Here is a 104792-nt window from a genome sequence, read left to right as displayed (position 1 = left end):
GGTGTGAGTAGGTTAAACGTTGAGTTTTATAAGGGCACCACGGGGTGAGCAGCCCCTTCCCACCCAGCCCCACCCTCCCCACCCAGCCCCACCCTCCCCACCCAGCCCCACCCCACCCAGTCCCACCCCCCACCCAGCCCCTCCCAGCCCCACCCTCCCCACCCAGCGCCTCCCCACCCTCCCAGCCCCACCCTCCTCACCCTCCCCTCCCAGCCCCACCCTCCTCACCCTCCCCTCCCAGCCCCACCCTCCTCACCCCTCCCAGCCCCACCCTCCCCACCCAGCACCACCCTCCCCACTCAGCCCCACTGTCCCCTCCCAGCCCCTCCCTGCACGACTGACACAATCCCCTGTGGGCTGGTGTAACCAGGAGAGGTTCCTACCAGTAACACGTTGTATATGTTTACTCTGTAAAGAGGCAGCAGTGTGGTGTTACGAGGTTCAGAGTTGAAATCCAAATCGGGAATCAACTCGGCCAATCGCGATTGCTTTGGGGTCGACAAGTTCCCGTTTGGGACGCCACCAGAGATTGAAGACTGCACTGAAATGTTCGTGCTATTTGCACCATCGGCTGAGAGCTGAAAATTGGACCAGATTCTCCCCAATCAATGCCCATTAAGGAATGATGTGAGAATGGTGGTGGCCTGAATGTGATTGAATCTAGTGTGTAAATAGGTGACTACACATCCAAACAAACAACCTCACTCGCGAGGAGGCAAGAACAAAAATGTAAACGCATGAAACTCAAAACTGCAACCCCCCCACCTCTTCCCTGATTTGCACGCCGCTGATTCACACGCGCGGTTTCAAATCCCTCGGTCCAGCGCGGTGGAATACTCCGTGCCCGCACTCGGTGTGACCATGCGCACCGACAATCGGCACAACATTTAAGGTAATGCAAATGTTCACGCGTCTGCTGAATGTCACATTTGTATTAAAAGAGTGAATGCATTGAATGATGAGCACCAATCCAGTTTTTCTGAGAGTCCGAGTACCCCGGCCGCCCACCCGCTCGCAGCCAAGTCGACAAAAACTACTCGTGGGCCACCGGTGAACTATACAGATTTTTATTGTAATGCTTACATTTAGCTAAATAACATAAGTGTAACATAAAATGTTTTTTTACTAATGTTGAGCGTAAGAACTGTTACAAATGAGCAGCTCAAAAGCAACGTATATATATAGCTATTCAAGTGACTAACGTCTTTTTTTTTTAAAAAGCCACCGATTTTGTTTGATGAAAAACAAAACAATAAGAATTACAGAAATGTAAAATGTAATAAAGTACAGATATAGACACGCCTCTCTGCAAGACTGGTCCTGCAGAAACCTCGCGCGATTTCTCTAAAAACGTCTGACCACCAAGCGCCAGCCTACGCCACCGTCAATCGCCCGGTGTCCGTTAACCTCGCCGCGCGTGTACGCGGGCGGCGTTGTGCGCGTGTGGCGTGCACACCGCAATCGCACACCATCGTCTGCGTCACAAGCAACAGCATTTACACGGCTAACGTTCCGAAATACAAAAGAATTTAGACAAACCGTACGCAGATATCTGTAATAACTGTCGGCTATTCATTGATGTGGGGAAAACCATAATTTTACGTCCCACCCTAAAATGTTAGATTTCATGGCGATGTTAAAACACTGCGATATCACCAAGTCATGTGGAAAATGAAAATTGTTCCAACAAAGATTCACATTTTCATGTGCGCACTATTTTACAAACATTAATTCTCTTGATTTCCAATTTTAACGGGGCAATCGGAGGAACAGATTCTCGGGGAGCGTGTGCCCCATTCTAAAAAGCAGGTTTAAAACCTTATTATACTGTACTTGGAAAAATCCATATATATTACACATAAAAGTAGAACACTTATTTACAAAAATCCATCCAAAAAGATAGTTTCGTAAGATTTGGCAGCATTACAAAGTAAAATGTGTAATGTGTTGCTGTTCGCCCGCGTACGGAATGCTCCACGAACAAGCCACAGCGGTTTCAACGAACGCGACGCCGACCTAAGGACCAAAGTGGGTGGCAAAGACACTGAACAACAACACTCTGCCAGGACAGCATGGCAGGCAACCGGCCACTTCAGTTCTCCCGCAAGGCAGGGCAACACCGCCCACCCCCCACCCCGGTCGTAGCTTTGGTCAAGTTAACGTGTGCCACCCCAAAGGGAAGAGTTCACCCTGTGCAAGGACCTGTGTCGACGTGCGCGTGCTGTGCACCGTTGTCGTATTAAAACACATTAAATGTGCACCCGCAGAGCTGTTGTACGAAGTTGTGGTTAGACTTCACATGCTCAATTTGCACCCTCTGGACATAAACAAACGTTGGCAGAGTCGTTATTTTTTTTTTGAAATGTATAACGGAGCAGATCTCTGGTGAACGGCAGTCACTTAAATAACACCGCTGTCCCTTTTCATGACAGCTTCCCGTGTGAACATCCACCGTGAGCAGAGGTGACGGCCACCGAGCCTGGCTTCCCTGCGCCGCACTCCCCCGTTGCCGCTCCCAAGGCCGCACTACCGCCTCTCAAGTGCGCTTTCAGTCTGGCATGCAGAGCAAGGCCACTTCCAGCAGTGCGTTGTGCTCCTCACCTGCTATTGTGCTCGATTCCCTTTTGTGTGTCCCAATGGATGCTTTACTCAAGAATATAGATCACAGCACTGTCCTTTAACAGGGAGGAACAACACCTTACAACACCATTTGTTTATGCACAAGTGGACAAACTGGTGCTTGGTAAGCGGTTGCTGTCCGGTGGCCAAGATGACACCCTACAGCCCACGTGACGAACGCCGTCAAGCGAGGATTGCGTGCACCTTGAGCTTCCGATCTGCGACCGAACGAGAGCGGCCCCGGCCACCCGCCCCTGTCGCCTACCACCCCCCCCTTCCGCGCTCGTGCCGCATTCACTTGTCGGTGGCACCGGCCCTCTTGGCCTTGATGAAGGCCATGCCGTGCGTGCGCAGGTGCGTGTTGAGCGCCGCCTCGCTGTCGAAGGTCTTGCCGCAGACGGTGCAGCCGGTGGCGCCCGTGCCGTGCTCGGCCGCGGGGTGGTGGTGGGACGGCTGCTGCGTGCCCCCAGGCTGGTCGGCACCGTTTTCCGGGACGCCGCCGCCGCCACCACCGCCACTACCCCCGCCGGCCCCGCCGCTCAGCGACTCCCCGGTGCCGCCAGCACTGGCACCGTCACCTCCATCCCCACCGCGGTCAGACGAGTCGGTCTCTATGGGGCTGTCGTACGAAATACAACGGGGATTGTATTAACGCAATGAGATGTACAAAAAAGCACATATTGGGTCTAACATTTAGAATACATTAAATGTTACTAAACTTTGAAATGACAGTTCAATTCAAGTGTCGATTCTTTTCAGTCTCATTCGTACTGCTTTGTTTCATTAGCACGAACGTAATATATCATCTGCATGTATTTTGCATAAACTATAATTAACCAATCCTTATAGGCAAATATCGAAGCATACATCGCAAGTGTACGAATACATTTTAATTCGATGAATGAACGCCCCATTGCCCGCCCCCTCTCCAGCCACCCTGGGGCTCCGTGTACCTGGCACGCATGCGGTGCACGATGTAGAGGTGGCGGTTGAGCGACGGTTGCGATGTGAAGCAGAGGCCACACTCGCTGCACTGCCACGCAATGCCGTCGGTGCGGTGCTGCGGGATGTGGCGTTGGAACTCCTCGCGCTTCTCCGTCGTGAACTCGCACTTGGCGCACATGTATGGCCGGTCGGGCCCACCGGCCTCGGGGCCGCTCGCCCCGCCAGCGCCGCCCACGCGCAGGCGCTTGACGGGCCGCGTGATGGCCTGGGCGCGGGCCTCTGGCACGCGGCCCTCGTCGCCGCTACCCCGCCGCTTGTTCCCAGCCTGGGTGGGTGGGGGGGCGGTTAAATGTAAATCAAAGGAAGACGACGCAACACAATTTAATGTGGGAGAACAGATGTGGAGCTGGCGATTCGGTGATACGAGAGGGGAGGGGTAGAGGCAGGGACGAGCCCACGGAGGGACACCAGAGTACACGGTCAGACGGGTACCCACCTCCGGGCTGGTGTTCTCCGCCTCGTCGCTGCCGGCGCTCATGCCCGGCATCTGGGAGAAGTCGGGGTCCTTGATGCCGTGCATCAAGCGGATGTGGTTCTCCAGCATGAAGCGCTTAGTGAACGTGCGCTTTGCGTCCTCGCAGTACCTGCGCTCGCCACGGGAAGGGAGAACGTCGGAAGGGTTGCAGGTGCAGGGACAACGCCACCACCACCAGGGTAGCTCATGGCAAAGTAATAATTTCCCACCCCCACCCCTACAGCGATGTTAATTTGTCACAATTTGGGATCAATGAAAGAATCGACCATCTCGTTGGCACTTGCGTTTTCCTTTGTCGTGTCTCGTTGGTACAGTTGTGTTAGCTCCATTTACCTAAAAGGTATAAAGTGCATGCAATGCAATCATAACAGGGATAAGTTAAAAGACCACTGTAAAAAAATATAGATTTTGATAATGTTGAAGTTTTGTGCAAAACTAGCTTCTACTGGCCAAGACTAATTAGATAATCTATCGAAATTGAAAGAAATCAAATTAACTTTAACCCTTCGGATAGCTACCGTCTTAGTACTCCGTGGAATCGAATAATCAGATAATATTATTCAAATGCATGCCTACCTTTACTAGTTGGCTGTGTCGGGTGGTGGCGTGTTTTAACGACACATTTATATAGTTACGCGATCTAACCCAAAAACCTCTTGAGATTATGGAAAAATATTGGTGAATGAAATGGTCATGCCCCAACAGCCCAAAAGGCCCAGATACCAGAATGTGATTATAATTTGCATGAATCAAAGGTAATCGATTTGTACACACACGATTTGGTGCATGTTCCACGATTGTAAGGATCGATTTCAACAAATGTATTGATGCATCGTCACATGCCTGGTAAGTCGCCCGTGAGCTTCACGTGCACGCAAGCGAGTTCTCCACTGGGTAGTGTGTGTACGCACCCGCATACATAAGTGTGCATGCACATACACGTACGTGTGTGTGTGTGCCCATATGCATGTGATCTCTCTCCAATTGGTGGTGTTAGCGTGTGCGAGTGCACACAAGTGCATGTGTGTGTGTAGAGGTGTATGCGCTCTCTCCAATAGGTGACGCTTGTGCGAGTGCATGTGCAAGTGCATGTACTCACCAGCAGGTGTACACCTTGCGGATGCCCTCGTGGTTGATGCGGATGTGGCGCCGCAGGCTGTGCGAGGAGCTGAAGGAGCGGTCGCACTGCCGGCAAGGGTACTTCTTTATCGGCTGAACGCAGAAAAACACTACATCTATAAAGTACTAAATCCCATATCAAAACAGCAAATTGCTGCTCGGCGCTAGCGCTGTCGGCTTAAAACGTTCTTGAACTGAACACCGACTGTTGTTCTGCTCTTGCGTAAAGTGCCGTAAACTTATAATTTACTTAGAATATATCCAGTCATATGATTATAGATAGCCCACTAAAATAATAGGGAGAAATTCTAGAGATAATTACATATTTCAAAACATCTATTTATCTCCCACCAACCGCAATGTACTTATTACATTTTTGAACTCTCCTGGTCCCACTTTGTCCAATATTGCCCACGTGATTTGCTTACACCAATCAACGTTGCATAATGAGGTCTCTACAAATATGCAAGACATTAGAAATCGGTGGGAAATCTAAAAATCCATCTCCCTTGTGTATATCCGCAATAAAAATTCAGCTTGTATGAAAATCAAGCCACGGGACTTGCATCGCATGCACGGCACGAGCGACAAATCTGAATGTGCCCCCTCATAATCGCCAACAGATTAACTACATGTATATATATTGAACTTCTTTTGCACCATACGTAACCAACTCTGATGAATGCTCAGTGCCCGAGTTAAATTTTTACGGAAATTGTTTTACTTCGCAGCGTTCGCCGAAAAAGCGTGTCGCGACAGCAGTGTCAGCAGCTCACCTTTCCATGGACGCGCTTCACGTGGCTCACGTAGACCTCGCGCTCCGAGAAGTGCTCCTGGCACTCGGAGCAGGTCCAGCCCGAGTTCTTCAGCCGCAGGCGGCGCCCGCTTGCCGGCCTGCGGCTGCTACTCCCGCCGGTGCCTCCGCTGCCCGCCTTCTCCGAGGTGGGGACACGCTTGCGGCTGCTGGAGCCGTTCACACCGGCCTGTCGACCCGGCTTTCAGAGGAGACGTGGGGGGGGGGGGGGGGGGGCATACAACAGGGCCTGAATTTCCTAAGTTCTTGATATTTTGTAAAATGGCACCGAGTTAGTGACCATCAGGATAATTAAATCCGCACTTGTCAATAAATGTAATATTCTCGCAAGCATGGCTGATATGCCACTCTAATAATCCGCTCACGAGAGTTCACTGGCAACAGTTGAGGCGAGGCGTTAAGACTTTACCCTCTCGCGCAAGCTGCTCCAACAACAGCGAGAGGTGAGGGGGGAAGAGGCCTCACCTTGGTGTTCTGGTCGCTGGCGCCGTTGGATTTTGCCGAGCTCTGGCTCGGTCCCGTGGGTGCCTGCACACCAGGCAGGTTGGGGGGCCCCTCCGAGCTCTTCAACTTCCCGTGGGAACTCTGCAGTGGAGGGGGGGTGCGGGCGTGGGGGGCGGGTATCACGATCAATCGGTATTCCATTTGATAACTTTGCGAGATGCAGTAAAGATAGTGGCAGTTGTTTCTTATTTTCATTTATGATGTTAAATACAACAGCTTAGCAGGGTTGAGCGCTGATGGCGCCTGGAATAGGCGACCATCATAAATGGCGAGTGTTACATCGTGTCAAGTTTCACATTCAAGGTCATTTGTTGAACCAGCTTGAGACCGAGAGACCACGATAAGTCTTACTGCAAGCGTGACCAGGGTCACCAAAATGAAAACATGTAAAAACAAAACAAAGTACTGCAACAAAGCTAACAGATATCAAAACTAAAACAGCCATGTCACGTGAGAAATATACAACATTGCACAAAGACACATCAATGCCAAATCGTAAACTCCCTGCAGCGCAAATCAACTTAGTCAGGTTATTATTCCTAGACTGATCAAAGTACAATTACAGAGATATCGAAAAAATATATAAGGTAGGCTTTAGACTAACTGTGGGGCTGTGTGGTAGACAACAGAGGGTACTTCAGCAAAAGGTGATGTTGTATTGTACATCTATGCCCACACGTCTATGCTCACAACTTTACCAACTAGCACAAATCAGCGTGGTGACGTATGGCCAAATAACCTTCATGACCCATACACCAATCGGAGGCTCTCATCCACCAGTGGACTGACTAAGAATTGTAATATTCAAATATATCAGCATGTCAGGTATACGTTTGTGTGCAGTAGTCAGGATGTGTATACATCGTGAATGTGCAGGCTGCGTAAGAGCAAGCAAAATATATTTTGTGTGCGTGTGCATGCAGCGAGTAGCAACATAGTTACACATGCTGCACTGCCATCTCAGTGTTCAATTGCTGATCATGCACACACTCCTTCGGGGGGATAGTGATATCTGAAGCTGGCATGGACATCCCCTCCCTGTAGTCGACTCGGCCTAAAATGATCACCCAGCACGGTGTAAGATATCAACACTGAGGGGGGGAAATGCTCCGGATTGTGCTGTTCCAACACCTCTGATGAGCACGGCTGGCTACATACGTTGCGAAAGAAGTTCAACATACTTACATACATACTCCCAACCCCCTTTCAAGTCATGACGGCAAGAGCACGTAGGCACATGATTATCTCCTGCAGTTTACCAGGGCCAAAAGGAGGGTTCAATTGCGTTTCTTCTGAAGAATCTTAGAATACAACGGACGGAACAGCGCCAGCCAGACCTTAACATGGTCGAGCATGAGCTGCTTGTGCGCGTAGAGCAGAGCGCAGTCGGGGCACTTGAACACGGACACCTTCTGCTTGGCGACGTGCGTATCGAAGTGGCTGCACAGCAGCGTCTGCTGCGTGAACACTGTGTCGCACATGGAGCACTTGTAGATAATCCTGTGTGGGAGCGCACACACGAGAGGAGAGGACTCAGGCACGGGGATGGGATATACCGCTCTCCCGCGAAATACAAGCAACCGATTAAAGGTTACTCTTTGGTTCTTTCGGTAAAGTCACGTAGGTATAAAATAAAATAAATCATGACGTTTCGGGCGCAACACAAGCGTCCGTCATCAGGTGGGAAAGCATGGTCTGCTGCTGATGCAGAGCTTTCTTGTCTCGCAGTCTGTTAAACGTTCTAACAGAAGAGTGAAATCCCTCCCCGTAGAGGTGATTCAATCTTGATTTGAAGCTTTCGTGACTGCAGGAATCGATTAAAGGTTGCTAAAGACATGTGAACCAGAAACCTGGAAACTGACAAAAGAAATGGAGCAAATGCCAAACAGTGTGCAAAGAAGCATGGAGAGATGCAAGCTTGGAATTCTACAACACACACGAATTTAAAAGAAATTATACATTTCAATAAACTTTCGATGCATTATTGCATGCCAATTAAGTATTATCATCATTATAATTGTATTACTCCGATTATTAATTGTGTGCTTAAAAAGCGTGTCACTCACTTCGAGTCGCCGACCTTGACCCCCGGGTGCTGCGTGTAGGCGTGCGAGTGGGTGCTCGGTGCCGACTTGAACGCCATGGGGCACAGCGGGCACTTATAGAAGACCTCACAGTGCGTGCTCTGGATGTGCGTCTTCAGGGCGGGCAGCTCGGCAAAGATCAGCCCGCAGTGCACGCACCTGACGTGTGTGAGCACGACAGCAAAGACAAAGATCCCGTGCCATACGGAAAGTGAAGACATATTCCAGCGAGATCGTCTATTCATTGGCGCGTCCTGTTTTTATAAGTATAGCTGCCAAAATGCAGCATCAAAGATTCTTGGATTTTTTAGTTATTTAAAAACATTCCCTGATTTGCCTAAAAAAATGCGCCAATAGGTATTCGAGGTTTGTAAAGGCAATGCATGCATGAACAAGGCATGCATGAACAAGGCATGCATGAACAAGGCACACTGATAATCCCAAAACAGCCTTGGCCTCCGTAAGAAGGTTGAGAGTAATAAATCATGTTTATTAGGCTGAGGGGCGGTACAGTGGTTTGCGCACTGCGCTATAACTCGGAAACTCGTGTTTGATTCCCGGCTTGAGGCTGATGAGTGATTTGTGAACCGGTTGGAGAACTATTAGATAACTCTACAAAGTGCCAAAATAATTACCCAGGGCAGAGTTATTGATGCATGTCGAGTATAATGAAAACAAAATCCACAAATTCATCGACACTCCTCTGTTATTTTGCTTCAATGTGGGAGAGCACATCTTTTTTTGTTTCGCAGGCCACAAGCAATTACCAAAAAAAGAAAACACGGAGAACGGCACCATCAAACAAGGGAACAGAAGGCGGCCGTGCAAATGTGGACTCAGGCAGAGACCTCACCTGTATCCGACCTTGCGCGTGTAGTGCAGGCAGATGTCCTTAATGTGCGACTGGAAGTGCGATGAGCGGCACACGGCGCCACACTCGGGGCAGGTGTATGGCGACTTGTGCTGGTGGATGCGCGAGTGTGCCGCGAAGCTGCACTTGTTGGGCAGCAACATCTGGCACACCTGGCACGTCTGCACGGACAGAGCCACGAGCGTCAACATTCGGCACAGCAAAACGTAAACAAACAAGAGCGACGGTCCTGCCAACCAAATCACCCGAAATGCACAAAATTCCGTCAGATCTCAGACACTAAGCAAGGTTGAACCTGGCTAGGAAGTGGATGAGAAGCAAGTGTTTTCCACAAATTCTCTAACAGACGAGAAGGAATGATAATCCTGACTTGGATTCGCAACATGTTTGTAATGCTTAAAAATATCATTTTTGTTTGTCTCCTCTATCTGACTGATGATCGAGCATCAACAATTTCACTAAAACTTGTTGGTAAATATTCTTAGCATTGGTCTGGTTACATCTGTAGTGAGTCGCAGATGTACTCTTGGAGGGAACACATTTATTTAACACCAACACATGGGGTAACTGCCCCTTAAGAGAATAACAACCTATGCTGGTGACCACAAGGCTAACTACTAATAACAACGTAACTCGCTACTATGGACTGGGACCACAGCCGGATCCAGGTCCACGTGTTGGAGACTCGGAGAACGTAGAGCATAGACTAAGGTTTCTTCAGGATGAACAACAACGCCGATCCCTCTGGGGGACCCGGCTTATATTCTCTGGCGTGGCTGGCTCTGCCCTTCGCCACGACCACCTTCCAGAATCCTCGAGCAGGATCTGGACCCCGACCACGTGACCACCCCTAGCCCCCACTTGGGGCCCCTCTCGGGTCAACCAGAGTGCCATGGCCTTTAGTAACCACATTCCTACGGCCGGGCACTCCCACAACCTATCCTATAGGGCTGGTACTGAACGCCAAGCGTGGTGCCACCCAGCGCTATAATTCAGCGCTGACCGAGCCCCTCTAGGGCAGGTACTACACCCACACCACGTGGTATCCGCGATGTTGCTACATCGCACGCCGTGCCTCTCTAGGGCCGGCACTGTACAGTGACATCCCGCGATGCCACTACACATCCTAGAAGGTCACACAATTGCGTGCGAGGGGCAATATATCTGTTGAGTCACTATTGTATCCTGCAGGGATTGACATTTATTACAATTCGGATGGCTTTATGAGTTACCTATGATCAAACTCAATTTGAGTTTTTAATACAGGAGAGTCAAAATCTACAACCTTCGAAAATCCGAACCATAATTGCCTATCCGCGAGTGGCCAGCGGGAGGCGGTATAGTGCCAGACTTCTCACACACACCCAAGTGAGAACACATCTCCCCCAATACTCGCTTTGCCTCCACTGGCTCCATAATATGGCTCCGGATCAGCTTATAGACTCACTGGGGAACGGATGAAATTTGTCACGGGAGGTTTTTTTTGTATCTTTCAACGCATCAAAATTAAATTTGTTAAATGAACACAACGAACGTACACACCTTTAGTAAAGTCACAATAGAGATACTTCTTTTTTCCACCCAATATAATTTTTTTAGGAACCCACCTGGGTGGCCGCGTCGTCCTGCTGCTGGAAGTGCTTCGCGAGCGACGGGCCGTCCACAAACTGGCGCGAGCACTCGAGGCAGCGCGAGCCGTAGCGTGTCAGGCGCATGGGATCCTCCTGCAGGGGAAGGGCGGCTGAGGGGCTCGGGCCATCCGAGCCGCTGATCACACCGCCTGACAAAAACATTATAATAATGACAAAAATATACTTTAAATCGACTGCTGAAGGCCTCCCATGCACGCTGTGGTGTCGGTCACCATCACGGGGAGCACTGGGGTTGGGGGGGGTTGACTGCGGTGGTCAGTACGGATTCACCGAACTAACGAAGCGAGCAAATACGCATAACATAAAATATTGCGTGAAATTTTTTTCTGGCAATTTGTTCATGGTGTATGAGAAAGGAATTAGGTTTAATGAAGAAACCACACGAACCAGAAGAGGGTACAGTAGTTTACATACGTGCGAGTTCAAGTGTACCGGACTGAAAATTTCACGACAGCGTTAAAAACATACGAATGCACTGGAATTGGAGGTAATTCGGATTTGAGAAGCATTAGGGTTTATGTTGTATTACATCAAATTCGATACTCTACGCAAAATGTCGGTAAACTATAAACGTTCATCCCACTCTCCCAGAACTGTACTTGTAGACATCAGCCACAACACGAAGAATAACGCCAACGGCGACATCTTTTTTTTACTAAAAATTGCAAATGTTGGCTCTCGACTGTTGTAACAAGTAATTGACCAACTACTGCAGGACTTGGATTTATATAGCATCTAAATGCAATCACAGTAATTGAATGCGGGGGTGGGGATCAAATGATGAATCCAATGAAATGAGGAAATTAGAGGAAGAGAGGAAATTTGGTTGCTTTTGGGAAACAAAACTTAACAATTATAAAAAGCATACAAATGTACCTGAAGATATTTTCATAGATGTTATGTTTTCAGAAGTCGACTGTATATGGATCCAACACATGGGGACAATGAAAATGGAACTAGAACTAACAGGTGCACACAAACGTACGGAGATATGGGTGCTTGGAGTTAACCGGGAATAAACACAACTAAAAAATAAAAGAGCTTAGTGGTGTTGGGATGGACACATCCCAAACTTGGAAGATGGCCGATGGACGAGAATGTGATGGAAATAAATTTAAAAGCAGATAATGCACCGATGACATCCGCTCAGGTGCAGAACATGATTGGTGACATCACGTCGCATCGGAAGGCCTTCATAAAAATGGTTAAAGTTATCGGTGGAAAGCTTCACCGAGTCTCAAAATTATTTCAGGGGGCTCCTGCATTGAAATATGTGACCGATAAATAGGACCATATTTGCATTCTTAAAATACCGTGCTACGAATAGCAACGCGCATTTAAACGATGCACAAACACACACGCGAGATCATGGACAACCCGCGCCCCACGTACCCAGGGCACTCTGGCTTTGTGAGTTCGCTGCACCACCGGCCCCGGCGGCTCCCGTGGGCGGGTCGGGCAAGCCGGACGACGGGCCGGAGCCCGGCGCCACGGTGGTGAGCTCCGGGCCCGGTACGCTCAACTGGTCGAGGGGCAGCGGCCTCATGACGAGGTGCGAGCACTGCATGACCACGCCGCGCTCCTTGTGCTGGCGCGCGTGCGACAGAAGGCTGCACTTGTTGTAGAAGACGAGGCCGCGCGAGCAGTGGTTGCACGTCACCTCGATGCGCAGGCTGCGGCGGGCGTAGTGCCGAAACAGGCTCGCCTCCAGCGAGAACGAGTCACCGCACTCGGGGCAGCGGTAGCCGCTCGTCGGGATGGCGAGCCCGGCCGTCGCTGGAGGGGTCAGGTTGGGCGTGTAGAGCGGCACGGGGTTGGCGCCGTTGAGAAGGCGGTTGAAGGCCTCCACCACGGAGCTCTGTGCCCCGCCAGTCTGTCCGGCTGCAGCCACCACTTTGCGCAGCAAAGGCTGGCCCTGGAGCCCGGCGGGGCGGCCAAAGCCCACGTGCGATGCCGTCTGCACGTGCGTGTCCTTGGCCAGAACGACGGATGACACCGACGGGGCTACTGAAGTCACCACGGCGGGGACCGAGGTGATGGCCTGGGTCACGAAGGTCACCGCCGACGTGGCCGAGGTTGGAGCGATGCCCACCGGCGCGAGCGCGGCGGTCTGCGGGATCAGGTTGAGGCTGGCCAGCTGGACGGCTTTGGGCAGAATCTTGGTGCCGACGACTGTCTGAGCAGACACGACCATGGTGCCCGTTGCTTGCTGCTGCTGCTGCTGCTGTTTTACTACATTGGCAGCCTGCAAAAGGGCCGAGGTACAAATGAACAATATTACCAGCGGTCACCACATAAATCATAACCTGAAGAAAATAAAAGGAAAAATTACTATGCAAACGAAGAAAAACAAGGTCATTTATTTATCATCGGAAGTTTCACCAAGACACAAAACTAATTTTCAAAAGGGTCCTGCATTAGGTTACGTAACCAATAACTATTTGAAGGAGTGGTGTACATGTAGCACAACACCACCAAACCACCTGGAGGTAACCCACCAAGCATACGAAAGTGTGACACTCAATGGTCTACAAAGCTCACAAACCTACTCAGTATACCGATACATCTCTTTGCCACCCCACAGACCAGTGGATTGTGCAATCCTACAAATCCAAAAACGTGCAATCAACACGTCACTTAAGTTCAAACACAAATTGTATTAATTGCATGGCACTGCAAAACATACACAGTGAATTACCTTCAAGATGGCGTGGCTGGCAGCCTGCACAGAGGCTGTAGAACCCGTCGTCGGCGAGAGGACTGTGGCCTTCATTGTGGTATTGTCCCCAAACTTGATGTTGATAACCTGCGATGGGTTATTGCCCTTTACGCTGGATCCCAGCGCTCCGGCAGAAGCAGCGGTCGAGCCAGCGGCAGCAGCGATTGCGGCTGCAGCACTTAGCGCCGCCTGCGCCGCCTTCTTCGCTGGCGCCGCCGCTGCTTGCTGCGGTGAGGTGCCGGCAGGGCTACCCAGAGGCACCCCACCAGGTGACGGTGCACTGGCACCGTTGAGAGACGACGCCCCGCCCGGAGAAGCGTCCGGCGTCCGCCTGGCGATGCCCTCCGCGTCCACGGCCGGCATCACGCGCGTCACCATCCGCGTGATCTCGCCCGACGACGTCTTGATGGTGCGAATTCGTACCTTCGGGATGGCGGGAGGCGAACCCCCGCAACCTGACAGGGAGGACGGTGCCGGGGACCCCTTGCTGCTGGTCTCACTCGACACGCTCCTCGGGCTGTCAGGCATTTTGACGGACGCCTTCCTCACGACCTCCAGGGGGCTTTGGGGTGGCTTGTCACCCAGGCTGGGGCTCTCGCTGGGCACCGGCTCCTTTGCGACTCCTGCGGGCTCCGCGGATTCGCTTTCTTGCGTCTCCTTGGTGACCGTCTCGTTCGGGATTGTTTCCACAGCAACAGCTTTCTTCGCATTGAGGGCAGCGATGGCCTCAATGCAAGATGACAGCTTCGTGCCACCTCCTGCCGCTTTCGCAAGCTGACGAGAAGCACTCGTCTCCAGCGCGGGCCCCAACTTCCCCTCCTCGTTCTTGGGCTCTTTAGCTTCGTCCCCTGTGTCAGATGCAGCCCCCGTATCTGGCTCCTTTTTGGCCACATCCTCCTTTTCCTTGTGCTCTTCGTCCGATGGTGGCTCGTCCGAATGCGGAGACTCCTCGCTCTTCCCCTCGCTAAACTGCTTATTTGATTCTTCCAACAGCATTTGTTCATCCAGGTCATCCAGAGCCTTCAGCTCTCCCTCCAGATGCTTCTTACTGTCCTCCAGCGCCATTTCTTCAGGGTCATCTTCCTTGAACTCGCCATCCCAGGACGCGTGTTCCACATCCGTGCCCTTGCTGCTGCAGTCCAGCGCCTTGAGCGTGCCGTCCGCCGGTTTGTAAGCTCTGCCGCCAACGGCGGGCTTGGCCTCGTCCGCTCGTGGGAATCTCACTCCCCCCACCGCCTTCACCTCTTTCTCTTGCTTGTGCTCGCTCTCAGGCTGAGGCTTTTGTCCCCCTTCCGGTGGTTTGAACGGCGTCGCCGTGGATTTCGGTGCCACCTCAGACTTGTACGTGCTGTCCGACGCCTTGTGTGCCTTCTCCGAGTGTTTATGCCGCGCGTCTGTTGCTTTGTGCGCATCCCCGGGCCTATACTGCTTGCCTTCCGTGCCACCTTTGCTCTGCTCGCCAAATCCTCTGGCATCACGCTTCTCCTTCTTGGCATCAGGTTTCGCCCTGCCGGCAACACCACGGTCGGTACCGCCGCTTGCGCCAGAGAACTGTGGAAATTTTTCCTCTCTGCTCGGTCTCCTCACCCCGGCGGGGAGGTTCCCGCTGTAGGTGTCCGTCGCGCTGTGTAGGCCTAGCAGCCGGTCCACGAGGAAGCTGCAGCTCTCCGACGAACGCCTCTGCATGGGCGCCGGGTCGGCCACGGCCTTGACGCTGTCCTCCTCCTCCTCTTCCTCATCGTCATCCTCAATCTCGCCCTCCTCAACGCTCGAGATCGGGCTGAACTGGCAGAAGCTCGACTCCTTCATTTCATTCTCCTCGCTCCTCAACGCCTCGGCTTTCTGCTGCGCACTGCCATACCGTTCCGAGCCACCCTTGGGCGCACCGCTGGCCTTGAAAGTCGGCTCCTGATTTCCGAAGCCAAGACCAAGACCGGAGGCGGACGCGGCTCCACCACCACCCCCGCCGCCATTTCCGGCGACGCCGCCGTTGCCGCCGCCGCCGTTGCCGCCAGCGCCGCCCGAGCCCCCGACAGCGAAGCCATTCTGCACGGTGACGTGCTCCAGCTGGGGGCCCTCCTTGGTGGGTAGCGTATGCTCAAAGGGAGCGTCGATGCTGCGCGTGTGCCGCACAATAACGCTCACGGCGCCACCGTCGGCACACAGCGCCGACTGGGCGGCGCCCTCGCCGGTCTCATCGCAGCCGCCAGGCCTCAGGCCCCCCGCACCCTCCCCCTCCTCTCCACCCCCGGATTGTATGGCTTCCTTCGCATCGATGTCCGGGATATCAAAGGCTGCGAGCAGATCATCGAAGTCTGGCGTTTTCATGTCACCCATGGTGATCAGTTTAGAGAAAGCCTGCACAGAGAAAATACATTTTCAAATGTTTCAATGAGTAGGACACACCTTGATATTATACTCAATAAAGCATGTGACAATGGGCCTTTTCTAAAAATGTGATGAATTGTAATGTCTGTATGGTTTTATTTGTAATGTCCATCTCGAATATAGTCTGTCTGATTTTTCTATCTGTCTTTTTTATAGTGTCTTATTTGCTCACACCATTGAAGTCAAGGTCAAAAGGTCAACACAGCCAATGTCACGGATGTCACCTCTGACAATTAGCATGAATAACATTTGCGTGAATTGAAAAGAATAGATTATAACGAGCACAATTCTATGTGTGGAATGCAAGAAGCACAAAATTTATAAAACATTACCATGACGCTTCTTAGAAACTACAGGACACGAACACTGTCCTCAAAAACTCCTTACATTATTATGTTTTTAAAGTACCATTACAAAATGAAAAGTGCACAAATACTACTCTGTACATTGTATTTTCTGTAGCTGTCCATACAACCTTCTTGTCCAAAACAATTAACCTTTCAGCTCAAAACAGGCAGTATCAGGTTTCTGCTGGGCTCCGGGAAAATAAGTGTGTTTGTGTGTACACGTTAAGAATACAGTTTGTACTAAAATAGTTTCACCATCAATTTAAAGATTTCCAAGGAACACAAATATCGTGTTAAAAACGTCTTTCCAAAGTTCCTGAGTGGTAAATGCTACCATAAAGACGAGAAATTGTTTCCGCAATTACAGGTAAATGTTTCGCGGCGAAGTATGCCAAACGCATTTTTTACGGGCATCGATGATCACGAACATATGTACGCAATAGAGTGGGTACCACTGTATGAATGAATTTGTTTCGCAATAACCACAGCTCTTCTTCGTTAACCATGCGCATAACTGTTTCCGTGAAATGTCATTGTGAAATTCAGGACAGAATACTATTTTCCACAGTAGAATTATAAAATTTAGATTTCCTACAAAAAACCACGCACACTTGTCTTTTTAAAACCAACTTACACAAAATCAATGGGGTGCTAAAAACTGGCTCGAAAAATTTCTACCACGTGAAAATAAATTTACCAGGTAAATATAACATCAGTTTAACCACGTAGGCTTTCACAACCAATATTATCCATGAGATTTTTCAGGTTACATCGCGTAAATACAAATGTGTCGTTAAACCCGCCACCACCCGACGCAGCCAATTAGTACGTAAACAAAAAATGACAATTCGTTACTAGTACAGCACACCGATGTGTTGGAGAGTAAGGCCACTACATTTACAATTGTAAATGTTGTGCACTAGAAATTGCAAATGTTGTGGGTTTACTCTCCAACACATCGGTGTGCTGTACTAGTAACAAATTGGCATGTTTTGTTTACATGAAAAACCTTAATAATTGGTGGCGGGTTTAACGACACATTTACATTTTCGCGATCTAACCCAAAAACCTCTAATATGAAAAATAGCATCAATTTACTTAATCATGTCAATATATTATTATATTAAAATAATGCGTTACTCCAGTAAGCAAATACTTTTACACGTATGTTGTTATATACAGCACATGCCTTACACAATGCATATCAACAGCTGGAAAGAGAAAATCCATTTGCAGTTACAGCAACCTGTCCAGGCAAAATGTGTGAACAAGAAACAACGTAATGATTCGGAAAATTGTACATTATTATTTTTTAAACCTCTGGTTAAATATTTTTGATTCTTTCGGTAAAGTCACGTAGAATATCCCTGCAGTCACGAAAGCTTTAAATCGATATTTAACCGACTCTGGTAAAATAATCAACGCTCTCTCGTAATAAGATCAGCATTCAAATACGCACAAAGCAAAATAATGACAATCTGTTTGCAATGCACACGCCTGGACGCAAACGCAACGTGCCACCCCGCCGTCGTCGGTATGAGTTGGTAGAGACCATTGGAACGTGCCAAGTGGTCATCGTGGACCCCCTTCCTGCCGCTCACTTCCCCCTCCTCTCTTCATGTCAAAACTTGCCATGTTAAAATGGCCGGCACACATCCTCCACTGCCTTTGAAATCACGTTGTCGAAAAAAATGTACACATATACATAGTAAAATGCTGCATTTGATAACGCGTGTATTTACCCACTTCACACACACACTGCTTCCTGACCTTTTACACTGCGACCCATTCAATCTGTTTTATATTTTTTCAATGTAACTCCACGTACATGCTTCTTCCGTACGTTTCTTCCGGTGGGAAAATAATTCCGCAGAGCTGTCTCCCTTACGAAAGAGGTGCAAGTGTCGATGGGTCTCTTACCTGATTACACATCACGTTCATTCAGTTCATCCATCCATTTAGGAACTATTCTTCAAATACAACAGGTTTGTAATGTGTATCCTGGAATCAACATGAATATACCCCGTGTCCCGTACACTGCTACGATGAGTAAAATGTGAATGTGTGCAGTTTACATTGATCGAAATAAATACATAACGTATCGGTAATTATCGAACACTAAACTACCGATGCACACGAGCAGACTGCATGCTCATGCCGACGTGTGCATGACAGGCCTCAAAGGTTGGGGAGCTTCAACACTGCACGAGCCGTTAATCCGGTCCCAACCTCTTAATGATTTTTTCTTTCACACAGCCATTCGCTAATAATAATAAGACGCAATTAATTATATACTGCAGCAAGAGCTGAACAACGGGATCTCCTTATAAATCAACAAGACATCTGTTCAAATTCGCTTATGTACAATTCAAGTACGAAGTTGGTAAAAGGCCCCAATATTTTTTTTACCCCTCTTTCAAATAATAGCATCGGCTAAAAATGCATCGTCACGATTTATGTAGTTGCCACGTCACCCAATTCATCTGCCAAGATAGACGACCCTGCCGTTTGTGTCTGCTGCTGACTGTGATGCTGAACTGTCAACGAGTATTTGATGATCGCAACAGTGCACCGATGTCATGCCCGACTGTACACATACAAAGATCCCAGTTTAGTCTTATAGACCAGTGGGGCAGGTGATACAAATGACGCAAACACTATGACCAATCATCCACTAAGGACGTCAAGGTAAATGAGGTGGTGGTGGTGTGATCAGACCATATACCCTTATTGACTTTACCTCCCTATTGCTGATTGTTAACACACTACACCAGGTTCTCAATTTAAGATTGGGATAACCTATGGGCAAGCCAGGATGGGTTCAGATACCATTTACCAATGATGATGACGTGCGCCGCTTGATAACAGAGCCCAGGTGGTCAGGATCGCAGTGTGCAATCCACGGGAACCACTACACTATCACTCTCCACACGTACACACAGGTCACACACACACCAAAGCACCAACCCCCACTCGCCCTCCATGCTTCCAGCCACAAAAAAAAAGCACACCACCATTCTGCATTCTTGATGTGGCACGACCACAGGCCTGCACAGCCCTTCCTGCCTCTCTTACAGGGCTGTGCATTTTATATTTCTGCACAACGTGAATGCAAAGATGATGTCACACACATTAAAAACACTGCAGAATTCGCATATTGAAATGAGCTGCCGAGATTAATCGAGCTCACTGCAGACACAAACAGGGTTTGTGGGTTTTCTTTAGTAAGCAATCCTGAGAACGTACGAATTTGACATAAACCAGTGTTGCATTAGTGTGCAGTCATGATAATGAATGTTGCTGACATACACATGAGGTTCACATTGGCATGCAAGCAGATAATTTGTAATTCTAATAGGGTGCACACACACTGAATGTGCTTTCGTCATCAGAGGCCACACACGAAATGCTATTCAAACACATCAAGTTCATTTTAGTATTCATCTCAGAACTCGTGCTTATGACAGAAAAAGCACAATACGAGCAGGTACACATACACACACACACCACTTTTGCTCTGATATGCAATCTCAACAATTATTTTCGCCGAAACACACAAACGCAAGGAATGCTCCCTAAGCAAGGTCAACACACACAGCCAACACGAGCTGACACCCTGGAATGCAGTAGCAATCGCAGTGAGTGCTTATCAAATACAACACGGCAAGAATGTTTAAAATGGCCCACCAAGATATCAACCAAAAAAGCCACACAGCCATTTTCAATCCTACGGGTTGCCAAACACCAACAACAAAACATTCCCTACATTAAAACGGGGGGTGGGGGGGAGAGGAGAGAGTGGAAACCCTGCGGTAATGATACCAAAAAAATGTACAATACCAGCGAACTAATATGAATAATCACAGCGCCAGTACCTGCATGTATTTGCTCCTAAGGGAGTCAAGCCGCGGGGGCCAGCATCACGCCTGGGCCCTCTCGTGTCGCGATGCCCTCTCTGCCTGCCACGGCAACAACAACAACAACACCACCACCAACATGGCCTCTGCTGCCACCACTGCTGCTGCTGCCACTGCCACGGCTCACAATGCGGCCGAGCTAACACCGCGGCAAGCGGCCATTACTACTCTCGCATGCCACGGGGAGGGGGGTGAAGGGAGGAGGAGGAGAGAGACCGACAATCGCCTTTTGCCTGCGCCACACGTCTTGGTGGAGCTTGGGGAGAAGAAGAGAATAAAAAAAACCTCGCCTTTAACACGCGTGTGTGCGCGTGCACACGCGACAATACGTGTGGGTAGCTTAGGGCATATTGTGTGTTCACGTGTCTACGTGTACGCGAGTGCAAGGTGTTTTTGGGCGTTTGGCACGCTTCACTGTGTACACGTGGATCGGTGTGCACGCACATTGCAGCTATTTGTCCCAATGTGTATACACAATGTGCCACGTGACGTCGGGCCAGGACTGAATGGGCGGTGTACACGTCAGGCTGTGTCTGCATAGGTGACTGATAGGGCCTCTATGTGTGTATGCTTGTGTACATGTTAAACAGTGTCCACGTGTGTGTAGCAGCAGTGTACAGCACAATATATACGACTTGCTTCGATTTCCCTTGACAAGCACAGCCGGCGGCAGCAGCAGCAACTGGGATCTTAACGCAGCCTCGGGCTCCCCTATAAGTCTGCTCAGCCTAAAACGTGGCGTAGTCAACATCAGCAATGAGGAAACAGAGGCAAGTCCTGTGCTGTGTAAACTCGAACGTACGATCGCCAACACAGCAGAAATGTTAAAGTGTTTCCCCCCCCCTTCCTTTGAGAGAACTGCATATCTCGCTAAGCAATTTAAAGGCTGCCTGATATGCGCAGGTGGCAAGGAAGATGACGTCTGGCAAGGATGGTATGTGATGCCAATCACTTACAACACTCAGTTATGCAACAAAAATGGCATTTCTACTGTGTATCTCAGAGTGTGCGTACCGACATCCTGTGCAAGGGACCGGCGTTGAATGCTCCGAAAGCGAAAAAACCCCCCACAAACTTGCATCAGTTGAGATCAAATAAAGACTTTTAGTACACACTTACATTGTTTTCCTGTGAGGCACTGAAAGCAATAACAATGGCATTTATTTATCCGGGGAGGCCTCGAGATTATTTCCGAAGAGTCCTGCCTGGATGAATGACTAAAGTATGTAACGTTTCTTCTGTACACACACAACGTGACATTTTTGCCACGCCCGGTCACCCACAGCAGCAGCAGCTTATAGGGGGCACAGGACCACAACCACCCTCAGGCAAAAAGATGTCACCCCCCCCCCCTCCCCCACTGACTTCTGCTGAAGATTCCGTCTTGACTGCTCCCAACCATGAGAACATGCGGCGATGCTAAATGTATAATGTACCCTGGTTTTACCATTGGCATAAAGCAGCTGTTCATGTCGCACCGAGTGACATATGTGACGGACACATAGGCCGGTGATGTCCTCCTGTGCCTGTGAGCACAGGTCAAACTCCACAGTTCATGAAAACGCTCGGTTGATAGTCTGCAATAGCACCAGCAGCACTGATCACCAACCAATGCTGGCGTTACACCCGGGTAACAAATACACATGCACAATGCCCTTTCATCCTTGGAAGTCAAAACAAAAACGTCTGCATCCCACTGAGTCTGCCCATGATTGTCATTGGCTGTGAATTGTCAATGTCTGCGTCTATCTCCCCGTGTGTATCCGTCGAGTCTTTCTTCATGTACTGTTTGTCAACCACGTCTTTCTTCGCATGGCTCTGCCCGTTACCTATACAGGGCTTCACTTTGCATTGGGATGGCTCTGCCATCAAACAGCAGCACTAACCATCAGTATCACCACCACCACCACCCCATTATTCATGCGCCATTCCTTCCCATGCGTTATGCAATGAGAACATAAATGCCCTTCATTGTGGAGTGCAGACACGTCACAACTTGGCACAAAACACAATAAATTGGTACATATGAATACAATCTAGTTTGATTTCTGTAACAGTGTCTGTCAGTTAAGGCACTGACACTTGACACACTGGCTGGACTCTGCCGGGCCAAAAATGTGAACAGCCTATCATAAATAACCCCCCCCCCCCCCACTTACCATTCTATTAATCGGACAAAGCAATGTCAATATCAATGACATTGCCCATACAATGGCCGCATCTCAACAAGAGTGTGAGAAAGCATAAGGTGGTGTAGAAACCAAGACGTAACACGTGTGAGTGAGATAAGTCGTACTGTGCACCAAAAATTCGTGATATGCAGACAGGAGGACAGTCGATGTGTTGAGCTAAAGGGCAGTATTCGGGTCGAGTGTTGAATCGGTGCAATACAAGAGTAGTGTGTGGAGAGTGTGAGAGAGTAAAATGTGGATTCAGTGGGAGAGACGAAGCCAATGAGTCAGAAGAAGTGGTTGAATTGGAACTAGGTGGTGGTGTAATACAATTGCAAAATAATGCGAGTCTGTGGCAGTGAGTCCCTGCGTGTATTGTGATGGTAATGTTCTCAACAGATGTAGAACAAAGGTTGTGTATTGGATGTGCGAGACGTGTAGTATTTAGTAGATGTCTGTAGTGATGTATCATTAGGTTGTATTTAGTCGGGTGTATGGAGCTGAAGAGTCAGCATGCACGTGTTGATCGAGGTGGCACACGGGGAGTGCACCACTTTATTGTTTGAGTTCTGCATTTAATCATTTAATATCCATCTCAATGGTTTAATATCCATTGAGATGGGTGTTGAATACAATACACCCCACTACCTGTACATGAAAGGTAAAAACCAGGTGAAGTCATCGATACAAGAGTACATTCCTCGTGAGGTTAATTATTAAGGACCGTCTCGTCTTAACATGCATTGCGACTCTTGAAATAGTGAGGGGTTTTTTTAGTGAATAAAGAAAAAACACGGCTCGTTATTTTTGTTGGCGACTCCTGGGGTGTGTAGTGTATTGAATGTGTACCCCTTTGATGTGATGCAGTCGAGTCGGTCTTCAATGTAGTGTATACACAGTAGGTGTGTAGGTATAGGATTAAATATGACTTTGTATCTTGTGTATACTGTACGTGTGATATACAATATGCGCATGTAGAGTATGCAACACGTGTACTGTATACGTGTATACAGTACATGTGTATACAGTAAACAGCGTTATTCGGTGTATTAATGTACAGCATATACATGATTAAGTGCACCTGTGTATGTGCATTCAGTAGAGTGTATACAGTACAGTGTGTATATACAGTACAGTGTGTATACAGTACAGTATGTGTACACAGCACTGTACCGTACATACAGTACACGGTGTACAGTAGATTTGCGCGATTTAATTAGAAAACGACTGCGCCGCACACCCACAAAGCCCCAAAACGTCAAGCGGCCAGCAACAAACGGCACTACATTAAAGTCGCACCCGATACAAAGTCGAACATGTACACGTGTCCGAGTGCATCACGCACGCGTGTGCGTACGTCCAAGACGTACGAACCATCCACACACGACCATAAGAGTCCCCGTACGATGTAGCAGACGTCAGACCGCGTTGTTGTTGTTGTTGTGTTGTTGTTGTTGTGCGTGCGAGGAGGCGCTTCTCTCTGTGTGAGCCACCCGACCTGTCGGCTGGGCAGCCATGAAGGAGGCGGCCCCGCTCCCCCCCACCTCGCAGGGAGACGCGCGGCCCGCAGCCTCGGGGAGCAGCTCCCCCCTCTGTGTCTCTCGCCCTCCCTGTGTGTCTCTCCCCCGCTCTCTCTCTCTGTGTCTCTCCCCCTCTCACTCTCTCTGTGTCCCTCGTGCGCTTTACGAACGATGAGAAAGCATCGCGGAAGGGAAGCGCGGCGTGTGTGTGTCGCTGTCGACGCCTGAGTCTTGGCTCGGGGTGGGCCTCTTTTTTTGTGTGTGTCTGTGGGGTACAACAATGCCGACCGTGGCAGCACCACGTGACCCACCTCCCGGCATGCCCCGCCCGCCTCCCGGCATGCCCCGCGCGCGCCGTGGGGCCTCCATCCTCGCGTCGTAGCCTCTGAGCTGCCCCCCCGCACCCCGATCCTCGCTTGCTTTATAACGATTCGATTTGGGAATTATGAAGTTACCTTTCGTTTATGCGAGTGCTGTATTGCCGAATTGTACTCTCTATTTAAATTATCTTAATTCGTATTTATTTGACTATTCTATTTTCAAGTTGTATTTTTTATACAAATCCCCCCCCCCCCTCTAAAGTATGTATATATGCAGTACTGCATTATACAAGCAGTGTTGTAAATATACATCGTACATAACGTCAGTTATTGCAAAAGTTAACCAACATTAATCGCAACAAATTAATGTTTTAAAAGCTGTGAATCGTGTATTTCACTGTTGAGGTTCAGGCATGTTCGCTGTAACGATTTATGCACCTTTTCATGCTACAGGCCCTTCAAATGCTCGCTTTCACATTTACTAAATCGCACACGCGTTCAACATTTGTTGAATATAATTAAGCACCTAATTAGTTAAAAGATTACAGTACCCCCCCCCCCCTCGTTATAGAGATCACGTGATGTGGCGGTACAGTGCACACTATTACTGTATCGTTGGGTACAGTGAGAGAAACAAGATGGCGGCACGAGGGCTGGGTTCCCGCGCTGGCGTACTGCGCATGCGCATTGAGCGCGCGCGGCTCGTCAGGTCACGTGGTGGCGGTGGGAGATTAAACTAATAAATACAAAAAACTAAACTATGCACAACACTCGCCTGTAGCCCGTCCAAGGACCGGGTGTGTTGTTGCAGTAAATGTGAAATATTCAAGCCAAGAGGAGGCAGTGACGCAATATTAATTGTATCTGTGCGTGTGCGGTTTGTAAGGCGGGTAACAGACTGGTTTTATTTAACGATTATATCCCTTTTGATTTAAAGCTTTTCGTGACTGCAGGGATTCATATTCTTGGTTCTTTCGGTAAAGTCACGGAGAAGGGAAACAAAACATATATAAAACAATAAAATATAATAAACAATAATATTATTTTATTATTTCCCTTCCGTGACTTTACCGAAAGAACCAAGAATATGATTATATCCCGTGTTCATCCTGACGTCGTTTTCCTTCCACGTCTCAACAGCGTTACGAGGGTTCTGGCTTCAAGTTCAAGTTCATTTATTAGGTATAGCCCTGTGAGCCATTCAGCTCTTGAATCGGGTGCAACCGCAACAAACAAAAAACAAAAACATGAACAAAAAAACATCTTAAAGTGAATATGTGACTAAGTGCAAACAGAAAATCCAAGAAAAGACAGCAAAAAAAAACACCGTACACCAACGCTGTGTGCAAAAATCCCAGTGGGATGCAAGTCAAACAACAGCAAATAATATGACTAACAGAGGGCTTAAAAGTATATACTGCATGCCTTCCTTTTCACTCAAAATAACTACCTGGTCGCCATGGTTAAATCCATAGCACGTGTCAGCTAACCTGCGCAAATTGCAAGTGGAATTGCATGTAAACTGTAACTTTCAAACGAGTGAGACATTCCATAGTAATTCCGGAATGACCACAGACCAAAGAAAGAATTATTATAGGCTCTGTCTTGAAACTGAAAACCAAGGGACAGGTTTACAGCCTTGAATCAGGGCCAACAATACAATAATTTATTATTCATTAAAGCCTAAATCGTCAAAGACAATTTAGGAGAGCCCTGTACTGGCATGGTTGTCCAATGCCATTTAAAAGTGATTTGCATGCAAAGGTACTAAAGGAAAACCAGAACACCAGCAGAAAACCCATGCACATGAGGAAATAATTGTGAAAGGCCTGCGCATATATAAACAGAACAATGTCCACACATAAAACAATACGTGTTGTCCAGTGTTGGCCTTCCAGAGCAACAACACCAAGCAAACTTAGTTAAAGAAGCAAATTCTGGACCGGTTTCAACCTTCGGGGTCTCATTAGTTGAATCAGGTTTGTTAAACACTGCTGGATTAACAGACTTTATCAGCAATAGCATTATCGAAATCACGGGGCCCCAGGCAATATAAAAGAAAGTTTGGTTAAAGGTGCACATACATGGGTTCACAACCTATTTTCTGTACTGCAATCTCCTGGCCACCTCGCAGCAGCCCAACGGGTTTCTAAGACTGATAAATCGACGTGATCCACCAACTCTTATCTACAAAGTACTGACGCGTTAAGGTATGCGACGTCATATCAGGGTCAAAAAGCATGCTTCAACGAGAACTTAGGTTCCGCACTTTTCTGTAAGTGCTGCGACGTGCGATTGAGAAGGTGCGCACATGTGTGGCGTGTGCACAGGGGAGTAGCTATCGGGGTGGTGCAGGCAGTGCAACTGCACAGGCGTCCACAAGTCAAGAGGAGCATGGGGCCGGGGTTCAAAAAGCAGGAAAATTCTACAGGGCGCTCACCCTTTTCAGAATCAGAATATGTATTCGCGAGGCTACTGTGCGCACGTGTATGTCACGTGTTCGCGTGCGTGGTCGCTCACAATGAGGGTTAAGTTCTCGGTGAGGAGGGAGGAGACTCCTCCCCATTTGGAGTGACGTCACCCACCCGTGCTCATTGTGGCGTCATGTCATCCACTCATAATTATTCATTAGGGGGGCGTTGCTCAGTGTAACGTCACCCACCCGTGCTCACTGTGGCGTCATGTCATCCTCTCATGATTATTCATCAGGGGGGCGGTGCTCAGCGTGACGTCACCCACCCGTGCTCACTGTGGCGTCATGTCATCCACTCATGATTATTCATTAGGGGGGCGGTGCTCAGTGTGACGTCACTCGCTAATTTTATTAATTATATCTGGCGAGCGGTCATGGCGATAAACAAATAACCATTCTGGCAATCCCCTCCACCGCTCCACTCCTCGAGAAAGAGTGAGCGGACATTGTAAGCGCAAATATGGGCACTAAACATTGAATATTACCGATGTCGAAATCCAACACGCCCCCTCAGTGAGGCAGATGTGATAGCTGCCTCCCCTGGTGCGTTTTCATTGAAGTTTCATGACGAGACCAGGGAGCCTAAAAATCTTTATACACATACGTGAAATAAGTTACCTGGAGTATGGAAGGCGAGGACATGAAATGAAGGGGTCTACAAACATTACATTGGTGACAGACTGAGATAGTAACAGGCACGCGCTTATTGCCCACGCTCCATCCAGTTACTGAGGGGTTGCGCAATCAGGGGAGGCTGAGCTCGTCGCTGCCTCACCTCTCGTCTCTTCATGTATTCGCAACGGAGCTCCGCAAATTTGGCGATTTTGACTATTAAAATGATTGGAATCGTACAGAAATTACATTTATAACAGAGATCAGTGGAAATTTTTTATATTAATTAAATGTTTTGTTACTTTTTGTAACAGCTATTTTCATTGGAGTATCACAGGTGAGGCTCTGCCTCCCCTGCCTCTCCTGACCGCACGTCCATGCTGTGTAGGTTAGCCCAAGAGTGAGTGGCGGTGATTGAGCGAGCAATGTGTCGCCTACGTTGTAAAGTCTCCCTGTTAATTGCCGATTGTGAGTTCGCAGTCTTCGGGCAGAGCGAATGGCCAGTCTCACTCGCCCGCTTTGGCATGCACAATGAACTGTTGCCAACCCTGTGCCGTCTTGAATACACAGGATAATGTGGTACAGAACACAGTTCCGCAATGTTTTTGGGAGTTACAAAAAAATGCGACCGAGTGAGCCCTCGGGGTTGAATGTTGAGGCTGCTTGCTGAATCGCCATATGCCCACTACCACCATCCCACAACCGCTCCACTGTCCATATCCCGCTTGGCAAATGCCTACGCGTTAGATAAATCAAAATTAAGATGCTGGGTTGTCATTGACGTGATTTAGTAGAGCTACTGTGCTGTATTTTGGCCCTTGGACGCTTCTAAAATGTGCTTCTGAAACAGCCTTATGATATTATGTACCGAGTTGCCCTCTCTGTTATTTCTTCACGGAAATTCTGTTCCTGTGCGCACTCAGAACTTCCATTTAATTTTCTGTAAAAGTTCTACAATCCCAACTTATGTCGGTATTTCTGTGCTCTTTAAAGAAGGCCCATTGTTGGAATCTTTAGCCTGTAATACGAGATGGGTTTTTTCCCGTAAAAAGCCAGTGTGAATTCCAAATGTGGCAAGATGTATGCTTTGAGAATTCATGGATGGGATAACATTGGTGTAATTCGGCAATACTGCATTATATTTTTTCATTTAAACTTAAGCCTTTAACATGACGCTCAGCCCACTCCAGGCGACGTGTCTTTACCTGCAGAGGAGAATGTGGAAGAGTTAAGGCTACCCACAATTTATCCCACCACAAGAGATCCAAACTTGGTGAAGGTATCATCAGCTGCCTCGCACAGTGTACTGCCCCCTCTACATTGAACTAAGTCTAACTTCAACATTTAATTGAGTAAGAAAACAATGATGAATAAAAACATAGCCTAGTTATGGTTCGCAACCTGATATTGCCAGCAAATGCAGACAGCAGAGTTTTTGCAGACTTAAAAATAAATGTGCATTACAAGGACCAGCCAAGAGTCTCAGGTGACGGACGGACAGGGCCTGCCATGGGCCCATGCAGCGGAAAGAAACTCCATATGGACGGATTCTACATCGATATAGTCATGTGGCTCAGTACCAATACAAGAGTTTTTGCTGCAATTGCAGTGGTAGCGTGAGCCCATGTAGAATGCACGAGCAACGTACGTGGTGCATTCGTTTATAGCTGCATATCAGAGCTTTAAAGCCAAGCTTTCTTTTGAATTTAGATGTCACCTCACATACATTCTTAACCTGGCGATACATGCATAGAACCACGTGGTGTAATAATGAATACTCTTCAATTCATTGGTATGTTATGGGTTCACTTTACCCCTGCAGCCACTAGAGGTACTACTATTCACCGCAATGCAAAAAAATACTTGAATCACACAATGACCCTAAATCATGGCAATTACAAATGCTGAGCGCATAGGGGGTGAATCATTCCATCCAGAGATTTTCACGTATTCATCTAATTTAAAATCCTGTGCCTTCGGATAAAAAAAACCGTTGATGCAACACATATACGGATACATTCTGTACAAGGGGATCCGTTTGTAGATACCCCACTAACTTATTACATATTTTAACGCTATCCTCTGTGAGATGTGAAGCTATTACTTTTACAACGTTCAGTCAGCCATTGAGACGAGAGTAAGAGGGTCATTAAAAAGCGGATATCTATAAACGTTGCACCCTTTATAAAAACTATACCACAACGCTCACAACGATTTCCCAAAATGTACTTTATTTTTAAAAAAAATCCCAGTAAAATTATTTTAAAAAGCAGTATAAAAGACAACACAACCAGGCCTTAACTGTGGAATGTTAAATTAACTACAGTCCCTGTGATCAGTATTCAAAATAAAACATAGAAACAAGGAAGCCAGACAACGCTGTGTAGTGAAAATGCACTTAATTCGATAATAAACCACTTTGGCTCATCGAGTCTTCACAATTCATTTACAGGAGGGCCCTGATGATGATGAGTTAGTATTTAAGACACTTTGCATGTGTCTACGCACACAAAGTAGCCACAGCTGAGAAGATATTATTGGTAGGAACCACCTGGTTCCACCAGTCCGTCGTGCATCCAAAAATTGGAGGGGTGGGGCTGGGTGGGGAGTGGCTGGGTGGGGAGAGGCTGGTCACCCCATGGTGCCCTTATAAAACTCAACGTTTAACCTTCTCACGCCGGCTTGTGCCCACCCTCACAGTCGGGCATATTTGCGGAATACACCACGCCGCTGTTGACCCTGGCCATTGACCGAGCAACCCAACGTTCCTACCAGCTCCCTCCGCAGGAATGTGTTACAAATCTAACATGGTCAAATACCTGCTTGCTGTGCTGGCCCCCCTTACAATCACCTCATTGACCGGTGGGTGGGTCTCTCCCACAAGTCATAACGGCTCTCTGCCAAGTCTGGAGACTGAGAATGGATCATTCCCCAGTGATCCACCAGTTATTAACTTTGCTAGATTATAATCGGCGTCCGTCTCCGTCACAACTGCCTGTGTTCTTTCCAGTTTGCGAGATGGATCCGGCTTGCGCGCACGCATGTGGCTAAGCGACGAGTACCCCGGTTAGACATCGCTGACTGTGTCAACCCCCCGCTGCTACCCGCTCCGCAGCATATGGAGGAGACGGAGAGAGGTGAAGTTGGACCAGGGACTAATTTAAACCAAGTCTGTCCGAGTCGGCGACTGAGAATACATTTCAATGCCAGACACGCGATATTCAGAAAACCTCTCGCGATGCCATCTAGTCACATGCTACCTACTCCAATCTGCAATCTGTCGCTGGCGAATTAGACCCGCAAATGGACTCACATGATGCATTGTGACGCAGTGGTGTTTTTGTTTTGATTTGTTTACTTCATTGCTGTAAATTTCGATTTAAAGCTTTCGTGACTGCAGGGATTCGTCTTCTTGGTTCTTTCGGTAAAGTCACGTAGAAGGGAAATAATAAAATAATAAAAATAAAACAATAAAATACAATTCTCACGACGTTTCGGCCACAACGCAAGCAGCCGTCCTCAGGTGAAGAACAGGTCTGTCGGAAAGACAGACCTGTTATTCACCTGTCATTCAGACGCTGTCTTTCCAACAGACCTGTTCTTCACCTGAGGCGACGGCTGCTTGCGTTGTGGCCGAAACGTCGTGAGAATTGTATTTTATGTTTTATTTTTATTATTTTATTATTTCCCTTCTACGTAACTTTACCGAAAGAACCAAGAAGATTCATTGCTGTACTTTAATGTTTGTTTTGCTTTTGTTATGATGGTGACCCAGGCCACTCTTGCAAATGAGACTGGTCTTGGGTTTCTGAGTTCTCACGTGGTTAAACAAAAACAACTTGAAACTTAAAACCTGAAACATAAGTTAATGCAGCATTTCATTGTCATCCTCATAATCGTTATCACAATCGTATTGTATCTCCTCAACGGCAAAGGTGCCACTTGGAAGCACCGTTATATTACAAAAGTAAAGGTTAAGCAGCAAAACGAATAAAATAAATTAATCCGACGTTCAGACAAGCGTGAAATAAAATTTACAGTTAACAGGAATGCAAGTGACGAAAAATCTGAAGGTTAAAAAACATTTGTAAAAGATAACCACGCAGAGCTGTCACCACCATGAGAAGGGTGTGATGCAGAATTAACATTTGTTCTTTTTAGCAGCTCTGCAGTACCTTCCCAACTGTCTTAAGTCTGCCAATGTTTAACCCTATTTAAATAATAACAGTGAGAAAGCCGATCACAAAAGCAGGCATTCAATGCGCCCCATCTGCTCAGATCTCTGAAGCTAAGCAACGATGCATAACGCACGTTGCGGGCAGCAGAGGGCAGTGCAGCTCCCTCTGCTCCCCACTTTCATCAACCCGTGTTGACCGGTGTGGTGAAGTATGGTCAAATAACTCCCAAGACCCACGTGGTATGGGGGAAGCCCTCACCAGCATTGCATTGACAAAAAAGTGTGTTCATGTTCGTGAACAATAATTACCAAAATATTTTTCTATGCACATCCAAGTACGTTAAATAATGGTTATTTATATACCAACATGGAAAAAAATTAGTATCTCGTATTATGCTTTAAATAGTGTGTCTTTTCAGCTCGTTGCTAGACTTCATAAAACTATAGACGACAACGATCGATGCATTCCCAGCGCCGTTGCCTTAACCGGGGGCAAACAGACACACAAACCGTAACATTATTACACCAATTACAAACACGATTCCAGTTATACGTTGGGTGGGAGCCTGGCATTCGAAACAAGTTCCTCATCCTCTTTGGCTCATCGCTAAAACACGAGCTAATCACCGACTCCTCCGATCAGGTCACCCAGCGCCCCGTTGCATTAATTTCCATGCAGGGTCCGAGACAGAGCTCCCTTCGCCCGGACAACTGCAACTCCGATTAGCACGATTGGCTACATATGGTGTGAAAAAAGTTCAACATACATACTGCAGCTGACGGGTGGAGCAAAGCGACAATGAGGCAGGCAAGGTGCTCCATAGCTCCACCCTGAACTTTACATTTGTAACAAACTCAACTGTATAGCTTTCAGCGTGTCATCATCCGCCTCTTCATCCTCCTCCGGCACGCCGCCACCACCACCAGTCACATATTGCACGAACCTATCCGGTACATCCATCCCAAAGCCATTCTCTGACCAGGCCCCATGCAGGAAATCGTACGATTGGTCGGTGAGGAAGGGCAAGTGGCGCTGAACGTGTGGGTGACCAGCCACAGCGGCTGCGCCGGCGCCAGTGCTGGCGTCGGTGCTGGCATCGGCGGAAGCACGAGGTGGTGGCCCATAGCCGTTGACGGCAGGCGCGGGATGTCGCCGGGGAGGGGGGCGCGCCGAAGCCCGATCGCCACTCCGGCCATCGGGGATGCTGCCCAGACTGAGGACGGTCTGGACACGGGCGGGGTCCGTGGGGACGGGCGGCGCTGCGGCGGCCACAGCGGCGCACTGCCTGTCGAGCGCGTCGCGTTGGTACAGGTAGGAGATGAGCGGGAAGCCAAGCTCGATGCGCTCACTGAGCTCCCGCATGCCGTGCCCTCGCATCTTGTACTGGACCGACACCGTGAAGGCCAGCGGAACCTGCGGTGCGGAGAAAAACCGGATTAGTCAACAAAAATTTTATTTTATTTTTGCATAATGGCCATCATGTCACAACATATTCCCACAAAGAGGTAATTTAATGGAATAATGAGGAATAACCGGCTGAATCGACCCTCGCAGGAAAATAAGTTTTGAGCAAAAGCGAAGCATTGGTGGGAACGAGGAGCAGGATCATCGCCGAGTTTAGAACATCAGGGGTTGAGGGCTAGGATTGGGATAAGGTCTGAGTCGGCTCCGCCAGGGGAGGGGCCACGTGAGCCCGTGTCATTTACCTTGAGCTTCTGGAGGCCGCCAAGGCGCGTGTAGCGACATTCGCCCACAGGGAAGGGGTAGCAGGAGAGGAGGGAGCAGCCGCTCTCCAGAAGGCTGACCTGATTGGCCAGCTTCACCCCGCACAGCTCCTGCCAAGACAGCGGAAGCAGGGCGCCCAGCCCGCAACAACACGTCAGCGAGCGCCTCCCTTGATCCGAGGAGCATCGTGGAGGTAAAGGCGCGGCCCTGCAATTGCTCGCTCATGCTAATGCTGACAGAAGGGCCTCCACGAGAAGGAACTCAAAATATTCCCTCTGTCTTTTGCCCTACTTATGGCCAGATGTCTCGGAGCATGTGGGAGTACCAAAACTGTGCCCCACCACACGCGACCTGCAATCGACTGACTGTGATGTCCCCCCTCTTCATACTGTTGGCTGGACGCGAGTGGAGGGATTTTGAGAACCTTGACATGGAGAAAAATATTGGACATCAATGCCAACGAAACACATACCCTCACTGGCGGAGCCAGTGGGGGAGGTGGGGTGGCACGTGTCCCCCCAATGATCCGATCGAAATCCCTAATTTCGATCGGATCATTGGGGTTTATTAGTAATAAATCGGCATTTTGCAACCCCCACTGCCACTGTGTAGCATATTATTACGTGCCAGAGACTCTATGAGATGATAGGACCATAGTCCGTAATTGGCAATAAGTCATGGCAAAGCGGTTATAAGTGACTCACAGAATTGTTGGCAGTTGCGAATACAGCACACGACTTCCCTGAAGGCATCCACCTTCAGCGAGCGCGATGCCGATCACACACTGTTCAAATTCGACCCTCGATTGATGGCTGCGCCATCGCCGCACACGTGTAGAATAAAAAGCAAGGGACAAGTCCTTACTTACTAACAACTCCTCTATCATTTTAATTGTTGGAGGGGTTGCCCCCCTACCTGAAAATCCTGGCTCCGCCACTGCATACCCTACAATGCATCGGGGAGCTATACCGCACCACTGTGAATGCCTATGGAGTCCACCACCTATTCAGTTTAACATTTAATATATTTTTTTACCAGTTAAGGCCCACTGAGCTATACAGCTCTTTTTCAGAAACAACCTGGCCACAAATGATAGCTCAACGAAGTGGCTTTTGCATGTTTCTACATGTGGAAGTAAAAACCTAGAGGAGACGGACAGAACACGCAAACTCCAACCCACGACGTCTTGTATACCAGGCGAGGTAGTTAACACCTCACCACCACGGCACCCAATCGTTAACCAATCGATAATTAAACAAAGATACAACAACGCAGGAAAACACCGTACACTCCCTTGTGTCAGTTACGAGACCATGCCATTGTAAGTTATTTTATTGGGTAGCGTCGTAATGCGACAGAGTGCCCCTGTCCCCATTGCGTAATGGTCGGCACACTGGACTTGTGATCAGAGGTCGTGCGTTGGAACCAGTTTGACCTCTTGGCGTACCAATGGAAACAACGGGGGCAAAGTTTCCCTTAAACAGGTCGCCGCCCTGCCCCGGACACCCACGACCTCGGTCGACACCCCGACCCAAGGTTCTCCAGTGACGGGCGAGCGACAGCGGCCGGGGGTCACCTGCGAGAAGTCTTTGACGGAGGCCTCCACCCACTCGGTGCCGTGCTCCATCTCCTGCACGGTCACGTAGACGATCAGAACGTTGGAGAACTCGGCGGCGAACCCGAGCTGCACCTTGAAGCCGCGGCCCATGTTCAGCACCCGCGACCTGGGCAGCTCTGGACGCGGGGCGAGGTGGACGGGGAGAAAGTCAGTGTTTTACACCGACGCGATGGTCATCCCACATTTACAGGCCTGAACCATTGGTGGAAATTCTACGTTCCTATGGAGGGGGGCGGGTCTATCAATAGGACAATCACCGTCAACGTTCCCACAAGGTGGTGCTTTTCTTAATGGACTCTGGTTCGATGGTGGGATGAGTAAACCCACAACCAGGAATTGAACTTGCAAGCGCACACGCTCACAGTGGCACACGTAGCTAAACATTTTGGAGAGGGCACGTTCCATTCTAACGAATTTATGGAAGCAATGTTAATTGTGTATACGTTGCCTTTTAACTTATCCTGCGTGTTTTCATGGTATCAAATTAAATGTTCCTACAAATTAAATGTACGAATTACTTACTTACACGTTTGCATTAGCCTTGTCATTAAACTAAGTATTAAGAGTGTTGGGCATTTTTTTTTATAGTTCTGGTGATGTCAACATTGATGAAGATGATGAAAATACAAAGAAATCGGAGATGACGAAAACTAAATTGTACATTACAATGACAACTCTGAGATTGTTGATGATGACATAACGGTGATGCTAAAAGCGATGCTAATAATAACGGCGATGGTGATTACGACGATGACGATGATGAAGACATTGATGATGATGACGATGACGATGACGACGATGCGTCGTACTGTGTGCCAGGGCCCAGCGATGCGAAGCGCAGGCTGAACTCGCTCGTGTGTCCGGTCGGCAGGATGGGGTCGGTGAGGCACCGCGCCTCCCGCATGCTGTGCCGCACCTCCATCGCCTGCTTGTCCCGGATCATGTCGCACTTGCCCATGTCTGCACAGCGACGCGCGCGCGCACGCACAGCACACGTGAACGCACGCGCCGGCACGAACACGCACAACACGTGCGCACGCGGACTGCGGGCACACGCACGTGACGGAGCCATCGGCACGGCGGTGAAGACGGAGGGGCGGGGGCGGCGCGACCGCGGGCGCTCACCCTCGGCGACGAGCCCCAGGACGTGCGTGACCTTGCGCGGCTCCATCATGCGCTCCTTGAAGTACTTGACGAAGATGCCGTGGCTCTGGTTGTCTCTCGTGTAGTTGAGCTCGTAGGCGTCCGCCCCCTCGCACCTGTGGTGGACGACAGGCGATGGGGTGGGGGGCGCGGCACTTGAGCACGAATCAAACAATTAAACCATTCGCCGATTACATCGGTCGTGTGAATGTTGTCACTGTGGACGTGCAGCCGTTGAATTTCTTGCTCAAGTCACTGCCTCCACTGGTGGGAGCTCTCGAGGCCAGACAACTTGAAAGAGGTAAGAGTACCCACACTTTACCCCACCACACACGACCTCCCAATCGACTGAACCCATTTATACCGCTTGGTAGACAGCGGTGGAGGGATTTTAATAAATCGTTGCTTTGACTGTCGTGCCGGGAAATTGAACAGCACCGGCGACCTCAGCGTTGCAAGTCCAGGGCGCTGACCACACCCCCAGGGCAGCTCCCTCCATTGCATGAAAGCCAGCGCGCTGCACGATGAACCCAGTGAGCCGAGTTCAATTCCCACCCACGGCTAACATCAGCACCCCCCACTCCCCAGCCCGTTCTCCCTCCCTTTGTCAACACGCCCTGGCCGGCGCAGTGAAGTGTTGGTCAAATAACCCCGAGTACTGTCACAGCGTGAGAATAGTGGGTGGGGGGGGGGGCTCATCCAGCAGTGGATTTACCGGAGGCCGCTTGCTGGTGCCGCACGAGCGCACGGTACTCACGTGGCGTAGCCGTAGACGATGTTTGCCGTCACCTTGAAATTGGTTGGCTGGGGAATGGACGTGTCGTTTTTATTCCTGCGCACAGTGACAGACACACCGCCCGGTTAGCCTCGCCAAACGGGTTTGTGTTTGGGTTTTTTTTAGTTAGAGGTCGCCGGCTGCCACAAGAAAAGGGTCTAAAAACGTCAACCGGCAGAGCAAACAAACATCACTCTTATCAAAGTTGCGACGGATAAAGGGTGCAACGCGTTTCTTGAATCGAGCCAAGTTATTATAACAAGAGCGTCTGCAAAGAGACGGTGATGATGGGAACAGGGAATTCCAGAGTGGAGCAATGTGAGGAAATAGGCGGAGAGAACTGAGGTGACCCGCACTGTGGGGAGTGAGTGGGTGGGTGAGTGGGTGAGTGAGGGAATGGGTGGGTGAGGGAATGGGTGGGTGAGCAAGTGGGTGGGTGATGGGAGTGGGTGGGTGAGTGGGTGGGTGAGGGAGTGGGTGGGTGAGGGAGTGGGTGGGTGAGCAAGTGGAGGTGGGTGAGTGTGATGGGAGTGAGTGGGTGGGTGAGTGGGTGAGGTGAGGGATGGTGGGTGAGGAATGGGTGGGTGAGCAAGTGGGTGGGTGATGGAGTGGGTGGGTGAGTGGGTGGGGGTGAGTGAGTGGGTGGGTTGAGGTAGTGGGTGGGGTGAGGCAAGTGGGCGGGAGCAGTGGGTGGGTGAGTGGGTGTGTGAGGGAATGGGTGGGTGAGCAAGTGGGTGGGTGATGGAGTAGGTGGGTGAGGAAGTGGGTGGGCGAGTGGTCTGAATGAGTGCGTTGTTGTGACCTGCAGTGTGGGTGCTTGAACATGAGATGACACAGTCAGCGCCTGCTACACAAGAGTCCTTAACACGGGTAGAGGAGCAACCAACGAGTGAAGTGCACGGAAACAGCAGCCATGGTGGTCGGGATAGAAGAGTGATAGGGAGGCGACCTGACTGCCGGTGAGCGAATCACTGGAGGGAGTTCGCGAGTGCTGGTTCATCGTCATTGTTGTTGCTAAGCAACTAGAAGTGTTATTTTCCCACAAGTGCTATAATGTGAGCACCTTTCAGCTATCCCACGCCCGGACAGCAACGATGTTTCAAAGCCTCTCGCCGTTTTGGATTAAATTCGCGGCAGCCTTCAATTGACGGCCGAAAGCTACGAGGCCAGGCGCAGGCCAAGGACGGGTGCCTTTTAGGATAAGGCCAAGCGTCGAGGCCGAATCCTCTAACTCGTGGTCCGCGTACCGCAAGGCCTTGGGGAGTTAGTCCACGGGACTGCCTGTCGCTCGCCTATTTAGATCGTACGCGTGACTTGGCGACACAGCTGCCCAGTGACTGGATGTCCTGACTGCTGGCGTTGGTCCGAGTTGTTGTGACTCTGAACGTTTCTCTTGGTGCTCGGAGGCCGGTGAACCACCGCTCCCCGCACGCAGCCACCAGGGGGCGCAACGGACATCGTTTAAAGTTTTGTAAATTTGTAATCGTGCGGTGACCAATATACAATCTTCAAATCTAGATTGAATCTACAATCTGTCTACACATCAGCACGACGGTCACCATATTTCTGTAGCTCAATTTTGTAATTGTGCTTGAATCAGTCTGCAAACAATCTACCTGAGCCGACTCACGCGACATAGGATTTATAAGTTGACATCGATTTATCCATCACGCGACACTGTTTTAGCTCCACTTTTTATTTGCTTTGCTGTTGCACTTTATTTAATTTCGGAATTTTTGTGACCCAGGTCACTCACTCTTCTATAAACGAGACTCATTCTGCCCGGTCTTTGACTTCTCTCGCCTGGTTAAAAACTAAAATCAACAGTTTCTGACTGAAGGCCCGGCGCTGATGGCCAAACGTACATGTCCACCCCGCTCGCCCAAGGTGGCGGCCAGACCGTCGTTACATCGCCGACGGTCGCCCGTCATTGCCGGGCGACGGGGAAGGGAGAGACCTCACCGCTTGCGGCACATGTCGAGCAGCAGGACGTTGAGGCCCGTGAGACGCTCTTGCATGGCGGAGAGGATGGTGCCGACCTGCAGGCAGTGCTGTGCGCCGTACTCCCGCGGGGCATCCACGGGCACCATGAAGCACTCGCCCAGGTTCTCGTAGCCGTGGCCCGCAAAGTACAGCAGCCCTGCGCGTCGCACGAGTCGCCCGCTCAGGAGGTCGTCCCGTCCGACTAATTGTAATGAATTAGCGGCGGAGCTGGCCCGAACTACTTTTGCACCGTACGTAGCCAACCGTGCTAATCAGAGGTGTGGGACTGTGCGGATCGTGCACGGTGTGCATTTGAATTGGGTGTATCTGACGTGTGTCTTAGAATTATCGCCAATTGTTTCTGAAGTGCTTTGCTTTTGAGACCTGTGTTAAGAATCTCACATGACGATGAGATGATAACAATAGTGTTGATGGATTTATGTCTGTTGAACTTGGCAAAGAGCCCATTGATGATGATGATAATAATCACAATGATGAACATGGGCAGAATGACAACAACAAACATTTACAGCAATGACAATAAGCCCTGCATATTCCGTAAGTCACGTGGGTCAATCGGTCGAGACAACGGCGATCGTGATGACGGCGATGGTGACGACGGCGATGATGTTGATGATTGTGATCACGGCGATGATGACGACAGCGATGTTCATGATCGTGACGACGGCGATCGTGACGACAGCGAGGATCGTCACAAAGGCGATGATTTTGATGATCACAATGGAGGCGATCGTGACGACGGCGATGAGGAACGCGTACCGTACACGCCCTCTCCCAGGAGGTGCAGGAACTCCTCGACAGCGCGCATCATCTCCATCTGGGTGCCGTCCACCAGTGACACCACCTTGAATCCGAGCTGGTGCAGCCGCCCGGCCAGCTCGTGCACGTCCATCTTGGGCGCGTTGAGCTGCACCTGCGCCTCGTACTTCATGTTGCCTATGAGCAGCGCCACCTTGTCCACCGCTGGGGGGTACGGGGGACGATGCGGGGGGGGATGGGAGGGGTCAGAGGTCAACGTTGGAAATTAGCGCCAGCCGAGTCGTCGTCATCGGTGCTCTCGTCATCGTCCCCATCTCCGATCGTCAGAGAAGTCGGCAGCAGCATCAGCCTAAACGTCAACATCAGCAGCATCTTAGCCATGAGGCTCAGTGGAACAGCTAGCTGCTAGCAAACAGAAGGATGTGACTCATCATCCCTCTCGGGTCGATACAATAAGTACCACTTTGTAGGGAAGTCAACATTGGTTGTTGTCCGATGGCTCAGGGCTGTAAATAGGAGCTGAGTGCCAATGCATCAATTCTCATTTGAGCAGGAAATCACTTTACTTTTGAGCAGCATCCGAATAACTATTATCAATCATCATCATCATCATCCTCATCAGCAGAAACTGAGAGTCACGTGTCAACTCCAGTCTAATCCGTGCCCCTGCAATATTGAGAGAGAAATGAAGCCCCAAGGAAACCCCAAGACACCCGAGCTTACCGTTGAAGATTTCTCGCATTGGTGACTCCGGACGCCCTGAAAGCACACACGCACACACGGCGCATCGGAACCAATCCTCGCAGTCTCAGGGCATGCCAGGTGCTGTAGGCGTGGAGCCGAGAGCTGTGGCTAGGAGACGCCAATACCAGGTGTCTCCCCCCCCCCCTCGTGTACAGCGGTGCAGCGGTAGGTTTAAAACTATTAAACTAAACTATTTTTATTTTGCCAGGTAAAGCCCACTGAGCTTTATAGATTTTTTTCAGAAGTGATCTGGCCACAAATGGTAGCTCAACGAAGTGGCTTATCATGTGGAGATGTATAGCAGCCAAATATTCTTAAATGCATGTTTCTAAATGTGCAGGGAAAAACCGGAGGACCCGGAGAAAAATCGACGCGACCACGGGCAGAGAGACACGCAAACTCCAAATATATAGCAGCAGGCGTCAGGCTCGGGATCAAACCCACGACCTTCTCCATACCAGGCGAGGTAGTGAACATCTCGCCACCGTGGCTCTCCGGTTTCCTCCTCCCACACGAAGCCAAACTCCCATCGCTAAGAAATCCATGGCCAAACAAAACAGTGTATTCCAATGTAGCAGACTCCCCCCCCCCGCTCCCCCCCCCAGAGGCTCAGCAAGGCCCCCCCGTGTTGTAAATCAATGCCAGTGTCCTCGCTGTGAGAGTGAGGCGGGCGAAGCGTTACCTCCACAGTTTGGGCAGCACCTGTCCGGCATGTGCAGCGTCTCGATCGGTACGTCGTGATCCGTCTGCACGAACGTCGCTTTCATCGCTGACGGACACGGAGCGGGAGAAGAACGTTTTATTTCATTTTGGGATAATAATAATAAAGCAGCGCTGCCATAGGCCGCGGAAAGACCACGGGGGGTGAGGGGTGGGGGGTGGGGGGGAGGGGCGTGGGCAACGCTTCGATGGATGTGGCCGGTTTCCCCACGGCGAGTCGCAAACAACTTGCGTCTCTCGCTCCTATCGCGTCGTCATCCTTACGGAGCTATCGTACCCTCCCCCCATCGCCCCCCCCTCCCGTTACAGACGGACTGACGGGACAGACGGAGCTGGTGCATCAACGCTTTCAACCCCAGTTTGCAGAGAGTTTGAAAATAGTAGAAGTAGGGAATGCACGCGAATACTCTCACCAACATGAGCCGCCCACCAAGAGCTCAAATTTACGTCGCTCGGCCTCCCATGGCGATTTCATTAATTCACACAAAAAGTTGGAGGGGGCGGAGGGGGATTATTTTTATCAAGATCAATCTGGCACTTCTGCTAGTCGCTGCTGCAGGGGTCACGTGACCCACTTACATATGACACAAATGAAACTAAAATGATCGTTTCTTACTCCCATAACTGGATGCGTGTTTCATGAACGGCGCCCGTGAGTCGCACTGCGTAACTCCAAAAACATCGTCTCTTTCGCCCCCCCCTGCTCCCCCGGCCAGCTCTTACGATGATAGCTCTGCTCAATATCCAGAAACGCCGCAAGCTGCGCTTAAGGCTCGTCATCCTTTGCTCTCTTACCTTCAGGAAGAGCGCCCTCTTTCCCTGCCGCCGCCGCCGTCGTCGTCATCGCCGTCATCGCCGGCGTCGGGTCTGTGGCGGGGACAGAATGCCGGAAAAAACCACGCGAGACTCAGAATTAAATAAAATATTTTTACAGGCCGGAGGAATCTGATGATCTGTGAATCTCTTTTTCGCAGCTGTCCAAATTGAACAACCGCACGGCATGGACGGAAGATGTTGCCCGATCATTCACGGACCGCGACGTCGATGGACCGTGAATGACGGCAGCAGCTTGGGGAAGCTTTCCCTCATCCAGCAGTGGATTCGTTAATGGGTAAGTCGCACTTGCGTGCGACGTGCGTGCGACGTGCGTGCATGCATGCGTTTGTGCATGCTTAATGTTTGGTGAGCGGCAGTGTAGTGGTTAGAAACCTGGCGACCCGAGTTCGATTCCCTCTCACGATAAACACCAGTTTTTATTATCTGAACCAGTTATGGGCCTCCCCTAGGTCGACTCAGCCTTAAAAGTAAGCACCGGTGTGGCATGGCAGTGTAACATCGTGACCTCGAATCCTAGAGACAGACTGGCTTACTAGACGTCAGGTGTTGTAGTGATCGTGCATGTGCGTGATCGTGCGTGATCGTGCGCAATCATGCGTGCGTGCATAATCGTGTGTGCGTGATCATGCGTATGTGACCGTGCATGCGTGATCGTGCGTGCGTGCATGATCACGCACGCATGTATGCATGCGTACGTGACGGTACGTGACCGTGCATGCGTGATTGTGCGTGCGTAATCATGCGTGAGACTCACACACGTTGACGCGTGCGCAGTTGCTGAGCACTTCGTGCCCCAATGGGTTGGAGACGCGGCATTGGTAGCGCCCCTCGTGCTCCTTCTTGACGCCGTCGACCTGTGCCACACGGCAACGCGTCACCTTCTTCAATGTCTCCCTTATATTTGAAGATTTCCCTGTGCGGTGCGAGTCACTGCTGTATTTCTGAATGCATGGCCATATCATTTTAGGCGACCGACGCCTAAAAGGCACGCACAGCAGGTTCACGGCTTCATTCCAGCCGTTCAGAAAAGCGAGCGAGTGACGTGTCACGGATTGGAGGCGGGGGATGAATAATAATAATAATAATAACGAAGCGGCATCCGAAGGAAGGCAACTCGGCCAAAAGGACGTCCACGGAGGAGAGGGAGCGATGTAATAGGCTCCTGTGCACACGTGAGGTGGATTGTCGAACCGCGAGGCCACGAAAGGTGGCGGCTGGGAGGCGCCCCCCATTCAGCAGTGGACAGACCACGGCTGCTGACAACGGTTGTGGTTGTGGCGACGATGATGACGACGACGACGACAAATCAACGGGCCCGCGAGTGGCGTCGCCGGCCGCTCACCATGAGCGAGCGCTGCTGACGATAATTGAGATGATGATTGTGATGATCATAGCCATGACGATTGTTATGATGATGACAACGACGACGAACGACGGGCACCCCCGAGTGGCGTCGCCGGTCACTCACCATGAGCGAGCGCTTGGTGGAGCCGGGCAGCGCCTCCTCGTTGTGCAGCCACTGGTAGGCTGGGCACGGCGTGCCGATGGCGGACACCTCCAGGATGAGCGTGTCGCCCACGGCCAGCTCCGTGCACTCCGCCGGCTGCTCCACCAACTCCAGGTGGCCGAGCCGTGGGAACGGCACCTCCACGCCTGTGTGCGTGCGGCGGGCCGCGGTTATGGCTGGCGGTGGCGGGGGTGGTGGTTGTTTGTGGTGGAGGTGGTTTCATGGAGGCAGGGCTCAAGTTTGTCCATGCGTGTGCATCGCACCACACCGCATCACGCCGCAGCGCACACCACCACACAGCACCGCACACCACCTACCGTCCCGGGGGGGGTGGATGACGGTGATGCGCGTCCATTCAGAGAAGACGCACTCCCCGCCGCTGTTGTTGACGCGGCACGTGTAGTAACCCTCATGCCGTGGGTCAACGTGCGGGATCTCCAGCAGGGCATGGTTGGCGTTTGCCACCTGCACGGCACACGGGGGCACACGGGGGCACACGGGGGCACACACGAGTGAGAAACTACAACAGCGCGTCGAGCCGTCGAAGACGACGTCGACGACGATGCTGATAATGATTATGCCAACAGCGTCACCCACGTACGTATGTAAACACAAAAAAGCAGTTTTTCAAAGAAATTCTTTTCAATCTCGATGGTTTAAAAGCGACAGCAGCCGTAGCGTCAGCGCCCTCAATGCCAGCTCGCTCTGGTGACCGTGACTCATCCTGGTCCCGTAAGTTAATCGCTCGGTTCAACAAAATCTACTCCGAACACCCAAAACCCAGAAACTCAAAGCATTCGTCCGTTATATAGATGTAGTGACATCAGGGATGTCACTGTATGGTGCCGGCCCGAAAGGACCGTGCCGTTCGATGTTCCTACATCGTGGACAGCACCGTGTGGGTGGCTGTGTGTAATACCAGCCCTAGCGGGGCTTGGCGAGCACTGGGGTAGTGCGGGCACCATGCACAGCGTGTGGTGGGGGCTCCCCCCCCCCCCCCAAAGGGGGAGGGTGAGTGTCAGCCCAGGGACAGGGTTGCCCCACACAGGGGGCCCCAGGTGGAGGGACTAAGGGGTGATCACGTGTCCGGAGAGAGCTCTTGAGAAGGATCGAGAGGGAACGAGATTGTTCAGGAAGGCGGGCGGGGCAGAGGGCGGAGCGGCCCCGACCGGAGGGGGATATAAGGCGGGTCCCTGACAGGGACCGAGGTCGCCGCATTCTACAAGCGGCAAGCTCAACATCTACAAGCTGAAGCTCTCCATCCTACGAGGCAACCACGTGGTTGGAGACCCGAGTGAGGGATCGACCCTTTGTAGCAGTAACTCGCTGTCGTCTGGTAAAGGAGCAGGTACTGCCCCTTTGTGTGACGGTGTTACAAATAAAAGTGTTGCCTCTAAAAGGAACAATGTCCATGACTCAGTTGGACCCACTACACATATATTGTTTTCCTCTTCAACGGGAAGTGATATTGAAGCAATGTGAAGTTTGAAAAATCAAAGGAGGTGCAGCAGCAGCAGCGATTCACTCAGGCTCAGCAGAATCTGCCGCGTGGCTTTCACACCTGAGCATCGAATGTTCGGGTTGCGATTCACTCGTGAGGGTTGCGTTGAGATTCACTCGTGAGGGTTGCGTTGAGATTCACTCGTTAGGGGTGTGTGATATTCACTCGTTAGGGGTGTGTGATATTCACTCGTTAGGGGTGTGTGATATTCACTCGGCGCTAGGCAAGAGGAACACTGACAAAAGTGCCAAATTGGTGTTGTTCGTCGTGATGCGCCACTCCTAACGCAGCATCACAGATGTTTACTTCAATGCCCAGGGTGCTGCGGCACAGGTGGGAAAAGCAGGCGGGCGGTTGTACGTACGTTGAACTTCTTTCGCACCTTATGTAGCCAACCGTGCGAATCGGAGGTGAGCCGCATGTGTGCTTGCAGTTGAGAGGGGGTAGCGGGTTTGCCGTGCGACACGTGGAGGAACTCAGGTTTCTGGGAAACCAATCACTCGGCTAAACCACAAGGCCTCAACGACGCGGCCAAACCAGGTGGCTAACCTTGGTGGCCAAACGGAGACCCACGGCCATGTCGCACATGCGGCGTGCACATTACCCGGACCCCTCGCCGGTTAAACTCGACTCCCAGTTACTCCGCTACCTCTAGCACGGTTACCGATAACTCAACTGCGTCACGTGACTGTGCCGCCACGAGAGATCCGCTCTCCCCCCACCCCCTCCCACCCGGGGCGGCGATCGCGGCACGCCGGTGGCTCCTGCTACGGCGAGGCTTCCACGGAGACGTCACCGCAATTCTGGGAAACGCTTTCACCGCTACCGCGCTTCCCCTCAGCCGCCGACCAACACGCCGGCACGCGGCTTCCTGGCGCTCGGCAGACGCTCGGCACGTTTCCCTGGCTGCCACAGGGCGACGGAGAGGAAGGGAGACGGTGGAAGAGAGGGAGAGAGCGGGGGGGCGGGAAGGAGAGAGCGGGGGAGATGGAGAAAGAGAGGGAGAGAGATGGAGGGAGAGAGAAAAGTTTATGCTACTGAAGAGCGGCAACATTTTCGCTCGGCTGTCGCGCGTGTTGCGATCGGCACCGGCGGGCAGCTCCCGGTCACTTTCACGGAGAGAGGGCGGAGAGAGCGCGGAGAGAGCGGGGAGAGAGCGGGGAGAGAGCGCGGAGAGAGCGCGGAGAGAGCGCGGAGAGAGCGGGGAGAGAGCGCGGAGAGAGCGGGGAGACAGCGGGGAGAGAGCGCAAAGAGAGCGGGGAGACAGCGGGGAGAGAGCGCGGAGAGAGCACGTGGCCCCTGCTCACCACCATGGCTGAGCCCTTCCTCATCTCCACTCACCGTGACGGTCCCCGCTCTGTCACGAACCAATGTTAAACGCTGCCCAACTGAGGCGGCGGCAGCTGTGGGGGGGGGGGAACAGAATGGAAGTCTCACCTGCACCTGGCCGTGGAACCAGGTGTAGTGGAGTTCGCCGGAGCCCTCGGCGACGCACAGCAGCTCCACGTCATGGCCCGCGAACACGGAGAGCGACTGCGGCTGCACCAGGATCACAAGCCTGCCTGGTGACACACACACACACACAGCCTGGTGACACACACACACACAGCCTGCTGGGTCACACACACAGCCTGGTGACACACACACACACACAGCCTGCTGGGTCACACACACAGCCTGGTGACACATACACACACACACAGCCTGGTGACACATACACACACACACAACCTGGTGACACATACACACACACACAGCCTGATGACACACACACACACACACAGCCTGGTGACACACACACACACAGCCTGCTGGGTCACACACACAGCCTGGTGACACACACACACACAGCCTGGTGACACAACACACACACAGCCTGGTGACACACACACACACAGCCTGGTGACACACACACACACACAGCCTGGTGACACAACACACACACACAGCCTGGTGACACACACACACACGCAGCCTGGTCACACACACACACACAGCCTGGTGACACACACACAGCCTGGTGACACACACACACACACAGCCTGGTGACACACACACACACACAGCCTGGTGACACACACACACACACAGCCTGGTGACACACACACACACACAGCCTGGTGACACACACACACACACAGCCTGGTGACACACACACACACACAGCCTGGTGACACACACACACACAGCCTGGTGACACACACACACACACAGCCTGGTGACACACACACACAGCCTGGTGACACACACACACACACAGCCTGGTGACACACACACACACACAGCCTGGTGACACACACACACACACAGCCTGGTGACACACACACACACAGCCTGGTGACACACACACACAGCCTGGTGACACACACACACAGCCTGGTGACACACACACAACCAGGTGACACGCACACACAGCCTGGTGACACCACACACACAGCCTGGTGACACACACACACACCTGGTGACACACACACACACGCCTGGTGACAGCACACAAGCCTGGTGACACCACACACATACAGCCTGGTGACACACACACAACCAGGTGACACACACACACAGCCTGGTGACACACACACACACAGCCTGGTGACACAGCACACACACAGCCTGATGACACACACACAGCAGCCTGGTGACACACACAACAACCAGGTGACACACACACACACAGCCTGGTGCACACACACACAGCCTGGTGACACACACACAAACAGCCTAGGTGACACTGCACACACAGCCATGGTGACACACGACACACACAGCCTGTGACACACACACACACAGCCTGGTGACACACACACTACACAGCTGATGACAATCAACACACACAGCCATGGTGACAAACAGCACACACACAGCCTGGTGACCAACCACACACAAGCCATGGTGACACACCAACAACAGCCTGGTGACACACACACACACAGCCTGGTAGACACACACACACAGGCAACCAGGTGACACAGCACACACAAGCCATGTAGACACACACACACAGCCTGGTGACACACACAGGTCAACCAGGTGACCAACACACACACAGCCTGGTGACCAACACCACACAGCCTGGTGACACACACACACACAGCCTGGTGACACACACACAACCAGGTGACACACACACACAGCCTGGTGACACACACACACACACAGCCTGGTGACACACACACACACAGCCTGGTGACACACACACACACAGCCTGGTGACACACACACACAACCAGGTGACACACACACACACAGCCTGGTGACACACACACACACACAGCCTGGTGACACACACACACACAGCCTGGTGACACACACACACAGCCTGGTGACACACACACACAGCCTGGTGACACACACACACACAGCCTGTTGACACACACACAACCAGGTGACACACACACACAACCAGGTGACACACACACACACAGCCTGGTGACACACACACAAGCAGGTGACACACACACACAACCAGGTGACACACACACACACACACAGCCTGGTGACACACACACACACACACAGCCTGGTGACACACACACAGCCTGGTGACACACACACAGCCTGGTGACACACACACACAGCCTGGTGACACACACACACACAGCCTGGTGACACACACACAACCAGGTGACACACACACACAGCCTGGTGACACACCACACACACACAGCCTGGTGACACCCACACACACAGCCTGGTGACAACACACACACACAGCCTGGTGACACACACACACACAGCCTGGTGGACACACACACACAACCAGGTGACACACACACACACACACAACCAGGTGACACACAACACACACACAACCAGGTGACACACACACACACAGCCTGGTGACACACACACACAGCCTGGTGACACACACACACAGCCTGGTGACACACACACACAGCCTGTTGACACACACACAACCAGGTGACACACACACACAACCAGGTGACACACACACACAACCAGGTGACCACACACACACACAGCCTGGTGACACACACACAAGCAGGTGACACACACACACAGCCTGGTCACACACACACAACACACACAGCCTGGTCACACACACACACACAGCCTGGTGACACACACACAGCCTGGTGACACACACACAGCCTGGTCGACACACACACACAGCCTGGTGACACACACACACAACACTAGCCTGGTGACACACACACACCACAGCCTGGTGACACCACACACACACACAGACCTGGTGACCACACCACACACCACACAGCCTGGTGACACACACACACATCACAGCCCTGGTGAGCACACACACACACAGCCTGGTGAACACACACACACACAGCCTGGTGACACACACACACACACAGCTGGTGACACACACACACACACAGCCTGGTGACACACACACACACACAAGCCTGGTGACCACACACACAAACAGCCTGGTGACACACACACACACTACAGCCTGGTGACACACACACAATACAGCCTGGTGACCACACACACACAGCCTGTTGACACTATCACACACACAGCCTGGTGACACACACACAACCCAGGTGACACGCATCACACAGCCTGGTGGACACACACACACAGTCCTGGTGACCACACACACCACAGCCTGGTGACACACACCCAACCAGGTGACACGCACATACACAGCCTGGTGACACACACACACACAGCCTGGTGACACACACAACCAGGTGACACACACACACAGCCTGGTGACACACAGCCTGGTGACACACACACACAGCCTGGTGACACACACACAACCAGGTGACCACACACACAGCCTGGTGACACACACACACACAGCCTGGTGACACACACACACACAGCCTGATGACACACACACACAGCCTGGTGACACACCACACACAACCAGGTGACACACACACACAGCCTGGTGACACACACACACACACCTGGTGACACACACACAACCAGGTGACACGCACACACAGCCTGGTGACACACACACACACAGCCTGGTGACACACACACACACAGCCAGGTGACACACACACACAACCAGGTGACACACACACACAGCCTGGTGACACACACACACAGCCTGGTGACACACACACACAGCCTGGTGACACACACACACACAGCCTGGTGACACACACACAACCAGGTGACACACACACACAGCCTGGTGACACACACACACACAGCCTGGTGACACACACACACACAGCCTGGTGACACACACACACACAGCCTGGTGACACACACACACACAACCAGGTGACACACACACACACACAACCAGGTGACACACACACACACAACCAGGTGACACACACACACACACAACCAGGTGACACACACACACACACAACCAGGTGACACACACACACACAGCCTGGTGACACACACACACAGCCTGGTGACACACACACACAGCCTGGTGGACACACACACACAGCCTGTTGACACACACACACAGCCTGTTGACACACACACACAGCCTGTTGACACACACACAACCAGGTGACACACACACACAACCAGGTGACACACACACACACAGCCTGGTGACACACACACAAGCAGGTGACACACACACAACTACAGGTGACACACACACACAACCAGGTGACACACACACACACAGCCTGGTGACACACACACAACCAAGGTGACACACACACACAGCCTAGTGACACACACACACACAGCCTGGTGACACACACACACACACAGCCTGGTGACACACACACACACACAACCAGGTGACACACACACAGCCTGGTGACACACACACACACAGCCTGGTGACACACACACACACACAACCAGGTGACACACACACACAGCCTGGTGACACACACACACAGCCTGGTGACACACACACAACCAGGTGACACACACACACAGCCTGGTGACACACACACAACCAGGTGACACACACACACAGCTACAGGTGACACACACACACACAGCTACAGGTGACACACACACACAGCCAGGTGACACACACACACACAGCCTGGTGACACACACACAACCAGGTGACACACACACACAGCCAGGTGACACACACACACACAGCCTGGTGACACACACACACACAACTACAGGTGACACACACACACACAACTACAGGTGACACACACACACAACTACAGGTGACACACACACACAACTACAGGTGACACACACACAACTGCAGGTGACACACACACACACACACAGCCTGCTGACACACACACAACCAGGTGACACACACACACAGCCTGGTGACACACACACACACAGCCTGGTGACACACACACACACAGCCTGATGACACACACACACAGCCTGGTGACACACACACACACAACCAGGTGACACACACAACACACAGCCTGGTGACACACACACACACAACCAGGTGACACACACACACACAACCAGGTGACACACACACACAGCCTGGTGACACACACACACACAGCCAGGTGACACACACACACAACCAGGTGACACACACACACAGCCTGGTGACACACACACACACAACCAGGTGACACACACACACACAACTACAGGTGACACACACACACAGCCAGGTGACACACACACACACACACAGCCTGGTGACACACACACACACACAGCCTGGTGACACACACACACACACACAGCCTGGTGACACACACACACACACAGCCTGGTGACACACACACACACACAGCCTGGTGACACACACACACACACAGCCTGGTGACACACACACAACCAGGTGACACACACACAGCCTGGTGACACACACACACACAGCCTGGTGACACACACACACACACAGCCTGGTGACACACACACACAACCAGGTGACACACACACACAGCCTAGAATTGAACAGGGGTAGGAAGTAAACATCATGGCTGGCTGGGAGAGGGGAGTTCTGGGGTCAGCAGGCCACAGCCCCCCCCTCCTCCTCGTGGCACTCACCTCCCGCACCAGCGCGCGCAGCCATCGGCCGCTCACGGGATGTCCCCCTAACTCCTCCTCTTCTCTCTTCCTCCCTGTCTCTCCCTTTCTCCTCGTTGTCGCTGAAGGATGCGATTGTCGGCCGCTGCAGATCCTCGCTCTGGCCGAGAGTGTGACCCCGTGCGAGCCCGATCGTCGCTCCCGCTGCAGAGGTCAGGGGTCGTGCGTGTTAAGATCCCATCACTGTCGTCAAAACCCAATTCGCTTTTATTTTCAGTTCTTTTACTTCCCCCCCGGGGTTATTCCAAATGCGCTACCGGCGTCGTGTCAGCCGACGAGGTGTCCGTTCGGAATGCAAACATTGAGCAGTAAATTGCTGTGTGTTAGGGAACGGACCGCAGAAGTAGAAACAACAGAATTCCTTCAGAGATCCTTTCAAGAAACCTCTTGTACACACCACATTTCATTATATTAGTATTCCGATCTCTGCGACCCCGCTACCTCTAGCAAAGTTACCTATAACTGAACTGCGTCATGTGACTGTGCCACCACGAAAGATCCCCCCCAACCGCAAGGCACCCAGGGCTCCTGCTAAGATGAAGAATGTTCATTATTTCAACTCGAAATTATGAACATTATTCCGGCACCACCGCACAGCTTCCGCTCGCTCTTGCAGCGAGCGACAAAGAGAGAAAGTGACTCAGAGGAACCACAAGCAGCAGCAGCCACGCGGTTTCTGAAGTCGACGAATTGGTTCCATTGCTGTGCACAGCCATTCCACGGCCACACACGACATGCTTCAAGGTGAAGCCACATATGTGCAACATTGATTTTTTTTCTCTCACCTTTCCGCTTTCCATAAATAGAAGCGGCTCACACGGCGGCGGCGCTGTAGTCGAGTGGGTGGTGGCGGTAGTGGCACCGGCGCTAAGCAAATATAAAGGCAAGGGGGTCTGGGACTTTCCCAGGACCCAACGGCAGCAAGTGCCAACACACGTATGTGAAGGTTCAAAGAGAACCTTCCTTACGCACACACACACGTCAAACACACCCCCACCCCCACACAGCACACAATGCATGCTATAACAAATATCCCTCGATTAGCAACAGCGGATTGCGGTGCTGTTAGCGAGTATCACCTATTAAGGTCGGCACGATGCACATTAAGGGGGTTGTGGGTGGCCAGCACCACGCCCCACTCACCTTTGTCTCCCTAGTGGCGATGCTTAATACACATCGCTCCAGGTGTTCATTTTGATTCCGAGTCTATCTAGGGGAGGCCCACAACGGGGTTCAAGTAATCGTCACCGGTGTTGTTGGCCGTGAGCGGGAATTTAATTCGGGTCGCCGGGTTTGTGGCGCACCGCGCTAACCACTGCGCCACCGCTCAATTAAGGCAACCCCAACACAGGTGTGTGTGTGCATCTGGGTCTGCGATGTGAGAATCACAACATGTATTTATATTGGAGGAATCCGATGAGCTATGAAGCTATTTTTCAAAGATGTCAGTGCGTAAAGGAAGAGTCATTGTGGCCTTGAGGTCATCACTAGCGAAGGGGATTTATCTGAGACCCCCATGAGCGACTGAACGAGAGACAGCGAAAGAGCTACATCCCCACTGCGCCCAGTAATCAATTAATACATCAATTATATATTTTTTTCTACATTTAAGGCAACAGAGGCCAGTAAACGGGACGAGGGATCGCGTGGGAACTTGGCTCAGCCACAAGGTCATCATAACAACGGTAATAGCACCTCAGATTACCACGGTTGGCTACGTACGGTGATAAAGAAGTAAAAAATGCGTACAATACTAACCGCCACATCCCACGTTCCACATCTCTCAGTTCGTGTAAACGCCACCGCGTGTTTAAAGATCCCACGGAGTACAAGCACACCACCCAGCTTCAAGACAAATCTTTCTCGATCCTCTCGCTCTCTCCTCACGTGCTCTGAAGAAGGTACCATGGCCCGAAACGTCAGCAGAACGCCGCACGTTTCCGTCGTGAAAGGCAGCGTTAGTGACGAGCGCGGTGGGTTTGTTTTTGTTTTACTGGGAATTAAACAGCCACACTGTTAAAACGCAGATTATAACGCCCGTGTTATTCGCAAGGGTTGCCTTGACACGACAACATACTGCAACGCGTTGCTTAGTTAGTTTAACACGTAGGCTATCCCGAGCATAGTTATCCATCAGAGGTTTTTTTGGGTTAGATCGCGTAACTAAAAATGTGTCGTTAAACCCGCTACCACCCGACACACACAATTGGTAAGGTTTGTCACGTAAATAAAACGTGCCAATTAGTTACTAGTTCAGCACACCTTGCGTGCTGGAGAGTAAACCCACAACATTTACGATTCGGTTACAGTGATGTTTAGCCGGTAATTACAACAACCAGCGTCATCAGGCGACAGCCAGAGTCGTTGTTTGAGGCGATTGGCGTTGTGGGATGGTGGCGACTCCGTGGTTCCCAAGCTGCACTTTGCACAACACTCGCGGTGTATCCAGCCCCAGGCTACAGGAGGAGTGGCGGGGGGGAGTAGGTGATGTGAGCGAGCACAAAACTCAAGATAAACCTAACCTGACATCTCCTAGACCCCCCCCCCCCAACTCCTGATAAGAGCCACAGCCTTTACCCCCCTGCTCCTGTTGTTTACACCCTCACTCAAATTTAAGGTCGAGTAGACCTCGGGGGGGCTGATTTTAGTCGTCCGTGGCCCGGAATTCAATCCAGCTCGTCGGATTGATGGTGATGCGTGCAGTTACACAGCGCTGTACTAACTGTGCTACCACTCAGCACCAGCAAAACTCACAAACAACTCGCAGACGTCTGTGGGCAAGTGATGTTAGCGAACACCTACGAAGGCCGACACGGCACACGAGGGGGTGGGTGGTTGGCTGATGCTGACACAAACCGCACCAGATACGCATTCCAGGCTGAGCCGACTCAGAGGAGGATCATAGCCGGGTCAAATATTAGCCGCTGTCATTGGCCGCGAATTTAAGTCGGGTCGCCAGGTTCGTAGCGCCGGCATAGCGCAGCGCCGGCATGCATGACAAGCCAACGCGCCACTACTCCCCAAAGGCAAAGATTCCCCGGATAGCTTTACAGACTTGGGTGGGCCAAGTGCTGTTAGGTAGTAGCAGCACCGATGAAGCACATGTGATGTGAATGCCGACACGGGGTGGGTCGTGGAGTATAGTCCTATACGAAAGTTTACTATTTTTTTTATTTTACCAGGTGAGCTAGCTATTCGCTCTTTTTCAGATGCGACCTGACCACAAATGAAAGCTCAACGAAGTGGCTTATCGCGTGGAAATTTATAGCAGCCAAATACTCTTAAGCACGTGACGGTGATTTTACACGTGGAGGGGAAAACCGGAGGACCTGGAGAAAAATACACGCGAACACGGGTAGAGAGAGACACGCAGACATCCAAATATACAACAGGCATCGTCAGGGGTCGGGATCGAACCCACGACTTGCTGTGTACCAGGCGAGGTAGTTAACATCTCCTAGCCACCGTGGCGCCCACAAACACTCACGCGCACAGTTCCCATCAAACTATGGGGAAAAGAGTCAAGTTTTGCAACGCAGGAAGCGAGCGTTCGCGCCGGGGAAAAACCTCGTGATGCTGCGTGTGTTGCCGTCACTCACGATACGGCCCTCAAATAACCCCACAGTGGTTCTGTGATGAACCCAGGCCTGCCCCTGCCGTGGAGGCGATGCGGGGGAGGAAAGTTTAGACCTGGCTCAGGTTTTCCAACCCAACGTAAACTTCCGCGTGCCGCCAGAGGAGCGAGCGGGGGTAATGCGCAGCACTTAAAATAAAACGGAGATTTAAGGGCACGGCCCTGCAGTTTAACCCGCTCATGCCACTGCCGGCCGGAATGTGCTTCCATTTGAGGGGGCACCAGGGAGGCCCCCCTAAAGAGGTGATTTGTCCCCCTAGAGAGGTGGGAGTCCCCACACTTTACCCCACCAGGTCTTGAGCCTGGAGCTGAACTGCGGCAGGGCGTCACCTCACAGTGTGGGTCTAGACTCGAGAGGAAGGAAACTTGTTTTGTTTCTTCTTAAAATGTGACAACTCCACCCACAATGTAAACTGGTCTCCAATTCTACCTGACACCGCCTGTTTCCTATCATCCACACAGTGTCCAATCACCACACTGTAGGACACAACACACCTCCTCACTCACCCACTCACCACACGAGATCACAACACTTTTCACTACTCCGCTTTGGAATTCCCTCTCATGGTCTCTCCCCGCCCCCCCCCCCCCAAAGCTTTTGCACAATAACTTTGCTAAATAAATAGAAACACGTTGGATCGCGCTCGAATCTATGACAACTTTGATCGTGCCGTTTGTTGCTGGCCGCTATGACGTCCTGGGCCCTTGGGCCTACTCTGCTCGGCAACTTTGTTTAATAAAAAAATAATCTCTGCTCTCTCTCTCTCTCTCGATTCCCATTTCTTTGCTCGCCTTCCCAGTTTTGTATCCGGTTGTCCTTCCCATCTATGCAGTGTCGCCTTGAGCTGCCGTTGTCATTTGGACGCTTGCCGAGCACGAATGTTGCTGTTTCCTTATCGAAGTTGACTTATAGACCGACTCGATTTCCCGAGAGGGGACTTTGAGTCTCTTCTTCAAGTGTGCGCTAAATGTCAGAACAACCTGTCAAAGCCCGCAGTCGTCAAACTTCGCTCAGTGGAACTCCTTTTCACTCGCGGGTCGTGCTCTCGTCTCCCTGCCCCTGTTAAATGTCACGCTCAAGACCGAACTGATGTTTTCCATCGGCCTATGACGACCGGTCTGCCTCTCTGTGCGACGTAATCATGCCCACCGTTTCACCACAACGGCGTCTTGCGGTGCAGTCACATTCGGAAGCCATCTACGGTGAATCCAGATTGTACCGTGGAGGGCTGAATCGCATCTGCACAGCTGCTGTTGGTAACCACGAAAATTAAATTGCAGACCAGTCCACACAAAACAAGTCCATGGCCAACCAAAAAGTGGTCGCCATCCATCAACAAACCCCCTCTAACCCCCAGAGCTCATTGACCCCACACCCAGAGAGCATGTGGGGGCCCACTCAACCACACCTCCCGTCTTGTGCAACGCTGAACACTTCACAACTTACCCTCCCCGCCTAACTTCCCTCTCGTATCCCCAATCACATTCGTCAACAATAACACGCGGTGTGCGTGCGTGTCCTTTAAAGGAAACTATACGCGAGGTGACGCGATGGATAATGTCATAATGTGCGTGGGACTTATTTCGCAACCGTGCCAAGCCGACCGCGCTAATCGGAAGTGCGGGAGGAGGAGGGCGGCAGTGCACGGCTCTTCTACAATGAGTCTTCTTCTTTCCTATGGCATCGTGAAAAGCGACAGTTTTTATTTAGTTTTCTCCTCTTCAATGCACACACCAAATGGGGGGGGGGCGGGGGGGGGGGGCTTTTGAGATGGGAGCCACAATCATCCCCCCCACCACAATCCCCCCCTCCACAATCCCCCCCCCCCACCACTGAGCCACAATCATCACCCCCCCCCCACCACAATCCCCCCCGTCACTTCCCCGCCCCACTGAACCACAATCCCCCCCACAATCCCCCCCCACCACAATCCCCCCCACCACAATCCCCCCCCCCCACAATCCCCCCCCCCACAATCCCCCCCCCACAATCCCCCCCCCCACAATCCCCCCCACCACAATCCCCCCCCCCCCCAACGCCGTCACTTCCCCGCCCCCACACTTCCGCCGCTGCCACCACTGCTGAGTGTTGTGCAAAGGAGTTGCTCGTCTCTGACATTCACACAGAGCCGACGACGACGATGTCGTCACGTCAGTGGATGCCTTCCTTAAGTTCCTTCTCGTTCAAAAATACGATGTCCTTCATTAACCCATGACAAGCCTCCCATGAGGCTCAAGACTTTTGTTTTTTTAAAGATGGTCCTGCACCGAGATGCTTGGCCGGTTCCACGATTAATGTGTCGTCTGTCTGTGCGGTCTGTTCACCGACGATTATCTGAAACGATCCGGGGCCTCCCCTAGTTCGACTCGGCCTCAAATAAGTAAACATCGCCACCAGGGTCACAAAGGCGGCCGGGCGTGGTGCTGGCCACCAACCCCCTCGTGTGCCGTGCCGGCCTCAATAGGTGCTCGCTAACAGCACTTGCCCCAACAGTCTGTTGAGGCTACACGGGGGATCTTTCTCTACACGTATGTGAATATGTATTGACGTATCTAAGCCAACCAGAACTTACAAGTCCCAACCTCGCGTCCACCTCCCATGATCCCAGTTGTACAATTCAAGTTGTCCCACTTCGTGGCTTCACGATTTACACATTAAGCCACCCGCTCGCCTGCTCAAAATGCCCCCCCCCCCCCCCACAATATATATTGCTATAAAACAGATTTATGTTTATATTGTTGTGGTTGTACTTTATTAATCCCTAATCTCTGCCATTACATACAATGAAACAAGAAAATGTAAAAACAGGAGCAATGTAATACCATACACTATTAGACATTATTGCAAAAAATAAATAAAAAGTCCATCCGATGTGTTAGTGAATTTTTTAATATTTTACGCAGGAAATTAGTTTTCAAACTTAGATTTTTTTTTCTGGGGGGGGGGGGGACCCCAGACCCCCTGGAAGAGATGATCCCCCCCAATGTTGACTCCATGACTACGGCCTTGATGTACTGTATCTGTTCTTCACACGTGTGCACTGTACCTGCTCTTCACACGTGTGCACTGTACCTGCTCTTCACACGTGTGCACTGTACCTGCTCTTCACACGTGTGTACTGTACCTGCTCTTCACACGTGTGCACTGCACCTGCTCTTCACACGTGTGCACTGTACCTGATCTTCACACGTGTGCACTGCACCTGCTCTTCACACGTGTGCACTGCACCTGCTCTTCACACGTGTGCACTGCACCTGCTCTTCACACGTGTGCACTGCACCTGCTCTTCACACGTGTGCACTGCACCTGCTCTTCACACGTGTGCACTGCACCTGCTCTTCACACGTGTGCACTGTACCTGCTCTTCACACGTGTGTACTGCACCTGCTCTTCACACGTGTGCACTGTACCTATTCTTCACACGTGTGCACTGTACCTATTCTTCACACGTGTGCACTGTACCTGCTCTTCACACGTGTGCACTGTACCTGCTCTTCACACGTGTGCACTGTACCTGCTCTTCACACGTGTGCACTGTACCTGCTCTTCACACGTGTGCACTGTACCTGCTCCTCACACGTGTGCACTGTACCTGCTCTTCACACGTGTGCACTGTACCTGCTCTTCACACGTGTGCACTGTACCTGCTCTTCACACGTGTGCACTGTACCTGCTCTTCACACGTGTGCACTGTACCTGCTCTTCACACGTGTGCACTGTACCTGTTCTTTGCTGTAGGGAATCCCCTGGCCCTTGCCGTAAGAATGCCGTAAGAATGCAGACATTCCACTTTATTGTTGGTATTGTAGTCTTGCAGCCAAGGGCCCAGTGTATTCGTAGACGTAAACCGTAAATTGTCCACGATTGGGTCTCGTTTTATATCGAGCTCAGGTGATAACGATTATGGAAATTCCACATTCCTATGGAAGAGCTGGGTATAGCCAGAGGACAATGACCACTCAACTTAATCAAGCATGGAGAGATGATTGGCATGATGCGACTGATGATGTTCATTCCACATTCCCAAGGCAGGCGTCAGTTCTAGTACCGAGTGTCGACTTTACATTGTCCACGAAGCGGTACCTGATTTATCGACTCCGAAAAGATGAGGATGATGATGGGCCGAGCCGACAACAGCCAGGGATTAGAACTTGTAGCCCTCTGTGAGCCGAGCTCTTTGAGCAAGATAGTCACTCTGCCTGACTACGGCTGTAACCATCATCATCGTCTTCAGCCATGGTCAGTCCACTGCTGCATGAATGTAACAATCCACGTGTACTGACACTGGTAGAAACCTCCTGGTTACACCAGCCCACAGGGGATTATTGTGTCCGTCGTGCAGGGAGGGGCTGGGTGGGGAGGGAGGGGCTGGGTGGGGAGGGTGGGGAGGGGCAGGGTGGGGAGGGGCAGGGTGGGGAGGGGCTGGGTGGGGTGGGGCTGGGTGTGGAGGGGCTGGTCACCCCGTGGTGCCCTTATAAAACTCAACGTTTAACCTACTCACGCCGACTTGTGCCCACCCTCACAGTCGGGCATATTTGCGGAATACACCACGCCGCCGTTGGCCCTGGACATTGACCGAGCAACCCGACGTTCCTACCAGCTCCCTCCGCAGGAATGTGTTTTCATGGGCTACTGCAGCACGACGAGACGGGTAACAGCAGCAAGTTACGTTTGCTTACCTTGCGAGGTTTCGACGCAGGGAGCAAGTGGTTGAATCAAGATGAATGTCCCCCTCTCTCCGCAACTCTTCACCCGTCACCAGGATTCACTCCACGCTGCTCAAACGGATTCGCTTTTCTGTCCGCTCCTATTCCCAAAAAACAGGCACCACAAAAACACAGTCGCCACCTTAAACACAGACACACAATCACACACTACCACAACCACACACTACCACAAACACACACTACCACAACCACACAATCATACACAATCAACAACAACCGCCATTCACCACTAAGTGGCGGTGACGTCACCACGACGCTTGTGCCAGGCCAAGTGCACCTTGAGGCCACGTGAAGTGTCGAACGCCCGCTGGCAGGAGGTCACGGGGCAGACCCAGCAGGTGCCACGGGTCGACTCACTGAGATGACTGAGATGACTGGCTGATGCACCACCTGTGCCCCCTACTGTGCCAACTTGCTGTGCTTTAGCCACCCGGCGCTCCGCTCGTTGTTGTGAGCGTCGCTCCTCCGCCCTCCGTTGTTGCTGGAGGGCGACTGCCTCCAACTGCCCAGCAGCGTCCTTCACGAGCCTCCTCCACAGAGGTCGATCTTGACACCGCTGGTACCAGTCATCAGCAAGTCCACTCAGCTCCACGTCCTCCTGTACCACATCACTCCATCTCTTCTCTAGTCCGTGCCGCGCCCGTCTAGCCCCCTCGATCCGGCCGAACAAAAGCTGTTTAGGCATGCGGTGGCTGGGCATGCGGGCTACATGACCCAGCCAACGCAGCCTTGCCTGCCGGAGGAGCTCACCGATGGGACACTACCACACACACAATCACACACACTAGCACAACCACACGCTACCACAACCACACACACTACCACACATACTACCACAACCACACACACACTACCACAACCACTCTACCACAACCACACACACACACTACCACAACCACGCACAATCACAACTACACAACCACAAACAACAACACGTGGCACGCACAGCCCTCCCCGTCCACCTCACGCTGCCCGCGTCTCGCTCTCCTTACCGCCTCGCTCGACTCTTCTCTCGGGAGTCCGAAACTCCGAATGCCTCTCGCTCTGCTTTCTCTCCCTCCCTCCCGTCTGTCGCTCTCTCCCCTCTCTCCTCCCTCTCTCCCTCCTCCCTCACGTCTGTCGCTCTCTCTCCTCTCTCCTTCCCTCTCGTCTGTCGCTCTCTCTCTCCCTCCTCCCTCTCTCTCTTCCACTGACTCTGGCGGAAGCTGCCGGTTCCTTAACTCGAGTCCACGGGGGAGGAGACTCCGTGTGTGGTGTGTGTGTGTGGTGTGTGTGTGGTGTGTGTGTGTGGGGTGTCGGGTGTGTGTGGGGTGTATGTGTGGTGTGTTGGGGGGGGGGGGTTTCGGGTGTGTGTGGGGTGTGTGGGGTGTGGGTGTGTGGGGGGGTGGTGTGTGTGTGGGGTGTGTGTCTGGGGTGTGTGTGGTGTGTGTGGGCTGTGTGGGGTGTGTGTGTGGTGTGTGTGGGGTGTGTGGGGTGTGTGTGTGTGTGTGTGTGTGGGGGGGGTGTCGGGTGTGTGTGGTGTGTGTGCGGGGGGGGGGGGTGTCGGGTGTGTGTGGGGTGTGTGGGGGGGGTGTCGGGTGTGTGTGGGGTGTGTGGGGTGTGTGGGGTGTGTGGGGGGGTGGTGTGTGTGTGGGGTGTGTGTCTGGGGTGTGTGTGGTGTGTGTGGGGTGTGTGGGGTGTGTGTGTGGTGTGTGGGGTGTGTGTGTGGTGTGTGTGGTGTGTGTGTGGGGTGTGTGGGGGTGGGTGTGTGTGTGTGGGGGTGGGGTGTGTGGGGTGTGTGTGTGTGGGGTGTGTGTGTGGTGTGTGTGTGGGGGGGGGGAATGTGTGTGTGGGGTGTGTGTGGGGTGTGTGGGGTGTGTGTGTGTGTGGGGTGTGTGTGTGTGGTGTGTGTGGTGTGTGTGGTGTGTGTGGGGTGTGTGTGGTGTGTGTGTGGGGTGTGTGTGTGTGGGGTGGGGTGTGTGTGTGTGGGGGTGGGGTGTGTGTGGGGTGTGTGTGTGTGGGGTGTGTGTGTGGTGTGTGTGTGGGGGGGGGAATGTGTGTGTGGGGTGTGTGTGTGGGGTGTGTGTGGGGTGTGTGGGGTGTGTGTGTGTGTGGGGTGTGTGTGTGTGTGGGGTGTGTGTGTGGGGGGTGTGTGTGGGGTGTGTGTGTGGGGGGGGGGGAATGTGTGTGTGGGGGGGGTGTCGGGTGTGTGTGGGGTGTGTGGGGGGGGATGTGTGCGTGGGGTGTGTGGGGGGGGTGAAATGTGTGTGTGGGGTGTGTGTGGGGTGTGTGTGGTGTGTGTGTGTAGTGTGTGTGGTGTGTGTGTGTGGTGTGTGTGGTGTGTGTGGTGTGTGTGGTGTGTGTGGTGTGTGTGTGTGTGGTGTGTATGTGTGGTGTGTGTGTGGTGTGTGTGGTGTGTGTGTGGTGTGTGTGTGTGGGGTGTATGTGGGGTGTGTGTGGTGTGTGTTGGGTGGGGTGTGCCTGTGTCGGGTGTGTGTGTGTGGGATGTGTGTGTATGGTGTGTGTGGTGTGTGTGTGTGTGGGATGTGTGTGGTGAGTGTGTGGGGTGTGTGGGGTGTGTGTGGGGTATGCGTGTGTGGGTACTAGCTAAAGTGGCTCCTCGAGATAGTCATCCTGTTGGGTGACTTCAATGCCCGAGTTGGTCATGATGCTGGCACCTGGTCTGGAGTTATTGGAAGGCATGGGCCATATCAGCTCAATAACAACGGCAGGAGGCGGCTAGATTTTTGTGCAGCCGATGGGCTTGTCTGTGTGTGTGTGCATGCCATGATGATGAATGGGCCGGCAAATCTGAACACGTGTGTTCGTTATTAAAGCGAGCGGTGGCGCTGTGGTTAACACCTTAAAGCAATACTCGACCTCACCCTCCTGTGTCTAAACATCGTCGCCGATGCTGCTCGCCCAGGCGTCGTCAAACCTGTGCCTCTTTAAGGGGGGGGGGGGGGGGGCTTGCTGCTTGCTGCTGCTGCTTCGTGATGTTGTTTATTAAGGCCCCCGACGTGTTCACCAGCACAGTGCATTGCGGCTCTTGAAATACTGACTTTTACTGGTAGGAACCTCCTGGTTACACCAGCCCACAGGGGATTATCGTGTCCGTCGTGCAGGGAGGGGCTAGGTGGGGAGGGAGGGGCTGGGTTTGGAGGGGAGGGTGGGGAGGGGCTGGGTGGGGGGTTGGGCTGGGTGGGAGGGGCTGGGTGGGGAGGGTGGGGCTGGGTGGGGAGGGGCTGGGTGGGGAGGGGCTGGTCACCCCGTGGTGCCCTTATAAAACTCAACGTTTAACCTACTCACGCCGGCTTGTGCCCGCCCTCACAGTCGGGCATAATTGCGGAATACACCACGCCGCCGTTGACCCTGCAGGCCATTGACCGAGCAACCCAACGTTCCTACCAGCTCCCTCCGCAGGAATGTGTTTTATATTTTTTCAACGGCCATCGCCTGGCGTTTTGTATGAAGTGCTTTGTAGGCGTCAGCATCTTTGCGTACGTGTGTGTCCTGTATGTGTGTGTACGTGTGTGTCCTGTATGTGTGTGTACGTGTGTGTGTCCTGTATGCATAACAAGTCCGCGTACGCGCATGCACTGGGCATGTGTATGACGATGTCGCAAGCCACGACACGGGGGGGGGGGGGGGTTCAACTTACGACGACCCCGCCTGACCGGGTACAATGTTGTGAAAAGTCAACCGAGGTGGCCCCGTGCATACAGACCAGACCTCTGGCTCTCGGCACGTGAATGTGGAATTGTCGCCGCCGGCTCGGGGTGCTTACAAGGGAGACGGAGCATGACGCCATTCCAGTCTTCACTTTTACTACGACTCCAACAACCGGAGCACACTAACTGTAATCAATATCAAGCTGATGCCCAGGACCATTTCAGAGACCACTCAGCCACTGATGGTGATAGCCGCATGGGCGTAATGACGCAAATCACTGCGCCACCACTCCTCCACTTGTCACCATAGCAACAACAATGCACGTCAATGTGAGTTCATATTAGGGCTGCCACGATGATGGGACTGCAACACACACAGAGTGTCTCAGGCGACGGGGAGAGACGCGCTCGTGATGGCTGGCGGCAGCAGCAGGGCTGCACTGGGCGCGGATCTTCTGCCGTCTCTGTGCCCGGAGTCGGTGGTGGTGGAGGTGTTTCAGTTTATTTATTTGGTAGAGCCCTGTGAGTCATTCGGCTCTTGAATCGGGTGCAACCGCAACAAGCAAAAACATGAACAAGAAAACATCCTAAAGTGACAACGCGCAACAGAAAAATCCAGGAACAAACAGCAAAGTCTTCCAGAAAAAGCACCGTATATGAATGCTGTGTGCAAAAATCCCAGTGGGATGCAAGTCAAACAATAACCATAAGACAATTTAGATTAAAGTCAGCAGTCTAACTCTGTACTACAACAAACAAATATGGCTAATCCAAAACGTTTCGAAATCACCAAAATAAAGCTATAAAAACAATGCAACAGTGATCATAGGAACTGTGATTCAAATTTAACAATAAACGATATCCATAACATGTACGACCAAACTTTGCAGCCATAGCTGGCAGCATGAGTCACTCCATAACAGCAGGAGTATCAGTAGGAGTATCAAACATTTTTCAATGCACCTTTACAGATCAGCACACTTTAATCAAAACTCAAGATCATACTTTGCAGCGGTCATCTGGAGCGATACATTTTATTTCAGGCCACCGAGTAGCAGTGGCAGCTAGGTGCAGGTGGAGGAGGAGGTGCAGGAGGAGGTGGAGGAGGAGGTGCAGGAGGAGGTGCAGGTGGATGTGCAGGAGGAGGAGGTGGAGGAGGTGGAGGAGAGCGAGGCCGCAGTGCGGCTATTGCCAGAAGTGGTGGTGAGTTGGCGGCAGCTTGTTTAGAACGAGAGTGGGAAATACCCGGTGTAGGTAAGGCTACGTCAGCAGACAACCTCAACACCCAACCCCACACAGCCCCACAACCCAGCCCCACACAGCCCCACACAGCCCCAACACCCAGCCCCACACAGCCCCAACACCCAACCCCACACAGCTCCAACACCCAACCCCACACAGCCCGAACACCCAGCCCCACACAGCCCCAACACCCAGCCCCCAACAACCCAGCCCCACACAGCCCCAACACCCAGCCCCACACAGCCCCAACACCCAGCCCCACACAGCCCCAACACCGAGCCCCACACAGCCCCAACACCCAGCCCCACACAGCCCCACACAGCCCCAACACCCAGCCCCACACAGCCCCAACACCCAACCCCACACAGCCCCAACACCCAGCCCCACACAGTCCCAACACCCAACCCCACCCAGCCCCAACACCCAGCCCCACACAGCCCCAACACCCAACCCCACACAGCCCCAACACCCAACCCCACACAGCCCCAACACCCAACCCCACACAGTCCCAACACCCAGCCCCACACAGCCCCAACACCCAACCCCACACAACTCACGCGGTCCCCCAACACGCGGCGGACCCCAGCACACTGAGCGACATCGCCCCACACTCCCGGCACACTCGCCGACGAGACTCAGGCTGCTCGCGATGAGACTCCGGCTGGCTCACTCGCGATGAGCTCTTTGAGTCGACATCGAATCCTCGGCTCGCCCACGCCGAGGAGCTGTCTCTGAATGGGGGGCACTGCTTTTCATTCAGTGACGACCCCCCCATTATACACAAAAATCATCTCAAACCCCAGCATCATCAGTCAGTCCATACGCATAGGCAGCTTCAAACACCTTCACGACATCACCACCGACATCAGCGGCAGAGCACTTGACAAACCGTCCCCACATCACCACCGACATCACCCACCCCCATCATCATCCACCCACCCCCATCATCATCATCACCCACCCCCATCATCATCATCCAAGCACCCCCATCATCATCATCACCCACCCCCATCATCATCATCACCCACCCCCATCATCATCATCACCCACCCCCATCATCACCATCACCCACCCACCCCCATCATCATCCACCCAGCCCCATCATCATGCACGCCACCCCCATCATCGCGACCTCCGTGGGGTGAAACATCGACAGCTTTCACAGCAGCGACACCTCGTGGCAGCCGCTACAAACTGACGCAGGTCAGTCGAGGTGACGTCGCCACGGCGCCCGTGCCAGGCTAGGTGCACTTAGAGGCACGTGTCACGTGAGCTGTCGAAGTCTCGCTGCCTGCAGTAGGTCACGTGACAGACCCGGGTCGTGTGGGTTAACTGGTTGAGATGACCGTCTCCCCACGGCCACTTCGCGGTGTTTTAGCCACCCGGTGCTCTGCTCGTTGTTGTGAGCGTCGCTCAACGTGCATGTGTGGTGGTGGTGGTGATACACGTGTGGTGGTGGTGGTGGTAGTGCACGGCCACACGCCACGATCTTCCACATAGCCTTCAACAGACTTTTGGGGCAAGTGCGGTTAGCGAGCACCTATTAAGGGCGCATGGGCACACGAGGGGGTGGGTGGCCAGCACGACGCCCGGCCGCCTTTGTCTCCCCGGTTCTGAGGTGTACACATGGCACCAGGTACAGTGCCCATTTAAGGCTGAGTTGACCGAGGGGCAGGAGGCCCAGGAACGGCTCAGAAAATTCTCCGCCGATTTTGGTTTCGAGCGAAAATCGAACTGGGGCCGCAGGTTCCGTAGCGCAGCGCGCTAACCACTGCGCCACCGCTCCTCGCCAAACACACACGCATAACACATACACACGCATAACACACACACACATGCATAACGCACACACACACACGTGTGCCGCTATGTGCGTGACTTGTGTCTGCATCGGGGGCTAAGTTTGGGGATGCGCTGTATTGATGCTACTTGAGCCCCTGGCAGTTAAAATAGATTCACGAGTCTCGATCCCATTCTTGAACACATGGCCATGTGTACCACAACCACGTGCACTACCACCACCACATGTGTACCATCACCACCACCACGTGCACTACCACCACCACACATGCACTACCACCATCACTAGTGTACCACCACCACGTGCACTACCACCACCACACGTGCACTACCACCACCACACGTGTACCACCACACATGCACTACCACCACACGTGCACTATCACCACCACACGTGTACCACCACCACGTGCACCACCACCACCACATGTGCACTACCACCACCACACATGCACTACCACCACAACACGTGCACTACCACCACCACACGTGCACTACCACCACCACACGTGCACTACCACCACCACAACGCGTGCACTACCACTTCCGGCCCCAGCCCCAACCACACGAGCCAATCCAGCCCTGGCCCTGCCTCAAAGTCTAACAGCACGAGCCAGCGAGACACACCCCACCCCGAGCCCTGCTACCTCTAACCCCAACCAAGCTAGCTCGACATCCCACAGGAATTCCATAGAAATGTGGAATTTCCTCTCCCTTTCCGAGGGCCTCCGACAGCCCCCTCCCCCCAACTGCCCCCCCTGCCCCCGCTCGTTAGTCGAGAGGGAGATGCCCTCTACCCCTTAGTGGCGACCTCTGCCTTCGCCTCTGGTGTTGGATTCTTGCCCCGCGAGACGCTGGCACGGGGTCTGGGCAGGGATATCCTCGTCCTGATAACGGGGCCACTTGGGTGTAGGGGAAGGGGGGGTCGGAGGGGGGGTGATACTGATGCTTGCGTTATAAATAGGATCTGTGATGGAGGGGCGGGGAGAGGCGATGGTGGTGGCGGCGGTGGGGTGTGATGGTTATAATGGGCGGGCAATTGAAGTGGTGATTGTGAGTGTATAGGTAGTGATGGTGTTGATGATGGTAGTGGGTGATTGTGGTGATGGGTGGTGATGATGGTAGTGGGTGATTATGGTGGTGGGTGGTGATGATGGGTGGTGGTGATTGGCGGTGGTGATGATGAATAATAGTTTCGGTGCGTGGTAGTTATGGGGGGTGATGTTGTTTTTGGCTGTGGTGGTGTTAGTTGAAGAAGGTGGTGCGTTGACGTGATGGCGATTGTGATGGTGGCGGGTGACGCTGGTGGCAACTCACTTGAGACCGGCGGCGGTGGTGGTGGTGGTGGCGATGGCTGGTGAGGATGTGGGCAGCTGGCCGCACTGCGAGCAACGGTGATGGATAAGGGTAGTGAATAATAACGCTGATGATAGTGGTGCTTGGTGATGGGTGATAATGGTGCCAGTGTGGGGGGGGGGGGGGTGGCGGGGTGGAGGGAGACGGGGGGGGGGTGGTAGAAGTGGCGGTGTCCTTTAAAAGCGCTACCCGCCAGCCGCGGGGAGAGACGCAGCAGACAGCGACCACCAGCACCACCAGCAGCGTGGGGGGCTCCTGCCGTGGAACGCCAACCACGCAGCAGGGCGCGGCGTCTCCGTCTCTGCCTCTCTCGCGGGCCCACTGGGGGCGTTGAGTAACGATCGTGGAAGCGTGTGAGTCGGTAGCACGCTCAATACGATTACATTTTTTAAATAACAACAACAGCAATAACATTGACTGTTAAAATAATACAGATTCAGGATGTGATTGGTTTTCTCCCGTCACTGAAGGTTTAAAACATTTTTGACGTTTCGGGCAACGGGCCCTTTTTAAGGAAGATCGTGGTTCGGAAATTAGAACGTCTGAATAAATGAAATTGATTGATAGGTGCGACTATGCGTTTGCACCTTAACATCGACCACTAAATCGTAAGGCTCAATCACATACCTTCTATTAATTAGGGATTCTAATAAGACAAGCAGGCACCATGAATATCTCGACAGAAAATCTGGCAGTCGGAGCGATGTTGGCCATTCACACGTGCACGGCTCATTTACCTGCGCTACCCCTTCCGGACCAGAGGGCTGCTAGCAATTGCCCCGGGGCCATGGTCAATTGCCCTAGGGGCAGGGGGACGACACGATCCGGCGAGCCGGCGAGAAAAAATGATGGAGAAGAGGCGGAGGGTGGTGGTGGTGAGGAGGAGGACGCTGCCGATGATGATGAAGGCCAAGAGAAATGGAAGGAGCGCGTGTACTGGTGCCTAGTCACTGCGTTCACAGCACCCATGTACTCGGTCGTCTCGTCCCTGCTCACTCGCTCCGAGTTGACCGTGAGGGGTGAGCCCAGGGGACGACGTCAGGGCCACGCGCCCCTTCTCAAGGTGAGGGTTGCGGTGCCAGTCGTCGTCACCAGCATTGGCATCATCATCGTGAGCATCTGCGTCAATAGCTCAATCAATAACAGCCGTTTCATAAAGTTTCACTATCATCAGCAGCAGTAGCTTCATCAACATAATCATCTGTATTAGCAGCAGCAGCTTCATGATCGTTAGCATCGCCATTCGTATCGGCGGCATAATCACCAGAAGACGTGGATGCATCGAACTGCGGTTGTATCAATGTCGACATGATCAGGCGTAGATATGTGGATGACACATTGGTGGTCTGGCCACACGGCTAAGATAACGCATTTTTACATAATCTCAACTGAAAGCTGACAGAACTCTATCATTTATGGATATTCTGCTCAGACGAGGTCGAAATGGTAGAATGACATAAAACGTTTACCGAAAGAAAACGCACACTGACGCCTATCAGAATGCAGAGCCACACCATCACCCCGCACAGAAGTTCGCTCTCATCAAGATGCTCATTCATCGGGCTAAGAAAGTGTCAGATGGTGATAGTCTGAGAAGTTAAATTAAACATGTTGAAGAAGCGCTGCAAATGAACGGTAACAATGATGCACAAATCAACAGGGCATGGCATGCCAAAAGAAAATCAAATAACATGAGCATTGAAACTGCCCAAGTAATTAAAACTATTAAAATACCGTGCATTGCGGGAGTAACTGATAAACTATACAGATGCTTGGAAAACAAAACATCCGAGTCAGATTTGGCACGGTACATAAAATACAGAAATTAATATCTGGTACAAAATATGTATTACCAAAGCTATCGAGGTGTGTACAGGATTAATTGCACTTGTGGAAAATTATATGTTGGGCAAACAGGACGAATTATCAGCACGAGACTAAAAGAACACCAAATAAATATTATCCATAATAGAGTTTTTTGGGGGTTTGATCACATAAATAAAAGTGTCGTTAAAACCCGCCACCACTCGACACAGCCAACTAGTGAGGGTTGTCGCGTAAACAGAACGTGCCAATTCGTCACTTGTACAGCACACCGGTGTGTTGGAGAGCCAAGCCACAACATTTACAATCTGAGTACGACGTTTCGCCAGTAATTACAACTAGCTTCATCAGGCGACAGCCAGATTTGTGGAGAAGTCCACCTGTTTCGTTCCTTATATAGTGGGCGGGGGGGGATTACTGAGGCAACGTACACTATGCATGTGCATTATGCAGGCCCTTTAAACTTGTCCTTCATGTCTATTGTGTTTATTAAAATACGGCTATTTGATTAAGCTTGTTGTAATAACTGGTGAAACGTCGTACTCAGATTGTAAATGTTGTGGCTTGGCTCTCCAACACACCGGTGTGCTGTACTAGTAACGAATTGGCCACGTTCTGTTTACGTGACAACCCTTACTAATTGGTTGTGTCGGGTGGTGGCGGGTTTAACGACACATTTTATTATTTACACGATTAACCCAAAAAACCTCTTATGGATAATCAGCAACATCATCAGGAGCAACATGAGCAGTGCCATCAACAACAGTTTCCTCAACAACGGTGGTTCCATCAGGATCGGCATCATCAGCAGCAGCAGCCGCATCAACATCATAACAAAAGCAGCAAAAAAACATCATATGCCTCACCATAATCAGCTGCGTCATCATCACCCACACCATCAATAGATGCGTCGTGATCAATTTCCACAGAAATAGCACCATCAGTAGCAGCAGCACAACGGCTGTTGCATCATCAATAACTTCATCACCACCAACAAGAACAACATCACCTGACCTATTTCTTCTAGAAGGCCGCGACGCTGCAAGATGGGTTATTTAAGAGGACGCTCTTTTTTACGTGGAAGACATATGTTAACGAAGGTGGACGGGCCGTGTTGTCTCTCCTCGGGGCAAAGGGTCGCTATAATAACAACATTGACGGAACGATCGTCCTCCACAAATAAAGACTCATCATCATCATCAACAACACGCAGTGCTGCAGCAGTGGAGGGCTGTGCATGTCCATGTTCACGGTCATCATGCACCCGCACGCGTGGAGCCTCGTGGGTTTGTTTAGTTTACGGTTTGTGCAATGACGATGATGATGATGATACCCTTGGCTCAGATTAGATGTGTGACACGGTCGCCATCACGATCGATGGGAATGAACTGCAGGATAAGTTGGGACAACTCAGTTCGAGAGAAGGCTGCCAGGGTTAGGTTCAGGATAAATAATATATAAAAAAAATACAAAGGTAATGTTTAAGAAGTCGGCTAACCAACCGGGCATAAGTCTCGAGTTGATTTCGTCTGGCCAGATCAGAACTCAAGAGACCCAGGATGAGTTTATGTGACCTGGTTTATCAACATTACAAAAGTATTTTTATTTATTTAAATGAAGTTACAGCAATTAAACGTGTTAAAATCATAGCGATAGCAGCTGTGGCACCACATGAGAAATGGAGAATATTCCGCGAACATAAATCATACATTCCCTGCAACGTAAGTCAGCTCGGGCAGATTATGTTTAGACTGACCGTGGCGCAACTACAAACTGAAGTTAAGGAAACGTTCAACAGATATCGTGTGACGACTGTACTAATGTGTACACAGACGGGGATATGCGAATCACATGGCGACATCGGGTTGGCGTGACACCGCTGGGAACACACGGTGCGGACTGTGTGTGTGCTGCCTGGGACGGCAATTGAATGCGAACCGGGGTCAAAGCGACGAGATAAAGAGGATGGACAAAAGCGGGGTGGGAACAGCGCTTATCTGAACCCACTGAACTTGATGGTGAGGGTCAGCGATGTGGCCTAGAAGAAGCCAGTGGTGTCGTCAGTGCGTGGCGCTTGCTTTCTTGCGACCACGCGTTGATCATTGGTAACGTGGGGCCATGACGGAGAAGTTACGGAACAAAACCGACAGAGTGCGCAGAGAATCACGGGGAGATGCACGCTCGGGATTACCTCGGGAGACCCAGGCGGGTTAGAGGACACACGCAGGATCATGGCATCATGCGAACTGTTTACAATAATAACAACACAATGTAACACGATTTTTGTTCCTGGGTAGTAAGTGTTGTTCCGTTATTGCTTATGCCTCAAAAGTATAGAAAATTTGCTATTATTACCCACAAACTTTGCTTTTGTGACCAGGACAGTGGTATTTTGAAACTTACCTATTTTCAATGAGAAAACGGGCGAATTAGTGTCTTTTCGTTCACAAAGTCAGGAAAAAACAACATATTAATCAAAAATAACATGTATTTATACTAAAGTCATACAAACATGACAACAAAAGATTTAGACACCAAGGCGCACTACCACAGGCGGGACTGGCCACAGCGGACCGAGTTCTCTGTGGGGAGGAACCACGTCAAGTGGGAGCCACTGGTGGACCCCCGGAAGGTGCTGATGCCACCACTGCACATCAAATTGGGCCTTATGAAACAATTTGTCAGAGCTGTAGATAAGGAGTCTGCAGCCTTCAAGTCATAGCCATTTTCTGTCCTTTTGAGGCATAAGCAATTTGGAAATAGGGGCCGTCCATAAATGACGTCACGCACCTAGGGGGGGAGGTCAGACATTTGTGACGATGTGTGACGATGGGGGGGGGGGAGGGGGGTTTGAGAAATGTGACATCACATCAAAATGCGCAACTTTAAATAAATGTAGACAACACGTTCTACTTAAGTAAATATACTTTTTAATAAATGTGTTCTCCTATAACATCAGAGTGCAGCGCCACATTAAATACGCACTACAATGACAATAGTTTAAAGCGATTTGAAGCATGTTTTATTTTGGGGGGGGGGGGGCAGAGCTTTGTAACGTAATATGTGACGCCGTGTGACGAAGAGGGGGGGTAAAAAATCGTCCGAAATGGACGGCCCCATAACACTTCCCAGGAAAAAAAATTGTTACACTGTAATCATTGACACGTAAAATCCAACTTTCACAAAAAGTCTCAAGGCGCCGTAAGAAGAGTTCGTGGGGCTTGGGCCGACACGTCACTAAACTATTTCATTTTACCAGCTCAAGCCCACCGAGTCCTTGGCTGTTTTTTAGAGGAAAACTGGTCACACGTGATAGCTTATATAAGTAGATTTATATAGATAGATAGATGGGAATGTATAGTTGCAGCCAAATAATCTAAGCAGGCGTGTCTAACTGTGGAGGGCAAAACCCGAGGAATCCGGAGGAAAATCCACAGGACCACCACGGCGAGAGAGAGAGAACACGCGAACTCCAAATATACAACAACAGACATCGCCAGGGTCCGGGATCGAACCCACGCGAGAGAGATAACATCTCCTCGCCACCGCGGTGTGTCACGAGCATAGATGGTCAGGAATAAAAATGAAGTGGTAGCCAAGGAATGAGATTTCTGGCCTCCTCCTCCTGCTTGTTGTTGGGTCCAGCAGCTTCCACGAGGCATCACGGAAGCGTCGCCCCTGGCTCTTGTCCAGCTCACGGCTGCCAGGCAGCGGCCACCCACTGCTGCTACGGTGGTGGTGGCGGTGGTGGTGGCGGTGGCGGTGAAGTAATTGATCCATATTTATTTTTGGAAGAAAAGCAATCCCCAACACGTCACGTGTCATTAACACGTGTTGGGCACCAGCCCTTCTTCATAGCACACACAATGACCACCGTCGAAATGTTTGTAATCTTACAAAAAGTATTGTTTGCACGTGCCAATGTATCGCTCAAATGCTGTCGATTACATTCACAAGGAATGATGATGTTAATGACGTTGTGGGCCACGTGCCCCCCCCCCCCCCCTTTGACGTCACAGAGGCTGGAGGTGGCGATTGTCACGGACTTCGCCAACTCCGTGCAAAGGATGCGCACGCGGGTATTGGGGGGCTCGATGCGCGAGATGGGGGGCCCTCGAGAAGAGGGGGGCCGAGCGATAGATGCCGGTAGATCGAAACCAGGAGCGGGAATGGGAGCGGAGCAGGCGGCTGGGTCGAGGGTGCGACCAGGACCACAGCGCCCTGAACACCCCCAACACCCTGAACACACACCACCAAACACACCTGCACACCCTGAACACACACCCCCACACACACCCCCACACCCTGAACACACACCACCACACACACCCCCAGACCCTGAACACACACTCCCACACACACCCCCACACCCTGAACACACATCCCCACACACACCCCCACACCTTGAACACACACCCCCACACATACCTCCACACCCTGAACACACACTCCCACACACACACCCTGAACACACACCCCCATACCCTGAACACACACCCCCACACACACCCCCACACACACCACCACACATGGAACACACGCCCCCACACACACCCCCACACACACCCCCACAACCTGAACACGCACCCCTGCACACTAAACACACTCCCGCACACCCTGAACACTGTCACCCACAACACACACCGCCGCAGATCAAACACACACCCCCACGCCCCATACGCACACCAGCACACCACGCAGCCGCACACCCCGAACACACAGGCAGTGGCGACACGCAGCAGAACGATGACGAGGCGGTTGAGGTGCACGTGGCGTCACTCGTCACACGGCATGACGACGGTCAAGCGCGGCGAGCTGACACGAGGCAGGACGAGGTGGCCTCATCACGACGGGGAGAAGGAGGAGGAGGAAGAGGAGACCAAGACGGATCTTCCCGGGAAGGAGTGAAGCGAAACCTAAAGAGGCAGCCTCTCTCAGCGAAGAGGTATCCCACTTCCTCTTCCATGTCGTCATCATCATCATCAGCCTCGTGCAGAGTGTTGCAACCACCAAGCTGCGATGGGTCGGCGATGGTCTGCGATGAGTCCGCCGTTGATTGTAGCGATTCCCTGATGGTTGTGAACGATCACGCAAAGGTGCATGACGATTCTGGAGAGGTCTGCAATGGGTGTGCGATGGTCTCCGATGATTCCGTCGGCAATCGCCGAGACTCCCTGGAGGCCGTCAAATCAAAGGTCCCACATATCGAGGAGGTGCCGGGGCAGGAGAGCAACGTGGAGCTACAGTCAGGATCAGGGCTTGGCCTGGAGCGGGAGCGAGGAGGACCTGGGATGGAGCTGGAGGGAAAGCCTGGATTAGAGGTGGAGCAAAAACCTGAGCTGGAGGTGGAGCAAAGAACGAGGATGGACCTTGAGAAAAAATCTGAGGTGGAGTTAGAGACAAAATCTCGGATGAAAGTTGGGCAAATACCTGGGATGGAGTTGCTGCAAAAACCGGTATTGGATCTGAAGCAAAAACATGAGATGGAGGTGGAGCAAATACCTCAAGCAGAGTTGGAGAAAAAATATGGGAGAAGGTTGGAGAAGGAACCTGGAATGGAGCTGGACCAAAGACCCGAGATGGAGCTGGGTCGAGGAGGACTGGACCTTGAGCTGGAGCGAGGAAACCCTGGGCTGGAGCCAAACTCTAACAACCTCCACCCCGCGGCGCTAATCCCAGCGGTCACCGGTGAGAGTGGAGCGATGCACGCAGGGTGCGGATGGATCATGATGATGATGGATGTTGTGGCTGTGGTGGTGGTGGTGATAATTTAGGATGTGATAATTGAAGCTGGTAGAAGTAAAACATAGCGATAACTTAATGGCTCTTCTTCATAGCGGAGCAATCTATTTTGCGAATGATGGGTGATGATGGATTGATTTCAGTAACGGGAACGGTGAGAATGATAATAACGACGACGACGACGATGATCGTACGATGACCACGATGATGATGATGACGACGATGACGAATCGGCTTCTCAAACTCAACTCCAGGCTCGTGGGAAATCGCGGAGCTCAGGGAGCTCGTGTTCGGGCCGCAGTACCTGAACCAGGAGCCGAGCCCAGATGCGAACCGCAATCCGAGCCCACTCCCGATCTCCCGTGGCGGCACCACCACCACCACCGGGGCCCTCCCCGCGCGGCGCCCTCCGGCCGTGCCCGTCGCGCGCTGGGGGCCGGCGGTGCCCGGCCGGGTCGAGTGCGACGCGGCGGCGATGGGCGAGGGGATGAGACGCAGGGCCCACCGCGCCGTCGTCGTCGAGGGGATGTGCCCGCCGTTCGGGGTGGGCGCCGCGTGCGTCGTCAAGGTGCACAGCGCCCTGGGGGAGGGCGGCCAGCCTGGCCCGCAGCTGGTGGAGAGCAACCGCAGGTTGGCGGTGCAGGTGAGAGCGGCAGGGTTCAGGCTTGCGCCGTATCATCAGCAGCAGCAGCAGCATCAGCAGCAGCATCGTCGTCGTGTGTTTGTTGAACTTCTTTCGCAGCGTGCGTAACCAGCCGTGCTGAATCGGAGGTGCGGGAGAAGGGCACGGGCGGTCGCAGCAGCAGCATCGTCGTCGGATTAATATCGGCCTGTTCTGTGTGATGCAGAGGCGCCAAAAATGTCCCTTGCACCCAAATTCAGTCGACTGGCAACCCCGAAAATATTTAGTGAGCAATTCAGCCCGCATCTTCATTGTAATTATCATCAGCAAGCAGCAGCAGCCATGTTCAATCCACTGCTGGTTGAAGGCCTCCCTTTAGTGCAGGTTGTTGAAGCTGGGTGGCCCAGGACGAGCTCCAATCCCTGGGCTAAGTTCCCGTTGATCACTCACCTCTGATATTAGCCGTGGCCAGGAATCGCCGCTTCACCCATACGCATCATTATCTGTGCTTGTAGGATATGCGGTGTCTCTACGTGTGTGTATTACATGTGTATGTGAGCTGTGTGTGGGCCTCCCCTGGGTCGACTCAACCTTAAATAGGTACCCTTGATGCGGTGTGTAAACATCAGAAATGGGGAGACAAAGGTGGCCGGGCCTGGTGTTGGCCACATCACCCCCCTGTGTCGTCCCGGCCTGAACAGGTGCTGGCTAACAACACTTGCCCCAACAGCCTGCTAAAGGCTACACGGGGGGCCTTTGTCTTGTGTGTGTGTGTGTGCGGGCAGGAGTGCTGGGTGCAGGGAGCCGCGCGTCAGCTGTGCCGACGCTTCGCCTCAGAGGCTTCGGCGCTGCCCGGGTTCGGCTCCACTCCCGAGTGAGCGTCGCCACCTCTCATCTGCCTCCTCATCTGCCTCCTCATCCATCCCTCATCCACGAGGAAACCAACCGACCACCACTGCTCTACAATAAATCTTCTTCTCCACTTATCGCCTCCTGTCTCTCTCCTTTCACGAGGTTCATCCTCAATCTCCCCGTACCCCAGCACCACCACCACCCCCCGTCTCCCTCTCCCCTTACTCCAGCACCCCCCTGTCTCTCTCCCCCTGCCCCCCCCTTGCCGCAGGGTCATCCCGCTGTACCTGCTGACGCGTCCCGGCCGCCCCGCCGCGCACGCCACTGTGGAGGTGCAGCTGCCGGGCCGCTTCGCGAAGTACTCCCCGCGCGACGGGAGGGAGCTCAGCGCCGGCGCTGCGGGCGGGACCCCGAGCGAGGCCGGCATGAAGTGCGTCGCCTTCCAGCACTGGGTGTTCGTGCGCTCCGGTGGCCGCCTCCTCGTCACCGACCTGCAGGGTGATTGCGGAGCGAGGAAGAGCGAACGATGCACGTGACGCCGGCGGCGCCGATAGCAGCGGCAGCGGCTCGGCACGATCGTCGATAGCACCGCGTGGCCTTGAGAAGGGAAATTGTGCTACAGGGTGTTGGAAAAAGATGGACCCGGTTTGAAATCGCTATATCTCTGCAAGCTCGAACCGCCCATGAATGAAACTCTTACCACTTGAAAGGGCGGGGCATAGAGAGGGCGGGGCATAGAGTTTCAAATGATGACCGCGAGATGCCTCTCCCAGCGCACAAACAGCCCCTAGCCTCAATAATTCGCAAGACGGCGACCCCGCAACACACAAGGGGCGTTTTGCGTTCTGCAGTTCAGCAAGACTGAATCCGTTATTGCGGTGCAGCGTGCGTTTCAATGGCGTTTAGGCATTGATCCGCCAATGTCAAAGAGCATGGTGGCACAAAAGACCGTGTTTTTGTGCCACCATTAGCGACTAATCTGGATGAACTCAAAAACAGAATCACGGCAGCGGTGACTTCAGTGGAAGAAGCCACTTTGAGAGGCGTTTGGGACGAATTCAACTATCGTCTCGATGTTGTCCGTACAGCAGGTGGAGGGCACATAGAGCATTTATAAAATGGTCAGTAAAACTTGATAACTCATTAAACCGTTCGTAACTTTTTGTGTAATTGTAACATGTTGCCTTCGTGAAATATACCGCTTTGAAATTGGGTCCATCTTTGTGAAACACCCTGTATAATGGGGCGAAGTCTCGGGCGATGGCCCCTTTCTTCGTCGCGACTGGAGAGAAAGGGATGACCCGATAAGTCGCCACTGTTCCAGATTGTTTCCCTTTGAATGCCCCACGGTGGTTGTTGGTTATTGACGACAGCGTCACGCTGTTGTGTTGCTTGTGCTTAATGCACCGCCGCTGCCAAAACAGTTGTCGACAAGTAGTAGTAATAGGTGTTTACCCTTTCAACTGGTACACAAACTGACACCTTTATACAAGGCATCATGTTTGCAATAACCACAACACAAGCAGTCAAAATGCAAACAAAAAGAAACAACTCTGATAATGATAATGATATGCACTGTCCTTGAAGTTGATTGGTCCACACCCGAGACAGCTTTTCTTAGAGCATAGTCTCCATTGGTGTTGGTCCAGATGACGCCAAAAGGCGTGCAACTCAAAAACAGCGCACTAGTTGTCGACAAATAACGCGAACCAAAAAGCAACGCAGGGGCGAGCAATATAATGATGAATAACAATAATCATAAATAAGGAGAAGAGGAACAGCAGCAGCAGCGTGTAGTAGGGAGATGGAGCGAGTTGGTCTGGGGTAGCGGGCAACCTCGTCGAGTGGGACGACCACGCTGCCACCTGCCGCGAGTCGCAGGTGGCAGCGTGGCGGTGGCGCGACGGCTGTGGAGTGGATGCCAGAGAAGGGGGCCCAGCTGGGCACGTTTGGACAAGGCGAAGAGAGAGAGGGGGGGGGGATCTGCGTGCCTACATAGTACCTAGCTGATCCATGCCCACTTAGTACGTGGCTGAGCCTTGCCCGGTGGGTACCCGTGGCACGCTGGGTACCCGTGGCCCGGTGGGTACCCGTGGCACGGTGGGTACCCGTGGCACGGTGGGTACCCGTGGCACGCTGTTCGCTTGTCCTGCCCGTTGTGGCCGCTGGAGTCGAGCCGCGGCCACGGGCAGCAGGGGGCGCTGGTTCGCCCACCGAGCGCCTCGTTGTTGATGCTCTGTTGCGTCTGTGGGTAGTGTTAGTCTATGGGCAGTACGTATGTTCAACTTCGTTCGCACCGTACGTAACCCACCGTGCTAATCGTCGAAGGTGCAGTGTTGAGTTTATGGGCAGTGCTGAGTCTATGGGCAGTGCTGAGTCTATGGGCAGTGTTGAGTGGATAGGTAGTGTTAGCCTATGGGCAGTATGTTGAACTTCGTTCGCACCGTACGTAGCCAACCGTGCTAATTGTTTGGTGTTCCCCTCTCGCGCTGTCAAAACCCCCTCCGTGACGTCGCCTCGCCGGTTCTCACCTCGTCGCTCTGCCCGCCTCTGTGTCCGCTGGACTTTTTAGGAGTGGGTCTGCATCTCACAGACGTCGGGATCGCCACCAGAGATAAGGAGTGAGACCGCTTTCTTCTGCACGCGCTCACACGCGCACACGCATTCACGCAAAGACTATTGAGAAAAAACACACAAAGTGTAGCCCACACGGGGTATGGGGCACTCAAGGGTGATGTGGCCAGTAACCACGCCCAGCCGTTTTTGTATCCCCAGTGTTAACGTTTTCTCACGGTGCCAGGTGCTATTTTATAAGGACGAATCGACCTCGGGGAAACCCAGGACCGGTTCGGATATTGAACTCAGGTCGCCGGCTTCGTAGCCCAGTGCGCGAACCGCTACGCCACCGCTCCACCCTCACGCTCCAACACATACGTGCACACGCATATCACCCGTGCCACCTCTACTGCCTGTTCCACCTTTACCACACAAATAATCCGTGCCACCCGTGCCACCTTATAACCCGTGCCACCCGTGCCACCCGTGCCAGCTGTATAACCCGTGCCACCTGTGCCACCTGTGCCACCTGTGCCACCCGTGCCAGCTGTATAACCCGTGCCACATGTGCCCGCCACGCCGTTTTTTAGGTTCCAGGGCGTCCGTGGGAACTTCCCTTCGTCGGCGCTCGCCCAGTTCGTCGCGCTGCACGAGTGCAGCCCCCACTGCGCCCTGCTGGGCCTGGGGCCCCTGCGCCGCGCCTCCAGGGCGCCCCCCCTCCGCACGCCGCCGGCGGCCAGGCTCGCCGCGGCCGGGACCCGCGCCAAGGGACGCGGGGCCAGGTTCTGGCCCCTGCCCCTCAAGGTCACCACCCTCCGACGGATGAGCGAGCCGTGACCCGCGGCTTCTCCCGCTCCGCTGGTTCCCAGATCCCAACACTGGGTTAAACAACATGCGCAGTGTCGTTCTCTTCTAGCATGTGCACCTTTAGCATGTGCACCTTTAGCATGTGCACCTTTAGCATGTGCACCTGTTGTTCTCTTTTAGCTCCTCCCCCCTCCTCCCCCCCCCCTTAACTTGTATTTAAGAACTTGTATCTTGGAATCTTTGCCTCACTTGATACAGTAAATCTAGCTGTGACGGTCCCACCTGATGACGGAGACTTGTGTTGCCTCCGAAACGTCGTGATTTATTATTTTATTTTATTTCTATTATTACTTTTATTAATTTTAATTTTATTTTTTACCTACGTGACTTTACCGAAAAAACTAAGAGTATTAATCCTTGCAGTCACGAAAGCTTCAAATCTAGAATCCCAGATCCCTCGCTACCCCCCCCCCCGCCCCCCTGTAACGACCGATCGAATGAATGAGGGTCCTTGCGTTGTCTCCGATTAACATCGAATGAATGACCGCAGGCGCGGCGTGGAGAGCGACCATCTCGTGCACGTCCAGCTGCTCGCAGCCCGTGTCGGTGTCGTGACGCCGAATTGACAATGACAGACGGTGGCATCGACACGAGGGCTTGTGTTTAACGGTCACAGAAAAGACTCGCATGCAAAATGTCTCGTGTGCATTTATTTTTTATATGATTTCATTGTTTATCCCAGTGACGTCATTCCATTGTGTTTCGTGTATGTGCTGTGCCTGGCAAAGATTGTGGTAATCTGTGTTGGCGGGATGAAGGCTACACCCGAGGACATTTGTCTTTGCCATCACGTGAACTGATGAAATACAAGCGTGTTATTTGTACATGACAATAAATTAATACGTAACACGTTAAATTCAAGTAGAACACATTCCTGCGAAGGGAGCTGGTAGGAACGTTGGGTTGCTCGGTCAATGGTCAGGGTCAACGGCGGCGTGGTGTATTCCGCAAATATGCCCGACTGTGAGGGCGAGCACAATTCGGCGTGAGTAGGTTAAACGTTGAGTTTTATAAGGGCACCACTGGGTGACCAGCCCCTCCCCACCCAGCCCCCACCCAGCCCCTCCCCACCCAGCTCCTCCCCACCCTCCCCACCCAGCCTCTCCCCACCCTCCCCACCCTCCCCTCCCCACCCATCCCCTCCCCACCCTCCCCTCTCCACCCAGCCCCTCCCCACCCAGCTCCTCCCCACCCAGCCCTTCTCCACCCTCCCCTCTCCACCCAGCCCCACCCCTTCCATTTTTGGATGCACGACGGACGGACGGACACAATAATCCCCTGTAGGCTGGTGTAACCAGGAGGTTCCTACCAGTAAAAGTTACTCTTTGCTCTGAAGCCGACCTCGCAGTGAGATTGCTACCTTGCAATAGGTCGGTGCTGTTGAAGGCCACTTGCTCCATAAACTCGGTAACTCGAGTTCGATTCCCGACCACGGCTCCCATGAGTGGCGAGTGATACCCAAACCGGGTCCTGGGGCCCCGCCTTCACCAACCACTCAATGACCAGCGCGGTGAAGTATGGCTTAACGTCCACCAATGCTCGAAGTGACGTTTTGGATACCTTCATCCAGCAGTGGATTGACAAAGGGGCTGCGAATTCGGGCTGCAGCGACTGTCGAGTTGATAACAAAAAAATGAAGCGAATGTTTGTGTTGAGACAAATCCATCGCAATTAACAAGAAGGAGGTCCTCTTATTAACTCGGGAAGGCTTCGACCGAGTCTCGAGACTCATCGCCAAGAGTATTCCTGCTGTCTGGAGGTGTTTGGCCAATCCCGTGCGAAGCGCTGTGCCCGTAACAGGAGGGAATCGCGAACCCGGAGACAACCCGACTCGCTTCCTAGGGGACACCCCCCCACCCCCATCAACCTCCACCCCCTCAACCCCCAGCCCCCCATAAATGGGTCTCCAACCTCTAACGTGGCAGCCCTGCCACCACCTCGTGGCCTCTTCGCTTCCCGGCACGATCTGGGGTCGTCTGGCGCTCCACCTACAGCCCCATTCGCGACGGCCCCGTTCGCGACGGCCACCTCGCTCGGATCGCCGGCCCCTCTGCTGACAGGGCTGGGCTGGGGGCGGGGGGTCCGGGGGGTGAGGGTGGGGAGACGATGGGGGGTGGGGGGTGATCGCCTATTGCACAGATAACAAAGATGTGGAATCTCCGTGCGATCGCTCAGAGCCCCTCCGTGCCGAACACGGAGAGGCCCCGGGGCGGAGCGCCGTCTACGCAGCGGGCAAAGTCCGCCCCAGGTGGGGGGACACGCGGCCCGCACGCCGCTCCTCTCGCAGCCAACTCCACAGATGCCTCCTCATCCTCCAGTCTAGATTGACGACCTCACCTCTTCATAGAACTGCTCGTTGTTGTTGTTGTGTAGTTTGTTGTCCTTCGCCCGCAACTCTGATGATCGCGGTTGGCTTCGTACGGTGCGAAAGAAGTTCAACGTACATACGTACAGTCACACACTCCTCTATCCTGCTCCACTCTGCTGTACTGAACCCTCTCCTCTTATCAGCTTCCAATAACGCCACTTATCTCTCTGCTCTAGTCCCCCAAATACTGATCGACCCTGCACGGGATCCTCCTCTATCCCCCACTACTCGAGATTGCATCCTCGTAGACGCGACTCGAGTCACACGAGGATGGTCCTCTCGCCTCCACACCACTCTACACTCCACTCTACACACCACTCTACACTCCACACTACTCTACACTCCACTCTACACTCTACTCTACACTCCACTCTACACTCTACTCTACACCACTCTACACTCCACTCTACACTCCACTCTACACTCTACTCTACACCACTCTACACTCCACTCTACACTCCACACTACTCTACACTCCACTCTACACTCCACACTACTCTACACTCTACTCTACACTCCACACTACTCTACACTCTACACCACTCTACACTCCACTCTACACTCCACACTACTCTACACTCCACTCTACACTCCACACCACTCTACACTCCACTCCACACTCCACACCACTCCACACTCCACACCACTCTACACTCCGCACCACTCTACACTCCACACTGCTATCGCCTCCGCACCACTCTGTACCCCACTCAAGGGCTGGGTGAATGGTCGAGCGGAATTTGAACTCGCGACCTCCGGATCGCGTGTCCAGCTCTGCCCAACGCGCCACGTGGGATGCACGCGATGGACAGAACCGATTGTATTTGGAGTCAACTCTGCAATGTCACGACTCGACCACGACGTACAGCTGATGAGACGCTGCGTGTCGAAGCCGCCTCGGAGATGCGCTCGTGTTAAAACGGTGCTGCTGAAGTTACTCACTCCCAGAAGACCGCGCGTCTGCGGCTGATGGGCTTTGCAAGAATTGTATTTATTTATTTATTTTCGTTTTACACGGAGAGACGAATACGTGAAGGAGGCATTGACAGAGCTGCTTTATAATGGCTTGAAAAGGAACACGTATATGACGGGCGACGTTCCAGGCAATGAGCCTTCTTCACAGCACACAGAGAGGTATCTGAATGTAAAATGCTTGTCCACGTGTCTTTACGTGTCGGCCCATGCAGGTGCCACTCGCCACCCTGGACTCCCGTGCAAGCGAAATGTTCCGTATCAACGCTCCGAGTTTGCACGTGAAATATTCCCATCAATAATTAACAAACGATACAATTCATCAACTCTGGCTCCTGCAGAAATCAACACGACGCCTGTAGCACGAATCGAACCGTGAACTCGTTCCAAACCGGCTCAGCGGCGAATATCGATCGCTGCTCAAACTCCCGACGGATGAACAACGACACCATCGATGACGACGGATGAACAACGACACCATCGATGACGACGGATGAACAACGACACCATCGATGACGACGGATGAACAACGACACCATCGATGACGACGGATGAACAACGACACCATCGATGACGACGGATGAACAACGACACCATCGATGACGACGGATGAACAACGTGGAGGGGAATCCGTGCCGGGGCTGCGTGGTGTGAGGATGGCGTTTGGACGCAGACGAGAACGCAAACACCATAGTCACACTCCACAGCCACGACAGGGAGCTCTGTGCGCCAAGCTCGTACGCAGGGTGCCGTTGTGCAAGGTGCCCTGTGTGCAGGGTGCTCTTTGCAGGGCGTTCCCGTGGACGGCGTTCCCGTGGACGGCGTTCTTGTGCAGGGTGCTCTGTGCTGGGTGCTCTGTTTTCTCAGTGCAAGGTGCACTGATGGTGGTGGTGCTGATGGCAATGATGATCGTTATAGAGGAGGTAGCGGTGTTGCTGGTGGTGGAGCTGGTCGGTGCGGTGATGGTGGTGGTGGTGGTGGTGGTGATGGTGGTGGTGGTGGCGGTGATAGTGCTGAGGATCTCTGGTCGTGGTTGGCCGATTCTGGACCGGACGATTCCATCAATGGGCACAATTCTACTCGGGAATCGATCAATGTTTTAACTCTGCGGTGGACGGTCGCGCTATTCACGTGAACCAATTACCTACAGCGTTTATGAATTGAAGAAAAGTCGATTATCACGCACGGCTGTATCGTGAACCTACCGATCAATATTCATCGATGATACGATGCATCATTGCAGCTCTTGTCACAATGGATGATCAAAGGAGGGCGAAGGTGGAGGATGGAGGCAGGGGATGAGGGGTGGAGGGAGGTGAGGGTGGCCTTTGGAAGGGGGAGCTGAGCGACATGAATTGTTCGGGGTAGGGGATAGGGGCGGCGTGGGGGAGGAGTGGTGGGTCAGGGATGGGGCAGGGTCAGGATTTTTTTTATCAGAGCGTGGGGTTGCGTTGCTTCATGTTTACACGACGATGTTGCTGATGATGTTGTCGAGGACTCGATGTCACATCAGCTACGGCACGACCTGATCATAGACACACACACACAGACAAAGACACACACACACACACACAAAGTCAACATGCAGAGGAGCACAAACACACGCATTGCTAACAACACAAAGGTGCGCACGTAAGCAGGGTCACTGGCAAGTTGAACGCGGCAAGCGATGTTAGCGAGCGCCTATTTAGGGCGGAACGAGTGTGGTTTGGGCTGTATCAGGTCGGGTCGCCTCTGTCTCCCCAGGAGACGGGACTTGTCCACCCCACATCCGGTGAGGCCAACTCATGCTTAGGGCTTAGTCCACCGAGGGGAAGCCTCCGACCGGGTCTGATATACGCCACTGATGTTAATCGTGGCTGGGAATCGAACTCGGGTAGCCGGCATCGTGGTGCGGTGCTCTAAACCCCTATCGGCTAAGAACAAAGACAAAGATGCCCCCGTATAGCATTGACAGACAGTTGGGGCAAGTGCTGTTCGCGAGCATCCTATGAAAGTCGGAACGGCGCACTCAGAGGGGTGGTGTGGCCAGCACCACGCCCAGCCTGTTTGGCCTCCCCAATGGCGATGTTTACGCACTCAGAGTTCGATTCCCGTCCACAGTTAAACATGGGTGGCGAATATCTCCACGAAGCGGTCGTGGGCCTCTCCGAGGTCTACTCGGCCTTAAATGAATACCACGTGCAAACAGGCACTGTCGGGCGTCAATGCGAAACAGAGTTTGGTGATAGCGCGAAGTCATTATCGAGTGGACTTTGTGAGCCCGTTCCTCCACAGCCCAAACCGTTTTTTTACTCAACCCGGGGTAATCCGTAACCCACTGCCAAAGGTCATAGGGTCAGATCGACATCTGCAAATTATTCAATGACAAAGATGAGCATTTATAAATTGTCATTACACAAGGCAGATGTACAAACACAGAGACCTGCAAACACAGATGCACGTAGACACCAACGTGTACAACGCAAGACGGACAGCCCTCGTGTGGCCACTTAGATACTGTAGGGGGCAAGAGCTGTTAGCGAGCGCCTATGAAGGCCGGCACGGCACACGAGGGGGTGGGTGGCCAGAACACGCCCGGCCGCCTTTGTCTCCCTAGTGGCAATGTTTTACACACCGCACCAGATACTCATTTGAGGCTGAGTGGACCTAGGGGAGGCCCAGGACTGGTTCAGATAATCGTCACTGGGTGTTGGCCGTGAGCGGGAATCGAACCCGGGTCGCCGGGTTCATAGCGCAGCGCGCTAACCGCTACACTACCACGCACACACAAACGACACACGCCACACACACCACACACACACCACACACACACACCACACACCACACACACACACACACACACACACACACACCACACACACCACACACCACACACACACCACACACACCACACACACACCACACACCACACCACACAAACCACACACACCACACACACACCTCACACACCTCACACCACACACACACACACCACACACACCACAGACACCACACACACCACACACACACCACACACACACCACACACACACTACACACACCCACACACCCCACACACACACCACACACACCTCACACACCACACACACCACCCCACACTACACCACACACCACACCACGCACACCACGCACACCACACACACCCCACACACACCACACACCACACCCCTCACACACACCACACCCACACCACAACACACACCACGCACACCACGCACACCACCCCACACCACACCACACACACCCCACACACACACTACACACACTACACACACTACACACACCCACACACACCACACACACAAACCACACACACCACACACACACCACACACCCCACACACACCCCACACACCACACACACACCACACACATACCACACACACGTAACTTCACGAACCTTCATGGTGCAATAACCCCAATGATCCGACGCGACGGGGGATGACCGTCATCTAGCAGTGGATTGACAAGCTGCACTAGCGCACGGTATCAACTGAAGGGAAATATGCGCAGCAACAGCCACGTACAGACACGTGGACACACACAAAGACACACACAAAGACGCAGACATTTACAGATGAATACATGCTTAGGCATACGCCTACTTCATGCACAAGTGGACAATTATATGGACATGCGCGTAGATTATCAGACGTTAATTATTATATACAGATACACAAGACATAAAACAAGGCAAAGATCCCCCGTATAGCCTTGAAGAGGCTGTCCGGGCAAGTACGGCGCACGAGGGCGGCAAACATCACGCCCGAGTGGCGACTTTTACACAACGCATCAGGTGCTGAGCTCATGGGAGGGCGAGTCGCCGGTGTTGGCCGGGAGCGGGAATCGAACTCGTGTCGCTGGGTTCGTAGCGCAGCGTCACTAAGCGCTAACCGTTGCGCCACCGCTCCCCACACATACACGCACGCACACAGACACGTTCACCGAGACAGAGAATCACACGCACTCGCGCACACACAAAATACAAAGATCCGCCTAAAAACTTTAAGTGCTGTTCGCGAGCACCTATGAAGGCCGGCACGGCGCACGAGGGGGTGGGTGGCCAGCCCCATACCCGGCCGCCTTTGTCTTCCTCCAGACACACGCATTCTCAGAGACACGCTCCGTCTCCGACTCACGCGCACGCGACTCCGTCACTCTCTCACACACAAGAACAAAGATGCCCCGTATAGCCTTCAACAGACCGTTTGGGGCAAGTGCTGTAAACGAGCACCTGTGGCACAGCACGCGAAGGGTTGGGGTGGTCAGCACCACGCCCGGCCGTCTTTGTCTCCCTATTGGCGATGTTTCCACATCGCGCAGACACACAGAGACAACACGAGCATCACTCGCGCGCACACGCGTACCTGGAGTTCATCCCCGCTCCACCGCCGTCTCTCACCCGCTCTCCTCCTCCTCCACCACCAACCCCTCTCTTCTCCCTACCCCTCACACTCCGCCTACACATCCCCCCCCCACCAACCCCCCCCCCCAATCATCTCTAACAATGCAACAATTCCGCGGGGAGAGAATCTGTTTCGCGTGAACCACTCACGTCGCTAACTCGCCGCAGATGTCACCCCGAGTTGGCTCCAGCGGCGCCGGGACCTCGAGTCGGGAGCCCTCGCGGCGCGTGGGAGCGAAGGGCGACGGTTCGGCCCCGTGCCCCCCGACTACATGGCGTGGTGTGGGGGGAGGGGTAGGCGTTGAGGGGGGTGCGTGGGTGGGTGGGTGGGCGTCGAGGGGGCGTTGGGGAGGCTTATCAAGGCCAATATTTGCTTTGCCCCACTGTCGCTGGCCGCGCGGGATCGATCGAGCCGTGGTGGCCAGCCCGGAGGGGTGGCGGTGGGCAACGAGGTGGGGGGTCCCATGGGCGGGGGGGGGGTCCGTGGGGGGGGGGGGGTACAGACTGATAGCTGCGATGCCTGCACGGGACAGAGGTTGTGTAAGTACGTGTGTTGTGTAAGTACGCGTGTGTGTACGTGTGTGTAAGTACGTGTGTGTACGTGTGTGTGTGTAAGTACGTGTGTGTGTGTAAGTACGTGTGTGTACGTGTGTGTAAGTACGTGTGTGTACGTGTGTGTACGTGTGTGTGTAAGTACGTGTGTGTACGTGTGTGTATGTGTACGTGTGTGTGTAAGTCCGTGTGTGTGTGTAAGTATGTGTGTGTGTAAGTACGTGTGTGTGTGTAAGTACGTGTGTGTAAGTACGTGTGTGTGTAAGTACGTGTGTGTACGTGTGTGTATGTGTACGTGTGTGTGTGTAAGTCCGTGTGTGTGTGTGTAAGTATGTGTGTGTGTAAGTACGTGTGTGTGTGTAAGTACGTGTGTGTGTAAGTACGTGTGTGTGTGTACGTGTGTGTAAGTACGTGTGTGTAAGTACGTGTGTGTGTGTAATTTCGTGTGTGTGTGTAAGTACGTGTGTGTGTGTACGTGTGTATGCCCTGCATGCGGTGAGCGGTGGCGCAGTGGTTAGCGCGTTGCACTACAAATCCGGCGAGTTCGATTCCCGTTCACGGCCAACACTAGTGACAATTTTCAGAACGCGGCCCTGGGCCTCCCCTAGGTCGACTCAGCCTTAAGCGAGTACCTGCTGGAGTGCGTGAACATCAGCATTGGGGAGACAAAGGCGGCCGGGCGTGATGCTGGCCACCCACCCCTTCGTGTGCCGTGCCGGCCTTCATAGGTGTCCCTCGCTAACAGCACTTGACCCAACAGTATGTTGAGGCTATACGGGGGATCTTTGTCATTGTACTGCATGCCGTGTCAGTACTTGTGAGTACATGGACGGGTTCGGGTTAGTAACAGGTGCTCGCTCACAGCACTTGACCCAACAGTATGTTGAGGCTATACGGGGGATCTTTATCATTGTACTGCATGCCGTGTCAGTACTTGTGAGTACATGGACGGGTTCGGGTTAGTAACAAGTGCTCGCTCACAGCAACTTGCTCCGCAGTCGTCATTTGGGAATTCCATTGCCGGACGAGGACCTCCTCGGCCCGTGCTCGTTCGTGGGCAATATTTGACCATACTTCACCACGCCGGCCAGCGCGTGTTGGTGATGGGGGTTGGTGGAGTTCAAGCTACTGGAGCACAGGTACGGGCAATGGATGCGGCTGCACTGCCCGCAACGTGTAGCCTCAAAGTTGTCTGACACCACCTGGGGCAACGCACGAGGGGGTCACCCTGCCGAGAATGATCCACGCTCAAAATCGTGCTCAGCTACCGAGATCCATCGTGATTTGAAGCTTTCGTGACTGCAGGAATCCATACTCTTTGGTCCGTTCGGTAAAAATCTGTCGAGGTCGGCGCATTCCGAGTTGTTTGTCAGAGGCCACTGTGCCCACGCGCGTGTCACTGTGTGCATGTGGGGGAGCGGTGGTGCCGCGGTTAGCGCCACGCTGCGCTACGAACCCGGCGCCCCGAGTTCACCGGCCAACATCGGTAACGATTATCTGAAACGGGTCTTGGGCCTCCCCTAGGTCGACTCAGGCTCAAATGAGTACCTGGTGCGGTGTGTAAATGTCACCATTGTAGATTCGAAGCTTTCGTGACTGCAGGAATTACTCTTTGGTTCTTTCGGTAAAGTCGCGTCGAAAATAAAATAATAATAGAATATGACGTTTCGATTGCAACACAAGCAACCGTCATCAGATAGGAAATGAATGAGAAAAAAACAACATGGTAAACTTAGAAACACAATGCAACAAAGAATGACAAACAGAGGAGCGTGGTCAGCCTGGTGGGGTGTTGGCTGTTGTGTTGTCCGGCTCTCTGTGTTGTGTGCCATTGTGTTTCTACGTTTACCATGTCGTTTTTTCTTCTCATTCATTCTTACCTGATGGCGGTCACTTGTGTCGCCATCGAAACGTCGTATTATATTATTGTTTTATTTTATTTTCGACGCGACTTTACCGAAAAAATCAAAGAGTGTCACCATCGCGTCGGCACAATGGCCTTCATATGTACTCCTCGCTAACAACACTTGCCCCAACAGTCTGTTAGGCTATCAGGGGGTTATTTGCCTTTGTGTGTGTGGGCTATCAGGATGACTCGGGTCACCTGGGAGTGGCTCCCTCCCCCTCTCCCCACCCCCGCCCCGCGCTGGAACCGGGATCGCTGAGAGAGGCGCTTTGGTGTCGCCGAGCACTGAGACGCAGCTGGTTCGACTCCGGGGGTGGCGATGGTTTGACTTGGTTCATAGCGGGTTGGTGAGAGCGGGGAGCCATAGACGCCGGAGCGTAGAAGTGCAGTGCAACAATTGTATATATGGCTGCGCTGACTTCTTCTGAGCCCCACGCTGTCCTATAGCCGCCTCTGCCCCCCCCCCAATGATCCGATCGGAATTTTGCGACCCCTACTGTCACTGTGTAGCATGTTATTGCGTGCCAGGGACTCCATGAGGTGATAGGACAATAGTCTGAGTCCATAATTGGCAATAAGTAACGGCAAAGCAGTTATAAGTGACTCAGAATTGTGCGCAGTTGCGTATACAGTCCACGACTTCCCTGAAGGCATCAACAGCTTCAGCGAGCGCGATGCCAATCACACGACGCGGTTCGAATTCGACCCTCGATCGATGGCTGCGCCATCGCCACACACGCGTCGAATAAGAAGCAAGGGACAAGTCCTTACTCACTAACAACTCCTTACTTACTAACAACTCCTCTATCATTTTCATTGCTGGAGGGGTTGCCCCCCCTACCTGAAAATCCTGGCTCCGCTATTGCCCCCAACCACCAACCCTACCCCCCACCCACCAACCCCACCCCCACCCACCAACTCTACCCCCCACCCACCACCCCCACCCACCACCCCACCCCCCACCCCCCACCCACCTCAGGCCCGCTGATCGCCGGCTCGCGTGGATTCTCACTCGGCGCAGGATCTCGGCCGCGCCGGGCTGCGTCTCTGACATGGCCATTGTCAAGCGACCGTCATCCTCGCTGACCTCGCTGACCTCTCTGACCCCGAGATGCGCGACGTTGCCGAGGTCGCCCCGCGCCCTCGCGCCGCTGTTGATTCGCCGGGGGCAAAATCCACGAGGCCGAGACCCCGAGACCCCCCCCCCCCCGTTCCGTGATAGCGCGGACCCGTGCCCTGTCCATCCCTCCACCTCGTTACTCATTAACGAGGGGCGGAGGACAAGGGGAGGGTGGGAGGGGGGTGATGGAGAGGGTGGCGGTGGGGGCGATGGTGGTACCGCACGAGTGGCAAGCGGATTTAGATTGTGCTGCCCCCCTGGGCTACAGCTACTGTGAGCCCCCCCCCCCCCCCCGTGCTATTTTTGAAAGGAAAACAAAGTTAAAGAAAAATTAAATTGTATTTTTACAAGGCTACCAACAAATAAAAATCAGCATACACAAATTAAATAACATTTAACTTCATCTCTTCATCTCTGGAGGGCCTCCTGCTGTCGGATGCCCCGTGCCTTAACCCGGCTCTGGTGGCAAGGGACGGAATAAGAATCTCGATTTGTGCCGGAGGAATCCGATGAGCTATAAAGCTCTTCTTCACCGAAGTCGAGTAGTCACTGAGTTGGGGGAGGGGCGGCGGGGGGGGGGGGGGGGCGGGTGAACACGAGACTCTAGCATTTCAGGCTCCCCACTAAATCTGCGTGGCCAACCCAGTGGGGGGGGGGGGGGGGGGGGGGCACACGACTGCAGACTCTTCCCACGTGACAGCCGAGACCTCTGTGCCCCCTCATCAGCGCGCGCTGCCTCCGCGTCCCCATGAAGTCGATCGGCAATCCGGAGACGCTCCCCTGGATGTGCCACCTGTCACTGGATATCCCCTTGCATGCCGTGCATCATCATCACCACCACCATCATCATCGTCAAAGTATCCTCATCATACGCTGCTTGCTGCTGCCATGGGTTGTGCAACGGCTGCGGTTCAGGAGGTTGTGTCCCCAGGAGCTTTGCGGGAGATCGCAGGCAGGGAGAGATCTCCCGCGTCGCCGCCGACTGTGTTTGAAAGTTTAAACAACAACAACAAACAACAACAACAACATCTCTGGCGGTGTGCGGAGACTGTGGTGGGCCACCCAAAGAGCGGAACCACGGCGTGTGCAACGGCCCCGATCAGTGGCCCGAGCCACAGACACGAGGGTGCAGTTGAACACGTGGGTTTTCGCGACTGGCTGTCGCCTGATGAAGCCGGTTGTGATTACTGGCGAAACGTCGTACTCAGATTGTAAATGTTGCGGCTTGGCTCTCCAACGCACCGGTTAGTGCTGTACTAGTGACGAATTGGCCACGTTCTGTTTACGTGACAACCCCTACTAGTTGGCTGTGTCGGGTGGTGGCGGGTTTTACCGACACATTTATATATTTACGCGATCTAACAAACGAAAAGCCCCTTTATTATGGACGAGGGTGCAGGAAGGCGATGCGCGCAATCCTCGCAACGACGACGGCGGGAATGTCGCAGCTGTTGCTCCGCCAACGTGAGCCGCGCGCCGGGAAAAGAGCGACACCCTTAGCCACGTGCCGCGAAACGTCGTCGGTGCAGCGAGCGTGTGTCAAGGCCTACGGGGTGGGCGAGTGGCAGCGCAACCCGGGTTCGATTCCCGCTCACGGTCAACACCAGTGACGGGTCATCTGAACCGGTCCTGGGCCTCTCCTAGGTCGACTCGGCCTCAAGTTAGTACTTGGTGCGGTGCGGAAACGTCGCCACTCGGGAGACAAAGGCGTGGTGCTGGCCACCCACCCCCTCGCGTGCCGTGCCGGCCTTCATAGGTGCTACTCGCTAACAGCACTTGCCCCGGCAGTCTGTTAAGGCTGCACGGGGGATCTTTCCTTGACCTCCCGTCTCCACCACGAGCCCAGGCTGCAGGAGGCGCTGTTGTCACGAGCGAATCGGGGTTAGTGTGGCAAAGGCGCAGCCACTGCAATCGCTCACTCACGCCACTGCTGGCGGAAGGGGGACTCCGCCTCGAGGGGCTGCTCTAGAGCGGGGGGCTTTGGCCTCCTCTTCCACGCTGGCCACACATCCTGGACGGGGAGCGACTACCCACACTTTGCCCCTTCAGATGAAGGCAAGAGATGTGTGGATGGCATTAATCAAGGCACCGTCCCGGCCTCGCGTCACACGTGGTGACCACTCGTGCCTGACAGCAAGGATTCATGGGTTCGATTCCCGACTCGTGCGTCTTTGTGTGTGGCGTGTGTACGCGCTGCCCCCTTTTCTGCATGGATGCAAACTCATTACTGATTTTCTCAAAGCATCTTAATATGGTGAAGGAACGCAGAGCTTGGGAAACTGTTGGTAGCCCTGGCTAACCACTGTCTGGCTGCTGCTGCTGTTGTCTTCCCACTCACGCCCGTGGCTTTCCCGGCGATTGTGAGCGACACAGTTTGCACAAACGACGACTACGCTTGTTAAACGTCATTATTAACCGGCAACACAAACAACAAAAAACACACACGGACACGTCGCCTTTGTTCTTGCGGTAAGAATGTAATTTGGCCAGCGAGACGCTGCCGTCAGGGTCATTTCTACAAAATTCCACTCTGTGCCTGACGACCACAGCAGCTGCAGCAGCAGCAGGTTCACCAGTGACACAGTGTGTGGTGGTTCCGGTGTGTAGCCTCGTGGTGGTGGTGGTGGCGTGGGGTGTGTGTGTGTAGATGCTGCGCGCACCGATGCATAGTGCGGTGCGGTAGTGTAGCGGGTAGCGCTACGCTGCGCTACGAACCCGGCGACCCGAGATCGATTACCGCTCACGGCCAGCACCAGTGACGGATTATCTAAACCGGTCCCGGTCCTCCCTTAGGTTGACTCAGCCTCAAATGAGTACCTGGTGTTTTTGTGTAAACATCACCACTGGGGAGACAAAGGCGGCCGGGCGTGATGTTTGCCAACCACCCCGCGTGTGCCGTGCCGGCCTTCATCGGTGCTCGCTAACAGCACTTGCCCCCGACAGTCTGTTGAGGCTACACGGGGAATCTTTGTCTTTATATCTATATATATAGTGCGTGCGTAGAAAATACATTCGAGGTAAAATATTGAAGGGGCATTGTCTCTGTCTCGCCCCGGTCAGCGTGACGCACAATGCCCAACAATCCCCTGCTCAGCTGAAGCAGAGTCTACTGTTCAGAACGATACAGGTGTGTGTGTGTGTGTGTGTGCGACTCACACGTGTGTGGCAGTGTTTATACTTTACACAGGTGTTCGTCATACACGTGACAGGTGTGTTATGCGGGAGTTATACGGTCATGGGCCTGACACAGGTGAGTGACAGATGCTATGCGGGAGTTATATGGTTATGGGCCTGACACAGGTGAGTGTGTTTGTCAGGTGTGTTATGCAGGTGAGTTAAATGGAAATGTGATTGACGGGTTCGTGACACAGGTGTGTGTGTGTGTGTGTGCGGGGAGTGTGCGGGGTGCTAGTCCAGGTAGGACTGCAGGGTTCCACGGCGGCGAACGTCGCTCGTCCAGCAGTGGAAGCCACCGCCCAGCGAGTTGGCATGACGAATGTTCACCTTCACTGGAGTGATGCCTGCACAGGGGTGGAGGAGGAGGAGGTAATAAAGAATGAGGAGGAGAGTGACGAACATTGTCAATCTCGCAATTGGCTCCAAAATCAATCCTGAATTAATTCAAGATCACATCCAGGATCATTGATGGCCTCGTCCCTACCTGCATCCCCCCTATCATCTCACTCTACTCCCTCCACGCACTCTCCTACCTCTCCTCTCTCATCTCACTCTAATCCTCTCCACGCACTCTCCTCCCTCTCATCTCACTCTACTCCCCTCCACGCACTCTCCTACCTCTCCCCTCTCATCTCACTCTACCTCCCTTCCAAGAACTCTCCTGCCTCTCCCCTCTCGTCTCACTCTACTCCTCTCCACGCACATCTCCCACCCTCTCCTCTCTCATCTCACTCTAATCCTCTCCACGCACTCTCCTCCCTCTCATCTCACTCTACTCCCCTCCACGCACTCTCCTACCTCTCCCCTCTCATCTCACTCTACTCCCTTCCAAGAACCCTCCTGCCTCTCCCCTCTCGTCTCACTCTACCCCCCTCCACGCACTCTCCCACCTCTCCCCTGTCATCTCACTCTACTCCCCTCCACGCACTCTCCTAACTCTCCCCCCTCTCATCTCACTCTACTCCCATCCACACTCTCCCACCTCTCCCCTGTCATCTCACTCTACTCCCCTCCACACTCTCATAACTCTCCCCCCCTCTCATCTCACTCTACTCCCCTCCACGCACTCTCCTACCTCTCATCTCACTATACTCCCCTCCACACACTCTCCCACCTCTCCCCTGTCATCTCACTCTACTCCTCTCCACACTCTCCTACCTCTCCCCTCTCACGCGTTCTCCACTCCAACAAACGAAGCTTTGTGTCGATGCCCCCACTCAACTCTCCCTTTCCCCATAATCATCAGTCATTAATAGCTTCAACATCTGAACATATTGGCAAAAATAGGCTCTTCAACATCTTGGTCATTATCTTCGACATTATCCTCCTAATCACCATCTTCATCATCTCGGTCATCATCATCGTCATCGTAGTCGTCGTGTGTGCATAACAACGACCGCCTGTGCTCCAGGAGCCAACGCGATAGGATGCTTAAATTCCCGGCGAAATAATTTCCAGCGGACGAATAAAGGCAACAAAACACGTCATCGCTCTTGCGCTCACCGAGGTTCAAGAACATCTTCTGGATGGAGGTCTCAGCCGCCTCCACCAGGACGCGTTTCTCGTCCAGCATCAGCACGTTCATGGACAGCCACTTGGAGGACATCCACAGCGGGTGGTCTACGGCGCGCGCCACGCACAGGAACAACCGAGGGAGGGGAGGTGAACACCAGGGGAGAGCGCGAGGGCACGGGGCCCTTGTTTCCGTGCTCTCGAGAGCGACGTTAGCGCCACCGGTGGGTGACTCCACACGAGGCCTCGAATCCAGAAGTGTGGAGGCGAGGGGTTTTTGGTGGATCCCAGAAATGTTGGGAAACTCCCTTCCCGTGGGCCACGAGGAGTCAGCTGTACTCTGGCTCGCTGGGAGAAGTCGGTACGGCAAAAAATGTGGACTCTCATCTGTTCCGTTTGTATGGGATCGAGTGTTGCCCCCTCACGTGTGTAGGTTTTCTCCGGGCAGTCCGGTTTCCTCGCACATGGAAACACTCATCAGTTGGCCGACAACACCTTCGTATATGGAGCAAGGCCGAAATTATAATATATATTGGGGGGGGGGGACACCCCCCCCCCCCAATATTCAAATATGCTAAAAATGTCCCCCCCAATATATTGCTATAAATTTTGTATTGCTATGCTATGTAAATAAAAACAACAATTTGCTAAACCTTGGCCACAATATCTGGACTTGTCTTCATATAAATCAATGCATAGATTTATGTTTATATGATTGTGGTTATGGTTTGTACTTTATTAATCCCTAATCTCTGCCATTGCATACAATGAAACAAGAAATGGTAACAAAGTAAAACAGAGCAATGTTAATACAATACACTATTCGACATTATTGTAAAAAATTTAAGTCCATCCCATGTGTTAGTGAGTTTTTTTTTATATTTTAGGCAGGAAATTAGTTTTCAAATTTAGATATATTTCTGAGTTGGGACCCAATACAGCCTGGAAAATTTGGTCCCCCCCAATGTTGGCTCCATGGCTACGGCCTTGATATGGAGAAACAAGGAGCTCAGCCAATGTTGGCGCCGACTCGCCACGTGGCTGCCGCCTCCCTGCCGGTCTGTTCGTCTGAGTCGACCTAGAGGAGGCCCAGGTCAGGTTCGGATAACACGTGCCACTGACGTTGGCCGTGGCCAGGAATTGAACTTGGGATCGCTGGGATCGCAGCGCCGCCTCTCCACGCGTTCACGCACCCCGCGTATTCCCGGCACAAAAAAAAGACATTCAGAGTCTGAGCGAGCGCGGGGATCCGTTACCGTCAGGGATGAGCGGAGTTGGTGGAGTCACCACCGTCCACACCGGCTCTCTTGAACGTGTCGATCTGCGGGGACAGGCACATCCACCTCACCTTTGTCGTCCACCCAACTCGTCCACCCACGCATCGATCCACCTGCCCATTCATCCACCCATTCTCGTCTGCCCGCTATTCCACTTATCCACATTCTCATCCACTCTCTCATCCTCACGCTCGCCCGTTTATCCACTCTGCCATCCACCCACTCATCCGTCTATCTGCTCACTTATCCACCCATTCATTCGCTCACCCACCCATCTATCTGCTCATCCTTCCACCCATCGGTCTGTTCACTCATCTTTGTGTCCATCCACCTATGTGCCCCCCCCCCGCTCCCCACCTGCAGGCAGGGCCGGTCCGGGTTGGAGAGCACGAGGCCCGGGCCGATGATGTTGAAGGTGGCGTCGATGTGCATGGGGTTGGGGTCCTTGAAGGAGATGGTGTGCACGCGGTACGTGGGCGCCAGGTGCCGGCGCATCCACTCAATCCCAAAGTAGTTGGTGACCTGAGTGACGAGCAGAGGGGGGGCGAGGTGTTAACTCCCTCGCCTAGTATGCAGGAGGTCGTGGGTTCGATCCCGACTCTGACAGCCAGTTTTTCCCTCCACATTTATAATCAACGTCACACGTTCAGAGTATTTGACTGCCGTGAATGAATTTTCCACGTGATAAACCACCTTCATTAAGCTATTTGTGATATCCAGGTCGCTTCTGTGCGCCTTACCTGGTCAAAATAAACAAGTTTAGTAGTAAATAGGGAGGAATATTTCAGCCACGACTCTGCACGGAACGAACCACACCACCACCAGACCCCAACCGCCACCCTCGCTCGCGATTGCACGATGAGATTTTAGGAATGGATTGAGAAAAGGAAGCAGAGGGTGGTCGGGGAAAGCAGGGAGAAACCGGAGGATCTGGGGGGGAGGGGGGGTCAGAGATTGCAAGCAGAACAGGGGAGAGCATTAGAGCAAGAGAGCAAGAGATAAAGAGGGTGATCGGGGGTAGGGGGGGGAACGGGGAGAGCATGACGATCTGGGGGATCTGGGGGGGTGGGGTATCTGGGGGGGGGGAGGGTCAGGAGGAGGTGGGGGTCGGGGGATCGGGGGGGGGGGTCACCTGGCTGCGCTGCACGAAGATGTCGCGGCCGGCGCGGATGAAGTCGGCGGCATCGAAGCAAGGCTCGAACTCCGTGGTGACGAACTTCCCCTGCGCCGCCAACTTGTGGCGGTCCTCCACCGTGCGGATCGGGTAGTCCTGCATGGGGGGGGGGCGGAGGTGAGTGAGTGAGGAGGGATGGGGTGCAGGCCAGGACAACTATGTCCTATACTGTACATATAATAAAAAATATAATGATTGGTCAGCTGGTTGCATGGCCGCGCGGATGTCCTGTTCACCTGGGCACACACCATCTCGCCTCGTGGTACAGCCGCTCACCTGATCCTATACCTCGCCTGGTTGCACACTTCACCTGCTCGCACACGTGGTCGTTTATATGTTGATCTGCTGACCTCAACTGTTCGCCACCTCATCACCTGCATCTCGTCACACACCTACCCACCCTGCTCGCTTACCTGGTCACACACCTGCTCACCTGGTCATATAACTGCTCACCTGGTCACACAGCTGCTCACCTGCTCGCTCACCTGCTCGCTCACCTGGCCCCACACCTGCCCACCTGCTCGCTCACCTGGTCACCTCTCGGCTCACCTGGTCGTAGAGCTCGTTGGCCATCTGTGGCTTGGGCGCCGTGGTCCACTTGGCTCCACGCTTGAAGTACTCCTTGATGAGCGGGCGGTACGCGGTACTCGAAGAATCGCGCCCTCCACGCCATGGGGGCCTCGATGATCTCGTTCCCGACCACCAGCAGGATGTCCCGGGGCATGGCAGCGTACATCCCTGGGGGCATTGGGCAAGGGAGGGGTGGGGGGTGGGGGTCAAGGTCACTGTCGGACAGCCCGGGGTCACACGGGAGCGGCGAGGGTGTAGACGGCGGCTTGGCCATGGCGTGTGCAGGCGGTGCGACCGCACCTCGGGCTCACGGGACAGAGGGGCCCGGAGAGGGGGGGGGGGTGAGTTGGGGGGGGGGCAAGGCACCGGGCTACGGTGAAGACCAGTCTGTCGCTGTCTCCCCGACAGACCTGGTCTTCACCTGAGGACGGTTGCTTGCGTTTGTGGCCGAGAACGTCGTGAGAATTATTTTATTCTGTTTTTATTTTTATTATTTTATACTTCCCTTCTACGTGACTTTACCGAAAGAACCAAGAAGAACAATTATTAAGTTAAATAAAAAAGTTATAATAATAAAAAATAAAACAATTCCAATAAGAAATTAATCGGACTTTTCAAATCGCAAAAAAACCGCAGCCTTTGCGATTTGCTAATCGCATTCCGATTCGATTTTAAATCGATAAATCGTTCAGCCCAAGGTCCATTGGCTGGCACCGCCGCTGTCGCCTTCGCCCCGCCCCCTCGAGCTCAGCGCCCCCGCCCCCCGCCCCCCGCCCCTCACCCCCCGCCCCCTCACCCCGCCCCCCTCACCCCCCGCCCGCCCACCGCGGGACTCACAGCGCCCCCCTGTGGCTGACGCGCGCACTCACCCCGGCACCCCCCCCCCCCGTTGTTTCACGCCACACTGGGGCAGGGCGGGGGGGCGAGAAGAGTGGGCGGGGGAGCGATGTGGCCATGTTGTTCGTTGTCAGTCATCGGCCGGCTGAGCCGGTGGTAGAGGGACATTCCACGATATTATGGCCGAGGACGGTCTGTCCGTGGCATCGCGTGTGGTGGACTCGCTGTTGGCGTGACTTCAAGGTGCTGGGTGTTTTGCCACGGCTGCGCGCGTGCGAAATTGATTGGTGAAAAATTATAATTGTATATATTTTTGAATTTCAATGTGTGGTTCTCTATTGTTGAGGTCCACTGCGGCAAATGTGACGCTCTCTTGGGCCCCGCTGTGTGCAGAGGTTTTTGGCGCTTCTTACCAAAACAAAACCCAATACTGCCAGAGCCACACGAAGCCAAAGGCCCCTTTAATGGGATTGGTCAAGCATCCCAATGCAGGATCCTTCTGGAGTCTTGAGACTCAAGCGAGGCATTTCCTGGGCAAATACAAAAATCTTCGTTAAAATAAATAATCCACTCCCGGATGAAGGGCTCTCCAAAGATGCCGGTTTTGACCATACTTCACCATGCTGGTCAGTGTGTGTGTTGGTAAAGAAGAGGCCGTGGTTGGGAATCTAATTTCTGGGCGGCCCGGTCGTGGTGCAGTGAAACTAAAACTAAACTTTTAAACCACTTTTATCTTACCAGGTAAGGCCCACTGAGCTACTGTACAGCTCTCTTTCAGAAGCGACTTGGCTGTCACAAATGAGAGCCAAATTAAGCGTCTTCTGACATGTAGAAATGTAGGGTAGCCAACAACTCTAAAACGCATGTTGTTACTAAATGTGGAGGGAAATACTGGAGGACCCGGAGAAAAATCTACGCGACCATGGAGAGAGAAACGCGCAAACTACAGACGTGAGGTTCGGGATCGAACCCACGACCTCCGGCTAAATTGGGACAGATGTATGTACGTATGTATGTTGCACATTCTTTCCCACCGTACGTAGCCACCCCATGTTAATTGGAGGCGTGGGAAAGAAGGAAAACAGCTCAATACACAAGCAGTCCTAAAGAAATGAGTTGTTTCAATCTCGACGATTTAAAAGTGCAAAGCTCCCATTGGCGTAATATCGAAAATGAAGAGCTTTCAAGGCGGCCACTGAAGCGCACCTGAAAGCGCGCCAGTCGTGACCGTGTTTGTTCGATGGCTCAGCCAAAGCTAACGACACAACAAAAAACAAGAAGAAGCTACGACGGTGGACGCGGGTACCGTGGAGTTGAAGTCGGGGGTGGTGTAATTGAGGGGCCCAGTCGAGGGGCTCCGGCCTCTGCACGGTGACCCCCTCCCCACGCAGCAACGGGTGCACAGCTCCTCCACTCGGCCACCGCCTTCTTCACGTGGGCCTCGGGGAACGGCAGCCCACCCTGCTTCTGGTAAAACTGCCAGTACTTCTCATAGGTGTTCGCCTTGGGGGGGAGAGGGGGAGGCAGGTGTGGGGGGCAGGAAGGAGGGGGAGCGAGAGATGGGCGACACGGGGTCGAGTTCCAGGATGAGTCTCGTCCACGAGAGGGACTCGGGTCACCAACGTTACGAAAACGATTACAAAGATTAACATAAAGTATAATGATAATGAAGATGATGAAGAGTGGTTGCTGCTGCTGCTGCCTCTGACAAACATGGATCCCCTCGAACACCCTAACCACTATATCCTAACCACACTAATCCTACCACTAATCCTAACCACACTAATCACTAATCCTAACCACACTAATCCTACCACTAATCCTAACCACATTAACCACTAATCCTAACCACACTAATCCTACCACTAATCCTAACCACACTAACCACTAATCCTAACCACACTAACCACTAATCCTAACCACACTAACCACTAATCCTAACCACACTAACCACTAATCCTAACCACACTAACCACTAATCCTAACCACACTAATCCTACCACTAATCCTAACCACACTAACCACTAATCCTAACCACACTAATCCTACCACTAATCCTAACCACACTAACTACTATATCCTAACCACACTAATCCTACCACTAATCCTAACCACACTAACCACTAATCCTAACCACACTAATCCTACCACTAATCCTAACCACACTAACCACTAATCCTAACCACACTAATCCTACCACTAATCCTAACCACACTAACCACTAATCCTAACCACACTAATCCTACCACTAATCCTACCACTAATCCTAACCACACTAACCACTAATCCTAACCACACTAATCCTACCACTAATCCTAACCACACCACCAACCCCAACCACACTCGCCCTATAGACCTAACCCTATCACCTCACTGCACCACAGCCCTTGCTACAGTAGCACTGCTCCTAACACTCGAAAAAGGAGCTAATCGCAGACCAGCCCGAGACCCCAACCACAGTGGTAATTCAGACCCTAATGCTCGCTGTAACGCTACTCCTAACCTTACCCTTCACGAGTCCATCCCGCCCTGCATCTGCCGCGCTCCATCTCCACGCACCGCAGGGGCACGCAGAGTTATTTCAGCAGCGGAACGCGAGAGGGGTGAGGGGCATGGCAAGAGAGGGGGAGGTGGGGGAAGACAGTGCATGGCTGGGCACGTCACGCACCTTCACTTCGACGGTGAAGGGCGGCACGCAGGCGTTCTCGGCGCGCCCCACGATCACCTCCTCCAGGGGGTCCCACTCGTTGAACGAGGAGACGGGGCAGTCGGCGGGCACGGAGCTGGGCGCGTCGGGGGGCCCCTGCGTCGCCAGCGTGGGAGACGGCGCCACCTGGGTGCTCTGCAGGGCTCGCGGCACCCAGCCGGCCAGCGCCCTGCGCGCCTGGCAGGGGGGGGTGGTGTTGGTGGGGGGGGGGGACACGAGCGCACGAGTTGGCCGCACAAACTTTGCGCTAAAAACGAACCAAGTTCAATTTCCCTCCTGGCCAGACGTGGCGACGGGGCCATGGTGACACCAACCTCGTGAGCGTAAATCGAGCGGCTTCCGTTGTGTGGGGGTTGTGGGTCGCAGAACGGTGGGAATCCTTGAAGTCAGACCGGCGAGACGAACGCGGTGATGAATGGTCAATTACGAATAATGCAAATAATAATTAGATATTAATTTCAGCCGGATCTGTCTAGATCAGTGACACAGAATATTCCGACCCCGAGCACACCACGTCGAGGGATGCCCCTCGACTCTGGCCGTGGCTACGAGACACGTGCCGCCAGTGACTACGAGACACGTGCCGCCAGTGACTACGAGACACGTGCCGCCAGTGGCTACGAGACACGTGCCGCCAGTGGCTACGAGACACGTGCCGCCAGTGACACGGAGAAACGCACTCGGTGAGAAGTCAATCCCTGAAAGTGAACGACCTTTATTTATCCAGCAGAATCTCACGGAATCGTAAGACTCTCTTTTCTGAGGGTCCTGCATTGGGATGTTTGATTTTATTTTATTTTTATTTAACTTTTTTAATTTTAATTTTTTAAACTACGTGACTTTACCGAATAAAACCTAAGACTATGTTTGACCAATTGATTTAATTATGATGTGGAAATCACCCTCACAGAAGGGTCGTCAGTCTCCATGTCATCGTATTGCTTCCCTTTTGCCGGGGGGGGGCGCATCTCTCACATTAAAATAGCTTCATCCTTGCGTGAACTACCAACCCCATATCCAGGTTGCTGGACTGCATATGTGGAGGGTGGGTGAGGGGGGAGGCTTGATGGATCAAGCGGCAACCATCGTGTGCTGTCAAACTCCAAACCCGCTGGACTGCAAAGTGGCCAGATGATGGCAGTACAGCAAGTAGGTCTCTCCGGATGGTTTAATGTTATCCCATCGGATATGGTGGCTTTCTCATGGGTAATCAATATTTTGGCCGGGTGGTTCAATGGTAAAGCGAACGGCTCG

The 104792-nt window shown here is 52.7% G+C and overlaps 3 protein-coding genes and 1 pseudogene across 7 annotated transcripts; 1 reads left to right on the top strand and 3 right to left on the bottom strand.

The window, feature by feature from the left end:
• Positions 1-1051: 1051 nt before the first annotated feature.
• On the bottom strand, positions 1052-24481 carry ZNF532 (zinc finger protein 532). 4 transcript variants are annotated; one of them, XM_061558591.1, is made up of 14 exons: positions 24184-24228; positions 20473-20552; positions 13842-16220; positions 12536-13388; positions 11099-11271; positions 9474-9652; positions 8603-8779; positions 7874-8036; positions 6498-6617; positions 5995-6213; positions 5199-5311; positions 4061-4208; positions 3573-3889; positions 1052-3238 (listed from the first exon to the last, which is right to left on the bottom strand). In XM_061558591.1, the coding sequence occupies exons 2-14, from the start codon at positions 20476-20478 to the stop codon at positions 2914-2916; spliced, it is 5172 nt and encodes a 1723-aa protein (XP_061414575.1). In that variant the 5' UTR covers positions 20479-20552; positions 24184-24228; the 3' UTR covers positions 1052-2913. The 4 variants fall into 4 exon arrangements, with proteins under 4 accessions (XP_061414575.1, XP_061414577.1, XP_061414574.1 ...); XM_061558593.1 differs by lacking the exon at positions 20473-20552 and having other exon boundaries at positions 24184-24481; XM_061558590.1 differs by lacking the exons at positions 20473-20552; positions 24184-24228 and adding an exon at positions 18518-20356.
• A 7684-nt stretch (positions 24482-32165) lies between these two features.
• LOC133346746 (mucosa-associated lymphoid tissue lymphoma translocation protein 1 homolog) lies at positions 32166-61558 on the bottom strand. The gene is given in 19 exon segments (XM_061558589.1): positions 32166-33201; positions 33495-33623; positions 35090-35247; positions 35941-35965; positions 35967-36091; positions 36257-36390; positions 37032-37106; positions 39012-39189; positions 39813-40016; positions 40536-40571; positions 41239-41325; positions 42072-42143; positions 42868-42967; positions 43582-43766; positions 43938-44085; positions 46559-46683; positions 52049-52231; positions 60402-60529; positions 61442-61558. Coding segments are annotated over 17 exon segments (2382 nt in total). The 5' UTR covers positions 52074-52231; positions 60402-60529; positions 61442-61558; the 3' UTR covers positions 32166-32625.
• Positions 61559-68720: 7162 nt separating this feature from the next.
• Positions 68721-80973, top strand: LOC133346726 (alpha-protein kinase 2-like). 2 transcript variants are annotated; one of them, XM_061558541.1, is made up of 7 exons: positions 68721-69560; positions 74341-76009; positions 76318-76706; positions 77471-77559; positions 77809-78035; positions 80110-80158; positions 80684-80973. In XM_061558541.1, exons 1-7 carry the CDS (start codon positions 69165-69167, stop codon positions 80928-80930), a joined length of 3066 nt encoding a protein of 1021 aa, XP_061414525.1. In that variant the 5' UTR covers positions 68721-69164; the 3' UTR covers positions 80931-80973. The 2 variants fall into 2 exon arrangements, with proteins under 2 accessions (XP_061414525.1, XP_061414526.1); XM_061558542.1 differs by lacking the exons at positions 68721-69560; positions 74341-76009 and having other exon boundaries at positions 76096-76706.
• Positions 80974-94741: 13768 nt separating this feature from the next.
• On the bottom strand, positions 94742-104467 carry LOC133346355 (glycine amidinotransferase, mitochondrial-like; annotated as a pseudogene).
• Positions 104468-104792: the final 325 nt, after the last annotated feature.

This window comes from Lethenteron reissneri, chromosome 24 (genome assembly GCF_015708825.2).
Source record: "Lethenteron reissneri isolate LAM-NWPU_2019-01 chromosome 24, ASM1570882v1, whole genome shotgun sequence".
Lineage (NCBI taxonomy): Eukaryota > Metazoa > Chordata > Hyperoartia > Petromyzontiformes > Petromyzontidae > Lethenteron > Lethenteron reissneri.
Note: the sequence above shows the minus strand (reverse complement) of the source record. Positions and strands in the feature narration are given on the sequence as shown.

Bases quoted from the DNA above. Each gene is read 5' to 3' on its own strand.
- ZNF532 (XM_061558590.1), bottom strand. From the start codon at position 18,538: ATGAACGTGATGTGTAATCAG. The intron at 9,653-11,098 runs GTGGGTTCCTAA...CTGTCCGTGCAG, and splicing joins AGGACGACGCGGCCACCCAG to ACGTGCCAGGTGTGCCAGAT. The intron at 6,618-7,873 runs GTCTGGCTGGCG...CCTCCACTGCAG, and splicing joins TCATGCTCGACCATGTTAAG to AGTTCCCACGGGAAGTTGAA.
- LOC133346726 (XM_061558541.1), top strand. From the start codon at position 69,165: ATGAATATCTCGACAGAAAATCTGGCAGTCGGAGCGATGTTGGCCATT. The intron at 69,561-74,340 runs GTGAGGGTTGCG...TTGACGTCACAG, and splicing joins GCCACGCGCCCCTTCTCAAG to AGGCTGGAGGTGGCGATTGT. The intron at 76,010-76,317 runs GTGAGAGTGGAG...ACTCAACTCCAG, and splicing joins GCTAATCCCAGCGGTCACCG to GCTCGTGGGAAATCGCGGAG.